The sequence below is a fragment of the Silene latifolia genome, chromosome 4 (genome assembly GCF_048544455.1).
Source record: "Silene latifolia isolate original U9 population chromosome 4, ASM4854445v1, whole genome shotgun sequence".
Taxonomy (NCBI): Eukaryota; Viridiplantae; Streptophyta; class Magnoliopsida; order Caryophyllales; family Caryophyllaceae; genus Silene; species Silene latifolia.
Window position 1 is genome coordinate 42595193 of NC_133529.1, and position 144179 is coordinate 42739371.

The 144179-nt window shown below is 39.0% G+C and overlaps 2 protein-coding genes and 1 pseudogene across 2 annotated transcripts; 1 reads left to right on the forward strand and 2 right to left on the reverse strand.

The window, feature by feature from the left end:
* Positions 1–75818: 75818 nt before the first annotated feature.
* On the reverse strand, positions 75819–78938 carry LOC141652220 (beta-fructofuranosidase, insoluble isoenzyme CWINV1-like; annotated as a pseudogene).
* Positions 78939–91757: 12819 nt separating this feature from the next.
* Positions 91758–98550, forward strand: LOC141653467 (putative ADP,ATP carrier protein At5g56450). Its single transcript, XM_074461236.1, has 2 exons — positions 91758–92467; positions 97206–98550. The coding sequence occupies exons 1-2, from the start codon at positions 92108–92110 to the stop codon at positions 97845–97847; spliced, it is 1002 nt and encodes a 333-aa protein (XP_074317337.1). The 5' UTR covers positions 91758–92107; the 3' UTR covers positions 97848–98550.
* A 33855-nt stretch (positions 98551–132405) lies between these two features.
* On the reverse strand, positions 132406–132984 carry LOC141651439 (uncharacterized). Its single transcript, XM_074459153.1, has one exon. It carries the CDS (start codon positions 132982–132984, stop codon positions 132406–132408), a length of 579 nt encoding a protein of 192 aa, XP_074315254.1.
* Between the last annotated feature and the right edge of the window lie 11195 nt (positions 132985–144179).

The window sequence follows — 144179 nt, forward strand, 5'->3', positions numbered from 1 at the left end:
TCAATCACAACAATAATTGCTTGCTTATAATTTTAGAATATGTTTGTATGATCAATTCCCATGAATCCCCTATGACCCCATGACACCCTAGTGCCTTTTATCAATTGTTTACATCCCTTTTTATTCATCTTGCTTGTTTACTTTCATTGCTATTTAGTTTAGTGATCTTCTCCTCCAAACCCCAAATTGTGACACCCTTAGACACCACTAGTTGCAATAGAAAATCTCATCTCAATTCCCATCCCTTGGGATCCGGCCTTTACTTGCCTCTTTACTAATTGTAGAGTTGTTTGTGAAGTTATAAATTGTGTTTTGGTCTAGGTGCTCCTAACGACAAGTACTGAAAACTAAACCCTCCAAAGGGAACACGACCAAACATCCAGGAGGGCGACTTGGTCCTCAAGTCAGTTCGGGCACCGTTACCCGTCGATCCGAGGGAAAAATTCAAACTCAATTGGGTCGGGCCATACCTGGTCAAGAAAATACTTTCGGGGGCGCAGTGAGACTGAGTAACCTAGATGAGGAGGACTTTACAAACCCGACCAACCTGGACCAACTCAAGAAATACTACCCTTGAACCGTAGCAACCAACAACCTAGCCTAGCTTTACAACTAGCAACCACATCAACCCCTTTTCAAGTCAAGTTCCTCAACATGTTCTGATTTGAAATTGCATGTTTTATCAATTCTAAGCTGAGGCACCTTGCCCGTTTTAAAGGTCCTTTGATCTGTCAAAGGCAATATCTATTTGCACTAAAACAAAAAAAAATGTCATGAACTACGAGCATGGTTTGATTTCACCTCTTCAGGTGGATACGTAGGCAGTCCCTCTTATACCTGAGGGATACAACCACAAAACCCAATCAAATTTACAAAACATTTCGAACTACGATCATGGTTTGATTTCACCTCTTCAGGTGAATACGTAGGCAGTCCTTTCTTACACAAGAAGGATACAACCATTCCCTTAATAAAAAAACAACCATCCCCATAATCAAAAAAAATTTGCCCACATACAAAAAACATCCCCATCAAAAAAAGAAAGGGAAAACCGTTCCCTTTCCCACAAAAGTACGAAAATAAGCCTTTCTCCCTTCCCACAAAATCCCACTTTCCCAAGTGAAAATGTTTAGGACGATTCAAATCGAATTGCCTTCACCAAATGGATGGAAGAAACAAGCGTTCACAATTTTCGACACGAGCAATCCTCTTATTTAATTAATAATGGGAGGGGTTACAACAAATAAAGCTCGACGAATCTACAACTTGTCAAAGCTAAGGTGTCAACTAAAACACCTCACATAATAAAACTAGCACAAAACACACAATAACTAGCTAGTACAACATAATAAAAACTCACAACACTAATACAACATAATAATAAAACGGGTAATAGAGGTCTTCAATCTTCCATTTTACCCTTGCCTTTTCCTTCGGGGTACATCTTCCCTTTGTTTTTCTTGTTGGCCCGCCTAGCATGGATTTCCTCCTCGGAACGGATCCTCAACGGATCTAAGACGGCAACGGCCTCCGGTCTAGCACAAGACCCCATGTTCGACCTAAAAAGAGCCAATGCATGGCCCACCATGTTCTTGGGGCCGGAACTCCTCCTCTTCGGTGGTCTCATCACATTGGGGGTAGCTCCATCAACATACTCCTCAAAGAAGGCACGGTTGTCCTTGCCAACCTCTCGGTACTTCAAGTCGACAACCTCGTCCTTACGGAATTTGGATCTCTCTTCCAAGGACGGAGCTCATGACCATTTGATATAAGCGGGAGTCACCCATGTCGTAGCAACGGGGTTTGGTACCTCCCAAAGCGGCCGAGTGGCCCACCATCTTTCAAAGATCTCCACAAGCTCGGAGTTCCGGAAAACATTCTCTTGGACAAGAGTATCTTGAGCGGGCACTTTTTGTTGACGCCCCATTTGCCTCATGAGCCTTTCGGGATATATGAAGGAAACAACCTTCAAACCCACCACCATCAATAAACGAGGACTAGCACCTGAAGCGGGCAACCCCGTGAAGGACCTCAAGTGCCACCATGGCACAACCCAACGGATATGGGAACCACCCTCCTCGGCCAATCTCGCGGCTCAATAAGCCTCGGTAGAAGCAAAACTATCCGGGTACAACTTCTTCCTCATGGTAAGATGACGGAAGAAGTAAGAAGAAGAATCAACCGGAGGCTCTAGATACCTTAGCCTCTCCAATAGCCACACTTTAAGGATCCTTGGGGACCCAAAAGAGGGAGCTTCTCCACAAGAGCCTTCCTTGTCCAAAGCTTGGATGATCTCGCCAAGCACCAACCATGATGGATCTCTACCATGCTCCATTTGCTCAATCACATGTATAAGGGTCATGCTACCATAACATTTTGGCCCCTCCTTCTTCAAAACATCAACAAAGAGGTACACATGGACAAGAAAAAAGGCAAGAGCCCTTCTCCTAGCCACCTCCGAGACATTGGCATCTAATCGGTTTGAAAAGATGTTGATAAGAGCCAACATATCCACACCATGAGGAGCAAGGAGGAAGTTGACTTGACTTGTCGACAAACCCAACATGGAACGGAATTTCTCCTTGTAGCACAATCGAGTCGGAGGAAGCACCGGAACACAACCCGGCCACCCACCAATGGCTCCAACTTCTTCGGAAAGAGGGCAAATTTCGCCTTTCGGGAAAAAGAAAACATGGTGTTTCGAATCCCAAAACCGAGAACATGCTTCAAGAAATGAAGGTTGCACCTTGACTTGACGAAGCACCTGTTGGAATATGTGTCCTCCGACAATAATGCGATCACAACTGTCGATCATGATGATCACATGTTTAAATCTCATTTTAAGAATACATGTGGGATGTAATATTTTACAGTCAACTGGTCCACACATATCGGTAATGATTGGCTGACTAGAGTTTGACATTACTGTCGTGCGACGGTGGTGATCAGTTGATCCCCTTAGGTCATACCTAAAGGGTAACACTCTTAATTGATTATTTAATTGATCGTATGACGATACGGGTTAATTAAATTGCTTAAAATTGACGGACGATTTTGTGAGTATTATTGACGTATCTTATTGTAATTCGATTAAATAAGATACGGTCTAAGTAATCAAATTGTTCTATTACTTAGATAAAATTATTGTTTACTAAACAATTGAAACTGAATGAATAATTTATTATAAATACAAGATGTGACACCCTCAATTATTGCGGAAAAATAAACACGTAATTCTAGAATAAAACTGCATGGATATGTTTGTAATAGGTTCATTTGGGTAAAAACCTGTAATTTTTAAAACCTGAACCTGTTATAAAGATATCCAAATTGGAAGGTGTCAAACATACAAGGTCTAACTAGAAGTTTCACAACATAACCATCACTAAAGTCGCGAATAGCAAATTATACAACCAAATGTAAAGAGGGAGACATATGTCCCTAAAATGTATGTGACATAAAAAGTGTTTAAGGGTCACAATAAAATAAAGCCAGTCTAGGTTCCAGGGTTACTTTGCTCGCTAGCTCGTCCATGTACCCCATATATGCATCACCTACCTGTCATTCGCATTTTATACAAATACGAAAGCCACAGTCAGTGGGGAGTAACTCCGAGTTCTCCAAACCCACGAAATGTCATAATTAATATAACATGTAAACATAAGAATATGAATACGAATCACACATAGCCTTAGCATATAGATGCTAGACAATCGTGCTTATCATGTGAACAACAATATAACAACACATAGTCCTAGCATGCGAATACTAGACCGACTCATACTACACTATCATGTGAATCACATAACATCCAGGAATCCAAACTCTATCAACCATAGCCGGCTTGCATCTCACCTTCTATGATTCATAGAATCACCATACAAGAAAGGGCAATATATCAAAGACAGGCATAAGTTCTTAGTCCCGTCAATAGTCACTCTGTAACTCGAGTCTATACCACGAGGTAGGGAAGGTAATCGAACCGGTATCTTGGCTCAGAGGTTCTATCAAAACATGGCCAAGACACAACACAACCCTAGCCTAAAATCTGCGCAGACCTAGACATGCGGATACACACCACCGCACCCAAGACCCACAATTTTTCTAAAACAAAGTGAGTACCCTAAGGAGTCCACCAAAGGGTTGGCTAGTACTTAAGCTGACCACTTACTCTCAAAATAAGTAACGAGGTCATGCCCCAACTTGGATATAAACCCACCAAGTCAGGAACACAGAGGCTATTAAGCAGTGAACATATACTCGTCAAAGACTATAAAGACCTATCTATGATGAAGGCCGAAATACTCACCTAGGACCTAAATAAAACCAATCTAGGTCCCAGCTTGAATATTTTAGCCCACACCACACAAGACAAATAGGACACCCACTTAACCATAAGAGGGCAAAGAGTCCAACTTACCAACATAAATGCTAACATTCTATCATGTGAAAGGCTATATAAATGTCTATTCAGCAGACAATCCAACAATATCCTCAATATCAATAATAATCCAAACTCCAGCTAACCGTTAATCTCATAATTCATGAGAACAAGCTAAAATGGCAACAAGACAAGAAGACTCAAGTATAAGGCAACCAATTCATCCAACAACCAACATGTGAAATGATAATTACAAATATCAAGGCATAACATAAAACATCCAATCTCACCTCAAAGACAAACCCTCGACCCGAGTCCCGCGACGGGTCATCGGTCAAATCGAGGCTGACCGGTTTAAACCTAGCTTGACCAAACTCGTTCGGTCAATCAGGCCCAGCTCAGAGTCTTGGCCTACTTTGGCCCAAATTACAAATTTATCACAATATAATTCTCATGCTATTTCTAATTTCTATCATGTGAAAAACGAAAGTAACACATTATCAATCACCTAAACACTTAACAAACAACAGGCACAACATTAACTACTAATGTGACATTAATTCGTCGAGTAACTCGGAATAGTTACCTTACGCTAGCAAAGAGACAAGTAAGAACTTGAGAAAGCTTCTAAAACCCAAAATTACTCTTCTTCTTCAACCACATATGAGCCACCTAAAATAATTATGTGAAAGGACGATATTAACGAATTATCTTTATATAAAATATGAGACGGAAATTAATTTAATTATATTTTAAATAAACCAAACTAGCGTCAAAACAATTTATAGACACGGCTCAAAAGTTATTATGACAACCTCAAACTCGGCCTAACCACCAACTACACATGGCCTCAAACTCGTGACTTAGCTAGGCCACGGCCAGGCCACGCCTAGGCCACCGGGAGTCCGACACGACCACCACCCGACTACCCATAGCCACCCTTCACCCTACTTCATAACCTCGACCCAAAAATCGGTCCAAAACAGAACCCAAAAGATGCCTAAGTTCGACCCCAACTCCAGTCCTCAAATGCAAAGTGAAAACCCACGATGACAGCTCGGCTCTCGTCCTCGCCCAAAAAGCAGTACCAATCGTCCCCTTTAAGACTCCATTCTCGCGCCTAAAAACAGTCCTAGCTGAGCCAACTAAGTCGGCATTTAAAACGGTTTTAGAGCGGAAATCCACAAGTATAAAGCAACTCAAAAAAAAGACCCTAAAGACTACAAAAATCGCCCAACACGTAGTCCAAATTAGTCCAAAAAAACGGTCCCTACATGTCAAGTATACACCGTCTCAACTATAAAACACACCAATTATCACCCAAAACAATCCATACATGTCAGCATACACCGTCTTAAATATACCACTTACTAGCTAGCATCCCAAATGATCCCTAGAGGTCAGTATACACCGTCTCAACTATCTCCACATATCAAGATACACCGTCTCAACTATACAACTGACTAATTAACATCCATAAGGATCCCTATATATAATTATACACCGTCTTAATTATAAAACAGACTAACCAGCATTCAAAATAAACATATCTTACAAGTATTATCGAGTAATCCATAATTGTTACCTTTTTCCGATTGAACTAATCATTTATGACTAACAAATCTTCTACAAGACCGTCTATTTTAGTACATACAACCGTCTTATAATAAATAAAGCTGAAAATATAAATGGGTTTGTAAAAATACATGACGAAAATGAATTTTACTTACAACGGATTGACGAGAACGACGAAAGGAGCGCTATGGAACAAAAATCATTGATAACGGATGACAAACGGAGTGGCGGGGATCAATTTAAAATCGATAAAAATTAAAACAGAACGAAAAGAAGAAAAAGGAAGGGAGAAGAAGAATGATGCGAGAGAAATGAGGGAGCAGCTTGCCTGCCTGCTATTTATTATACGTACGTTTCTTCGTCGTTAAGAAACTTCGATAGTTATTAAAACCGTTTCGAGTTAAATTTAACCGATTTAAGTAAAAGTTTCAGTAATAACACGGAATCAATAATAAATAAATTTAATGAGTGAAAATAAAATAAACTCAAAGCTAGTTAACGTAAATAATAAGAAATCGGTTTGAAACGGAATTATTAGCGATTTTTACGAAACTAACGGATATTAATAAAAATTGCTAATTTAGTGAAATAAGCTCAAAATAGTTAATTGGACGGTTTTGTTCCCAAAATCCATCTCGGGTTTACTTAAAACAACTTTCATAAAGACTCGTAAAGAAACGGAAATTATTAAATAAATAAATTCGAACTAACTTCAATAAACTCGAACTAACTTTAAATAAACTTATTAATGATTATTAAAATTAACGTATCGAATTATGATGAAATTAATTAATTAGCTAAGCATATATATATAAATCGTTAAATGATGTAATTAAATTCAAAATAGCAATTAAAAGAATTTTATCCAACTTAATAAAATACGGGGTGTTACAATCACCCCATCTTTTAAAAAGTTTCGTCCTCGAAACTTGAAAGTATAAATGAAAGGTTATAAAAATAAAACTGAAATTGGAATCGGTAACCAAAACATTTAAAAGTTCACTTATCGTAAGAATCAAAATTCTTTCAAAAGTTTCAAATAAAATTTTAAAATGAACCAGATTCTCATCGAGGAACGGAAGTGTTCTCGTTGCGCATTCAAGAACATCACATTCCAAATCCAAGATAAGGTCAAAGGCAAATCATTTGTATAAATCAAAAATCAAAATACTTTCGAAAACATTAATGAAGAGTTTTCAAAAGTATAAGTCTCATTCATGGAACGAAATTGCCCTTGTCGTGCACACAAGAGCGCTAACTTTCCATGTCAAAGACAGATTTAAAATAAAAATCATTCGCCGATAAGCGCAGGGCAAGTTATTAGACGCCTTTAATAACGAGTCCTAACATCCCATCAACGTTAAAATCAAAATAAGAGAAAGGTAATCTACTCAAATTTTCTTTTGCAAAAAGCCAAAATAGAAATAAAGGTTTCACCTTTAAACTAAAAGGGGAGTTAAATTCTGGAAATATAATATTAAACTTTGACAAAGGCATCATGATTAGATCAAAGTGAATAGAAATTGGATAAAATTTACAAAAATCTCGGGTTTAGCAACTCAAAACCATGATAAAGAAGTCTATACTCAAAGAACAATTAGAGAATTAAATCAAATTTTCATTTTCAAATCTTTAAAATAGGTTAGGTTTGCAGAAGTGACATAAACTTTTAAAAATGAATCGAAACTGGTAGCTTGAAAGTTTAGAAGTTGTACAAAAAGGAAAGTAACTTAGATAGCATAAAAACAAAGTATGTTAAGAGAGCTCAAACTTAAGCCTCAAGAGAGCTATAATGAATTTCATAGGGTAGAAATTGAAGTCAAAATTACAAGGATGTCAAAGATAGAGTTTCACAAGATACGAGTGTCAAACTTAAAGGAGAAGCAAGATGAAGCGAGGAAAAGAGGTATGAACGGTAACGCTTATGATCAAGGAGAAAGGAAAATTAGACAACAAGGAAACGCCAGATACTCAAATCTCAAACAACAATGTCATCACTCCACTAAGGAAACAAAGGGTAATAACCAGGTCAGGAAATGATAGGAAATTTAAAAAAAGGATATATGAATATGTCAAGATGTGATACTAAAAGAGTCGAATCATAAAGATAACTAGTTAACAAACAAAGAAGAGATATTAGAATTAGGGAGGTATTCAAGACAAGGAAATAACGAGTAAACTTTTATACTTAAGAATCAAATCCAATCAAAGTATGAACGAAAGGGAGGAAAACGATTAAAGGTATGAAAGAGGATTTTAAGGCTTAAACCATACGCTTCCTAAAACTTAAGGTTCTCTCTAACAAGGTCACGCCTATTATGGTATTGTACCTTCATGACAAAACGACCAAATCCCAAACAAGGGTCAAGGTAAAATAAACGCTCGCTTAAGGGGTGATAAATCGGTTAGATACTTCTTCCACCTATCTTATCACATATTAGGATTTCCCTAAATCAAATCTACCACTCAAGTATAAAAGCATCTCTTTATCTCAAGCACTCGACACAACCTCAATGTTTTAAAAACCAAAGAATGAATTGACAAAGACTTCTCAACAAAGTTCTCAAAGAACAACTAACATCAAATCACATCACCAACCTATACGGGATTGTTAACATCTAAAAATGAGTTTTCTTCCAAATTCATATTCTCAACTTATCTTATGTTTACTCCTAAGGTAACAACGCTCAACCTACTAAGCTTTCAAATCCCAAACAAAAACAATAAAGCCAAGTTCTATAACTTTAGTAACATAGGCAACTCACTCTTAACACACATAATTCCACCTATCACTTATACTCACATTACCAAGGGGTTAGGTATAAGAATCCCCAAGTACGTCTCACCACACTACCTAAGTCCTTCCAATATCACAACTTCTCAAAACCGGGGTTATAGGTCAACCAGAAACAACTCCACAAGCCAAATTATCCAATCAAGGTTAACATCCCACAAAAGAAAGAGAACTATCTAAAAGGCGTTAAGGGAGGATTAGCAAGGGTGAAAGGACAAGTTGGGAGGATACAAATGTAACTTCCTAAGAAGAATAGAGAGTTTAGAAGTAGGATAGGCACCAAGAGATTAAGAATAAGGCGAGATACAAAAGAACGAGAAACATCTTCAAGGAAGTAGAAGCATTCTTCAAAGGTTGAACAAATCTTCAATCCTCAGCAATAGGCACTAAATCTTGATCTTCGTAAAATATAAGTGTCCTTTCAATGGAACGGAGATACTCTTGGCGATCACTCAAGAACATCAATATTCCAATTCAAAGACATAAAAATACATTTTTTACACCAACAAATGATAAAACTAATTATCAGACGTCTCCAATAACAAGCTTTAACACTAATTGACGTTAAAACCAGTGAAAAACATTAAAATATTTTCAAAACCTTTAGTTCAAAAAAATTTTTATAATAAGGGTAATACTTCATTAGCTATAGATAAGCTCACGGTCATAGATCCAAGAACGCAACAATTATTAAATGACAATCAACAAACAGGTTAGTACCTAACAAAGAGCAAACACAAAGAGACTACAACATAAGGTCCTAAGTCTACCCATCTTACCCATCTCTCAAGTTTATTATTTTAAGGTCAAGTTATTTATATTGGGGTGCACAAACGTGCGTCGGGAGCAAATATGCTCTGATACCAACTGTGACACCCTCAATTATCGGAAAAATAAACACGTAATTCTAGAATAAAACGCATGGATATGTTTGTAATAGGTTCATTTGGGTAAAAACCGTAATTTTTAAAACTGAACTCGTTATAAAGATATCCAAATTGGAAGGTGTCAAACATACAAGGTCTAACTAGAAGTTTCACAACATTACCATCGCTAAAGTCGCGAATAGCAAATTATACAACCAAATGTAAAGAGGGAGACATATGTCCCTAAAATGTATGTGACATAAAAAGTGTTTAAGGGTCACAATAAAATAAAGCCAGTCTAGGTTCCCGGGGTTACTTTGCTCGCTAGCTCGTCCATGTACCCCATATATGCATCACCTACTTGTCATTCGCATTTTATACAAATACGAAAGCCACGTCATCGGTGGGGAGTAACTCCGAGTTCTCCCACCCACGAAATGTCATAATTAATATAACATGTAAACATAAGAATATGAATACGAATCACACATAGCCTTAGCATATAGATGCTAGACAATCGTGCTTATCATGTGAACAACAATATAACAACACATAGTCCTAGCATGCGAATACTAGACCGACTCATACTACACTATCATGTGAATCACATAACATCCAGGAATCCAAACTCTATCAACCATAGCCGGCTTGCATCTCACCTTCTATGATTCATAGAATCATCATACAAGAAAGGGCAATATATCAAAGACAGGCATAAGTTCTTAGTCCCGTCAATAGTCACTCAGAATCCTCGAGTCTATACCACGAGGTAGGGAAGGTAATCGAACCGGTATCTTGGCTCAGAGGTTCTATCAAAACATGGCCAAGACACAACACAACCCTAGCCTAAAATCTGCGCAGACCTAGACATGCGGATACACACCACCGCACCCAAGACCCACAATTTTTCTAAAACAAAGTGAGTACCCTAAGGAGTCCACCAAAGGGTTGGCTAGTACTTAAGCTGACCACTTACTCTCAAAATAAGTAACGAGGTCATGCCCCAACTTGGATATAAACCCACCAAGTCAGGAACACAGAGGCTATTAAGCAGTGAACATATACTCGTCAAAGACTATAAAGACCTATCTATGATGAAGGCCGAAATACTCACCTAGGACCTAAATAAAACCAATCTAGGTCCCAGCTTGAATATTTTAGCCCACACCACACAAGACAAATAGGACACCCACTTAACCATAAGAGGGCAAAGAGTCCAACTTACCAACATAAATGCTAACATTCTATCATGTGAAAGGCTATATAAATGTCTATTCAGCAGACAATCCAACAATATCCTCAATATCAATAATAATCCAAACTCCGCCTAACCGTTAATCTCATAATTCATGAGAACAAGCTAAAATGGCAACAAGACAAGAAGACTCAAGTATAAGGCAACCAATTCATCCAACAACCAACATGTGAAATGATAATTACAAATATCAAGGCATAACATAAAACATCCAATCTCACCTCAAAGACAAACCCTCGACCCGAGTCCCGCGACGGGTCATCGGTCAAATCGAGGCTGACCGGTTTAAACCTAGCTTGACCAAACTCGTTCGGTCAATCGAGGCCCAAACTCAGAGTCTTGGCCTACTTTGGCCCAAATTACAAATTTATCACAATATAATTCTCATGCTATTTCTAATTTCTATCATGTGAAAAACGAAAGTAACACATTATCAATCACCTAAACACTTAACAAACAACAGGCACAACATTAACTACTAATGTGACATTAATTCGTCGAGTAACTCGGAATAGTTACCTTACGCTAGCAAAGAGACAAGTAAGAACTTGAGAAAGCTTCTAAAACCCAAAATTACTCTTCCTCTTCAACCACATATGAGTCACCTAAAATAATTATGTGAAAGGACGATATTAACGAATTATCTTTATATAAAATATGAGACGGAAATTAATTTAATTATATTTTAAATAAACCAAACTAGCGTCAAAACAATTTATAGACACGGCTCAAAAGTTATTATGACAACCTCAAACTCGGCCTAACCACCAACTACACATGGCCTCAAACTCGTGACTTAGCTAGGCCACGGCCGGAGCCACGGCTAGGCCCGGGAGTCCGACACGACCACCACCCGACTACCCATAGCCACCCTTCACCCTACTTCATAACCTGACCCAAAAATCGGTCAAAAAGAACCCAAAAGATGCCTAAGTTCGACCCCAACTCCAGTCCTCAAATGCAAAGTGAAAACCCACGATGACGGCTCTCGTCCCCGCCCAAAACAGTACCAATCGTCCCCTTTAAGACTCCATTCTCGCGCCTAAAAACAGTCCTAGCTGAGCCAACTAAGTCAACATTTAAAACGGTTTTAGAGCGGAAATCCACAAGTATAAAGCAACTCAAAAACAGACCTAGAGACTACAAAAATCGCCCCAACACGAGTCCAAATTAGTCCAAAACACGGTCCCTACATGTCAAGTATATACACCGTCTCAACTATAAAACACACCAATTATCACCCAAAACAATCCATACATGTCAACATACACCGTCTTAAATATACCACTTACTAGCTAGCATCCCAAATGATCCCTAGAGGTCAATATACACCGTCTCAACTATCTCCACATATCGTATACACCGTCTCAACTATACAATCGACTAATTAACATCCATAAGGATCCCTATATATAATTATACACCGTCTTAATTATAAAACAGACTAACCAGCATTCAAAATAAACATATCTTACAAGTATTATCGAGTAATCCATAATTGTTACCTTTTTCCGATTGAACTAATCATTTATGACTAACAAATCTTCTACAAGACCGTCTATTTTAGTACATACAACCGTCTTATAATAAATAAAGCTGAAAATATAAATGGGTTTGTAAAAATACATGACGAAAATGAATTTTACTTACAACGGATTGACGAGAACGACGAAAGGAGCGCTATGGAACAAAAATCATTGATAACGGATGACAAACGGAGTGGCAGGATCAATTTAAAATCTGATAAAAATTAAAACAGAACGAAAAGAAGAAAAAGGAAGGGAGAAGAAGAATGATGCGAGAGAAATGAGGGAGCAGCTTGCCTGCCTGCTATTTATTATACGTACGTTTCTTCGTCGTTAAGAAACTTCGATAGTTATTAAAACCGTTTCGAGTTAAATTTAACCGATTTAAGTAAAAGTTTCAGTAATAACACGGAATCAATAATAAATAAATTTAATGAGTGAAAATAAAATAAACTCAGCTAGTTAACGTAAATAATAAGAAATCGGCTTGAAACGGAATTATTAGCGATTTTTACGAAACTAACGGATATTAATAAAAATTGCTAATTTAGTGAAATAAGCTCAAAATAGTTAATTGGACGGTTTTGTTCCCAAAATCCATCTCGGGTTTACTTAAAACAACTTTCATAAAGACTCGTAAAGAAACGGAAATTATTAAATAAATAAATTCGAACTAACTTCAATAAACTCGAACTAACTTTAAATAAACTTATTAATGATTATTAAAATTAACGTATCGAATTATGATGAAATTAATTAATTAGCTAAGCATATATATATAAATCGTTAAATGATGTAATTAAATTCAAAATAGCAATTAAAAGAATTTTATCCAACTTAATAAAATACGGGGTGTTACACAAGACGTTGTGATTTATAATTGGTAAACCGTTTTGGTACAAGTAATTATGAATTACTAAGTCGATTTTGTACATGACGTATTTTTTATTAATACGTTGATTTTTAATATGTTAAAAATACATGACAATTTCACATGACTAGCAACATGTGACAATTGACAAATGACAAATATAAAATGGACCTCCCATTTTATGTAGGTGCCGAAATAAAGGAGGGATTATTAGGTTTAAATTATGTTCATTATGTTTAAGTGGATAGCATGATGATTGCAACCTAATATAGCCATGCATACCTATTCTTTATTGGGTAGAATAACAAGCTCATGCATTGGCTCTACTCTCCCTATGCCAACCGGTTTTTGGAGGTCTAAAATGCCAATTGTTTTTCCTCTAATTATTCACTTCTTCACAACATAATTTCTAGTGTAAGAAATTATAAAAACACTCTCTACATCTTATGAAAAATTAGAGAGATAAAATCTCCAAAAATCCTTCCTCTTGGCCGAAATTACAAGAGACAGAAACAAATATTTTGGGTCAATTTTAGTAAGATTAATATTATTCTAGTTCTAATAATATTAGTCTTTTAAGAGGTTATCTTGGGTATTCATCTTTGGGAGGGATTCTAAGCTTAAATCTTTGTTCATCCATATAAGGAAAGCTCAAGAACAAGTAAGAAGGAGATCTTACTTGTGCCCATTAATCCGAAATTCCATAGTAAGAAAGACGATTTCTTCTCTATTCTTATTTAAGTTTGTATGTATAAGATCTAGTTTTAATTTTATGACTAAATTAAAATGTCACATATATGAATATGTTATATAATGAGATTATTCATATTAACAGCACCAACAATTGACCAACTCCCATGCAAACGAGTTGATACTTTTCGGGAGGCGACAAATCCCGGCACCATTGTCTCAATGCGTTCTCAAAAGCATCCATGAAATATTTTTGTGGAAGAAGAAGAAGAAGCTTTGTCGAGATGTTTTTTGTGTTTCGGATGATGAAACAACGAAGCACAAACATCACTATTTATACAAGCCGATCGTAGCGTTTTTGGAAAAAGGGGAGAGCGGCTTCTATCGCAGCGCTCGCGCGCCTCTTTGAGGCTTCCCCAAGATTCCCGTGACTTGTCTCTTTCAACTTGTGTTTTCTCCTGACACCTCAAACCTCCCACCAGGACGCTCGCGCCTCTTCGGGATGACCCAGGACGTTTTTGTGTTTCCTCACACTCACTTATCCTTATTTTCGCGTTTTACGAAATCCGACACGGTTTCCATGACGCAGCTTTAAACATACGGATTTTTCTTTCTTTTTTTAAGGGGGGAAGGGCTAGTCGCCCCGATCAGCGACGGATCGTTTCCATGTCATTCGAAATTCCGAATTTTTTTTCGGAATTTTACAATTCTCCATCAAAATAAAATCGAAAATTGATAATACGACATCAGTTTTCCTCAAAAATTCAAGCGCTCACAAATTCGAGTCTTGATCTCTCAAAAATCAAATATACTCGTAAAAATCTTTTTCTAAAATTCATCCTGGCGGTTTGAGTTTGAATTTTTCGAGTCACAAATCAATTTCAATAATCCCGATGTAATTTAATTCAAGACACGAGTTAATTGCTCAAATTTTCAAACCAATTCCTTTCGAAATCCAAACGTGACGACTTGTCACGGAATTTTCAAATATCAATTTTAACTTCAAGTCATCTTGGTTAATTTTGTTTTCAATCAAATGCTTTTACGTGTTTACGTTTATGCATATGTGCTACCTGTTGCCTGTTTTTCTATATTAACGATGCAGGAACTGGCGCAAAGCAAAAAGGAGAATTGACAGCCGACAGCGCTCCTCCGAAACACAACACAAAAAGCCAAAAGTCACAAAATGAACCACAATCCAAAAACACATATATACAAACCAACTCACGCAAAATGTAAATATGTACAGACAAGAGTCCAAGACACGGACAAAGTACAACAACTACTCAACGTCTCCCGTCGGACCAGTCCTGGTCTCACTAGGAGTCGCCGCCAACGCAACACCACCACCTGCTCGACTCCCTCTCGGGAGAACTCTCCGGCGTCTCTGCTCCATCACGACGCGAAGCTCCTCCGCCGCAGCTAACTGAGCCCTGAGAGAGGCAATCTCCGCGTCTCGGCTCCGCAGCTCATCCTCACGACGCCTCAAATCCTGGTCTCGACGGATGATCCCCAACTCCTGGGCCTCTATCATCAACCTGGCTGCCTCCAACTCAGCACGGACCCGAGCAAGCTCTGCCGGATCCGCGGTACCCTGCAAAGCACAACACAGATCATCAATATCTAAAAACGTGAAATGCAACACAAAATACACAAAAAATAGCACAAAAAGTACCTGAGAAAGCCGAGCCTCCCTCGCAGCCAGGTCACCAGCAAGCGCCCTCCAGCGGTTAGCCATCCGCCACAAATCCTGATGACTAACAGTCGTCACCTGCAAATCAAAATGTCCTTCAATACAATGTAAGGCGGAGTATGACCGAGGAAAGTGTTCGAATCAAGAACTCACCTTCAGAACGATCAACCTCCACTCCATGTCAGCCTCGGTCACCTCGGCTACCGCAGGCTCCGGTAAGCGCAGCTGAAGCTCCTCGCCACCCGGCCCCCGAAAGGTGGTCTCCGTCGGGAAAGCTGGGGGCTGAATCCTCATCAGCAAGTCAACTCCCTATCATTTGGATCTGTATCAAGAATGATAAACCCTCTTATCAAAAGGGGGCAATGAAAACAAGAAAAACAGAGGAAAACATACCTCGATCGGGTACCAAGCAAGCCTCAACAACCGGAAGGTGTCGTAGTCGGCGTCCCATAACAGCAGCTTCTCACCTCCCTGGCCGTGAAGGTGCTCCGCAACCTCATCAGGGGTCGACTCCTGGAACAACACCCTAGGCAAGTCGACCGGCACGACGAAAGTCTCGGTGAAGCACTGGGGAGTCAAACGCTCGCCCAAGTACCAAACCGGCTCAATCGCCGTCTCCAAGTACAAACGCAGGGAGCTGCGAGGCTGCAAACGCTCCCTGATGGCAGCCGATACGCCCGTGTAGTGCTCCCAAGGCCGCCCGACAAACTGCATTCAAAACAAAGTTACTCAGCTAACTGGGGGCTTCATAAGCTACCTAGTTATCCTACCTCTATCTATTTCTATAAAAGAGAAGGGGAAGAGAACAAGAGCTTACGTCAGCAATCCGAAGCTTGTTCACGCGACACCTGCAGTCCTCGTAAGTCGACTTAATCGACTTCTTCCGAGCCACCGTCCAACCCTTCACAGCAGGGTAGGTCGAGGGAACATCGCTTGTGGTGCCCGGACGCAGAGGAGTGAAGTAAGCATACAACCAAGCCTGTAATCAAACACAGCAAACACAAATCAGCCAATTTTTCAAAAATTGCCAAAATCAAAATCAAAATCAAAATCAAAATCAAACTTAAAAAAAAAACCACAAAAATGCTCGTACCTCAAAGATGAGGTCGGGACCAACTAAAGCAGGGGCACTACCGTCCCTCATCGACTCGGACGCACCGCCGCAGCGTGCAAATACGGGGTGAAACTCGCCGCGAGCGGCGTAGACCGATCAAACCGACCCAAAGTGTCGAGGTCGATAAGGAGAGGAAGCACTTTGGTTGACAAGCGCTCACCCTTGTCACCAAAGTACGTGGCACCCAAGAAGTACCACAACCACAACCGCGCCTCCTTCGTGTCGGCCTCAACCTCCGCCTCCAGGACTCTCAGCGCGCCGGAGTAACACCGCCACCCTCCCGGTGAAGTGGTCCTTCACGTACAAACTCGCGATCAAGTACGGAGTGACGTCGGAAGGCTCGGCAAAGCGCACCGATCGGATCGGAACCGCAGAGAGGACACTCTCTCCGGCGTCTCGGTAAACTCAATAGGCAACTCGCCGCAGGGAAGGCCGGATACCATGGCGAAGTCCTCTAAAGTCACGCCGACCTCCCCAAACTCCATGTGGAACGACGACGTCGTGTCCCAATACCGATCCAACATGACGCTGATCAAACACAAGTTCGACCTAATCGAAGACCTATGAATATCCCGCCAAGCGGCCACCAACGGCCCAAAAGCCGACCTCTCTATAAACGCCCTCGTCCCGGCTCGGAGAACGTCGTAAAAACCCAGGCAGGTAGTGAAGCCTGAGAAAGTCTTCATGGTGCCGATCTCCTGAAATCAAAAACAAACAACGTCAGAATTCCTATTCAGGCCTGACATTTCAAAAGTGACAAAATTTCAATCGAGGGACACGACTCACCAAACTCTTGTGAGCACGGTAGGAGATGTGTCTGTCCAGTCGAAGCAACAACTGGCTGCCGTCGAAACCATCGGCCCAAGCAGGCGCCGCCCGCAAGTGCAACCCCCGCGGAGCCGTAGCCCGTCTGGTTCTCCAACTCGCGACGTCGGCATCGTCCTCGACTGTCTCCGCCCTCCGTCTCTTACGGCCACGAGACTCAACATGACGGATGGGACCCATCTCAACGACCCGGGTGACGTTCTGTAACGTCCGTCTGGTCGACCGGGGACGACGCTCCCTCGTAGAAACCCTCCTCCCGGAGGTACCAGCCTCGGACCCAGTCTGAGCTCTCCCAGTGACAGTAGCCCCAACAACGGACACCTCACGCTCCTCAACGGCCCCTGTGGCCCCAACAGTCTGCTTAGGAGGTCCCTCCTCCTCAGTAACGTCCTCCACTACCACGGCGGGCGCACTAATCGGAGTGCTAACCGGGCCCGTCCCGAACAACTCCTCAAAAGTCGCAGCCAGGGACCCAGCCTGTCCCGAACACTCTCCTGCAAACAAAAAAAGCGTCAGCCGAAATTTCGGCATTATGACGGCGCAAAACAACCTGCAAAGCAAAACAAGGGCAATTCCGCCCAAAATCCAACCAAACAAAACAAAAACAATTCACAAAAAAAACAAACGAACAAAAAACGACTCGCCCCTCTTTTTAAGCAAAAGACGAGTCAAAACCACCACAAAAAAAACCGGCATTTCAAGACCCATACAAGGTCCGCCAACAAACCAAAATACATTCCCAATGCAACGAAAATTTTTTCTACGGCTCAAAAAGGCAATTCATTTGCTAATTTGAGCGCAAATCGGTCAAAAATTCAAAAACGGCCGCAAAGAGGCAAACGTGATTTTATCACACCTCAAGGTGACCTAAACTACCAATAAGGTCCATTTCAAGGCAAACTGACTCAATTCAAGCCCAAACAGGCGCTTATTTTGTCAGACATAAGACCGTCACAAAAGGCAAAAAAATCCAATTTTGCCAACAATACCCAACAAAGGTCCATAATGGCGAATAGGGTCTTTCCCGACTACAATACAACCTAGCGAGACCCACTATCCAAGCAAATAAACTTGGCATTACGAGATGAGACGGTTTTTCACCTCACTCACGTTTTTCGAGCATAGGGAGCGGGAACGGGGACCAAAATGCAAACTAAAAGCACCCCTATACTCCTAAACAGGTTTCTAACCTAATGCAATCATCAATTTCACTCAAAATGGGCTCAATCAAAAATGCCCAATTCGATTTTCTAGGGTAAAATTTCGCCCTAATTCAATTAAGCTAAAAGGCCAACAAATTTAAATGGATTCAAGAGGAAATACATACCTTGAGATGACATTGTCGTTGATGGCACGAATGGAAGCAAGCTTAAGGACCAACAATGGCGTTCTTGGGTTTATTTTGTGTCGAAGGTTGAAGACGGATGACGAATGAAATGCAGCCTGAACTCGCGTCTTTTACAGAAAAAAGGGAAGCCCCTTTGGTTCGCAAGGTGGCTACCGCCTCAATCAGGCCTCCCCTTGCTTTTTCACCGAAATTTGGGCTTTGGCCCAATTTCACATATTAAACTTCGAATTTTCATTGACAATATTAAAGGTCGTCATTTTCTCAAAGATAAAAACAAATAGTGAAAATTTAAATTCGCTATTTTCGAAAATTTCAAACAAACGGCGATCAAAACCGCCAATTTCAAAAATAATGGTGAAATCAAAATTCACTATTTTCCTTCAAAAATTTCAAAAATAATAGCGAGAATCAAAATCCGCTATTTCTTCAAATTTCAAACGACGGCAATTAAAACCGTCATTTTCAAAAAAATAGCTGGAAATTAAATTCCACTACTTTCACCACACATGTCAACGGCGGCACATAAACCGTCACTTCAATTAATAGTGAAGATTCCAAATTCACTATTTCCATCAAATGCCAACGGCGGCACATAAACCGTCACTTCAATTAATAGTGAAGATTCCAAATTCACTCTTTCTTTCAAATGCCAACGGCGGCACATAAACCGTCACTTCAATTAAATAGTGAAGATTCCAAATTCACTATTTCTTTTAAATGTCAACGGCGGCACATAAACCGTCACTTCAATTAATAGTGAAGATTCCAAATTCACTATTTCTTTCAAATGTCAACGGCGGCACATAAACCGTCACTTCAAACGTAATAGCAAAATTTAAAATTTGCTATTTCCTTCAAAATTCAAATTCAACGGCGATCAAAACCGCCACTTCAAATTCAAAAAAGAATGACGAATGGTGAAGATTCCAAATTCACTATTCCTTCAAATACCAGCAGGGGGCTTCCTCGCGGAACCCGCTCATTTCAAAAACAGTGATAGTGAAAATTCGACTTCACTATTTCCACAGCGGCATCATGAGTTCGCTACTTTCAAAACAAGCTCATTCGACGCGGCTATGCTCACGGTCCATCAACCGACCGCCCCATGGCTGGCGAGCCTTACTACGCACCACAGCAGGCGAGCCTTTGTCCGCAAACACTCAAGGACACATCCCGAAGATGCCTCGGGTACATTTCCTTATCGCAGATGGCGAGCCTTTGTTCGCAAACCCTCAAGGACACATCCCGAAGATGCCTCGGGTACATTTCCTTATCATGGCTGGCGAGCCTTTGTCCTCAAACACTCAAGGACACATCCCGAAGATGCCTCGGGTACATTTCCTTATCATGGCTGGCGAGCCTTTGTCCGCAAACACTCAAGGACACATCCCGAAGATGCCTCGGGTATATTTTCTTATCACAGCTGGCAAGCCTTTGTCCGCAAACACTCAAGGACACATCCCGAAGATGCCTCGGGTACATTTCCTTATCATGGTTGGCGAGCCTTTGTCCGCAAACACTCAAGGACACATCCCGAAGATGCCTCGGGTACAACTCCTTACCAGAGCTGGCGAGTCTTTGTCCGCGAACGTGCAAGGACATATCCGAAGATGCCTCAGGTATGACTCCTTCTTGTGGCTGGCGAGCCTTTGTACGTAGTCTAATGGACTTTAAACGACCCGCACGGACAGTCGACATACTCTAAACTATTCCCGACGACAGGTCCTTGACTCGTACCCTCGAGTCGCCTTGGCGTCGCCCTTCCCGACGGCAGGTCCTTGGCCCGAATCCTTTCGAGCTGCCTCGACGCCGCTTGGGTCTCATGGTTGTAATCTTCGATAGACCTGGGGGCTCTACTTTGACTTTCGCCCTGTCCAAGCCTCAGTCAAAGTGGGGGCTCTGTAGATATCCAGTATCTGCTGAGATTCCAAAAAACACCCGATGATTATCGGACTACAACATGTTTTGGAATCGCGGTGTTTGATCGACTGTTTGTGTACAACTTTACGTCGAAAAACTTAAAACGATGACGAAAATAAAACATTTCAAAACATTTCAAAAATACCTGGAGTGTTTAATGCACGACGACGGGGTCGCAATGACACTAACTAGAGTCAAAACCGACACCGGACCAAAACCCGACTCAAAAATTCAAATCCCGACTCCAACAACGAGTCAAAACGAGTCAACCACAATAAACAAACATTTCAAACCTTCTACCTTAAGTTTTCCCGGATTCATGAATGGTCAAGTACCAAACATGTGACTACAAAACTTAGGATAGAACAAATCATGATTGCGTTTTTGTGAAAGCGACAACTCACCTCGAAGACCCGCGACGTGGCTCGCGCCTCTTTGAGCAGCCCAGGTGGCCACGTCGCTCAAAACTCACACAACCACTCATTTCCCTATAAATACCCCTCAAATGCCCCCCATTTGAGACTTACGCGAGTGTCTGCCCCCTCTTTTCTCCCTTAAAATTCTAAACTCGACTTTTTAAGTCACAATCCGACGCGTATTTACGACCTACCGATCGTAAATACAAGCCTTACACATTGTTTGGTACCGTCATCGTGCATTAAATCACTTGACCGACCACTTCGACCACTACATCGTCACTAATCTTAAAACACTCTTTTTACTTACCAAAACGGTTTTAAACCGAGTCTTTTCCGACTAAACGAGTTGTTACACTTACGTCGGTCACTCGCCATAACCAAACATGTAAGTATGAGGGTGTAAAAATCCTTCTTTTATCATGTTTTCATTTGTTTCATGACTATAACATGCTAAAACGTGCATAACATGAACCAAAACATGGGATAAACGAGCCAAACCTGATTTTTGGCCTGAGACAGAATCCTCTTGGTTCGCCGGCTTGCCCGCGCCTAAATGGGGTGTCCAGGTCAGAGATCAACCGTGTTTGTTCTCGTCATTTCCCTTTAATTCATTTTCATATTTGTAATCGGTTTTTACCATTTCAAATATTTTCAAACCCTTTTTTTTATTCTATTTAATTTGTTTTAACCATAAAACATTTTTCACCCTTGGTTCCATGTACCATGACGGTTAAATCCGTGTTTCGGTGATAATATTTGGTTAATGACAATTAAAAGGTATTTTAAAGCCTTTTATTTCATTTTTGGGAGGTATTTTAAAGCCTTTCATCATTTCTTTACATCTTTCAAAATAAACATATTAGTCACCAACACAAAGTCGTCCTTGGTTCTACATACCATGCCGGATTTTAACCCGGGTACGATGACGAGTACCGACTAATTACATTCAAATGAACTTAAAACAATTAGTTCATAATTATTTTCAAAATTATTCATGTCAAGTTTGTCAAATCGAACCCGACACCGAATATTATCAAAATAATAATGATTATTCGAGTCTAGTTCTTCAAATCAACAAATGTGGTCTAAACGACCCTTTCAAATCAAACCGGGTTCAAACACCCATTTTTCAACACGTTTTATAACGTTTTTCAAATGGTCAGAATACGGTATATAACCGTAGGCTAACCCGCGCCTCAAGCAGGCCTTTTCTTTCTCATTTTCAGAACCAGAGGAGGCCCCTTTACACCGCCGGCTGGCTCGCGCCTTATACAGCTGTCTGGTACAGGGCCTGTTCCCTTTCCAGCATTAGTCTAGGACGATCTCGGCTCCGATTAGCCCGGATATAGGACGGATCAGATGACTATTCAAAATCACATTTGCAAAATGCTTTACCTAGACAAATGGATCACGTTATGCACCGTAAACCTAATTTGGTAAATGGATGTTTAATTTCCGTCTTGCATGCAAATCAATCATTAATCCAACTCGACATCTTATACTTGATACTTGGATTAAATCAGCCAACTTAGAAAGCTCTTGCATGTTAGGTTTAAATTATTGGATGTGCATTCATGCATTTAAACCGTTTTATCAACTTTTGCATTCAACCAACCAAGATCGATCATTAGAGGCCGCTACCACGGGCGGGATTGGGTGTCTGACTAAAGGGCTTCCCAATACGTACCTTCTCCTCTTACTCAGAAACTTTGGATAGTGGACGACCTTATCCAGGGCGTACGAGAGTCATTCTAGAGATAGGATGCTAAAGAGGGACGATTCCTTATCTTTAGTACCTATGTCAAACCCTGCTTTGTGCTTCGTTTGACCGAGGTATAAAGTGGATTCAAACGGGTTCCAAGCATTCCACAAATGCTTGGTGGCGACTCCGAACATCTCTAATCGTTTCGAGACCCTTACCGAGACGAAACCGACCGATCTAAAACGATCCGGTCAAAAGCATTTTTACTCCGCCGAGCGTGGCTTTCAAAAGACCGCTGCCATTGTCCACAGATCGAGCTGGGCATACGCAGGTGGGCCCATGTCCACAGAAAATACCACATTTCTTCGAGTGTTTTTGTCCATGAATTCATCATCGATGGTGTCTTCGCTCCACGGTACCTTATTCTTCTTGCGATTGAGCCAAAGAACCAAAGTTTGTTGTTGTTGTTGTTGTTGTCGTCGTCGTTTCTAGGGTTTTCAGCTTCGTGATTGTCCGATTGATGGTGAAGCTGGCGTTATTGTCGTCATTGTTGGTCGAACTAGGTGGATAGTTTGGTTGGTGGTGGTGGACTAATGTTCTAACGAGGGTAGCCGGCTGGGAAGGTGGTGGTGGCCGATGGGTGGGGAAACAAGGTTGGGTAATTGGTTTTGAGTGAGGGAGATAGAAAAACAACAAAGGTGAAATCGTAAAAAACGGATGTGAAAAAATGAATTGTGTATGTGAAAAGCACAACCCTTCTAAATTAATAGAAGTTACTGAGCTTCTTCACAAAGTTAGAAATTGTAAAGGAGCTCACTTACTTCACAAAAAGCTCAACAAAAATAATTTGGTTGTTATTACAACCAGTCATAAGATCCATAAACTGACGTTAGAACTTAGAATATCACGAGTTGAAGCTTTCGGTAGAAGTTTTTTTTTTTTTTTTTTTTGGCAGCTGTAGAAAAAAAAAGGTAACCTACAAGCCCAATTCAGCCCTAGCTAGGTTATGGGCAACCTTATTAAGACGACGTGGTAAAAAAAACTAAAACAAAGACAATGAAATGAAGAAAACCAGCTTTCGATATCCTGCAGCAATCCCTTCGTCATATGATGGGGAATCTCTACCCCAGCTAGTTGAAGAAGAAGTTGTAAGCAATCAGAGGAGACATCCAAATGGAGAATGTTACAACTCACTGCCCACGAGATTAGGTCCCTCAAACCAGTTGCTTCAGCCTGGATGGCAGATTCTGCGACGAAACAACGAGAAAAAGTTTTGTAGCATTCCCCCTCAAGAGAGTACACAACCCATCCCAAGGAGGCTTGTAAAGACTTCCTCCTGCTAGCATCCACTTTAGCGCGGAAAGGTTTGCAGGAGCCTTTATCCCCCACCACGAAGAACGGGAAGTGATTACTAATAGCGGTTCTAAGAGTGTCAATAAGGTCATACAACTTCCACCTAGCATTGATGACTCTAGACAAAGAGGAATCCTGAGCCTCCATAGCCATTTTGGCAATGCTTGCGTGAAGATTGAAGAAGAAATCCACTGAAAAAGGTTTACCTGAAAAGACCATCTCATTCCGAAGACGCTAAATACACCATAGCAAGGAAAGAAAGAGGATTAAAGTGTAAGAAGAATCATCTCTTGAATCAAAGAACTTAATCCAATTAATAATTCACTCTTTGACGCCAACATACTCAACAAAATCCGTGGATAAGCCGATAGAGGAGGATGCTCATAACCGCTTTACCAACGTGCAGTCGCGAAAAAGGTGATCAAGGGACTCGATAGAGCCCGGGTCACGACACAACGGGCAGGAGGGGTCCAAGTTGATATTCCTACGACTAAATTCAGCACCCACCGAAAGAGAGTCCGTGATGATCCTCCAAACAAAGATTTTCCAAACATGTGGCCCAGGAAGGTGCCAAAGCCTTTGTTTACAAAATTTCTTAACGAAGAGATTAATACGATTACAATCCTTTATAGTGCAAACCTTACTAAGGTAAGATGAAAGGCATAGAGCGTACCCACTTTTAACTGAATAAACCCTAGAAGACGTGTGTTTCCAAAAGACATAGTCCTCTGGATTAGAAACGCAAATTGGCATGGCATTAATTTTCCTAGCCCAATCTTCAGTAAAAAGTTCATCAATTAAGTCCGTGTTCCACCGAAGAGATGGTAGCATAAGTTCCTTAACCGTCATACCCATCATGGAAGGAGGAGGAGGAAAGCCAAACCTAGTAATTCTTTAAGGAGTAGTCCCGTTAACCCAATTTGTAGTCCAAATATTAAGGCCCGAAGCAGTCCCACATTTCCATCCCAGGCCTGACAAAACCAATTCCATACCATAAACAATACTTTTGCAACCCCAGGACATAGATGAACTAGATTTCAAAGAATCCGGAACCGCGAGGTTGTCGTCACGAATAATCTTATTATAAAAGACCCGACTAAGGCCCTGTTCTTTTGTACTGAAATTGTCTAAACTAAACTGAACTGAACTTAATGGGAGTGAATCAATCGAATCGAACTTAATAGAGTGAATCGAATCGAATCGATCGAATCGAACAACCGAACCGAATCGAATCGAAATAATAATAAAAAGATAATAATAATAATAATAATAATAATAATAATAATAATAATAATAATAATAATAATAATAATAATAATAATAATAATAATAATAATAAATATTATAATGACAATAATACCAATAATAATAATAAATATTATAATAATATTATTCATTAAGAATAATAATATATTAATATAATCTAATAAGATATATAAAAAATAAAATAGTAATATAACAATAAATATAGTAATAATAATAATAATAATAGGTCTAATATAATAACTTATTAATATAATAATAATAATAAATATGTTATGAATAATATTAATAATAATGAACATATTAATAAAATAATAAATATAATATAATAATATTATTATTATTATTAAATATAAATATAATAATATAAACAATACGAATTAATTATTAATAAATATAATAGTAATATAATAAATATAAAAATAATAATAATAATAATAATAATAATAATAATAATAATAATAATGATAATAATAACATCAATAAGAATAATAATATTAATGTTGAAATAAATGAAATCAATCGAATCGAAATTTGAATCAACTTAATAAATTTGAATTAATGAATCAACTTATTAGGGCGAAATTAAGTCCAAAAGAAAAGCATAGGCTGCGAGAGAATCTTTAGTTTGGTCACTAATTAACAAAATTCATCTGTTAAATCCCAGTTGTCTTTCACTCATTTCCGCCTCATCGTCCATCTCTCAAGCCAGAAATAGGGGACGTTAACAATTAACACTTCCTAAATCCTCCATTTCATAACCACTAACCAGTAAGTCAAGATTTTAAATCACGATCAAGCTCTCTTCCTAGTCCCCTGACCTCCTATAAGGTAAGGTAAATTTGTTAAAAGAACAAGTCGAAGACGAGAAAATTTGACACTATGTACAGGCAGTACAACCCTTAAAATAGGCTAATTTCATTGAATGAAGGAATGCCTTGTTAACTCCAAACTTCAATTTTTTTTCTTCTTCTGCTCTCTGTCGGGATGAGATCCCTGTGGATGATATCTGGGGCATAAAATATCAAGGGACCGGGTAACGTCAAAGGTGATTGCAGGGTTAGTGATCTTTTGAACGGAGTTGTCTTTCCATCACAGATGTAGTACATTAACTAACAAATATTTATCACAATGTTATATACCATACAATTTGATTCTTGCACATATCCTAATGGCCTTCAATAACAAATTACTCCTCTATTAGAGAAGAGCAACAAGGATAAATATAAGGAGTGCCGCGACAAACGAGTACTTGAGTGCAGCAACCACAATGGCCAATGATACAGCCAAAAGCTGCCACACAACTTGAACACTAGCCCAAGTGAGCAGCCCTGTCAAACCCACTGCTAACACATTATCTGGATCCGGGTCAAGTAGTAATTCTGCCCATCTCAGATTGAAGAATGTGGGTCGCTGATTTTCTTCACCATTGCCACTGCTCAGATCTGGGTCCGTCTTTAGCGCATCTTTATCTCCATCATTTTCCTCTTTGGCATATACCACAAGTTTTCTAAGGTTTTGAGGTCTCTTTCGGAAAAGAACATGGTTCGGGTGACTTTGATGAGTAATGCATACTCTAGGAAGACCTATCACAAGTGGTGTGGGTTTTGACAAACCTCTGAATCCTAGCATAGTATAGATCAAACTGATGATTGAGAATTAGAAAAAAACACAGTATGAGCAACAGAAAATAGATTGATATGACCTGAAGAAGCAGTTCACCCTAGCTAACTCTACAACAACATTACCCCCAATACCCCATGTCCCGACCATGTTTTCATCCACAATGATAATTGTAGGCGAAAATTGCAACTATCTATTTCTGTGCAATACAAGAAACACAAAGCTGCGTGCGATTCTGTGGGTCATTTTGACTTTTTCCGTAACATTCAAGAAACACAATACAGGATGACACAAATGAGATACAAGTGACTGCTTTATTCACTACAACAAATACTAACACACTCAATGACTGAATATGATAAGATATCCCAAACAAAGGTATGAAAAGTGGATAACTAGTATACAAACTTACTGCTTATTAGCAGCAGCCTCTTCACTTAAAAACTCTAGATGGGATTATTGATGGGAATAACGCAAATGAATAAAAGTTGCGTCTTCGCTGAATACAGCCAAGTAAAAATGCAAAACATCTCAACAAAGGACAAACTTCAAATGACACGACGATAGCAAGTTAGCGACCAACTATTGAAGCACTCCCAAAGAAACTATACTTAATATAAGATCATACTACTACGATTATGGTGCATAATTGCAAATAACCCAATATTAGTTTCTGTTCTTCATGGCTGTCCATATCCTTCAAAGTATGTATAATGAAATTTTCATTGGTTTAGACAAATCCAACTCTTGACTGCCACGGTACCAATCTAGATTCATTAGCATTATCAGACTATTCCACCTCTCCGCCCCAAAAGTGCACTATCTAAAAATACTCAGGACATGTAAATAAGGAACCATGCAATTTCCAATTTTTTTTCTTCTTAGTTCTCTTCTTATGCCTCTTCCATATCCTTCAAAGTACGTATAATGAATTTTTTTTTTTTGACATATTTAGTTTTTTTTATTTAATTTAAAGAAATTAAATTATTTATTGTTCTCTCCTTTATTACACTTTTTTACCAACCACTTTCTTATAGATTTTACTTGGTTCATTCCGGATCCTTAATTCTATTTCGGTTTTTAAAAATCGTTTTAATCTTTTCTCTCGATTTAAATTTTAAGTTTTTATAAAAAAATTCCGGAATTCGATTTTAAAACCCCTAAGTTTACCTTGATTTTCCATTACATTTTCGTTCTTCCTTTTTGTTTTTCATTTTCCCTTTTTTTATTCGCATTTTGAGGTGTGCGTTCACCCATGGACGGTTCGAAAGGATGATTCATGTCAACCGCCCCCAAATCATTTTGGGATTAAGGCTCTGATGTTGTTGTTGTTGTTGTTGTTGTTGTTGTGTGTCAGCCCTTTACAAATATAGAAAAAAAGGTTTTGTTTACAAAATTAATTTCAGAAATACAAATTTGTTGCTGAATACAGTGTCACTCCTCTTGTGAAAGAGGTGAGCACCTTGCCTAGTCACCAGAGAATGCCTCACAGCTTTTGAAACTAAGCTCTTCTCATTCTCAGCTCTAGAGCTTTATCCCTGCACCCGTTAAGTCGTAAACTCCAAATATCAAGAATTTCATTCGTCTCCTCCTTGTACAACCAGACCACTAGTCACTAGATGCTTGCCATAGCTCATAACCTCATAGATGTGAATAAACTCATGACCATATTATCTTACAACAACAACAACAACAACATTACCCCAGTGCCTTAATGGCTCCCGCAAATTGCGGGGTAAGGGGGGTCGGATGTACGCAGCCTTACCCTTGTGTTAGCAACACAAAGAGGCTGTTTCCGAATGATCCAAGATGAAAATTGCGTCGAGAACTGCATCGAAGGACCGCTACTTCACAAAAGAAAGAAGAGCAGCCACTTTAGTGAGCCATTTTGATTTATTCCATTATATGCCAATTTCCATTACCAAAGAGTAATGAGTCTTCTCATCCTAAAATCCCCAAACCAAACTTTTTATGTTTCTTTTCTATAACAATTTTGCACTCCACCTGCTGATACATAATTCTCCCAGTATTTGTCCCCAAAATCGATCACAATTTCTTCAGTTGGCTACCAAAGCTCATACTTTGCATTTCACGTTCTAACCTTCTAATACATTTTACACCATACCCTTAATTTACTTGCTCAATTTCATAATCTCCTCAAACTCCGAGCAACAAGACCCATCAAACTCCCATCTTCAGCAATTCAATTGCTTCAAATCCTCAAAATAGAATAACTCTCAGTTTGATCCATTATACAATATACAGCAGACATTTCGGCCCGAAAAAAAAATATACGGATGTTTTTTAGGTGTCATTCACAGGTCTGTTTCTTCAACCCTCAAAATTTCAGAATTTGTAAAGCAAACAAGTAGACAAGTAAACAATTATAGACAACTACGTACCAATACAAATAAATTATAAAATCAAAAATAAAAATAGAAATAGAAATTGATATAAATTGATAAAGTAGGGTTTGAGTAATTGAGGATTTAATTAAAAGAAACAAAAAATGATTGGAATAACACTTATAATTAGGCACATTAGAGATTATATAGCTGACAAATAGGATTTATAAGGCTGATTAAAATACAATTACAACTACAAATTGCTTTTAATAAGAGACAGCACAATCTAGGGTTTGTAACAAATTGAAAATTAGAAAATGAGGACGAATAAATTAAAAATAACAAGGCATACAAGGAGAACATTAAATTGTATTACAAATGCATCAATCAATACAAATCATCATGAATTTAGGCAAATATACAAACCTCGTCAGTGCCAAATGGAAATCCGAACGTCCACAAAAGTCGGTTTTTGATGAATAATCCAAACAAAAGAACTCTCTTATGGAAACGATAATTTTTCTATCAGCAAGTCTCCCTCAGCGAAACTGACCCGACCGAATGACCGACCCAAATCCAAATCCGAATTGAGGATCCGAAATAATCCGATTCGAATGTTTATAATTGTAAAGTGACCGTTACCCTCAAATAACTTGTAAACAACCTATCCAAAAATGACTCGACCGGATTCTTGTAAACCCCAACAACCGACCCGAACTTAACCTGATTGACTTGTTTGTTCAATTTATTTAGGGATCCCATTTATTTAAGACGGGTTTTTTAATTTGAAATTAAGACCAAAAAAATGTGACCCATTTACAATAAAATGTGACCTTTTTTTTTATAAAAAGTTAATAGAACAATTTTATAATAAAATGTTAAAAACTTTTAGCTGTAACTTTTCTGCAACATTTTAGCACTCGATCACTTCTTATTACAACTTAATTTTAGACAAAATAGTCTGTTTGAAATGAGAATCTGCATTTTTCTATTTTTTTTAGTACGATTTTTTCAAATGTGTCTTGCTTACTAGTCAACAAATTTTAATTAGCTGAAACGGATTTTGTGTAACACCCCACTTATCAAAGAGCTTTAACAAGACCTTCCCTAATAAGTAGAGGCATTACCATCTCGGTTGTCCGAGTTAAGTATATCAAATAGATCATAAAAGAACATTTAACAACTGTATTCTTACTGTTTATACAAAACATAACAATAAAGGATTACAACTCCGAAACAACCGAAAGAACAACTAAAGTATAAATGACAACGACAGCTAGCTAAACAGCGTGATGACTCGGCCCCATCCATATCCCGTAAGCAACATCAACATCCAATACCTGCTAAACCAACTGCTCACCATCCCTGAATGGATCACCACAGTTTTGAAAACAATAAACGGGGTCAGTCAACTGTACAATCAAAATAAGAATTTACAGATACACAATCCAATACAACTGTGGTAACCATCCTCCAAACTCCAATAGTAACCAATAACCGACTACACACCGAAGTGTGTAGCCCTGCCAGGTTACCCATCGCAACAGGTAACCCACATCGCCGATGAAGGACCGCAGCCTTGCCCACCAAATCCCCGCTCATCGCAACGAGCGAACCCAGATCATTAATGTGCACATCTCCCTTGTGACGGGAGCCACAAAAGGCAAACATGGGATTGGAACGATCTCCCGAAAATGGTCCCACAACAATAACGAATCAGCATTACAATCTCAATCACAATGATACGTGTATACAATCACAATTCATCTCATATCAAATATACAATCAATTAAGTAGAAAAACCCTACATTTTCGCTATTCCATAGAACGCATCAATCACACCACGTCAGGCAAGACTCCATATCGTATCCTACAAAAAACAACTGTACCCCATCACTAAGCTATTCCAAATCTACTGCAAAATACACAATTATACACAAACTCACCTCGAAGGACAAAGCGATGCCGAAGGCGGCGACACCCGACTCGATAACCTCATGCATAGACTGTTTCCCTTCCCGGATTATTGTTTAAGGCTACTCAAGATGTGAAGAAAGGGATGAAAGAATGAGGGGGGGGGGGAGAGAGAGAGAGAGAGAGAGAGAGAGAGAGAGAGAGAGAGTTTAGGGTTTAGAAATGATAAAAGAAACGTCAAAATGAATTATGTTTTAGTCACCGCGTTTTATAATAACACGCCGTTAGACGAGGTACTCGGTCGAGTATGGACATACTCGGCCGAGTACCTCCAGATACGCGGAAGAGTAACTCCTACTAGGCCGAGTATCGAGTCACGATGACATCATAGTCTTCCTTACGATGTGCCTCTTATGGTCAACGGGCCAGTCAACGAATTCCTAAACAGTGCGGGTACTACATTTTGTAAGCAGATTATAAATAACATATTTTTTGACAAATTTGACTAACATATATCAATTCATAGATGTATTCAAAGTGTTTTTTGTATTCAACAGTTTTCAGTTAATAGATTGATGTATCTTTTTTGTCAAATAATTGATTATTTAATCTACTAAGTGAATTTCTTATGGGAGGAACATATTATAAAATAGCATATTGTACCCATTTATCAGACACTCATATTAGTAGATTGATTGGTCAAACATATTTTTTTTTTGTGCAAATGAGAGGCGAATCCCGAACACTCATATTATTCCACGGGGATTGTCCTCCCGAAGAATTGAACGGAGATCAACAGGATGATAGTCTAAAATCGTAGGACTAGTACTAGAAATAATTCCATGGTTTGCAAGCCAATCGCTAGTCCTTTTCGCCTCTCCATAGAATGTTCAAGCTTGATCGTCCAAGCTCCGTCTTTAATCAGGTCTTTGCATCTCTTTACTACGAACTTGAGGTTGTTGTTGACAAGTTGATTTTTTTAATATCTTGGATATGTTGTCAGAATCCCGATTCGATCCTATGATTCTACGATTTTACGATCCAAAAATGCTTGACCGATCCCGGATCCTACGATTCTATCATGTTTGTAGAATCTTACGATCCTATCTATTTGAAATTTTCTAGAGGTAGAATTATAATACGATTCTACGATCTTACGATCCTACGATTCGACTCCATAGTAAACATATTAAAATATATTTTTATATAATGACATCGTAAAATCTAAATTTCATGTAAGTTGTAGAAACATGTTCATGAAATGATACTAAACTCATTAACTATCGATATTTTGTGTATAAATAAGTGTTTTGATCTTCAATTATATATTTTTACCAAATAAAAAACTATATTTAGTGAATTTGTAGAATCTTACGATTCTACGATCCGATTCTACCGATTCGATCTTACCCTCTCCATCGATTCAAAGTAGAATCCCGATCCTAACAACATTGTGATAGGAGATTATCCATGTGGATAATGAGTTTGTTTAACCTTAATTGCTTTGCTCGTTCTAAACCCCCTAAAAGAGCAGAAAGTTCTACTTTAATTGAAGAGAAAATCCCACAAGAAAAATAGAAGGCAAATATGATATTATCCGTTTCATCTTGGAATATTCCGGCATTACCTGCAGGGCCTGGGTTACCTTTCGACACTCCATCTGTATATAGTTGAATCCATCCATGTGGAGGTGGAAGTCACCGTAAACACCTCTTTATTAACCAAAACGGATTGAGGAATAAAAACATCGAATTTGTCAAATACCTTTTCTAAGTTGTTGAATTGCGCGAAAAGAAAGGCCTTAGCATCAATCGGGTTTTCTTCATCGCGATTGGTCAAACATATTTAAAGCCTTAAATATGCCTAAAATACCTAAATATGTGATTTATCAAACGAGACCTAAGTTAAGTATGACACGTTCTTTATCGGAGAAAACTGACATGTTGTGTGATAACTTTATAATGTAGTCACTCTATGATATAGCGTGCCTTTTTCTCTAGACAAGTTTCATTTAATTCGATCATACGTTGATCCTATTTTGAGAGGATATGTTCAAAACAACCAAAACTTATAATTTATATTTTCTTATCTTTTTTTGGTTACGAAGTGGGAGAAACCCATAAAAGAAGTAAAACCAACAAAAAACACACTCCAAAAATTAATAAAAAAATACGTCAAGCAGAGATAAGTCGAGGCCACGAAACCCCGCCAATTTCCTGTTGCATCAAGCTAAAAAGATGACTCGGAACTGCTCCTTACTCAATGAGCGTCAACTGTCGTGAGTGGTTCACCCCTTGATTGGATAACCAACCCGCACACGCATTAGCTTCATGATAAGTATGGTGAACTTTGATATTCCATGGGTTATCCGTAAGGAAGCACTTACAAATTTGTACCAAATGGCTATGCGCGGTAGAAGTTGTACTATCCGATTCAAGCAGCTCCATGACAACTTTTGAGCCGGTCTGGACAATAATACGAGTAAAGGAGCGCTCCTTAGCAAATCATTAGGCCCCATTTTAGAGCCATTAATTCAGCCCTTGTCACCGTAGCTATGCCTATATTGTCCGAAAAAACCACGAGGATTCTGCCTGCGGTGTCGTAGAAAATCCCCCTGCCCCTGCTCCTGCCGGACCCAGGTTACCCTTAGATGCGCCATCAATGTTGAGCGCAATCCAACCATCGGGCGGTGCTAACCATCTCACAAAAATATCCTTTTTCTGACAGCCACCTTGGTTCACGAGGCCATCACTGACTTCTTTTACATTTCTCACCTCCCATAAGCGTTGCATAAGGAACGTAAATATATTAGTAGAAACGTCATCTGGTTTTCCAAAGATGCGACAATTCCTCCACCTCCAGAGTCACCAAACTACCATGGCATAACAGGTTGGCCACGAGTCAGCATTCCTCTCATTATTACGGTCAGGGTCAAGGTTCGAAACAATCCATTCCCGAACTAAATTGATTAAAAAGAAATCACGAGGAATGCTACTATTAAACAGATTTCATACCTTTCTAGCCTCTGGGCAATCTCTAAGTAAATGCAATGACGTTTCCTCGATAGTACTGCAGATGCACAACTTAGGTCATCAACAAAACCTCGTCTAGCACGGCTTGAGTTGGACATAATTTTGTCATGTAGTAACAACCTGTAACACCCCCACACACCAAGGTGCCTTACCAAGAGCACCCTAGCACATGGGGATGCTACCATCTTGGTTACCCGAGGTAAAGTATATCACAAGTGACCATATAAGAACATTATTTAAAGTCCAACTGTTTAAAATTATACAACTGTCAAACCAAAACATACACTAAAACAATTGTTCCAACGGAAGACTAAAGACTCCAAAACGAGCGATGACTCCATCCCAGTTAGATCCCGCGAGCTATCCAAATGCACACCTGCTAATCAACTGCTTGCCATCCCCCAAATGGATCACCACAGTTTTCAAAACATTTAAACGGGGTCAGTCAACTACATAAGCAAGATAAGAAATAAACAATACGCATCCAATCAATACAAACACATTCCACCAAACACCAATAAATCACCAACCACTGGCTACACACTAAATGTGTTGCCCTGCCAGATTACCCATCGCAATAGGTAATCCACTCCGCCAGTAGAGACCGCGGCCTTACCACCTAAGCCCCGCTCAACACCATAGAGCGAATAACCCATGTCCATTAATGTGCACATCCCCCTTGTGACGGGAACCACAAGGGGCGAATCAAGGGCGTGAAGCCATTCCCGCAAATGACTCCACTCAGCCGAGGGCGCACCTCGCGAACCACATACAATTACAACCAAAACACAATACCAATACAATATGCCAAATTCCATGATAAACAATTCCAACAATAACATTAATCATGCCAACAATGCAATTACAACATCTTAAATTAATTATATAATCAACTGAGTAGAGAAAACCCTACCTTTTCACAATCCGTTATATTGCAGCCAAACATATAATTGTACAAGAGTACCACATCGTCACGTACAACAATAATCAACAACTATACATCACAATCCGATTTCTACCCAAAACCCCCAAATCTCTCAAACTAGGGTTTAACCAATATTAACAAAATGACATAAAAACAACATAGAAATCTTACCCAATTGATGACGGACGCAACGGTATGGAAATCCCCAAAAGTTAAGAACTCTAGCCCTGGATTTGATATCAAAGAGAGGAGAGAATCGAACGTCATAAATGTTTTTCCTTGAGAAAGCTTTGGGAATGAAAAGTAAAATAAAAAGAACTGATGACTCAAGCTTATAAATACTTCTCCTTCCTTTATTATCTAACCAGCACGAAAACTTAGTAAAAACACGGACACTCGATCGAGTAACTAACGTACTCGATCGAGTACCGCTTACTCGATTGAGTTGCCACTACTCGCTCGAGTACACACCTGAGCGAAAGTACTCCAGAATCAGTAAACAACTTACTCTCGGAGTAAGTCCTACTCGATAGAGTACCCAACAACTCAAATTCCGAGGTATTACAGTCTACCCTTTTAAAATGAACTTCGTCCCAAAAGTTCAGCCTCAACCTGTAAAACATGTACACATACACTTAACTCTCTTCACCCGTTCTCGACACTAACTCCACCAACCATTCCTACTTCCACAATGCGGCTCACGATATCGTATAAATTATATTATAGCCTCTCGACACTAACACTATAACACTACCGAATACCAACCACAAATGTCGTTAACTCCGTCTCACTAATATATTACCCACTAGCAAACCCAATACTAAGACAATCCACCAAACAAGATCAACCACCAAAACGGAATGTTACATTCTACTACCCTTAAAATGAAATTTGTCCTCGAAGTTTACTCACACTCATAAACATCGTACTTCTGCCAGCACTGCCATAAAAGAATTTCGTCCTCGGAGTTTACTAGCACTCATAAGTCATAAACATCGTATACGCAAGCTTTGCCATGACCTTTAATAATATCAACCATAACACAAATCCATCCTTTATTCTACACCAAGACTCAAACTTCCAAATATATGCAACATGTACAACCATCAAACTCTCTTTGTCGCATCCTACTCCTCTTAAGATAAATGTTACGTCCTCGTACCCACTAATACTAGGTCCTTAGCCGTCACCTATCACCGACTATAACTTCAACTCCGACAACCATCCCATATCCAAGGCTATCTCTCCCTAACAGCTCTCATGCCTCCAATCTTTATGCACTCTATCTAACCTATACCATAAAATTCTCAGCATAACCACTACACCAACTCTTCAATATTACCGCAAAACGACATACTTCTTTATACATGCATTTATCTCCACAATCATAAATCACAATCCACAATTGTTATACACACTCACACTAGATCCTCAAGTTCTTTTCCCTTTTTTACCACAAAACTCACCTATAACTTAACATGATACTAAGTCCTAACACTACATACCTACTATCCCGATACAAGGTTATAAACCACCTGTAATTTCCAGTTCAGTACAACACATGTTCCACAAATCACTTGTCACTACTATGTCAACCAATGCCTCCTCTAAAACAAGAGCAAAAGTACTCCAACAACCTCTCACAACTGTGTCCCATTAACAGAATATCACTATGCCATGACAACAACGGAAACATACGCAACTCTGTTCCATATCATACTCTACCCTTACTCTCAAGCCGAAACTAGTAAGAAACATCAATAAACGAAACAACAGTCTATATGTCCAAACTGAAACTCACAGGAAACAGCAACAAACAAAACAACAATCTATATAATTGATATACACTTTCGAAAATTCGTCTCATAAGTATCCCACCTAATCCACCACAACCGATGATGGCATCGCAACACCGACACCAACACCAACAGCAACACCGCAGCGCGAAAGTACCCGCATCGCAACATGGGGTACCGTGCCTGGATCGCACTCGGAACACCATAACCACATTACCACAAAACCAGACTCTCGACACAACATTCATCAAATGACTCCTCCAACCACCATTACCTTTTCTGAATACCGTCATATTAGGTTACCATACACAACATATAACACGGACCACTCAGATAACATCTTTATGACTATCACACTATACCACTACTCGTGAGGTCAGAACCTCACACAAACACTTACACACATCATAGACCCAAAATCGAATCTAACTAGCCAATCACGATCACGTAAGTTACCACGATAAAGGTTACCATTCACCGAGCTTAACTCATATGCCCCTCATAACACATTCTCCCATTCGCGTAGCTATCACCTCCTGAAAAATGTAACCATACCATTAGTACTCAACTACTAGTGGACGTCTCCTATATCCACATCTTATACTCCCTCGCAACCATATATACCAATCCGGCCTCCACAAAATCAACCTCTCTTGGACGGCTATCTTCTCTATTTAACGTCATACTTAACTACTAGTGATAACATCACGACACCACCATCTTTCGTATAACAAATCTCCTACACTCACCTCTAAACATAACAGTTCATTTCTATTTAAGTTAACATCCCAATTAACAAACAACAAATCCGTCAACAAAATTTACCTCAGCATTCATTCCAATTATGTCCTTAATTGTATCGTCACCTAACTCACCACCAAAATCTCATATCGTGCAAATACTCTACTAACTTTTTACTCCCTCTTAATTCCTCAAAACTCATGACTAACATGTCGTCCTGAAATTCCTATATAACCATTAACTCACACCCTCATGATAATATCATACATCTCGACGATTCCTTACTTTGATATCGCATAACTTCGGTCAACATTCTCTTAGTTTACTCCCCTCATTCTTTTCCCATTACACAACAAAATCAATTAACAATTCAACTCCTTATTCCTACCACCTAACTCTTTCGTGCTCCAGTTACCTTCTCATTGTTCCAAAACTCAAATTCCATTAATTCATATCAGTACCTTCTCACTCTTTCTTACCCTGGATCCACTCTCATCATTATACTCACTCAAACTTGCCACCAATCAGTCCACACAATCAACGTTTACTCTTCAATTAATTACCCTTTTACATCTTTAGGAACCAAAATTCATTTCATACCGTTAATTGCCCAAGGAAATTACACACTAGGCTTACCTCTCGATAATCCAAATTCCCAAATTCTGCCACTATCTACACATCGCGGCATAACTCGATCTAAGCTCACTATACACCATTCGTTTACATAGCTCTATAATGACCTTCCATCACATATATCCTTAACCAACCCAATTATCACTATCTCCCTCCATAAATCCTTAAACATCCCAAGTTACCACCATTCACATCCTTCATTTCAATCTTTTCATTCTCACGTTCCTTAAACTTATAACACCCCTTGCCCATATTCACTTACTTTTATATTACTCAACACGCGACTATATCACTCACCATATCTCACAAAACATGCTCCCTGCCACGATAAGCTCAACAATCTTCCATCTCTTTTTTCCACGCACTATCCATCACAACCATATATAACCCATGTCCTCCCCACCAAACTCATACTCATCATAAGGTGCTACTCCTTACATGATAAGATCTGGTAACTTACGCATCAGAACCAACACATATGTAAAACAATGCATAAATAAGCAAAAGAACATCTTTGAAATAAATATGATATGCGACGAGGTCAAAAGATATGCATATGACCAAAACTGGAGTTACTAGATTGAGTCTGACCTACTCAATCGAGTAGGTAAAGATCAGAAGCACGCATAATAAATTACCAGGGCTACTCGATCGAGTATGGGGTACTCGGTCGAGTACAAAGAGGTGTACTCGATCGAGTAAAGGGTACTCGATCGAGTACCCTACGCAGTTTCGATCTTGTCAATTTTTCGTAAAGCAGTCGTATCTCAATCGTTTTGGGCGTGTGACCTATCGTTAGAATTGTAAGAGAACAAGCTATCACCTCCAAGTGGAATCACATCAATATCATATTTGCATCTCAAGTTATAAAAGTTTAAAGACAACTTCTCTATGATCGGACAACATAACTACTTGATTTTTCCTTTCAAACAACTTAAACAACAACAAAGCAAAGAAAAACGACTCGATACTCGTAAAACCAGTATCCCTAACCACATGTTACTATCTACAAAAGCCAAACAATAACATCCATCATGCTCACATAATATTCAACGTATCCATCATGTATCACCCGCATGCTTTAACTTATTATAGCATCAAGATATATACCAATACTCCTAGTCACATGTTACTACAAACAAACCAAACTTAACGTCATTTTGATCATATAGATATACTCCACATTACATAACAGATGCTCCAATCACTTCCATCCAATTCATCCAATCCAATCACATACTTCATCCAATTCATACACCACAAGACATCTATAAACTAGTAGCGATCCCATGACACCCCTTAGTGACCGGTTCAAAGTTGTAAGGGCAAGTTCGCGACTTTAAGACGTCTTCCAAGCCTTTGCATTAACTCCTAACAACTCCTACCCGGGTTTATTTTAATTAGACTCTTTAGGTTCATTAAGTTCATTGGTTACAGGTTCCAAAATCGTCACTCTGATACCACTTTGTAACACCCCCACACACCAAGGTGCCTTACCAAGACCACCCTAGCACATGAGGATGCTACCATCTCGGTTACCCGAGGTAAAGTATATCACAAGTGACCATATAAGAACATTATTTAAAGTTCAACTATTTAAAACTATACAACTATCAAACAAAAATCAAAACTAAAACAACTGTTCCAGCGGAAGACTAAAGACTCCAAAACGAGTGATGACTCCATCCCAGCTACATCCCGCGATCTATCAAATGCACACCTGCTAATCAACTGCTCACCATCCCCGAAATGGATCACCATAGTTTTCAAAACATTTAAACGGGGTCAGTCAACTGCATAATCAAGATAAGAAATAAATAATACGCATCCAATCAATCCAAACACATTCCTCCAAACACCAATAAGTCACCAACCACTGGCTACACACTAAATGTGTTGCCCTGCCAGATTACCCATCGCAACAGGTAATCCACTCCGCCAGTGGGGACCGCAGCCTTACCATCTAAGCCCCGTTGAATACCATAGAGCGAATAACCCATGTCCATTAATGTGCACATCCCCCTTGTGACGGGAACCACAAGGGGCGAATCAAGGGCGTGAAGCCATTCCCGCAAATGACTCTACTCAGCCGAGGGCACACATCGCGAACCACATACAATTACAACCAAAACACAATACCAATACAATATGCCGAATTCCAAGATAAACAATTCCAACAATAATATTAATCATGCCAACAATGTAATCACAACATCTTAAATTAATTATATAATCAACTGAGTAGAGAAAACCCTACCTTTTCACAATCCGCTATAACTGCAGCCAAACATACAATTATACAAGAGTACCACATCGTCACCTATAGCAATAATCAACAACTATACATCACAATCCGATTTCTACCCAAAACCTCCAAATCTCTCAAACTAGGGTTTAACCAATATTAACAAACTGACATAAAAACAACATAGAAATCTTACCCAAATGATGACGGACACAACGATATAGAAATCCCCAAAAGTTAAGAACGCTAGCCCTTGATTTGATATCAAAGAGAGGAGAGAATTGAACGTCATAAATGTTTTTCTTTGAGAAAGCTTTGGGAATGAAAAGTAAAATACAAAGAATTGACGACTCAAGCTTATAAATACTTCTCCTTCCTTTGTTATCTAACTAGACGAAAATCCGTAAAAACACAGACACTCGATCAAGTAACTAACGTACTCGATCGAGTACCGCCTACTCGATTGAGTTGCCACTAATCGATCGAGTACACCCTGAGCAGAAAGTACTCCAGAATCCGTAAACAACTTACTCGACAGAGTAAGTTCTACTCGATAGAGTACCCAACAGCTCAAATATAAGAGGTATTACAGTCTACCCTTTTAAAACGAACTTCGTCCCCAAAGTTCAGCCCCAACCTGTAAAACATGTACACATACACTCAACTCTCTTCCCCCATTCTCGACAATAACTCCACCAACCATGCCTACTTCCACAATGCGGCTCATGATATCGTATAAATTATATTATAGCCTCTCGGCACTAACACTATAACACTACCGAATACCAACCACAAATGTCGTTAACTCCATCTCACTAACATATTACCCACTAGCAAACCCAATACTAAGACAATCCACCAAACAAGATCAACCACCAAAACGGAATGTTACATTCTACTACCCTTAAAATGAACTTCGTCCTCAAAGTTTACTCACACTCATAAACATCGTACTTATGCCAGCACTGCCATAAATGAACTTCGTCCCCGAAGTATACTCACACTCATAAACAGGGGCGCACCCAGTAAGTAGCAAGGGGTAGCAACCGCTACCCCATTGAAAAAAAAATCAGTTTACGCGTTGGAAATTTGCTACCCCAAGTCTGATAGTAAAAGGATAAGTAAAATACAGTATAAGGCTTATATTGGCATTGAAACTGGTGTGGCCTAATGGTAGTGGTAAAAGCATATGGTACACTTATTAGTGGTTTAGTGATCTTGCTATTGTCATAGTGCCATTATTTTTTTTCCTTTTTCCTCTCATATAAATTCCGTTAAGCTTTCAAAGTTACAGACATTTTTTCTTAATTGTGTAGAAGGAAGATAAGTTATCGAATTGTAATGTACAAACTTTAGATATTACGGATGTATGATTACACTTCTTTTTATCAAAAAGCTATATAATTAAAAAAATATAAAAAAAAATTAGTCGAAAATAAAATAAAGGTAAAATTGTGATAAAATGAGAATTTTAAGTTGGTATCGACTGTTCATTTGATTGTTAATTATGCGTCTGTATTTGAATTTTTGCATTTTTTCGTGACTTCATTTTTACTGAAAATTATACACTTAATATTTCGCTACCCAAAACTTTTAATCCTAGGTTCGCTCCTGCTCATAAACATCGTACTTCTGCAAGCACCGCCATGACCTTTAATAATATCAACCATAACACAAATCCATCCTTTATTCTACACCAAGACTCAAACTTCCAAATATATGCAACATGTACAACCATCAAACTCTCTTTGTCGCATCCTACTCCTCTTAAGATAAATGTTACGTCCTTGTACCCACTAATACTAGGTCCTTAGCTGTCACCTATCACCGACTATAACTTCAACACCGACAACCATCCCATATCCAATGCTCTCTCTCCCTAACAGCTCTCCTGCCGCCAATTTTTCTGCACTCCATCTAACCTATACCATAAAATCCTCATCATAATCACTACTCCAACTCTTCAACATTACCGCAAAATGACATACTTCTTTATACATGCATTTATCTCCACAATCATAAATCACGATCCACAATTGTTATACACACTCACACTAGATCCTCAAGTTCTTTTCCTTTTTTACCGCAAAACGCATCTATAACTTAACATGATACTATGTCCTAACACTACATACCTACTGTCCCGATATAAGGTTATAAACCACTACTATGTCAACCTAAACTCACACTAGATCCTTAAGTTCAGTACAACACATGTTCCAGAAATCACTTGCCACTACTATGTCAACCAATGCCTCCTCTAAAACAAGAGCAAAAGTACTCCAACAACCTCTCACAACTGTGTCCCATTAACAGAATATCACTATGCCATGACAACAACGGAAACATACGCAACTCTATTCCATATCATACTCTACCCTCAATCTCAAGCCGAAACTAGTAAGAAACATCAATAAACGAAACAACAGTCTATATGTCTAAACCGAAACTCACAGGAAACAGCAAAAAACAAAACACAATCTATATAATTGATATACACTTTCGAAAATTCGTCTCATAAGTATCCCAGCTACTCCACCACAACCGATGATGGCATCACAACACCGCCACCAACAGCCGCACCGCAGCGCGAAAGTACCCGCATCGCAACAAGGAGTACCGTGCCTGGATCGCACCCGGAACACCACAACCACATTACCACAAAACCAGACTCTCGACACAACATTCATCAAATGACTCCTTCAGTCACCATTACCTTTTCTGAATACCGTCATATTAGGTTACCATACACAACATATAACACGGACCACTCAGATAACAACTTTATGACTATCACACTATACCACTAATCGTGAGGTCAGAACCTCACACAAACACTTATACACATCATAGACCCATAATCAAATCTAACTAGCCAATCCTGATCACGTAAGTTACCACCTGATAAAGGTTACCACTCGCCGAGCTTAACTCGTATGCCCCTCATAACACATTCCCCCATTCGCGTAGCTATCACCTCCTGACAAATATAACCTTACCATCACTACTCAACTACTAGCGGACATCTCCTATATCTACATCTTATACTCCATCGCAACCATATATACGAATCCGACCTCCACAAAATCAACCTCTGTAGGACGGCTATCTTCTCAATTTAACGTTAACCTTAACTACTAGTGATAACATCACGACACCACCATCTTTCGTATAACAAATCTCTTACACTCACCTCTAAACATAACAGTTCATTTCTATTTAAGTTAACATCCCAATTAACAAACAACAAATCCGTCAACAAAATTTACCTCAGCATTCATTCCAATTATGTCCTTAATTGTATCGTCACCTACCTCACCACCAAAATATCATATCGAGCAAATACTCTACCAACGTTTTACTCCCCCTTAATTCCTCGAAACTCATGACTAACATGTCGTCCTGAAATTCCTATATAACCATTAACTCACACCCTCATGATAATATCATACATCTCGACGATTCCTTACTTTCATATCGCATAACTCCGGTCAACATTCTCTTAGTTTACTCCCCTCATTCTTTTCCCTTTACACTCGACAAAATCAATTAACAATTTAACTACTTATTCCTACCACCTAACTCTTTCGTGCTCCGGTTACCTTCTCATTGTTCCAAAACTCAAATTCCATTAATTCATATCAGTACCTTCTCACTCTTTCTTACCCTGGATCCACTCTCATCATTATACTCACTCAAACTTGCCACCAATCAGTCCACACAATCAACGTTTACTCTTCAATTAATTGCCCTTTTACATCTTTAGGAACCAGAATTCATTTCATACCGTTAATTGCCCAAGGAAATTATACACTAGGCTTACCTCTTGATAATCCAAATCCCCAAACTCGGCCACTATCTACACATCGCGGCATAACTCGATCTAAGCTCACTATACACCATTCGTTTGCATACCTCTATAATGACCTTCCATCACATATATCTTTAACCAACCCAGTTATCACTATCTCCCTCTATAAATCCTTAAACATCCCAAGTTACCACCATTCGTATCCTTCATTTCAATCTTTTCATTCTTACGTTCCTTAAACTTATATCACCCCTTGCCCATATTCACTTACTTTTATATTACTCAACACGCGACTATATCACTCACCACATCTCACAAAATATGCTCCCTGCCTCGATAAGCTTATCAATCTTCCATCGCCTTTTTCCACGCACTATCCATCACAACCACATATAACCCATGTCCTCCCCACCAAACTCATACCCATCATAAGGTGCTACTCCTTACATCATAAGATCTGGTAACTTACGCATCAGAACAAACACATATGTAAAACAATGCATAAAGAAGTAAAAGAACATCTTTGAAATAAATATGATATGCGACGAGGTCAAAAGATATGCATATGACCAAAACTGGAGTTACTAGATTGAGTACAGCCTACTCGATCGAGTAGGTGAAGATCAGAAGCACACATAATAAATTACCAGGGCTACTCAATCGAGTATGGGGTACTCGGTCGAGTACAAAGAGGTGTACTCGATCGAGTAAAGGGTACTCGATCGAGTACCCTACGCAGTTCTCAGTACTATCCAATTTTCGTAAAACAGTCGTATCTCACTCGTTTTGGGCGTGTGACCTATCGTTAGAATTTTAAGAGAACAAACTATGACCTCCAAGTGGAATCACATCAATATCATATATGCAGCTCAAGTTATAAAAGTTGAAAGACAACTTCTCTATAATCGGAAAACATAACTACTTGATTTTTCCTTTCAAACAACTTAAACAACAACAATGCAAAGAAAAACAACTCGATACTTGTAAAACCAGTATCCCTAACCACATGTTACTATCTACAAAAGCCAAACAATAACATCCATCATGCTCATATAAAATTCAACTTATCCATCATGTACCACCCGCATGCTTTAACTTATTATAGCATCAACATATATACCAATACTCCTAGTCACATGTTACTACAAACAAACCAAACTTAACGTCATCTTGATCATATAGATATACTCCACATTACATAACATATACTCCAATCACTTCCATCCAATTCATCCAATCCAATCACATACTTCATGCAATTCATACAGCACAAGACATCTATTAACAAGTAGCGATCCCATGACACCCCCTAGTGACCGGTTCAAAGTTGTAAAGGCAAGTTCGCGACTTTAGGACGTCTCCCAAGCCTTTGAATTAGCTCCTAATAACTCCTACCCGGGTTTATTTTAATTATACTCTCTAGGTTCATTAAGTTCATTGGTTACAGGTTCCAAAATCGTCACTTTGATACCACTTTGTAACACCCCCACACACCAAGGTGCCTTACCAAGACCACCCTATAGATACCTCCTTTCTGCACCTCTCGCAAACCACCCGGTGATGATTGGGCCGCATGTTTGCTACGCGGAACGATTTGTGACAGTTTGTAAGTTTATCATCAAGTGATTGCTCAAATACTAATGTCTACCTCTTAGTTGTCATCTACGTGCCGATACGGTCGTTTGGAGTCCGGGCCTAAAACCGTCTTCATTTCCTGATAACCATTAAATCCCGAGTCAGAATATTCTGGAATGTTCCGGATATTTCTATTCCATATTTTATAAATATTTCACAATCTTTATCCTTTGGTAAACAAGTTCCCGTAATATTCACACAAGATATTAAGGAAAACCGAATTATTCCGTCCTTCTATAACTCAAACACGGAAATCTTTCTTCCGCAGGAGGGAACCGCTTGGGAACAGACGCAGCAGGTGCTGCGCCTCTTCCAAGAGACGCAGTGACTGCTGCGCCTCTTCCCAGGTCCTTTTCTGCGTGTTTTTCGAGATTCACTTCCAAAGACTCTCCGAAACCCTAATTCCTTCACGTGATTAGTATAAATAGGAGCCTTCGCTCCTCATATTTCTCACGCGAGTGTCCGCCCTTCTCTTCTCCTTTGCATTCTTGACCTTTGTTCTTACTTTTTGGCGTCTACGTGCTTGAACATTCGACCACGTAAGCTTGGATCCTTCTGAGTACCAGCCTCGTTTGCATGACCGACCAATTTGACCAACTCCACAATCAATCAACATAATTAATCTAATCGTTTTCCTCTTACGAGGGCACTTTCATATTTGCATTATAGTTCGAGTCGAGCATCGCTAATCGATAACTTAGTCCTTCTCGTTTCGTCAAACATGTAAGTCTGAGGGTGTAAATCTCTCTTTTATTATTGTTATTTACCTTTTGTATAATCATTAATGTAAGTTTTATGTCGAAAATACCTCCTTAAAACCGATTTCTAAAACCGTGCTTTAAAACCTCTTTTTACGGATTTCCAGAAGACAAACCGTCGAGAAAGGACGCAGCAACTGCTGCGCCTCTTCGAAGGAGCGCAGTTCCTGCTGCTACTCTTCGTGAGGCTGCCGCAGTTCCTGCTTCCTTTCTTCTTCCTTCGTCCTCTGTAATTCGTATGTTTTTTTATTTTTTTTATTTGTTTTCTTTAATTCTTTGTTATAATAGCATGATAATTTCACATGTATATTATTCGTCATCATTAACACATCGTTAATTCCGACTTAAATCCCTTATAATCTCATATTTGCGGGTTTTCGTCATTAAAATCAATCCGGGTTGTAGAAATTCAATTCGTTCATATTGAGTTTCTGGAATTCGATCTTTGATATATTCTCATCTGTCTTCATCCATATTCGTCATTAATTTGTCGTTAATTCGTCATGTTTAACCTATTTAGTTCACCCATGTCACTAATCAATCATTCGTTCATGTAAATAATTCGTTTGCATCCGTCTCATCCATGTTTTATTGCTTTTATGACCTTAAATCATATGTAAATAACCTGTTAATTACTTTCATCCGAGTTAGTTATCATAATTAATCATTTAAATTCACCAATTAATATTAAGGATTTGCAGTTTCGGCTTCACAGCCAGAACTTACCCTTGGAACAGACGCAGCAACTGCTGCGCCTCTTCCAAAGGGCGCAGTCCTGCTGCGCCTGTTCCAGATTGAGTTCTGTCTTTGAACTCCGTTGTTACTTGGCCTAGTTTAATTAGCTTACGTATAATTAATTATTACTCGTATTATCACCTTCTGACTTGTTCGTTAATTCATTCTTTTATTCTTTTTCTCAAATTATCCGTTTTAAAGGTATTTTCGACATAAATCGCCTAATCCGATGTAATTATTGTAATTTTTATCGTAATTTTCTTATTGCATTTATCATTGAATTTTATATCATTTGTATGTTCTCACATGTAATTGAACATTAAATCCTACTTCGACCAAATTGTTTGCTAATTACGTGTCAACCGACTTAGTTAAATTCACATGCTAGGATTAAAACTTGGATGTTGCATTGCATGCATATAATCGACGATATATCGAGTATAGACGATGTCCCTAATCATTAGTAGAGGCCGCTATCGAGGCGGCCGGGATTAGGTGTTCGATCAAAAGAGCTTCCTAATACGTACCCTCACCCCTCACCCCTTACTCCAGATCTCTGTGAACATCCGTGTTCATTGGAATCCACGAGAGTCATTCTAGACATATAATGCTAAGAGTAACGATTGCTTAGTGTTCATGTCTTTACTTTGTGTCTTGACATGACACGAGGTATTCGAACGGTTCCAATTTCCCATAAAAATTGGTGGCGACTCAACAAAAATGCAAACGCTTGTTCTCTTCCTCCCAAGCGCCCCCGTGGGCCCCCCGCTGTCCACAGTTTGGCGACTCTGCTGGGGAAGGATACACTTACGTGTAGCCAAGGGTGAAACTTGATCAAGGTTAGGGAATAGTTTATACAAGACAATTGTCGATTTTCATAACTCGGTCTTCCTAGACCGTTTCATTCGGCCTTCCTAGGCCCAACCCAACCTATTCGACCAATCGTCCCGTCTAAACGGTCCTAATTCTTATTTGGGCCTAAAGATGGATAGCGATTGACGTCATCTATACCATGATGCTTACTCTTGTTTGTATCAAGGGCCTTCACTACTTGAGGAAATGGACTAGGAATCGGCCTTACTCTTGTTTGGTACGAGCCTCTCCACAGACTTCGGGTTTGATGGTTCGGTATGACAACTCACCCTTTAAACCAAAACCCTTTTAAATGCACTCAGCATCCCGTTATAATGCTTGTATAAATGTTTGTACCTTACGTGATCACCATTTCTAAACGAAACCATGACGATTTTTGCAAAAATCAAAACCCTTTTTTTAATCAAAATTTCGAAAAGGCCATTGGATTAGTGCAAAACCCAGTCAAAACTCTGTCCGTTTGTCGAGTCAAAATTCGGGCCACAAGCCCATTTCAAAACCTCACTTCGAGTCCACTCCTACAACTACACTATAGTTGACTAGGATACACATTTTCAAAATTTTCGTCCTTTCTTCAAAGCTCACTCAACACAAGTGGCACACACCAAATTCACGAGTCAAAACATTTCTTCCTTTAGCAAGTGTGTTAGAATGGTCGATCGTGTTCTGATTCATCGGGCTCTTATCCAGTTTTCAAGATGCCTGGAACCAGCGAAACAAACCTCCACCAACTTCAAGATGGTAACGATCGAATCCTAGCCGCACTAGCTCAAATCCAAGTTACTCAAGACCAAGTGTATGATCGCCTTGACACCATCGAGGGCCGGATCTATGCCGTGGAGAGGAGATTGCCTCCTCATGAAAGTGAAGTAGTGGGCGACTACGCGGATGAGTCCAAGGACGAAAATCCTCCCATGGGGCTGATTGTAGCTGAGAAAAGACTCCAATACTTAGAGGAGCAATTAATGTACCTTAAAGGGTATGACATTTATAGAGAGAATAATCGCAAGTATGAGGCCGTCAACTCCAAATTGCCAACCAACTTCAATATGACGGATATCCCTAAATTCAAGGGGCACGACAACCCTTTGAACCACATCCGCGCCTTCAAGGATTACATGTCTATCAAAGGCATCAAACCTGAGATGTTCTTAAGGATCTTTCCTTCATCTCTTGACACCATACCGAAGCAATGGTTCTACTCTTTAGATCACAAGAAGATCGCTACTTGGGAAGATGCCGCGATCGAGTTTGCCAAGCAATATGCGGATAATGCCGAGATCCAAGTCAACATGCGCACTCTAGAGGTTCTTACCCAAAATGACAAAGAAGGATTCACCGACTTCCTAAGTAGGTGGAGGAAGACTAGTACCCAACTAGTTGAACGCCCGGATGAGGCTACCCTTGTGGAGAAGTTCGTGGACAATCTCAAACCCATTTATGCCAACCATTTGAGATACCAAAAACATCAAAACTTTCAAGGACTTAACCGTACTAGGGACAAGGATTGAAGATGACATCCTTAAAGGGCTCTTGTCCAAAACGGTAGGTCGAGGATATCAAGGCTCAACAAGTCGTTCTTACGGCTCCACTAGCAAAACTGATGAAGTTAACCTTCTCGAGCCATCCAAGAAAAGTACCCCACCAAGGAAATTCACAAATCTTGGGGATACTTACTCCAACGCTCTAAAAAGGTTAATGAAGCAAGGCAAACTTCAACCCATTGGACCTACTCCCGAACCTGAAAAGAAATCCAAATTCTGGGACGAGAACTCATACTGTGAATACCATAGGGGCAAAGGGCACGACACAGAAAAATGCTACAAGTTGAAAAATGTGCTTCAAGACATGATTGAAGATGGCCGACTACCAATAGTGTCGGGAGGTAAACCCAACAACACTCAGAATCTTCTTGGAGTTCTAGTGATTACAAGTGACGAATCTACCTTAGATTGTTCACACCTCATTTCTCCAATTGAAGACGAAATCCATGCAATAGAAAATGAAGGGTTCTACTCTGCTATCTCCCCTACCATTTCCGACTTCATCACATGGGCAAGGAGTGTGGATAGACAAGTTTGGGAATTAGGAAATGTGGTGACAACTTTACGTGATCCCAACGTAACACCCAAGGAGCATGTGTCACTAATCTTCTCTCAAAACGTTACTATGCAAGAAATAGTCGCTGTTGTTGATAGACTAGTCGACCAAATCATACGACTAGAAGATGAAATCATGAGAATGAGGGAACTAGCTGCAATCAATGGAGTTTGGGCCGACGATGATGAGGACGAGTACCTCATCGAAAACTCCCTAGTCAAAGAAATAGTCCAAAATGGTGAAGACCAAGATGTGGACCACCTAACTCGTTCGGGACGTCCATATCAAAGCACTACTCAAAATGGTCCAACCAACGTTATCACACCAAATGACAACGAAGATGACTCCACCGACCATTTGCTCAAGCAATTACAGAAGACAAAGGCTGATCTTTCAGTCTGGCAATTGGTAGCGAGCTTTACTGCAAGCTTTGGCCAAACTAAATGTAGCACATAACTCGACACCAGAAGATGTAGTCAACTTGGTCTTCCAAGAATCACCGAAGCTAAGTAATCTTATTACTTTCTCAGACGAAGATTTGCCACCTTTTGGCGCTAGTCTCAATTTATCTCTTTACATCACTGTCATTTGTCTAAAGAAGAACGTGCCAATGACCTTGGTAGATGATGGCTCCGCGGTCAACGTCATACCCCTCAAAACGGCATACAAATTAGGCATGAAAGAGTCAGATTGGACCCCTACCAATCAAGGTGTGCGTGCATATGATGGTACACGACGAAAGGTGGTAGGACTTGCTAACCTAACCATAGCCACAGGGCCAATTGAGAGGAAGGTTAACTTCCAAATAGTGGACATTGAAGCTTCCTTCAACATACTTCTAGGAAGACCTTGGATTCACGCTTCCAAAGCAGTGACATCCACCCTTCATCAAAAGATCAAGATCCCACTAAATGGCAAAGTGATGACGATCACTTCGTCACCCATCAAGACAATAATCGAAAAGAAGTCGAACAATCAAGTCCTTGCAGATCCAGTATATGAACTTGGGGGCTTCCAAAGCATAAGTGTCATAGAAAGGGAATTAGCACCCTTATACTATGATCCCTACTCCAACTTGGTGGTCAACCACATACTCAAATCTCAGGGATACTTCCCTGGAATGCCTTTGAACCCTACTCGAAGAAACACCTTCGCACCATACAAGGAAGGCAACTCAAAGAGAATACCACTTGGACTAGGGTACAAACCCACTAAAGAGGAGGTCCTCGAAATGCTCGCTCAAGTCCAAAACTGTAAGTACGTAGAAGTCCAAATGCGACCCTATCTCCCCACCCTAAATGGGTACTTTGTTAAAGAAGGAAGTCTAGAACTCTTTCACGGTTTTCCCGAGCCTTGGCATTATCTCGAGAGGAAGCTAGCTGGAATCGAGATCTTTCACGATTGCTACTTCATCCCTCCAGAAACGGTTCCTACCGTCAAAACTCGTCAAGCACCTTGCTTAGACGAACAAGCTGTTAGTCTATTGTTCGGAGAAGATCGATTTGTTAGAGCCGCGCAGGATGAGATCATTACCATGATACTTCAAGACGATCGCTTTAACCCCACCGCGTTAATCACAGAAACTAACGCGAGTTAGCAGAAAGGATGGAGAAAGTCAATCAAGTGGACCAACAATCAAGGAAGACTCTTCAAGCTCACCCTTTGGAGAAGGAGAGATGTTCAAAGGAGAACCGGAAGATGATGAATCGAGTCGAGTCGGAGTCGAGTCGGAGTCTAGAGAAGTCATTAGGGAGTCTCCTCCGTCGTCATCCCATTCCCTCTGTTTCTCCTAGCTTAGCCTCGAGTAGTCACGGTAGTTCGGGAAATGTCCCAACCATTGTCCCTTTGCCGCCATGTGACCATGGATCGATGGCTTCTTTGTTTCAATTTTACTCAAACCTTAATATGAATAAATCGGGTTCGCTTACTCTTTGTGTTATCTTGAGTGCAATTGTGCATTTACGATGATACCGAGGATGACCAAGACCCGGACTCAATCGAAATACCTCCCTACGTAGCCAAAGAAATACTACAGAAAGGGAAGGGTGACTAGTAATAGAGGACACCGAACCCATCAACGTAGGAACCGAACTAGAACCCCAAGAACTTAGGATAGGGACCACCTTGAGCTCTACCGAAAGGGCCGATTTAATAGACCTCCTAAACGAGTTCAAAGACGTTTTCGCTTGGTCCTACAAGGACATGCCAGGGATCGACAGGGATATCGCCGAACATAGAATCCCGATTAAGCCAGGTTTCAAGCCTGTAAAACAGAAGCTTCGACGAATGAGGACGGAATGGGCTCTCAAGATTAAGGAAGAAGTTGACAAGCAATTCAAAGCCGGGTTCATCAAAGTTTCCGAGTATTCTGACTGGGTAGCCAACATAGTACCTATACCCAAAAAGGATGAGAGAATCCGTGTTTGTGTTGATTTTAGGGACTTAAACAAAGCCGATCCTAAAGATGACTTCCTCTACCACACATCGACATATTGGTGGACACATCGTGGACCACGCATTACTATCCTTCATGGATGGATACGCGGGTTATAACCAAATCAAGATGGCCATAGAAGACATGCATAAGACCGCCTTTGTCACTCAATGGGGAACCTATTGCTATACGGTCATACCGTTTGGATTGATCAACGCCGGAGCTACATATCAACGCACCGCAACTACACTCCTACATGACATGATGCACAAAGAATTTGAGGTATACGTAGACGACATGATTGTAAAATCCAAGGATAGAGAGGGACATATTGCGAACCTTCGCAAATTTTTCGCAAGGCTACGAAAGTACAACATGAGGCTCAATCCTCAGAAATGCACATTCGGAGTAACGTCTGGCAAACTCCTGGGATACGTCGTTAGCCAACGAGGTATAGAAATAGACCCTTCCAAGATCAAGGCGCTGATCGAAATGCCACAACCTCAAACAGAAAAAGAAGTCAGAGGATTCCTGGGAAAAGTGCAATATATAAGTCGATTCATATCGAAACTCACCATGATTTGTGAGCCTATCTTCAAGAAGCTCAAGAAAACAGACCACACCATGTGGGATAATGATTGTCAAAAGGCATTTGACCGAATCAAAGAAATATTGGCCAAACCACCAGTGCTCATGCCACCTCAACGAGATCAACCTCTTGGTTTATATCTCACGGAATGGCAAAAACGACCATGGGTGCCATGCTAGCTCAAACTGTAGGAAGTGAAGAAAGGGCTATCTACTACCTTAGTAAGAAGTTCTTGGAGTACGAGTGCAAATACTCACAACTCGAAAAGACATGCCTCGCTCTTGTGTGGGCGACGAAGAAGCTACGCCATTACATGCTTAGCTACTTCGTCAAAATATACTCCAAAATGGATCCAGTCAAATACCTCTTCGAGAAACCCGTCCTCAATGGACGCCTAGCAAGATGGACCTTGATGCTCTCAGAATTCGATCTCAAATACGTGCCTCTGAAAGTAATAATAGGTCGTGCCGTTGCCGAATTCTTCGCAGAAAATTCCATTAATGATGCACAAATAATAAATACCTGGTCATTTCCAGACGAGGATATACTCCAAACTGATGTAGACTCCTGGGACCTTTACTTTGATGGAGCGTCAAACTTAAGAGGATTTGGAATAGGAGTGTTGCTCATTTATCCTGAAGGTGAGTATACACCAATCTCTGTCAAACTCGACTTCGAGGTGACAAATAACGCTGCAGAATACGAAGCTTATCTAATTGGACTACAAGCGGCAGTGAGCGTAGGCATTAAGAACCTCCGAGTACATGGGGATTCATCCCTGATCATCAATCAAGTTACGGGATCTTGGAAAATTCGACGCGAAAGCTTAGCACCATACCAAGCTAGAATAGACCAATTTGCCCAATTCTTTGATCACGTGACATATCTACACCTACCTCGGGAAGAAAATCAATTTGCAGATGCTCTTGCAAAACTTGCGTCTTTGATTAATATGCCAGATGACATGGTGGAAATGCCTTTGTGCATCGAACGATGGTCGGAGCCAACTTATGTACACCAAATCACCGATGAAGAGGAAATCGCGTAGGAACCCTGGTTCCAAGCAATTATAAATTTCAAGCTCAACGGTACCTATCCACCGGATTTGGACAAGAGGGGACAACGTGCTATACGCCTACTAGCTTCCCAATACGTTCTCATGCAAGGAGAGTTATACAAAAGAACACCTCTTGGTGTAATCCTACGTTGCCTTGATCATTCACAGGCACGAAAGGTGATGGAAGAAGTCCACGATGGAGAATGCGGTCCTCACATGAGTGGGCCCATGATGCCAAAGAAAATCACACGTCTGGGATATTATTGGACCACAATGGAATCCGATTGCATCAAATACGTAAGACATTGCCACAATTGCCAAATCTTCGGGAATGTACAACATATCCCTCCTTCATTGCTCTATACGATGACCTCTCCCTGGCCATTTTCTGCCTGGGGAATTGACATAATTGGGAAGATAACACCAGCCGGAACAGGAGGTCACTGTTTCATCCTAGTGGCGATCGACTATTTCACCAACTGGGTAGATGCGGCTTCCTACACTAGTCTCACGGCTAAAAATGTGGCAAAGTTCATACAAAACATCATTATCTGTCGATACGGTTGCCCACATGAGATCATTAGTGATAATGGATCACATTTCCAAGTGGAGACTGAGCAATTGCTAGCCAAGTACAAAATTAGGCATCACCACTCTTCGCCCTATAGACCACAGACTAACGGCGCGGTAGAAGCAGCAAACAAAAACGTTGTCACAATTCTCAAGAAACTGATTGACAACTATCGAGATTGGCCAAGCAAGATACCCTTTGCTTTGTGGGGATATCATACATCTGTTAGGACGCCCACTGGGGCTACCCCTTTCTATTTGACTTACGACATGGAAGCTGTACAACCAGTCGAGCTAGAGGTATCATCTTTGCGTATTCTACTCGAAAGTCAAATCCCAGAAGCCGATTGGAAGAGGGATAGATATGAAGAACTCATCCTCCTGGATGAACGTAGGCTACGCGCCTTGAATAATGTCCAAACATATCAAGCACGTATCAAACGAGGTTTCAACAAAAGGGTTAAGCCAAGGAACATCAAGGAAGGAGACTTAGTACTCAAATCGGTTAGAGCTCTTTTACCTGTTGAACCACGGGGAAAATTCAAACCTAATTGGGCCGGACCATTTCTAGTCAAGTCCATACTCCCAGGGGGTGCGGTTAGAATCACATACCTAGACGGGAATGAGTTTTCCAACCCAACAAACCTTGACCAACTAAAACGGTACTATGCCTAGAATAGGAACAAAAACTCGCCTCGCGTAACCTCACGTGTCGCTCTTGTGGCACTAAATAAACGGCCCCTGGCCAAGCTGAAATAAGCTAATGTCACTTTGCTCTTGCATTCCGACTATTTGTCATCCTCATATCATCAAATAAACTAAATCTACACCTTCAGAGTAAGCAAAAGCTCATGCTTATTTTCTAAGTTCATCACAAGCTCTTGCTTTGAACAATTATTCTTTTACATTTACTCGAACTACGCGCAAGGGTTTGATTTCATTTTTAATGAATACGTAGGCAATCCTTTATAGGATACAACCCATTATTTTTAAAATGTAAATAGAAGGACATTTGCATTGCATTTGGAATTCGACAAGAATAATAAATAGAAAATCACAACGGTTTCATAACCATTTAACCTTTTTTATTTCATTCGTTTTCTTATAATAGTACGCTACATAATAAAAATAGGCTAGGATTCTAAAATCCCCACCTTTTTATTACAACAATAATAATAATAATAATAAATAATAAATAAGGACTCAGGCTATTCCTCCATCTTCCCTTTGCCCTTGTCATTTTTGTCATATTTCTTGTCACGACCTCGAGCCGGACGCTCTTGCGCCACTTCGGACCTAATCACCAACGGTCTTTCTCGAGGCCTAGACTTCCCATTCTTGCCAGTCACCATCTCTACGACAGGAGAGGTCTTCGGTTTCTTCGAAGGATGAACGACTCGAAACCCGGCTTCTTCCTCTCCCTCAGTCAAATGCTTTTCTTTCTCTTTTTCCATCTCGTGCACCTTGTACTCAACGGGCTCGCGCTTCCTCAATCTCTCGCGCTCTTCCGGAGTAGTAGCTTTCCTCCATCACAGATAAGAATCCGACACCCATAAGGCATTAGCAGAAGAGTTCAAGAACCATACATTTCTTTGGGCCCATTTAATGGCCCACTCCTTCTTGACTCTCTGTAGTAAGCGCCACAGCAGTCTGCGGGACGATATCAAGCTTCGGGATTGTCTGTTTTAGTCCAACTTGTCTCATCAGCCTTTCCGGGAAAATGCACACCATAAATTCCAAGCCAGGAATGCGCACGGACCGAGTAGGATCCAAAGAAGACACTCCAGTGACAGATTTGAGATGCCACCATGGTACAATCCACCTAATCAACGGGCCATCGTCACTCTTCAGTTTGTTCTCCCAATAATTGCAGACTCGGGTGAAGTCCACCATGTAAAGCCTGGTCCTCATCGCAATTGAACGAGCATGATAAGAAGGAACATGAACTGGGGGCTCGATCAATCGAAGTCGTTCCATAAGCCAGAACTACCAAAAGCGGGTATTAGAAAAAAAAAACGAAGAAAAAAAAAAAAAAAAAAAACGAAGAAAAAAAAAGAAAAAAAAAATGAAAAGAGAAGAAAAGTTCTTTTACCTGCAGAATGACGGGACTTCACAAATACGGTAGGTCGCGATTGGCTTTCCTATTATCTAAGCCCAAAAGGATCTCACCTAGACATAAACAAGCTGGGCTCCTGCGCAGCTCCATTTGCTCAACAAGGCCCAGAAGACGGGGATCACCTCTCAAGTCTTCATCAACATGCCCTTGGAAGACATACACGTGCAACAAGCAAAACCCAAATGCCCTTCGCCTGGCAACATAAGAAACGGTGGGGTCAGCCCTGTTAATAAATCGGTCAATGAAGTCCAACATTCGCACTCCCTTCGAGGTCACTAAACGGTCCACCTCAAGTCTAGTCAACCCAAGCAAGTCTCTAAATTTGCTCTTGTACCCTTGCGAAGTAGAAGGAATGGCAGGCAAGTGTTCGGGGTCCCACCCACCAATCGCAGCAATTTCTTCAGGAAATGGGCAAATATCGCCTCCGGGGAACGCAAAAACATGGTAATTCGGGTCCCAATAATTAAGACAAGCATCCAAGAACGGTTTGACAACCTTGATAAGCTTCAAACTCAGCAATGATCCAAGATTATAGGCGCCCATATCATATTTCTCCATGTTGGAAAATTCGTTGGTCCATTCTTTTAAGCGAACCTCTAAAGTATTCATGATGAAGGATTATTTTGAGAGTTTTATGTAATAAGACGAAGAAGAGAAGGAAGGTTTGTGTGAAAAAAAGCTCCATCGACGTCTCTATTTATACAAATTTCTGTTTCAAAAATCCGCCAGAACGGAACCACCTGGGAACAGGCGCCACCTGCTGCGCCTCTTCAAAGGGACGCAGCTCATGCTGCGCCTCTTCTTCAGCTTAACTTCTGTGATTTTCCGCGTTGGATCTTTCCTAATTCCTCGACGAATAATTTCCTATTCCTACGGGTTATTATTTTGGTAAATACGTGGAAGTTACCATATTTCGGGTTTCCTAACTTCCGCGGGCACGCATTTCGAGACGACATCGTCATTTTCGTCATTTTACCACACTTGTACATAATCATTTTAGGAAATAATTCTCATTTCGATTTAAATTTATTTCATTTCTTTTTTTAATCATCTCATTTATAACTTATAGATTTCTATTTTTTCCTTTTTTTAGGGGGTAACCCTCCCTAACGTCCGGTCATTTCCGGCAAATTTTTTGCATTCTTTTGAGTCACTCGTTTTGCGCTAATTCAGGCCATGTATATATACAAATGTATGTTTTGCGTGATTTCTATGTAAATTTAGGCGGCATGACGGCGTAAACCGTCATCTACCAAACTTGTTCAAAGCTAACCTGCAGATACAAGCAACGCAACCAAACAGCAAAGGCACTCAAGCCATCTTATATACAACCAAAAAGGGAAATGTACAACAAACCGGGGGCTCGAGCCCCAAACAAAGTCCAGAATATTCAAAATGAAGGTCCAAAATGTACAAATGTGCAAAATACGGCCAACAAACAAACAAAAACTAAACAAAGCTACTGCTGGTCGCCCTCCAGCTCCGCAACTCTTGCCGCAAGAGCAGCAATCTCGGCGTCTCGAACCTCGAGCTCCCTCAACAAGCGAGCAGTCTCTTCCCGAGACTGAGCCAACTCTCGCTCCAGCTCGCGGTCCCCTTGTAAACAACAAAATTGGCTCATGTCAATCATTCCAAGAAATTACAAGAAAAGTTGGAAAATCAAAATTCAAAAATAAAACAGGCACAAGGTTCATACCTGACGGCCTCGACCACCGACAAGTGCCTCAACGGCAGTAGCTCGCAGCCGGTTGGCCACCCTCCATAACGCCACAAACCAAGATGGCGAAACCTGCATTTTCATAAAAAGAAGTTCTCAATAATTGGACAAACTCAATCAAATGTGTTCTTACACGAAAATTACACAAAATTATAGGCTCACCCTCCGAATCAGATGCTGCCATTCGTCCAGGCCAGCATCCGTCACCGCCACGTCAAAGTCACGCAACTCGGAGATCGTCGTCCTCCCGGTCGCGTCAGTATACTCGAGGGTCTCGGGGTACTCTGGGGGCTCGATGCCCGCCGCTCAACCTCCTGCAAAACCAAATATTTCTCATTAATCGGTGATCTTTCATCGTAGTTTCAAAACCAAGTAAAGAAGAAGAGTAGAGATACTCACCACTACCGGCCAGTATGCCAACCTCCCGTAGAGGAACGCCGAGTAGTCCTCGCCAAGAAAAAGGAGGGCGTCACCACCGACGCCAGCCAAGTCAGCCTCCCTCTCTACCTCAGAAGGCTCCTTGAACATCGTCCTAGGAGGATCGACGGGAACCGTCAACACGTCCTGACAGCACTGACGAGCCAAGCGCTCGCCCAAGTACCACACATGACCCATCGACGTCCTCAACAGCAGTCGGCTCGAGCTCCTAGGTCGAAGGACCTCAGCCACAAAAGGAGGCGCTCCAGCGTACTCCGCCCAAGGCCTGGGCACCCACTGGGACAAGATAAACAAAGGAATCATTCTTATAATCAAAAGAAATATAGAAGCAAATGAATATAAGTGAGATGCTTACGTTGTCTAGCTGAAGAGCGTTCACGTCCCGCCGGTAGACACCGTGAGAAGAATGCTTGCTCTTCGTCCTGCATATCACCCAATCCCTCACCACGGGATAGGCCTTCTCCAGCGGCTTCGTCCTCTTGGGCGCGAGGCCCGGGAAGTAGAAGTACACCCACGCCTGTAAAGCAATATAGTTAATAACGATCTTTCGTGATTTGACAAAGAAGAAAATTGATTTTAAGTCTCAATGAAGGTTCATACCTCCAACAGTAGTCCAGGTTCGACACCGCCAAAAGAAGTCCCCTTCTCCATCAACTCCGGACGAACCATGGCCCTCATGAAGCGGATGAGGACTGCAAAACCAGCAGTGACCCAGTCCCAACGCCCTAGGGAGCTCAGGTCAGAAAGGAAGGGAAGAAGCTTCGTCGATGACCTCTCGCCCTTGTCTCCGAGGTAAATCGAAGACATAAACCACGAGCCACGGACGAGCCCTCTCGCTTTCATTTTGTCACCAGACGGGGAGGAGGAGCCGTCTCCCTCCCGTCAATCGTCACCAGCGCCGGATCTTTCCCGCAAAGTAGTCTCGAACGTAGGTGTCTTTGGGCACCAAACCCGGCACTGTGACAGCCCTCGGCGATAAGTTCCAGCCGATCAACCTCCTAGCCCCGTCCGAGTCCACCCTCATGGCAGTCTCCGGCCACTCCACAGCCTCAGGCCCGCACGACAGACCATAAATCATACCGTAGTCCTCCAGAGTAACTCCCACCTCACCAAAAGGCATGTGAAACGTGGAAGTCGTATCCCAGAATCGGTCCAAGAAAGCGCGGACCAGGCTAAGGTTGGCCCGCAGCTTCCTCTTCGCGATATCCCTCAAGGCCTGCACCAAGGCACCGAACGCTCGATCATGGCGCGCTCCTCCGCCGACAGCCGCTCGTAGCACTCCATCGCTGTCGTGTAGCCCGAGAACGACCTGATGTTCCCGGCCTCCTATTGTGATTTGAAACAAAAGTTATCTTTAGTTTTTTCGAATAAAAATTGGAGGAGATATAAACAAATAAACGAAAGAAGGTGGGTGATGAGTAGTGAATTCCTATTTACCAAGCTCTTCACCTTCCTGTAGGACAGGTGACCCTCTGCGGCCCATAGCAAGTGCCTACTCTCCCAAGTCTCAGCCCACGCGGGAGCTCCTCTCAGCTGACGACCTCCTCATCCAACGTTGGCCCGTCTCGGGGCCTCCTCCTCCTCAACAGCCTCCTCCTCATGGATCTCGTCCCCAGCAGCCATCACCGTGACGGTGAAGGCCTGCTCCAAAGCCTCCTCGACAACAGCAGCGTCTATCTCCATGGGAGTCCTCCCAGAAGTAGAAGCCTCATCACCTGCAACATTAAAGCAAATTTAGGCCGCGTCACGTGATGACGAGCCTTGGTTAAGGGATTTTCGAGCCTTTTGGAAGCCCTGAAACCGCTCTTTTCTCGCCATCTTTTCACAAAACCAAACACTCATGTGTTAATTTGGGTCAAGTCAAGCCTAATTTGAAGCCTAGTCTTGGGTTCGAGTCGAAATTTCGGCAGCATTTCGTTATAACGGCGATTATGCCTTAGAAAAGTATCCTGAAAAAGCTGTCACAAACCAAAATTCCGAGATGGTAGGAAGTTTACCCATCATCCAAGGATCCCAAATATCAATTTTCATCACAAATGGACAATCCTAAGGCTATTTTCGAAGCAATTTACGGTTTAGCTGTGAAACCGTCTCAAATTCACTCAAGGGCTCAAAACTCAACGAAAATTCAAAACAAATGCATGGTTATGTTCCTTATATTACCAATTACCCGTTTCTAATGTCAATTTGACAAGGCAAATGCATTTGGGGGAAAGCCCCAAATTTTCGATTGATTGGGTCATAAACCCTAATTTTTTCGATCCAAAATTGAACAAGTACGGAAGATTAATGCAAGAATGAGACGCATACCTTGATTAGTCATGATTAATTCAAGCTTTTGGATCAAACCTTGGCGTAAATGGTTAAGATTTGAGAGAGAAAGAGAGGATTTATGTTTCGAATAAATGAACACAACCCCTCTGTTTATCGCGTTTTTACGCAGAAAAAACGCTTTGGGGAACAGACGCAGCAGGCGCTGCGCCTATTCCAAGAGACACAGCTCTTGCTGTTCCTCTTCCTGGTGTTCCCTCCATACGAGTTTTCAAAAATACGTTATGAGTTCGTTATTTGTGGGCCCATCTTTAGTGCGCCTCTTCCCCGATGCTATTTTATTCTTTTGGTCCGTGTGACGATTATCTTTCGTTCCGGCCCGCATTCCTAAGCCAACAGCAGACTATTACACATTATTTATTGCTTCCAAGACCCTTACTTGTCACAACGAGCATTTATTCCTTCACAGGTGTTTCGACACGCCTTCATTATTTTTTCCCCAACGAGAGTAAGCGGATAGACTTTCCCTCTCGAGACATGGAGATTAATTCCCGATTATGTTCCCAACGAGAGTAAGCGGATAGACTTTCCCTCTCGAGACATGGAGATCAACATCAAACCCTTTTTTTTTCTTCCGAAGTTTGTTTGAAGCTGAACATAAACAGATTTCACCCAGCAGTTCCCGCTTGTGTCCTGCTACTCACAACATTTCTTGCTTCCCCTCGGAGTGCGACGAAGGTGTCGTTCTCTGTAAGTTCCCAAACCAATAGAGTTCCTACACTCGCGCCTTGATTACCCCTTAAGTTGAACTTATATTTGACCTCCTTCCCGACGATGCTTTCCTTTAGGGTCCCACACCCTAGCACAATCCTTATATATCTTTTAGGTCTTACCCTTAGCTCCTACGCTTACCCTTACGCAACTCCGGAAACATCTCGAGAAGAAGTCTCAGGTATGGTCTCTTATTATGGCTGGCGAGCCTCCTTACGTAGTCTAATGGACTTTAAACGACCCTCCCCGATAGTCGACAGACTCTAAAATGTTCCCGACGACAGGTCCTTGGCTCAGACCCCTTGAGCCGCCTCGCGTCGCCATTGTCGTCAGGTTTTAATCTTCGATTGACCTGATGGCTATACTTTGACTTTCGCGTTGTCCAAACCTCAGTAAAAGTGGGGGCTCTGTAGATACCTCATTTTTGCACCTCTCGCAAACCACCCGGTGATGATTGGGCCGCATGTTTGCTACGCGGAACGATTTATGACAGTTCGTAAGTTTATCGTCAAGTGATTGCTCAAATACTAATGTCTACCTCTTAGTTGTCATCTACGTGCCGATACGGTCGTTTTGACAGTAATTAGAGTACATTTGGAGTCCGGGCCTAAAACCGTCTTCATTTTCTGATAACCATTAAATCCCGAGTCAGAATGTTCTGGAATGTTCCGGATATTTCTATTCCATATTTTATAAATATTTCACAATCTTTATCCTTTGGTAAACAATTTCCCGTAATATTCACACAAGATATTAAGGAAAAAAGAATTATTCCGTCCTTCTATAACTCAAACACGGAAATCTTTCTTCCGCAGGAGGAAACCGCTTGGGAACAGACGCAACAGGTGTTGCGCCTCTTCTAAGAGACGCAATGACTGCTGCGCCTCTTCCCAGATCCTTTTCTGCGTGTTTTTCGAGATTCACTTCCAAAGACTCTCCAAAACCCTAATTCCTTCACGTGATTAGTATAAATAGGAGCCTTCGCTCCTCATATTTCTCACGCGAGTGTCCGCCCTTCTCTTCTCCCTTTGCATTCTAGACCTTTGTTCTTACTTTTTGGCGTCTACGTGCTTGAACATTCGACCACGTAAGCTCGGATCCTTCTGAGTACCAGCCTCGTTTGCATGACCGACCAATTTGACCAACTCCACAATCAATCAACATAATTAATCTAATCGTTTTTCTCTTACGAGGGCACTTTCATATTTGCATTATAGTTCGAGTCGAGCATCGTTAATCGATAACTTAGTCCTTCTCGTTTCGTCAAACATGTAAGTTTGAGGGTGTAAATCTCTCTTTTATTATTGTTATTTACCTTTTGTATCATCATTAATGTAAGGTTTATGTCGAAAATACCTCCTTAAAACCGATTTCTAAAACTGTGCTTTAAAACCTCTTTTTACGGATTTCCAGAAGACAAACCGTCGAGAAAGGACGCAGCAACTGATGCGCCTCTTCGAAGGAGCGTTGTTCCTGCTGCGCCTCTTCGTGAGGCTGCCGCAGTTCCTGCTTCCTTTCTTCTTCCTTTGTCCTCTGTAATTCGTATGTTTTTTATTTGTTTTATTTGTTTTCTTTAATTAATTCTTTGTTATAATAGCATGATAATTTCACATGTATATTATTCGTCATCATTAACACATCGTTAATTCCGACTTAAATCCCTTATAATCTCATATTTGCGGGTTTTCGTCATTAAAATCAATCCGGGTTGTAGAAATTCAATTCGTTCATATTGAGTTTCTGGAATTCGATCTTTAATATATTCTCATCTGTCTTCATCCATATTCGTCATTAATTTGTCGTTAATTCGTCATGTTTAACCTATTTAGTTCACCCATGTCACTAATCAATCATTCGTTCATGTAAATAATTCGTTTGCATCCGTCTCATCCATGTTTTATTGCTTTTATGACAATCATATGTAAATAACCTGTTAATTACTTTCATTCGAGTTAGTTATCATAATTAATCATTTAAATTCACCAATTAATATTAACGATTTGCAGTTCCGGCTTCACAGCCAGAACTCACCCTTGGAACAGACGCAGCAACTGTTGCGCATCTTCCAAAGGGCGCAGTCCTGCTGCGCCTGTTCCACGTTGAGTTCTGTCTCTGAACTCCGTTGTTGCTTGGCCTAGTTTAATTAGCTTACGTATAATTAATTATTACTTGTATTATCACCTTCTGACTTGTTCGTTAATTCATTCTTTTATTCTTCTTCTCAAATTATCCGTTTTAAAGGTATTTTCGACATAAATCGCGTAATCCGATGTAATTATTGTAATTTTTATCGTAATTTTCTTATTGCATTTATCATTGAATTTTATATCATTTGTATGTTCTCACATGTAATTGAACATTAAATCCTACTTCGGCCCAATTGTTTGCTAATTACGTGTCAACCGACTTAGTTAAATTAACATGCTAGGATTAAAACTTGGATGTTGCATTGCATGCATATAATCGACGATATATCGAGTATAGAAGATGTCCCTAATCATTAGTAGAGGCCGATATCGAGGCGGGGGGATTAGGTGTTCGATCAAAAGAGCTTCCTAATACGTACCCTCACCCCTTACTCCAGATCTCTGTGAACATCCGTGTTCATTGGCATCCACGAGAGTCATTCTAGACATAGAATGCTAAGGGTAATGATTGCTTAGTGTTCATGTCTTTACTTTGTGTCTTGACATGACACGAGGTATTCGAAAGGTTCCAATTTTCCATAAAAATTGGTGGCGACTCCAACAAAAATGCAAACGCTTGTTCTCTTCCTCCCAAGCGCCCCCGTGGTCCCCCCCCTGTCCACACACCCTAGCACACGGGGATGCTACCATCTCGGTTACCCGAGGTAAAGTATATCACAAGTGACCATATAAGAACATTATTTAAAGTTCAACTATTTAAAATTATACAAATGTCAAACCAAAACCAAAACTAAAACAACTGTTCCAGCGGAAGACTAAAGACTCCAAAACGAGTGATGACTCCATCCTAGCTAGATTCCGCAAGCTATCCAAATGCACACCTACTAATCAACTGCTCACCATCCCCGAAATGGATCACCACAGTTTTCAAAACATTTAAACGGGGTCAGTCAACTGCATAAGCAAGATAAGAAATAAACAATACGCGTCCAATCAATCTAAACACATTCCTCCAAACACCAATAAATCACCAACCACTGGCTACACACTAAATGTATTGCCCTGCCAGATTACCCATCGCAACAGGTAATCCACTCCGCCAGTGGGGACCGCAGCCTTACCACCTAAGCCCCACTGAACACTATAGAGCGAATAACCCATGTCCATTAATGTGCACATCCCCCATGTGACGGGAACCACAAGGGGCGAATCAAGGGCGTGAAGCCATTCCCGCAAATTACTCCACTCAGCCGAGGGCGCACCTCACGAACCACATACAATTACAACCAAAACACAATACCAATACAATATGCCAAATTCCAAGATAAACAATTCCATTAATAATATTAATCATGCCAACAATGAAATCACAACATCTTAAATTAATTATATAATCAACTGAGTAGAGAAAACCCTACCTTTTCATAATCCGCTATAACTACAGTCAAACATACAATTGTACAAGAGTACCACATCGTCACCTACAACAATAATCAACAACCATACATCACAATATGATTTCTACCCAAAACCCCCAAATCTCTCAAACTAGGGTTTAACCAATATTAACAAACTGACATAAAAACAACATAGAAATCTTACCCAATTGATGACGCCCGCAATGGTATGGAAATCCCCAAAAGTTAAGAACTCTAGCCCTTGATTTGATATCAAAGAGAGGAGAGAATCGAACGTCATAAATGTTTTTCTTTGAGAAAGCTTTGAGAATGAAGAGTAAAATAAAAAGAACTGACGACTCAAGCTTATAAATACTTCTCCTTCCTTTATTTATTATCAAACCGAACGAAAACCCATAAAAACACAGGCACTCGATCGAGTAACTAACGTACTCGATCGAGTACCGCCTACTCGATCGAGTTGCTACTACTCGATCGAGTACACCCTGAGAAGAAAGTACTCCAGAATCCGTAAACAACTTACTCGACAAAGTAAGTTCTACTCGATAGAGTACCCAAAGCTCAAATATCTGAGGTATTACACAACCATAGGAACAAACGAATTCTTTGTGGTACCAAATGAATTCTTTGTGGTACCTGTTGGGGATAAAATTACTGTCTTTTATCCCAAGCCACGTGGCGGGCAGTGAATGGGGAAGATCAAATTAAAGGGATCGGTGATGTGGCAAAGCAGGGACCGCAGGATTAGCACGAAGAAACACACCTTGATATTTAGGAAATAACGATCAACAGGTTGAAAATCAGCACAATTAATTCCTGGAAAACAGATAACGACTCCTGAAAATAAGGAGGCAGATCTCAGAGGAGCCCGAGAAAATTAAACCTAGGAAGATCAACTATAAAAAGAAGGATAGACAAACCAAAAGGGTCATACCATCATCATCCAACTTACCCCAATTGCTCCCAAATCTCGCAGCCACACCTCGTCTTTATTAGTAAATTATATTGTATCTCTTTACTTGCTCGCCTTCATCGATTATAGTGAATATTTGGTGGAATTCCGACTCCCCTCGCGGTTGTTCCCACATCGGGTTTTCCGCATCACCAAAATTCCTTGTGTCAATCTTTCTTTTCGTTGCATCTCGAATTCCTTCGCATTATCATTCTTCGATTCATTCTTAGTTATAGACCGATCACTTTGGCTCACAAACTTAAAATTAATTATTCGGTAAATTTTTACCAAAACAGTACCTGTGTTTTCCAAGGAAGTTTCCAAAAGCTTGCAGCTTCAACAACCGACTCATTTCGAATCAATCTGATAGCGAATTTGATCGAGAACCGGCCTGATGACGTTTGTGACCCGTAAAAAAACATCGTCTTTGTCAGCCTTGCACACAACTTCATAAGATGCGATGGTTTGTAATATTTCACAAGGAAGATACTAAGCAAACAATTCTCATTTCCAACCCGTATTATCATCGCACCTTTCCTCAACCGTGGAGTCGCTGATATGCGCTGGCAAATCAATGGCGACAAATTCCTCTAAAGGGGTGCTCATTGCCCATCTATGTCGCCAAAATGATGTTGCGCTGTCATTTCCAATCGATGAGTTCAGCCCATGTTTCAGTATTTCAGCAGCTTCCACAATACCTCTCCTCACATTCGAACTTGAATGTTTAGTGGTAAACATTTCCATGTCGTTCCTCCTATGACAATACTTGTGATGGAGAACCCTTGCCCAGAGATCATTCGGCTCCGAAAACAACATCCACCCTAGCTTTGCCATGAAAGCTACATTGACTTGTTACATTGATCAAATACCAAGTCCTCCCTCATTCTTCTCCATCGTAACCATGTCCCATGAGACTAGGCTAAGTGCCCTTATATCCTTTTCCCATCCCCCCCCCCCCCAACCCAACAAGAATCTCCTTGCCCGTTTGTCAATGTCGTCGCATACCGAAAAGGGCAGTCTAGTAGATTTGCATAGCATAACCTAGGATCGTTGAAAGTGTAGACTGGATTAAAGTCGCCTGACCAGCCATCGAGATATATTTACTGTTGGGAAATTGAGATAAAAGAAGGCAAAACAAAATAAATATATTTAAAAATGAAAAGCTAAAGACTTTGATTTGCAAATGAAACGTACAAGTAGTTGCTAATATATATCCTAACTAATCCTAAACTTAAGGAACTAATTTAGGATTTCATGGATTCATGCTTTGACCACTACTAATTAGCTAACAATCTATAACAACATTAAGCAACATAAAAAACGTGGGATCATCAACAAACCCACTACTAATATGCATGCTAAATTATTAATTAATAAAACTAATTTTGAATCACTAATTCAACATTTATAAGGTTACCGGGTGAACATGGATAAATTGATAAAACTATCAAGAATGAGTTATTGTCACAATTTCACGAGAAAAATGATTGTAAATCAGATGTACTACCTCACACTTAATGAGTTTTTGTGTATTTTTTTTCCTTTTTCCTTTTATAGAGTTTATAAATTACATTTTAGTTTTATGACGTCAAAAATCAAATTTTTCTGAGCTTATATGTAATTTTTTCGAGTTATAATGTAATTTTTTAAGATTAATGTTTAAGTAGATGAACTCAAAAACTTTATAATAAAACTCAAAATTTTTAAATTAAAACTCAAAAATTTCATCTTAACGCTAAAAAACTATACTATCTGATATACTACATTAGATGTATTATCCACTTAGTGCAATCTCACAAACAAAAAAAAAGTTGGCACCTAGGTAGCACGGACACTTCTCTTAATCAGCCGTCCCGTGTCCGAAACCGACACTCCTCGGACACGCCGAAACGTGTCGGACGCCTATAAAGCCGTGTCTAACTTTCAACATTTATTTGGGCACGTGTCCGACGCGTGTCCATGGTATTTGGGCCGTGTCCGACGCGTGTCCATAACATTTGGACATCATTTGGGGTGAATGATATTCTTTAGACGAGAAATGAGCTGTTGAAATAGCTTGATTAGAAGATGAGTTTTGATGGGAAATGAAAATGAGTTAAAATCATGGACAAGTTTCACATTTACTTATTTAAATTTAATATCTAATACTTTTATAAAAATAAAATCGAATGTTTATAACTATAAAATATATATTTTATTAAATTTATATAACGTGTCCCGTGTCCTAAATTTCATGGAATGCCGTGTCCCGTGTCCGTGTCCGTTTTGGTGCTACCTAGGTTGGCACCCTAAAAAAACAAACAAAAAAAATGCGAGAGTGATTAGGAGGGTTACATGATTGTTATCCGAAGCCGAATATGCCAACCTATCGCTCATGGAGTCATGGTTGAGACTTGAGAGGCCGCTAACACAAGAGAGAAGATTATTACTAATTTATCAACAAAAGAAATGAAATGTTGTTCAAAGTACTCCAATATAGAGTTACTATCATCCATGAATAAATTGTGAAGATCACTCTCCCTCCATCATAGTCCAATAACATTCACATTTCATAGCCACTAGTAATAGCCGCCTTCGTATCAAATATAAGAGTATTATAAGAAGAATTTTAATTAATCAGTTATGAGGTTACAAGTATTTATAGATACAAGAGGTTAGATAGAGATGGTAACACAATAATACAGTTTCCTAAAACTAGAATATACACAATTAAATAAGCTAAATTGGTATGTACAGAATATTTCGTTATTCTGTTTTGATATGGCTAATACGCCCCCGCAAGATGGACTTTCGATGAGTAAGACCAATCTTGTTCCGTAGTTCAAGGTACTGCGACTTGTGAAGGGGTTTAGTAAGCACATCGGTCAGCTGATCCCGGCTCACAATATGTTGAAGACGAATCTGACCAAGGAGCAGCTGTTGCTTGACAAAATGAAATGAGAGAGCCGTGTGCTTCATGCGAGAATGAAAGACCGGATTTTTGGCATAAAGAGTCGCAGATAGATTGTCACAAAAAATGGCAGGAGGTTTGGTGACAGTAATATGTAGTTCAGTGAGGAGATTCCGAAGCCAAAGAGTTTCAGTAGTGATAGACGCGACAGCTCGGAACTCAGCTTCGGTGGTAGACAGTGCGAGGCCATGTTGCTTCTTGGATGACCACGAAATGGGATTCCGTCTTAAATAGATAATGTAACCAGTGGTCGATACATAGGAGTCCTTGTCACCAGCATGGTCGGCATCACAAAAGGCGTGGAGACACGGAGAAGAGTCTCGGTACAGCTGAAGACCGAGTGTCCGGGTACCTTGTAGATAGCGAAAAAGCCGCTTCAAGGCAGTCCAGTGCGTGGTGGTAGAGTGATGTAAGAACTAGGCAAGACGGTTTATCGCAAAGGCAATGTCAGGACGGGTTAAGGAGAGGTATTGAAGGCTACCAACAATGGCACGATAGGCATGGTGGTCGTGAATGGGTTGATGATCTTCACGAGCAAGAGGCGGTGAAGTGGCCATGGGAGTAGCATTTGGTTTAGCTTCAAGCATTTTGTACTTGGAGAGGAGGTCATGTATGTACTTTGATTGGTTTAAATGTAAGCCAAGGGTGTTTGGAGTAACTTCTATTCCGAGAAAATAAGATAATGGTCCAAGATCTTTTAAAGAAAAACGATTGGACAATTTTTCGATAAAAGATTGAAGATGAGAGGGGTGAGGTCCAGTGACGATAATGTCGTCAACATAGATAAGCATATAGATACATGTGGTGTTGGTATGGAATAAAAATAAGGAAGAGTCGGAAATTGATTGTTTAAAGCCATAGGTTAGAAGATAGGAGGTCAATTCTTTGTACCAAGCGAGAGGTGCTTGTTTTAAACCGTATATAGCTTTGTTTAATTTACAAACAAAACCAGGTGGTTGAATCATAAAAACATCACAGTCAGTGTGCCTTGAAGGAAGGCATTATTAATATCTAATTGTCTCAGGGACCAAGATTTGGTGACGGCCAAGGAAAGTATAAGTCGAACGGTTGTGGGTTTGACTACAGGACTAAACGTATCATTGTAGTCAATGCCGGGTCTTTGATGGAAGCCTTTAGCAACAAGGCGGGCCTTGTGTTGTTTAAGGGTGCCATCAGGATTGAATTTATTTCTAAAAACCCATTTGCATCCAATGATATTTTGAGAGGATGAGCGGGGTACAAGAGACCAAGTGTTGTTCCGTGCAAGAGCATCGTATTCTTCTTGCATTACATTTCGCCAATGCGGAAGGACAAGAGCTTGCTTGACGGTGTTGGGAAGGTTGTCGGGTGAAGGGGTTGCATGGGCCATATTGTTAGCATAGCGTGGGTTTGGCTTACGAATGTCATTGTCGAGTCTCGTAGTGACAGTCCGGACAGGAGGAGGGACTGACTTGGTGCGACGAGACTGTGGACTTGGGGCAGAGTCAGCAGCGGAAGAGGGAGGTGCGTCAAAGGAGGGAGTGGTAGCAGGTGTCGAGGAGGGTTGGCCGTGTAACACCCCCATATCCAGAGGAGCCTTAACTAGGCCTTCCTTAGCATATAAGGGCATTACCATCTCGGTTACCCGAGGACAGTAATAGTCAAACGTCGATAAAAGAACTATTATGTTATATTACAAGTGATTTAAAACCAACTGACGATATAAAAGATACAACTCAAAGGCTACTCACTATAACTATCAATTCTCGTGAAGACTCATCCCTGCCCGGACTCCAGCTATCCACGATATCAACACCTGCTAAGACAGACGGCTCACCATAAGGGATCACGGTAGACACATAAAACAACAAGACAACCACACAAGGTCAGTATTGAGATAAGATACAACAATGTCAACAACACCTAACAATACAATACAACACAATCAGCCACACACAAGCACACCCACACCGATCAATCTCCGTCATCGACTGTCCACTGGACCAGCCCTGCCAGTGGGGAACCGCAGCTGTACCCACCAAATCCCCGCTCATCATACCGAGCGATAACCCTGTCCCATTAATGTGCACATCCCCTCCCGTGGCGGGTTCCACGGAGGGCAAAACTAGGGCGTGAAGCCACTCCCGCAAGTGACTCCACTCAGCCGAGAACGCATCTCGAGAACCATAGACAAGCAATCACAACCATCAACAGCAATCAATCAACAACCGTCACAATACAATTACGATAATACACAACAACCACAACAACCGACGCACTAGGCCATCTACAGAAACTGAGTAGGCGAACCTACCTTTAAGCAACCGCAACCAATCCATGCCAACATATGACATATCCAGCAACCAAGCAAAGCCTATAACCACAACACAATCATCTATTACTACCAAGCAAACCCTAACTGCAGAGACAAGGATACGGATGATGATGACGACATACCTATGAGGAGAAACCCGGCAAAAGACCGCTACCCGACTTAAGCTATGCTCTCCTAAGGCACAAGGACCTTCAAAAGGCTTCCATGGAGGTTTTATGGTGAAAGGAAGGGAAATGGGCGACTAAAGGATAGAAGGAATGAGGCGGAAATGATTTGCGGATTTAACAAAACGCGATTAAAAACCCTCGCTGAAAACCCGATACTCGATCGAGTGTCACACATACTAGATAGAGTGACACCCTACTCGATCGAGTACCTAAGCTACTCGATCGAGTAGCCTCTACTCTATCGAGTACCTCCCATAACTCCCAACCCAAGGTGATCTGGCACGCACTTCTAAGGGCTATACCGCTCCCAAGGTCAGTCAACGCTGGTCAAAGGGCCTCTAAAAGGGCGGGTATTACAGGCCGTGGCCTGTGGGAGGTGGATCAGAGGGTGAAGAAACAGGGGTGGGGATTTCAGTGGCAGGGGTTGAGGTGGGGTTGCGACGGGTATAGACATGTGTGAGGGGGGGCTTTGGTTGCATGGGAGGAATGGAGGACGAGGGATTTGATTGAGCTGGTGGTGATGAGGGTGGCGAAGGGAGGAGAGGTATATTTAAGGTGCACCATTCGTCCAAATTCGGTGGAGGAGGAACGGAATTGGTATTTTTGAACGGGAAATCGTCTTCTAGGAATTTGACATGCCTAGAGGTGTAAATTTTATTGGTTTTAGGGTCTAAGCAATGAAATTCACTTTGAGTATTAGAGTAACCAACGAAAATACAAGCAATTGAACGATTCTCGAGTTTGTGCTTAGTATACGGTCTAAGCCAAGGGTAACATAAGCAACCAAAATTGTGTAATTTGGTGTAATCTGGTTGAGACTTATGTAAAGTAAAGTAGGGTGAATTGCCATTTAATGTTTTTGTAGGCAAACGATTTATAAGATAGGTAGCGGTACGGAAAGCAAAGGGTCAATAGGTAAGGGGGAGTCCAGCGTGGTTTAAGAGAGCTAGACCCGTCTCAACGATATGTCGATGGCGGCGTTCGGCATAACCGTTGTGTTCGGGAGTATGTGGTGGACTAGTGGAATGCGAAATTCCGTCATCTAGAAGGGTGGGATTAAGTTTTATGTACTCTCCACCATTATCGGAGAAGAAGTGACGTATTGTCGTATTGGTCTTTGAAAAAACTTTTCTACTAATGCTTTAAATCGGGAAAAAACTGATGTGGTTTCGGACTTACGTTTTAATGGATACAGCCATATATATTTACTGAAGTGGTCTACAAATATAACATAGTATTTGTAGTGGTCATTAGATAGGACAGGACTCGTCCATAGGTCAGAAAAGATAAGATCGAGTGGTGCATTCGATTCAAAGGATGAAATAGAAAACGGAAGTTTCTTACTCTTGGAAACACAACAAGCATGACAAGAGTCGAAATCAGGAACATAAATAGAAATACTTTTATTAATTATTTTTAGTACATCATACGTCGGATGTCCTAATTTATGGTGCCACGATATAGGCGTGGTTCCTCTTTTGATAGCGGTGTGCACGAGAGGCGGTGATGGTGTCCATTCATATATTCCCTTGGTTGCTCGGCCCTAGAGGAGCAGTCTCCCCGTTCGGTTTTCCTTAACAAAAAAGGAATCGTGTGAGAAAATTACAAAGCGTTATTATCACGACATAGTTGTGAAATTGACACAATATTTCTAGAGATTTTTGGTACATGAAGAACGTTAGTAAAAATGAGATTATCTTTAGAAAATGAACCTGTGTTAGCGATAACAAGAGCAGAGCCATCACCAATAATTAAATCATCAAAGCCGTCATAGGGAGAATGGAATGCAAGGGTGTTGAGGTCTTGGGTCAGATGGTGTGACGCGCCACTGTCAAAGAGAAAAGCTTGAGAAGGTGGCGGGTTGCCGTATTGGGCAGCGTGAGCTTGAGGCGGTCCCTGCTGGTTGCGAAAGGGCGGTGCAGGGAAGACAATTATCGGGAACAACTTGCGAAAGAGAGGGCAGTCGGAGATGACATGACCAGTCTCCCGACACCACTGACACCTGCCCTTGAAGGGACGCGGACCAGCAGCATTGGGAGGGGGATTTTGAGGCTGGTTTTGGGCGAAAACAGGTGGTGAATTGTTGTGGAATGAGTGGCCACGCTGGTGGTTTGGTTGTCGATAAGCTGGGTTGGCCGACGGTGCAAAAACAGTAGCGGTGGAATTGGTTTCGTGCTGGAGAAGCAACTCTTGTTGGAGGAGCTTCTCATGAAGCGCCTCAAAAGAGATGGGGTTATCTCGAGCCCGTACGGTGGTAATGACGGGTTTATGGGTTTCATAATCAAGGCCTCGAAGGACCTTGGCTATGACATCTTCCGGGTCGAGGGTTTTGCCCATGAGAGCAAGTTGATCAATATAAACCTTAAGAGAGTTCATATAGTCAGAAATAGATTGGTTTGCGGTTTTTGAGATTGACTCAAAGCGTTCTTTGAGTTGCATGATATGCGCCCGAGATGGGTTGGCGTAGGTGTTAGCGAGGATATCCCACACTTCTTTTGTGGTTTTAGCCCGTACGATAAGTGGTTGTAGGGCAGCGGTTAAGGTACCCATAAGGGCACCTAAGATTAGACCGTCTTGTTTGAGCCATGTCAAATAAGCCGGATTGGTTTGTTTGGTTTTAGTCTCGTTAGAGATTGTTTGCGGTGGGGTTTGGTTCGGTTCCATCAAGGAAACCGAGGAGGCTAAGGCCGAAAAAGATATTGGTAAGTTGGAAACGCCATGCCGTGTAGTTAAGCGCGTTTAACTTGACACAATGATTGAGATTCAAGGATGTTAGCGGTTTGGTGTTGTCATGTGGATTTGGAATGGTGGAGTCGGTGATGATGGCGTTAGTCATTGGCAGAAGGGTGGAGGCGGGGCGCTTGAAGATGGGTCGTTTAGGGTTTAGAGGGTTAGAACGATGACCTTTTGATACCATATAAGAGTATTATAAGAAGAATTGTAATTAATCAGTTATGAGGTTACAAGTATTTATAGATACAAGAGGTTAGCTAGAGATGGTAACACAATAATACAGTTTCCTAAAACTAGAATATACACAATTAAATAAGCTAAATTGGTATGTACAGAATATTTCGTTATTCTGTTTTGATATGGCTAATATCAACCACCACTATAAATCCTACTTCCTGTCGAAACTCCCATCTTTAATAGATCAACTGCTACATTAATTCCTTATCAGTTGTTCTGTTGGAAACTAAAGTGCGATCAACAACTTTTTTAGGACATTTATTTGAGCTTCAACGTTTTGAAGGAGGCTTTCTTCGTTTTGTAAAAGGGACGACTTTGGCCTCTTTCATACTCCATGCTTTTAGCTTTGACATCTTTATGCTACATTTTCCTTTGTTGAACACATTTAGTTCTGCATCCTTGCCTACTGACTAAAACGGGTAAACTCGTTAGTGATGCATGTCTTTCCTCCCCCACCAAAACTTTCAACAATTGAATGATCAATCTGCAAAACAAATCTTATTATGTTAAAACATACGGAGTACGCCATAATTGTCTGAAATAGTGCCGTAGCAAGAAACGACAACTTTTGGAGTACAACGGTGGGTAAAGGGAGGCATTTAAGTTATTGCATTCATCCTACGGTCACAATGTTTATTTCTGGTATTCCAAAATCGACCATACATAATAGAAGTTCAACAAGTATAGCTAGCTGCTTACCAAAATTCTAAGTCTAATATTCTCCTGAAGATGATTAATGTCTACAAAAGCTCCAAAACTCGTCTTGTCTACCTCTTTTCTTACGGAAGATCTGCCAATATTGAACTACTTAAACAATGGAAAAACAGAAATTAGTTCGAAACGATCAAGAAGGTGAAAACAAAAGGTGTTACCTGCTTAAATCCGTACACATCAAGACTTTATATCTACTACTGTCATTCTTGAACACCTTGAAGAAAATAGCAGTTTGTTCTGTCAAATTTTGAGACGCCAAAACCAGCAACCCGAATGGCCTCCTTTGCCTTCGACTACCTCACTTTTCTCGGCACAAAGGAGCTGCTGTGGGTCAACCCAACTAGGCTCCATGAGCTCAGCCTCTTCTAAGTCAGGCACTTCGAATGAGACCTCGACATCAGCCTATCAACAACAACATCATCATCATACTGTATTTCATTATCCCCACTCCCTCAAGGCAGTAGCTCTTCTATAAGACGTTTGTATTAATTACCACGAGACCATTTAACCAATTGAGTGAAAGTAAAAGGGTTTCTTTGATGGATTAACGGGGAAGATGTCCGCAACTTGACTGAACTGATTGTTACTGATGATCCAGGATAAAAATTAGTATAAAATTGGTAAAGTAATTAAATTTATGTAAGAACTTGTAATATATACATATCTTCAGTAGGTTAAAGTAGAACAGTGTGAAAATTCAAAGATTTTGTCATTTGGGGTGAGCTGGTTTTGGCGTATGACGTTCTTACACGATTTTCTCAATTTACCTGCGATGCTGTGATGCCCACAATGTTAACTAGTGATCCACTTTTTCGCTCCTTCTCTTGGATTTCTACTTTCTCCTTTCGAAGACTTTCAATCTCATGAATAGGCCACTGCATTAGTTGGTTTCCGCTTCTACTAAGCCATAATACTCGGGGAATAGACTGCAATCCAAGAAACAAATTGATCCTAGATGATCAAACCAGAAACGCGGGCATTGGAAGGAAAACAAAATAGACGACCTGGGCATACTCTATTGGAAATGGAAAATTAACTTCATCCTAATCCTAAGAACAAGTACATAAACAAGGAAGATAGCCAGAGAATAGTGTTAGCACCTGTAGACCAGACCATCCTTTTTTCACATCGTCTGCTCGATTAGTAGCCTCTTTCACACATCCACATAATATCCGCCTTTTCTTCCCACCATCGAAGAAGGACTTAGAAGCATAAAATTTGCCTCCATAGTCATACCTCAAATCCACAGTACCCTCCATGAAATCATATGTTTCTACCTCAAATCCATCTGCTTCATCCTTGTATAAACCTAATACATAGTGATCATCATCTAGAAAACTTGCCTTGAGAACAAATTTCGTGTCTTCTTTTGCAAGATAATTCTCCGCACCATTCTTACCCTTAACACATACAGGAAAGAAATCCGGACATTCCAACATTCCAATTCTACACGATGAATGAAAAGGCTTGTCACTTCTAGTCCAAGAAACAAAATCTTTACTTTGGTACAAAAACGCTAAGCCTCGACCAGCAATTTTTCCACCCACAATTACTTGCCAAGTACCATCTGTACTTTGTCACGCAGTTGTTGGGTCTCGGAAACTGCTAGGATCGATGTCACCATAATCATTTGCGGAGATTACTGGATTATGCGAAGACTTATACCATTCCCTTAGAAAAGGGTCAGAAGGGTCTTTTGGGAATGCTATGTTTTGTGATTGGAAATTATCAGTGTCAGTCAACTCCTGTGTATAGGATGGTCGGTTTACTGCCTTGAAGAAAGGTGACAGAACCGGAGAAACAACCACCTAAATCATACATCTCAGACGGAAGAAGAGCGAATTCGAGATTAATCCAATTAACTAGATCATATGATACTGAATGACCCCATGTCATGTTTCCCCATATTGCTGAATAAGGATTGTACTGATAGAACAGATGGTACACTCCCTTATAGTACATTGGCCCTGTCAATTCAAATTGTATGCACACTTACTTAATTACATGAGTACTTCTTCGGGCATTACAGGTATTACCATCCAAGAAGAAAGTTTGGGTTTGGTACGAGGCAAATTTCATGACTAGAAAGGGCAGAATCCAAAACCTTGGAGTGGTCATTTTCGGGTCTGCTCCATTTTTGATAGTTCATTGTGTTAACTACTTAACTCTGGTTGTTTGATTTTTGAAAAGTCTAGACACATCCGATTTTGATATGAGAGCGCTTAAAAAGGAGAACATACCATTAGGAACTGCAAGTCAAACATGACAACATCCCATCAAAGCAGAAATCATATACAAGATAGAAACAGGCAAAATTAATTAGTAACCAAGTCAACAAACAACATACATACATAACAAAGAATACAAAAATCTATAGAGTATTAAATCTGCAAGTTATATTTGGAGTTACCATTCATCCAATTTTTTGGAGATTGAAAGTGGAAGCCGGTTCGATAAGGCTGCGCGTTGCCATCAGCTGCACCAGCACCGCACTGATCACGGCTTGCACTGTGAACTCCATGATGAAGTACAATGAAACACAAAAGTGTAGCCCAAATAAGAGTATTTGTCATATTGTGCATATTCAAGTAACACAATCATATAGCTAGATCCACTAAACTTGGCTCTTCAAGTCTTATTTTATGTACATATAGACTCAGTTTTCTTTGTTACGATATCATAGATTTGTATTAGTCTTATGTGAATTGGTCTTTATATTAATACAACTTGAGACAACCCAATCTAACGGGAATAGAATATCCGTACAGAAACACGTTAACCTATAAAAAAATAAAACCAATATACCGCAAAATGGTTACACTCCCTAAATTCCTATTACTCCTCGACTATCTTACTGCAAAACGGTCTTATATTGATAAACATGTAAACGATTGATTTATTGAGAGGAAAACTGAATGTATTACAATTGTGTATTTACAAGGATATGTATTACCTATTTATACATCATAAGGAATAAGCTAAATATGGAATAAAATAAACATAACAGCTATAAATTACATATTGACGGAAAGAATAGAAGATTGCATATATTGTGTGATTTGAGTCTAACGGCTCTTTGATTTGATTCCTGCAATCTTGGCTAACACCCCCCCTCAAGTTGGAGCATGGAGTGACGAAATGCCCAACTTGGAAAGGAGTTCAGTGAATGTGGCACGGCCAAGAGCCTTTGTAAAGATATCTGCGAGTTGAGCGCTTGTGTGAACGTAGTTTGGTCGTATTGTACCACGTAGGATCTCATCACGAACGAAATGGCAATCAACTTCGATGTGTTTCGTGCGTTCGTGAAAGACCGGATTCTTTGCGATGTGTAGGGCGGATTGACTAACACACATTAATTGTATGGGTTGCGGGTGTGGTATCCCGATGAAGCTAAGCAACCCTTTAAGCCATTTAAGTTCACAAGTGGTGTGAGTCATAGCGCGGTATTCGGCTTCAGCGGAAGATAAGGCAACGGTCGGTTGTTTCTTGGTTTTCCATGAGATGGGAGAGGAGCCCAAGAAGACTAAGTATGCGCTGAGGGATCGGCGAGTGGTAGGACAAGCAGCGTAATTGGCATCGCAATAGGCGTGTAAGCATAGGTCGCTGTCGGACCGAAGGAAAATCCTTGGCCTGGTGCATTTTTAAGGTAACACACGACCGTAAGGGCAGCATCCCAATGTTCTGTTGTTGGGGCGTGCATAAATTGGGCTAGAATATGAACCGAGTAAAGTAATTCAGTAATTGTGAGATAAACTAAACGGCCCACAAGTCTTCGATACGGTTGTGGGTCGAGAATAGGGGCGGCTTTGGAGCGTCCGAGTTGGTGATTTGGTTCCATAGGTATCGAGGCGGGCTTGGACCCAAGTAACCCAGACTCGGAAAGAATGTCGAGGGCGTACTTGCGTTGGGATATAAAAATTCCAGATTCATTTCGGGCGATTTCAAGGCCGAGAAAATATTTTAGAGGTCCTAAGTCCTTCATGTGGAAACAATTGCTGAGATATTGTTTAAATTCCGTGATTTTAGCAGCATTGTTACCACAGATGACTAGATCGTCGACATAAATAAGAACGTGTACCTCCATGTCTTTTGTGGAAATTGAGAAGAGGGAGTGATCATACGGGCATTGGCGGAATCCATATTTTGTGAGGGCGGAAACGAGTTTGGCATACCAGCAACGTGGAGCTTGACGTAACCCATATAGAGACTTTTGTAATCGATAAACCCGTGTATCGTCGGATGGTAAAAACCCGGGAGGAGGTTTCATGTAGACTTCCTCAGTCATATCTCCATGGAGAAAGGCGTTATGAACGTCCATTTGGTTAATGACCCACTTCTTGGCTGCCGCGATTGCGAGTAAAGTGCGGATGGTTACAAGCTTGATAGTTGGGGCGAAGGTTTCATTGTAATTGACACCTTCGACTTGGCGATTGCCCATTACCACGAGGCGGGCTTTGTATCGTTCAATGGACCCATCCGCATTATACTTGATCTTGTAGACCCATTTGGAGGCAATGACCTTCTAATTTTGAGGTAGAGATGTGAGCGACCAAGTATTATTGCGTTCAAGAGCATTTAGTTCGAGTTGCATCGCATTTCGCCATTCGGGTACCTGTACTGCATCTTTATAAAAACTAGGCTCGTGATGTTTAGTCACGGCCGAAAGAAAAATACGGTGGTTAGGGGAAAACTTAGAATAGTCAATATAATGTGAGATAGGAAATCGAGTACCTGAGGATGGTGTAGATGCGGTGAGCGAGTGAGACGAGGGACGGACTGTTTGTAACACGTAATCTTGTAGATTGGAGTTGGAGATTTTGATACGGTGTCCACGTCCCATATTGGGAGGTTCGGGTGTGGGAATCGTGGTGGGTTGGGTGGGCGTAGGATCGTGTGAAGAATTGTTTGTGGTAGTAGGGTTTTGTGTGGTCGAGGTGGGTTGAGTGGTTTGAGTCGAGGGCGTAGGAGTCGGGTTTGAGGATGGTTGAACTGTGACTACTTGGTCAACGGGTGTCAAATGGTCACTATTGAAGGGGTATGAGTCTTGGTCAAGGTCGTCCAAATTTAACGAGTGGTATGGAAAATTGTTTTCAACAAAAATAACATCCCTTGATACGAAGTAGGAACCGGTGTCTAAATCGTAAAGTTTCCAACCCTTTTTTCCAAAAGGGTAGCCAATAAAAATGCATTTCCGGCTCCTTGAAGTAAATTTGTCTTTGGTACGATTTTTCGCATAAGCGAGACACCCAAAGACACGGATATTATCCATGGGTGCCGGTTTTGAAAAAAGTTTTTCGTACGGAGATTTTCCATTAAGAAGTTTGGAAGGAGTACGATTTAATAAATGAACTGCTCCCAACACACACTCGCCCCAAAAGAAAAGGGGTAATTTTGCTTGAAATAAAAGTGCGCGGGCAATGTTTAAAATATGACGGTGTTTTCGCTCCACCCGACCATTTTGTTGAGGCGTGTCTATATTTGAAGTTTGGAAAAGGATGCCGTTAGTTTGAAATAATGGAATAAGAGGTTCAAATTCAGTGCCGTTATCACTACGTAAAAGTTTGATATTTTTTTCAAATTGACGAGAAACCATGGCAAAAAAATTTAATAAAGTTTTTTTCGCGTCACTTTTGTGACGTAAAAGGTAAACCCACGTGGATCGTGAGTAGTCATCGACAATTGTTAAAAAATAACGAGACCCGCAAGATCCGTTTTCGGAATAAGGACCCCATAGGTCACAATGAATTAAATCAAAAATAGCAGTAGCATTGTTTGTACTTAAAGAAAAGCAAAGACGAGTTTGTTTCGCTCGTATGCAAATATCGCAATTATTAGAATGAAAATTACTAATGTTCTTGTGTGAAATAAAAGGTAAAAAACGCATAGCATGTGGAGAAGGGTGCCTCAACCTACGATGCCAAAGGTCGAATGTGGAAGCAGATTGCACCGTACAAATTGTTGCTTGCTTGTTATTAACTCCTTGAAGATAGTACGAGTCCTCGTCTTTGCTCACCCGCACCAATCACTATCCTCGAGGTACGGTCCTGTATGAGGCATAATTTATGAGAAAATTGTATAGTTAGAGACATGTCAAGAAGTAGACTTGAGACGGATATAAGATTACATTGTAAATTTTCAGCATATAAAACATTTCGTAAAATAAGACGGGAAGACAAACATATATCACCGGTTTTAGTAGCAATTGTAAGATCACCATTGGGCAATCCTACTGATAATGGGGAAATATCACGTATATTGGTGAATTGGTTTATAGAACCCGACATATGATGCGACGCCCCCGTATCAATAATCCACGAAAAATTAGAAAAAGAATAAACATTACCAGAAACTTATTCATTAGCAGGAGTCTGATGTCGAGCCCGCCACATATTAGTGATTTCCTCAAGTTGTTGAGGAGTCATTGAATTGAAATCCAACTTGTCAAAATTGGACAGAGGAGCATTCGTGGACAGAGGAGCATTTGAAACAGCCATACCTCCGTTGCTACTCGGACTCGAACCAGCCGCCATATTCACGTGAGGAGTGCTACCTGCAGATTTATGTTTTCTACGTTCCCATATTTCTCTGCCCTTAACATCAGGGACAAAGCGAGCATTGCTTAAATCCGTATCAGACGGATTAATGTAAACACGATCGCGGGGACGATTTCCCCACCAATAAGGAAACTCACTAGTGACCTGATAGCATTTCTTAAAATAATGACCAGGACGATTGCAAGATATACAAAAAGGGCGATTGGAATTGTTCGACGAATAAGCAGTATTCGTATTCGAAAAAACAGGGGTCCCAAAAACAGAGTGTGTTTCTCGTCTTCCTCCCCCCGATGCCTTAGACCCATGGTGAACCCGGGCTGCAAACGCAACTGTGTCAGGGGCAGACTCGTGTTTTGGATAAGACAAATTACGGACACCTTCATCTTGCAATAAACGGTTATATACAAGATCAAAATTGGGAAGAGGATTAAGAGAAATAATTTAAGAACGGGAGTTAGAGAAACGGTCATCAAGACACATCAAAAAATCGCGTACCCGTTTCTTTTCTCATCGAGAATTGATAATATTCATCCAATCGTAGGCGCATGGATTGCAAGAGCATGAAGGGATTGTGTCGTGCTCAATTATTGCATCCCAAATCGCCGTCATTCGACCATAGTAATCCATAATGCTTTCGGTAGGTCCCTGTCGACACCCCATCAACTCCGCTTGCAACTGATATATGCGTGCTTCATTGCTCTGAGAAAAGCGATTCTTGAGATCCACCCAAACCTGTTTAGCCTCAGGTCGGAGTGAAATTTGCGGCCTGAGACCGGGTGCTATGGTGTTGAAAATCCACATCGTCACCAACGCGTTGGCTATTGTCCAGGATTCGAATTTGTCGGAATTAGATGCCGGCTTGGTAATAGAACCATTAATATAGCCAATCTTGCCTTTGGCAATTAACGCTAGATTGAAGGAACGAGACCATTCGGCGTAATTTTTACCGTTGAAAACGATCGGAGTAATACTATGTCCGGTATGTTCCACATGAACAACTGAATAATTGGGTTGTGTTTGTGGAGTTTCGATGAGAGATTGATCGGGGTTTGTCATATTTGTGATTGAGGATCGAAAGAAAAGAGATCGAAAGACGGAATTGGATCGAAAACTAGGCTTTTAAAACTGATACCATGATAAACATGTAAACGATTGATTTATTGAGAGGAAAACTGAATGTATTACAATTGTGTATTTACAAGGATATGTATTACCTATTTATACATTATAAGGAATAAGCTAAATATGGAACAAAATAAACATAACAACTACAAATTACATATTGACGGAAAGAATAGAAGATTGCATATATTGTGTGATTTGAGTCTAACGGCTCTTTGATTTGATTCCTGCAATCTTGGCTAACATATATGAAAATTGTCCACACATAACCACTTATATTTTATATAGTTGAACACTCTACCATGTTCATCTATTGAATTTGAGAGGGAAAATATTTGTTATTAGCAATTTGTTGCTATAAAACTTGAAACTGCTAGCAGGTGGGATAAGTATGTACACTTTTATTATTTTATATTTTTCATCCAAAATTAAGTAATTTTGTAAAGCAACTCATAATGACAAGATGATAACTGATGCACGAATAACGTGGGTATATATCCAATAAACAAATATGTTCAAGTCATTCCTAATGTTATAGATTCATTCAGCTGCTTTTAAAGTCTAATATCTCAAAAAATATTGCTCATCTTGCTCTGGATTCAGTTGGAGATGAAATTACATGATGTTAGCTTTCCAATGAGTGGTCTTATGCTTGATTCGGTTGAGTAACGAATGAGATGTGGCTGTTTTAAGTTAAGCTGTTCACGATAGACGCGAATTATACAAAGGCTCTCGATTACGACTTTCAAGGGATGCAAGGCTTGTGTTGGAGTCCAGTTTTGGAGTTGATATTCATTCTTCTTGTGCAAGCGAAGAAAACACCAAGTGAAGAGCAAGAATTAAGAATGAACAATATTTTGGGGGAAGCTTTTCTTTCTTATTCACTCACACCATGAAATTGAGGTACGACCATGAGATTTATAGGACAAGAAAAAAAACTATAAATAACTCACTAGGAATTTGGAATGTCACCCAATAATGACTCCATAAACTTTATAATAAAGCAACCATAATAAACACCTTATTGTAACCATTAATCATAGTTAATACCCAACAATTTGAATCAATTTTCAACACTCCCCCTTGATTCAAACCCACACACTCCCAGTAGACCTGGCAAAACGGGTCAACGGGTTGGGTCGAGTTTGGGTTTTTCATTGATTTCGGGTTAATTCGGTCATTTCGGGTTTCGGGTATGTTTCGGGTTTGTTGGTCGGGTCAAGCGGGTCGGGTCATTTTTGGGTCAATGAATAATAGAGAAATAGCCATTTCAAGTCTTCTCGGTTCACTTAGAGTTATATTTTGTTAAACCATTTTCGGGTTTGGTGGTTTCAGATCGGGCAATTTCGAGTCGGGTCAAGAAAGCTCAGGTCGGCTGGGGTAATTTCGGGTTTTCGGGTGACTCCCAACTGAGTTGTAAGAAACTGATGTTTAGCTTGCGGAAAGCGACTTTGTGAAGATATCAGCTACTTGCTCATTTGTACCGCAAAACCTTAAAGCAACTTTTTCATTAGCTACAAGTTTCCGGATGAAATGGTATTGCACATCAATATGCTTAGTTAGACTATGGAATGGCGGGTTTGTTGCCATTGCTATCGTTGATCTATTGTCACAATATAGGAGCGTAGCATCAGTTTGCTCAATGTCAAAATCAGCTAGCAATTTCTGGAACCACAATACTTGTCGTGCTGCTGCACTAACTGCTACATACTCAGCTTCAGAAGACGACAACACCACTGTTTCTTGTTTCTTAGAACTCTAGGTGATTGCTCCAAAACCCAAACTAAAAACACTACCTGAAGTGCTCTTTCTACCATCCAAGCATCCTACCCAGTCACTTTCAGTGAAGCCAAACAGCCGAAAGTCTGAAACTTTAGCATACCATATAACATACTTTAGCATTCCACCACCATAACGGAGAATTCGCTTTGCTGCATCAAGATGTTGCTTGGTTGGATTATGCATATACCTTGACACAACACTAACAGTATAAGCAATATCAGGTCTAGTGTGCGTCAAATAGTTCACACAACCTACAAGACTTCGGTATAATCTCCCATCAGCATGATCGATTCCATCATGTCGCTGCAACTTCTCATTCACATTCATGGGTGTGGACGCAACTTCACAATAGGTCATGTGGAACCTCTTTAACAAATCATGTGCATACTTCTCTTGACACGCAAAAATACCATCATCACTCTGTTTTACCTCAAGTCCTAAAAAATATTTCAACAAACCCAAATCTGTCAACTCATACCGACTAATCATAATATACTTGAACTCGTCAACAATAGGTTGAAATGAACCCATATATATCATATCATCCACATAAAGACACACAACCAAAAAATCTCCATTGCCTTGCTTCTTCAAACAAAGAGTAGGTTCATTTTCACTTCTTGTGAATCCACTTGAGTGGAAGAAAGTGTCAATTTTGCTATACCAAGCACGTGGTGCTTGCTTGAGCCCATAAAAAGCTTTACTCAGCCGGTAAACTTTGTCTTCTTGGCCGCCAGAAATAAACCCCTCTGGTTGAGAAACATAAACCTCCTCCTGCAACTCTCCATTTAAAAAAGGCAAACTTCACATCAAATTGGTAGACAGGTAACTTGAACTATGCAGCCACCGCAAGAAATGCTCTCACAATTTCAAAACGAGCAACGGGTAAGAATGTTTCCTCATAATCCACGCCTTTCTGTTGGGAGTATCCTTTATCACCTTATCTAACCGTTGTTTTGTATTTCAAATGTATATCACCTTATCTAACCGTTGTTGCACCTATTATTTGGCGTAGTGTGGGGGTTGTGAGGAGAGCATGGTGGTGGTCATGGGTGGTGGATTGGGTGGTGTTAGGTGGTCGGAAATGGGCTGTAAAAGAAGGTACACGGGTTATGTTTAGCCGAGTGTTTGTGGTGTTGTTGGCTGTTTGTTTTGTGTTATGTAATAGGTGTTTAGGCTAGAGTTTGGCGGTGGCTTGTGGTGCTGGAAGTGGCCGTGACCACCGTGTCTAGGAGGGGGTGGTGGTGATTAAGATGGTGTTTGGTGTGTGTATGTCGAGTGTGTATGTGGGTGTATAGGGCTGCTAGTGTGCGTTTTGTTGCTGTTGTTTGGAATGGTTGTAGGGGCCGGGTGAGGTGGCTGACCAGAGTAGGGGTTGGCCGTGGTGAAGGTGGTGAAAGGTGGTGGTGTTGGCTGTGTGTATGGTGGTTGTCGGGGCTGTTTTATGGGCTGTCCAAACATGGTTTAACCCGTGTTTGTGGGTGTGTCATGAGTGTTTTAGTCGAGTTATAAGACGAGTTTTACTTAGTGTATTATGGGCTATGAGTCGGGATTGGAGCCATGTTTAGCGGGGGATGTGAGTCGGGATTTAAATTTAATTATATTAAATTATATAATTAGATTAGTTAGTAATTAAATTTATTTAATTGTATTTATTTAGGTGACGGTTTTGTGAGACGGTTTTATAAGACGGATCTTGCTTGTGTCGAGTAGCTTATGGAGATTTGCTAAAAGGAAGGTTTATCCTACTCCGTTTCAATAATGTGTATGTTTGTTAGTGGGTCATTCGTCATTTCTTGCATTATATGAGTCGTTTGCATATTGTATTTGGGAATGTGTATCATGATGAGTTGGTAATTGGCATATCGTATGGTATCTTACATTTATTGTGTTTGTCATGTATATTGGAGGGCATGACAGTTTATCTTGGTTACTTGTTATTGAGGAGACGTGAGGCGGTTGGGAGACCGTCTCATGCTCGGGTCGCCTTGGAGCTTCCCACTCCAAGAGGGATGTGCACATTAATGACTTGAGTTTAGAGGGACTCGTGTAGTTGAGACACGATGTCTGGCAGAAGACCCGGTTGGCTTCTGTGACTGGTACGTCTGGGCGTGTCCCGGTACCTGTTTGTGTGGAGTGGTGTCGTGGGCGTGTCCCTGGCACCGGTGGTTGTGGGTACGTCTGGGCGTGGTTCGGTACCGGCATGGTGGTTATTTGATAGCGTCTCATTCATATCATAGTCATGTTGCATACTCACACATTTTGTGTCGTGTCTTACTTTATTTATTGAAACTGACGTGTTGTGTGTCTGTGTAATTGTCACCTATTTCCAGGGTGGCTTGTGTCGATCCATATGATATTTTCGATCATATGGAGAGCAGATTAAGTACATGTTATCTTTGATAGCACGTGGGAGACGGGACGAGTCTTGATGATATCCGAGTCGAGTATAGTTGGCTAGAAGAGTATAGTTCACATGAGTTGTACTTTCCTTCGTCTATTAGTTTATGGTTTGTAATCACTAAACTTCTTTATTTATATAAAGAGTTTCTTAATTTTAATTCTGATTTCACTGCCTCGGGAAACCGAGACGGTAACATCTCCCAATTACCGTGGCCGGGTAAGAAGGGGGTGTTACAAAGAATTTGTTACTCGGTAGAAATCTCCATTTTTTCCATACAATATCTTTGTCATATTGAGGGTTCCTCCCCTCATCTCTACAAATTCTATCTCTCGACGAAAACTCCCCATGAAGAAATTTCAAGTGAAGCAGCATTTCTGATGTAAAACTAGATCAAGTTTTAACGTGTTTGAGTAAAATTGCAGCGCGATAAATTTTTAGGTGTTTTGTGTTTAAATTGGAATGAAAATAAAGATGGATATGTGTATAACTCTTACCCTCACAAGGACTAAGCTAAACACTCGGGATTCAACCTCGCAAGGAAGAACCAATAACTAAACTCACAAGTTTAGAAGGGATGCTTACAAGCAATTAAGTATAAACTTAACTTTTATTTCAAACTCAAGATATCATAACAAGGACGGCATAACTACCTATTTATAATCTATATGGACCGACCTAACACGCCTATATCGGTTTCCATCTTCTACCATAAAACAATTAACTTGATAACTAAGATAGCTAGAATTAGGAAACTTATGCTTAGGAAAGTATTACATCAACTCTTAATAAAATAAATTAACTCGAATAAAATAACTATTGTACTCTTGGTATTTATTCATAAATTTTGAACATACTAGGATATGACTCCTTATGGTAAGAAGCCTCGACATCACTGCCTGAGACGCCAAGTAAAACCTTAACACGCCTGAACAATACTGAAGTAATTTGAACAATCCTGGAAGGTGTTCACTTTCTCTCGTTATGACTAATTCCTTTTCAAGTTATCATATTCACTTGACTTGGGTCATTCTAAAATCTTTCGACTAACTTGAAAATGTCTTGACTTATCAATACTTTGTTATCACTCATTGTTCCTGCATCAAGTTCACACTCCTTATCCTTTACATGAGAAGCACTATCAGCATACAGATTTTGGCATTTTGGGTCTGAGAGTGATGATTTGGTTCATGAGGAGGTTGTTTTGCAAATTGCCAAGAAGAAATGGCTATCGTCGGATTCCTCTCTTGTTAGCAAGGTCTCCATGGTTCAGTTTCAATTTGTTGTGGTCAAAGAAAACTCGAGCATGAATTATAGTCACAAGGTGGATCATTCTAATCGTTGGGATCAATGGTTAGGTCTGGTGCTAATTCGAGGAAGAGATCTTCTGTTTCTGTCCACAAATTAACTTTTCTTTCGAGGTACTTAGAGACGGTTGTTGCAGTTGAAAGGCCTAAAAGAAAGGAGGCTCACTTATCTAGTTCGATGATTATTACCGTCCACCCTTCAAGAAATGTCATTTTTCTGTTTCAATTAATTCAGCTTGTAATTTTAGTTCGATTAGTTGGATATCTAGTAGTTTAGGGGTATCTAATCCTCCCATGTTTGTGTTGTAAGTTGTTTTGTTTTAATATAATTCATTGTTGTAAAAAAAAATGTTAATTTGACCCTAACCCAACGAGACTCGTATAAACACACTCCGTACAATCCTGTATTTTACAATCTGAAATAGCCTTGACCCGTATGTTACTCGTACTCAAAATAATCGAAGACAAAATCCGATTGCTTGACCCGTTTAACAGGTCTAATCACATCCAATCGATTGCTTGACCCGTTTAAGAGGTCTAGGCCCTGTTTGGTACTCAGCAGATTATAATTAGCAGAAGCAGATTGGTCAAGCAGATTACAAATGACAGATTTGATTGGCATGTTTGATTAGTACTCCCTCCGTACCAGACCAAAGGTAACACTTACTATAAACGGACGTACCACACCAAAGGTAACATTCCTTATTTGGCCCACAACATTACCAAGTTATCCTTATATCCATTTGATATTTACACAAAATGCCATTACATACCCCACCTATTTTTTCCCTCTTTACCCTTACTTTTTCCACCTTTTCTTAAATATTCCATTTTTCCCTACGTTACCTTTGGTGTGGTACGGAGGGAGTATATTACAATTAGCAGACTTAGTGGAAGTGTTTGACAATTAGCAGATTTAGGTTAATAGATTGTTGGATACATGTTTAAATTATAAACAGATTCATTTTCTACAATATACTAAAGTGAATATGCTGAGGGGAGCAGCATATTAGAAAACAGTAGATTGGAGATTGGAGTTCAATCTACTGTTTCAATATGTCATTTACCAAACACGTAATTTAGTAGATTATTGAGTCAAGCATGCTAAAAGTGTTGAATATGCTGAAATTTTATCAATCTACTATTTACCAACGTAGTTGCTCATTCATGTACGAGTTTTACTCATTCATGAACTTTTTTTCATTATATTTCCATTATATACCCCTTGCCTAGAAAGGGACAAAAAAAAAACTCTCTCTAATTCTTTCCCTCACAAAATTAATCAAATCCACAAAATTATTCGAAAATCCGTCAAACTACACAATTATGGATGCCAATTCTCATATTGATCAAGTAATAATTCTAATTTTTAATTTTATTAATTATATTATACAAAATTAAGGAACTAATTTACACTAATTAAATTAGGGTTTGTTTAAACACAAATGATAAACAAATACAATTGTGACTAGACAAAAGACAACGTCCAGTTCATGAATACTTGCAATTACAATTTCGATTACATTGCATAACTTATATTCTAATGTTCTATACAATAATCACAAGAAACTCAATTGAAGATTCGACGGAGCAAGAAACAATGGAATGAATGAATTCCAACGAAAGATGCATTAAATGTTGAAAAAATTGATGTGAATTAGTTCACCGGCCTTTCCACTACCAATTGTACTTACAATTCATATGATTCTTAGTTTGGATGAGGGTTGTTAGAGAGAGAATATTGGGAGAAAATAATTGAATTGGAAAAAAAAAGAGTAATGAAAAAATGAAATGAAAGGGTATAATGGTCATTCCCGTCCATGAAAAATAAAATTCGTCCATAAATGAGCACCACCCTTTAGCAAACAAACACCCCTCTAATCACATCCAATGGAATGAAACCCAGTAAGTGGATTATATATCTGATGTAGTACATCAGATGGTATAAGTTTTTGAGCATTAACATAAAGTTTTTGAGTTTTAATTTTAAGATTTTGAGTTTTATCATAAAATTTTTGAGTTCATTTACTTAAATATTAATCTCAAAAAGTTATATTATAACTCAAAAGAATTATATATGCTCAGAAAATTTTAATTTTAGAAGTCATAAAACTAAAATGTACGGAGTAATTTATAAAGTCTATAAAACTCAAAAAAAAAAAATACACAAAAACTCAAAAATTCGTTAAATGTGATGTAGAATCCTTTTTCTCTATGAAACCAAGAACAAAGTCAGCCTTTCGACTTAAGAAAAACAATTCGTTTGTTCCTATCCTTTTCCTTTTCTTTCCTTGATTCGACTCTTTCATCATTCCCTCCATCAGAAGTTATCCCCCCATTTTATCCATTTTCATCATCAAACCTTCAAACCTTCTTCATAACCCAGCTACCACCTTTTAATTCATCAATCATCATCATCTAACAAAACAAACAAACAAACAACATTCATCCTTGATAAACACCAACAATGTCTCATATTCACCATTAAACTTTAGCCAAGAACAATAAAGTTTGCATCTTTCATAATGATCACAACCCAATAAAAAAAGGGTTGAAACAATTTCAATAAATATTATAATAAAATAATGGTGGAGGAAGATGAAGGTGAAGAAAGTTATAGTAATATGTCAACAAATCCAGCAGCTAGAATAGCAAGTGGTTCATCATGGAAATATGCAACAAACTTCAAAAGAGATTTAATGGCAGGTGCAATTATGGGAGGTGTAGTTCACACCATTGTTGCACCTATTGAAAGAGCTAAGCTTTTGCTTCAAACACAGCATAGTAACTTTGCTATACTTGATGGTAAACACCCTCAGTTTAAGGGTATGGTTGATTGTATTCTTAGAACTGTCAAAGACGAAGGTTTTCTTTCTCTTTGGAGAGGTAATGGTAGCAGTGTTCTTCGCTATTACCCTTCTGTTGCTCTCAATTTCTCTCTTAAGGTATCTTTTATCTTCTTTTTTCATTTTCTATTATTATTTGATGCAATCTTGATTTTAGAATGCTTTTTTTTTCGATGTCAAATGAGCGACAAGGGCATTACAATGTAAGGGGCGGACGGGCAGGGGTTTCGGACCTGTTCTGTACTTCTTGCTGAATGTTAAAGGTAGTGTGAGATATGGGTTTTGATGGTTTGTTAGGAAGTAAGGTAAAGATGCTACAAGTTTGGAAATTTGGTGTTTGTTTTAGTTGAATTGCTATTTTATGGTCTTAAGTGTGATGTATATATGACTTAGATGATTGGAAATTGATGTTTAGATGACTAATCTTGGAAAGTTTAGTTTAATGGAACTAGTGTTTACTAAGGAAAATTTGGTACTCCCTCCGTCCTGGAAATTGTTTACTTTGGTTTTGGTACAAAGACCAAATAAAGAGGACGAATTATTGGATGGCAAGTGGATCACATTGAGTGTGGAGGATCAAATTTCCCATCAAAGGCATTCTCGAAATAGAAAGGTAAACATTTGACTCAACACCCTAAAATGGAATAGGTAAACAAATGACCGGGACAGAGTGACTATTTTATAGACTCAAATGTGATGTGTATAGCATTTAGTGATTGGAGATTGATGTTTGAAAGACAAATATTGGAAGGTTTTAGTTTAGTGGAACTAGGGTTTACTATGGACTTGATTATGAGCATAAAAGAATGAAGGGACTCATGAGATGGGAAAGTGTTTTGAATCATGGGAGGTGCTCGATTGTTGAATTTATATTGTTATTAGAGTTGTATTACTTGTAATTTGATGGGGGTTTGATTTAGATAGCCTACCGGCGTATTCTTTCTTATTTGGGAGTGCTTAGTAGAGCGGTAGTCAATGTTGAGATGACATTCATTCTGATTACGGTGGAGCAAAAAACGATAGTTTCAATGCACTGAGTGTGCAATGCTATCGTTGCCAACATTTGTGGTCCTTCGGTCATTGTTAAGTACGGAGACAGCTTGTTTATTTTAATGTTTCTCTGTTTCTAGCATTTCATTGGGTGGAAGAATGCTCAAGTGTTCTTCTATTACTTACTCTTCAATAGTTTGACTGGTCCGGTAACTAGTGGTACTCATTTTTTTTTTTTCTATTCCTCTGACTTCTACAACAAAAGCATCTTTTTGGTGCATAGGGAGCCACAAGGGAAGTGTGTTGCTTCAGGTTTACGCGAGGTCATGAGGGGGCATCACCTAAATGTAAGTTGACCAATTAGGCTAGTTAACATTTGCGCTGCAGCATATTGGTAGAACTAGAGTTACATTTTTTATCGTCTATGCCACAAGATTCTTTTAAAATACATTTCTGTTACCTAAACTTTTTTATGAATGACAGACAGGCTAGTAGTTTGATTTAGTCAGGGAATTACTGGTACTCATTTTGGTTTTTCATGAGATAATAAAAGGATTTTGTCTGCTTAAGCAATGATAGTTCGCTTCTGTTGATGTTTGCTCTTTTAATTGTTGGCTGAAGATGGGATGTCAAAAAAGGTTGTATCACGGGCAAGGATTGAAGAGTATTCACTCTAGCTCGTCTGATACTCAGCTTTATTCTTTTCCCTTGCTGCTTAAGTGAGATGGGGTTATTACTTATTAGACATGGCTATATTGAAGCAGTCATTTGTTTGTCAAAGCTATAGTACAAATTTTCTTTTTGAACGCAAGCTATGATACAATTTTAATAAAAGAGCACAAGTTTTTTTGGTTAGTATCAGTTACATAGTTGTATAATGGATGACATGATTGTGTATAGAGACGACATGTTGGCTATAATTGGTAATTTAAAGAGGAAGCTGCCGGAAACGGCAATTGTGTTTCTGCTCCGAAAAAGATGATGTCCCATCGGGTGACTGAAAAGTAATAACACAGAAAATTAGAAGAAAACATGGGATTTGGTTTTGGGGATTTGCTTCGATACCGATGCCCGAGTGCTTTTGTAAAATTAAATTAACAAGCTTTTCTAAGTCCTCACCCCACTCATACTCAAAAGAAAACATCTCTTACTGGATTTGCTTTTAGAGGGGAATCAGTGGTATGACAGTGCTACTGACAATCAGTCGCCAATCGCCAATTTGTCACTAGAACTCCATTTACTGATTGCTTCTGTCAATCTTATCCCAGTGCAGCAATGCCTCAAGGACTCTCGCAATCAGTGATGTAAGGGGGAGTCTGATGTACAAAGCCTTGCCCTTGTACAAGCAGGCTGTATCCGGATTATTATAAGATATACCATTAAAGTTGGGTCGCGTGGTGTTATCTTGACTCATCACCATATTGTTCTTTCCCATGGAGAGGAATATCTGAAATCTGAGAAATACAAATTGCATACTGAGGATGCTATGGGGACTTAGGTTGATGATTAACTGGTAAAAGTTCTCTCGCGCTCTTCTAATGAGATAAGAGGAGATGCTCATAGTGAGGTCTAGTCTATATAGATAGATATTTCAAATGACCGTTTTGGCTATTCCTACCTTTTTAGACTCCTATAAGCTCCCCACACTCTACAATCTAAATATATACATGGTAGTAAGGAAATAAGTCTCAGTTCAGATTTTTGTTTGATTATGGATCTTTGTAATTGATATTCTTGAATTTCAAAAATAGATATTATGTAACCTACCCCGTAAGTTTCCTTATATATCTAGATGAAAGTGCGCATGTGCTGCACCTGCTGATTGTTGCAGGAGCCATATGCTTCTCTAGATTGGGGATGTGGGGTAGAAACTTAAATGTGGAGTGACAACTATTTGTTGAAGGTTAGCAAAATCTGAATTTTTAAGCTAGTGCTATGAAGAGAGTAGCAATTTGTTTTACCTGATTGTAAGACACCCAAATCTTTATGTTTTCTTCATTCTTAAATGATTAGCTTCAAAAACTGTTAAGACATTTCCATTAATTACATTGATAGAACCTCATCATTGAGTTATTCCTATTCTGACATCGGGAGGAGCATAACATTCTTTATCTGGACTTCTTCACCGAAAGAGAAAATTAACAAAAACAAACTCATCTAATTGAATGAAATTATCATGTGAGAAGTAGAATATCACGTTAGTGCCAAAGGGATGTAAACCTTTATTGCTGTTAAAGTAATTGGTTTTAACATGAGCCGAATCTTTTGAGAAGGCCATATTTCTTTTCTTTTGCGTCTCTCCCCTTAATTTAGTTTAGCATTCTTAATCATAGTTTATAAAGGTAGAAACTTCAAGCTGATAGTATGAGGATTTACAACCGAAGATGTCTTAGTCTAGTGGTTAAGAGTTAAGACGGAGGTATTGTGGACAATAGGTCCTAGGTTCGAATCCCCCTCCCCTTTATTGTAATGCGACTAAGTGCGCGCTTCGTTAGACTCAAAAAAAAAAATAGTATGAGGATTTACATGTAATTGATAATCCGTCCAGGTGATAAGTTTCCCATGTGCATAAGCTCAAGTTTCTAATAACGTTAATAACATATTTTTTGGCTGTAGAAAGAACTGCCATCACATTGATGCTTATGGGTTCAAAAGCCAAGTCATGAGTACCACCCTCAATGATTTACCGACGAAGCTATTTGACATCTGTAAATAATGGCAACATTGATTAGACATGTCTTTATGTTTTCGTGCTCTTACGTTATGTTTCACTACACAAAAATGGCAACAATGTGGGTTTAGCACGACTATTGTTTTCATATTGTTATTGTGTGTGTGTGTGTGTGTGTGTGTGTGTGTGTGTGTGTGTGTGTGTGTGTGTGTGTGTGTGTGTGTGTGTGTGTGTGTGTGTGGTGTCAATGCGAGCCAATCACCAATGATGAGGGCCATTCATGTAGTTACAATACTTGGTATTTCAATATAAGCTGCAAGGGACCTGATATTATAAGAAAGCTTTATGCTTATTAATTAATTTTATCTTTAGTTTCCAGGTTTTCTGCGTCGTGTTTTGAGGGTGTCTTGACTTCTTGTTGTAGTCGTCTCCTTTCTCTAAAAAGTTTCTTTTTCGTTTAAGGTTTTGAAGATATAAAGGGTTTTTGTACTTGAGAAATGATTTTTTTGGTCTTCAATGGATTGTATAGTCAATAGTGATAGTTTATGTTATTTCAACTCTTCACTTAAGGATCGCACCAGCATCCCACATGACATTGACGATTATATTTGTTGTTCTCCTTAAATCATGGGTCTGCCATAGGTAGAAGTGAGAAGACAAATGAAATGGAAAACTCAAATCTTTGGACTTCGTAGATATATTTTTGTTTTAGACATGTGCTTGTCTGCATTTGTGTATGAAAAACTCCACACACTTGGGTATCTTACTACCCCTGTTCATATGGCAGGTCTTTACCGATACTCCCTCTGTCCCAGTCATTTGTTGTCCTTTTCCATTTTGGGGTCTCGGTCAATTGTTGTCCTTTCTATTTTAAGAATGAACTTGATTAGCAATTTGAGCATTCACACTCAATTTGGTCCACTTGTCATTTTATAATTGGGCCTCCTCCTCTTTCCTTGGTCTTTGTGCCAAAACCAAAGGACAACAATTGACCGGGACAGAGGGAGTACATTTTATTGGACCGGAATTTAGTCCTCTGACATTTGCTGTAGTTATCAACTTCATGGCGATTTATGATCTACTTGATTGTGGCATGACTTTTTTTTTTTTAATCATACAAGAATTTCTCATTCAACATGTATTTGAAATAACCATCTTATATGCTTCTCATTCCAGGATCTTTACCGAGATGTTCTAAAAAATGATGATGATGGCCCACCTATCATGTCCGGCACCGCTGCCAACTTCTTTGCTGGGGCAGCAGCCGGTTGTTCAACATTGGTCCTCGTTTACCCTCTCGATATTGCTCACACCCGTCTAGCTGCCGACATCGGCAAGGCTGATGCACGTCAATTCCGGGGCATATACCACTTCATGAGTTCCGTCTATCGGGTCGAAGGAGTCCATGGACTTTACCGTGGACTCCCGGCTTCTTTCCATGGAATGGTTGTCCACCGTGGCATTTATTTTGGTGGGTTTGATACAATCAAAGAAATTCTCACCAAGGAATCTAATCTAGAATTAGCATTATGGAAGCGTTGGTTAGCAGCACAGGTGGTGACCACCACGGCTGGTCTATTGTCTTACCCGTTTGACACAGTCCGGAGGCGGATGATGATGCAATCGGGACTGGAGAAGCCAATGTACAATGATACCCTTGAATGTTGGAAGACTATATATAGGACAGAAGGGTTTCCTTCTTTTTATCGAGGTGCTGTCTCTAACATGTTTCGAAGTACTGGCGCTGCCGCTATTCTTGTGCTCTATGATGAGGTAAGGAAGTTCATGCATTGGAGTCGTGATTCTAGCAAGACTTGAATTTTTTTGGGTTTTTTTTTTTTTGGTAATTGGTCTTCATATAGTTTACAACAGACTGTTACCAGCGATAACATTCTGATAGATTAGAGATTTAAACATTCATCTGCCATTGTTGCCTTCTTGGCGTTGGATATCTTACACAGTTACACTCACTCTCAGTTCACCAATAAATAGAAACAGTCTCTTTTCAGGCTGTTGTACACTAGAACTGCATGTTAATAACTTACTCATTTGTACAGAGTATCTTTTAATGGGGTATTTGGGTAAATAACATGCGATTTTACGCTAATGCTTATGTAAAACCTTTTTACACTTGTATTCGTGGAGAACATCTTTGTCCTAACTGCTAACCTATGCGAATAAAGGAGAGAAAATATTTGTACCAGAAGAGAAGCGCAATGATGGTCTTTGATTTGGGTTGCAACTGAGTGAATTCAAAGGTTGTGACTTGTGAGTCTATTGCAATGGCATTTTGAGGCAGCATTGGTCGTGTTAATGATACAATGGGTATGATCGGGTCAGTATAATAACAGTCTCAAACCGAGATCTAATATCATGGCAAGTTGGCAACTATTGTTGGCTTGTATATTCCTTGTTTCCTCCAACTGTTGAGCTATGGATCTGCTGTTTGTAAAGAGCTCCTTTATTTCGTGAATTTTATTATACAGAATAATTTAGTTTAATAAATGCATGGTAACCAGAAGTTTATCGACTTGTATATGCAATAGTTTTAATAGCAATTAGTCTTGCTTCTGACGGGTGGTATCCGTCACAAGCTTGCGACGGGTCGGATAATGCCATATTATATGCAAATGGTATAAAAAGTGACCCATGTGTAGTGTGTAGGTGCGAGGCGGTAGTAAGGAGTGTAAGACTATGTACATCAATAACATTGGTAAATTGGGTTTTATGAATATAAGTAAAATTCTCACCTTTTTGCTACTATTCCACCTCAATAAAATTCACTTTTAATTTTTCCACTCTAGTAACAATTTTCTCGTGACACTCAATTTTTATTAATATTGATTCTTTAATACATTACCCTATAAATAAGTGACATGTGGTGAGGAGAGAGGCAACATAATGTTGCAACACCATGTTGCAGAATAACACAATGTTGTGATTTTTTTTCATCCAGCATTATTTTATTATTACTTTTTAATGATTTTTTGTTGTTTTCTTATGATAAATGTTATTGATGAACATAGTCTAAGAAAAGAGTGAGCTGACAAGTCTTGAAACTGAATTGACAATTTGAATTAAAAAATGTGGTTCTATTACTTTCCCAAGGCACATTTGTTACCACACAATAGAATATGAGGTTAAAAATGCACAATTAACCTAATCAAATCTCATTTTCTCATTTGTCATTTTCATCTCCCACTCTCATTTTCATTTTCATCTTTTTTTTTTCTCTCTCTCTCTCTTCAAATTTCAAAATAAAAAACTTACTACAAAAATTCAAAAACTTGGTACAAATCAACAATAAACTCAAACATTAACACAATAATTGCAAACATGTCAAAGAAAGCAACAAGAAAAACGGCACCACTTAAGAAGAATACTAGAGAGGCACATGCAAATGTTGATGTAGGAGAAGGTATTCTCATTTCTCTATATTTTTTTTTACAGTTTATATGTTTGTTTTACCGTCATTTTAGGGTTTGGTGTTTGTTGTTTGTTTTAAATTGGTTTATTCATTTTTTTTCTTGTTAGGTGCTCACAAAATGGTGACCCTAAAAAAATTGGTTGATGATTAGTAATTGAAAAATGGAAATATATCTTTTTTTTTAATGATGGTTAAATTTTAGGTTTGTGATTTAGGGTCTGTTTTAGGGGTTTTGATATCTTTTTGATGGTCATGGTTTAAGTTTTTGGTTACACAAAGATTTATTCCGTTAAATGGTGACTTAAACCGTGTTAATGGTTTGTTCATCCATTATTGGTGACTGGTTTTTGCTGTTCTCTGTTGTTAGATTATTGTCACTATTTTTTTTATTATATGTTTGCACAGCAAGTGAGTTTTGGGGAGTGGTTTAAATGATCTTGAAAGGGAAACGAACTATTAATCTTTTGGTAACAAAAAAATGATTTTGACATGGGAAAATATAATATGTGATCATTTTGGTGTAACTTTGTTTTCATGTTCATATTGTTTGGCTTGGTTCCTTTTGGTTGCGGTGGTTTCATTATTAAATTCTTTTGTAAATTCTTCTGAATGTGCTACTTTGACATATTGTACTGCAGATGGTGACATATTTTACTGAAGATAACGTGCTATACTCAAATGGTAACATAGTGATCTATATTGGTACCATTTTTTTTTCTATGTTTGGTTTTTTAAAATTTAAAATTCGAGTTTGTCCTATATGTTATTTTTTTTTATTTTATTGTTTCTATATTTATCTTCATCTTCATCTTCATCTTCCCACATCGTCTTGTTTAATGTTTACGAAGCACTTATATTGTTTAGGTCTAATTTAGGTTTCATGTTTACAAAGCATTTTAGAGTTCTATGGTTATTTTTGGGTTGTTCATGGTTTCAAATTTTGGTTCATCCTTTTTGAATTTGGTGTTTTATTGCCATGAATGTTGAAATGTGAGTTTGTGTATATAATATTACCATCTTAGTTAGAATTTGTTACTGTTTTACAATATGAATTACAATATGTAACCATATTAGTCAGAATGTAACCATATTTAGGTTAATGTAATCATTTTACGATATGTTTTGATTAGATTTGTTTAAAATAGTAACATTGTAAGTATACAAAAGGTAACATGGGTACAAAATGTTACCAACTCAGTCAGGATATATAGTTATTTTACAATATGAGTGTATGTGTAAAATATATAGTTCCAGTGGTACCATATTATTTTGAAATGGCTACATATTAAGCAGAAGATGGGTGTTGAAGAAAAGACAGCACCTTTAAATGGCAAGTTCACCCAGCGTTACACTTAAACTAGAGTTGCGATGAAAAAGGGTGTCGCGGGCGATGGTGGTGTTGGAGCCGCAAAAGGGAGATAGTGAAGCCAAGTAGCGCTGATGAAGAAGTGTGGGCGGAGAAATGAGATGGTAGTTTGTATTAAACAATGTAGAATCTTATGATCATGCCATATATGAATCAAAATGGTCACATGTGGCTATGTGTATAAAATATTACTATCGTAGTAAGTATATCTAATCATTTTAGACAGGATATGAATAGAAAGAGTTTAGAGTTATGTAGAACATTTTGAAAATGTGACCTTTTTACATTACATTTGATTTTTTTAAAAAGAATCTTAGAATGATAACATATCTGAATCAAATTGGTGACATAAGATATTTGAATGAAATGTTATCATCTTTGTAATACCCGCCCTGTTAGGAACCCGTTGACCGCCGTTGACTGACCTTAGACACATGTCTAGACCTCTGGAAACCTTATTAGTTCGATCTTACGTTATGCTAAACTTTGGGATTAGGAATCTCGATCTAGCGCAGGCTACTCGATCGAATAGAGGCCACTCGATCGAGCAAGTCCCATACTCGATCGAGTAAGTCGAGTTCAGCGGTAAAATATAAATCGTGAAGTCGGGAACCCAAAATCAGTTTTCATTTCATTTCTTCCTAAACCTAATCGTCGATACCTTTCTCTCCTTCTCCAACCTTCACCTCTTGAGATCCTTTATGCTTGGGAACACGATGGGGGCGAGAGCTTGAGTCGGGTAGCGGTCTTGTCGCCGGAATGCCGAGTATAGGTGAGTTATCATCATCATACCTAGATATGTTTATGGTTAGGGTTGTTAGTAATAGGGTTTTTGCCATACTGTTTGTAATAGGTGGTAATGGTGGTTTCTTGTCGTCATATGGTCGTATGCGGTGTTGCTGCTAATTGCTAAAGGTAGGTTTTCCTACTCAGTACTGTTGATTGTTTGGTATGTTGGTTGTGTTTATTATTTGGTATTGGTTTTGTTTACATTGGTATTGTAGTTGGCTGTTGTTGATTGCCTGTGGTTTGCGAGGTGCGTCCTCGGCTGAGTGGAGTCATCTCGGGAATGGCTTCACGCCCTTGATTCGCCCCTTGTGGTTCCCGCCATACGGGGGATGTGCACATTTATGGACATGGGTTATGCGCTCGATGGAGATGAGCGGGGCTTAGGTGGGAATGGCTGCGGTGCCCCACTAGCTGTGTGGAATATCTGTTGCGACGGATATTCTGGCAGGACTTTACCTTCGGGTAGTCAAATTATTAATGGGTGATTGGAAGTGGAGTTGGGTTTGTGTATGTTGTACCTTGTGTTTTGTGTTTTTTCTTTAGTTACTGACCTTGTGTGGTGGTGTCTGTGTTTCTTCTTGTGTTGTGTCTGCCGTGATCCATTATGGTGAGCAGTCAGTCTTAGTAGGTGTTGATGTGTGGAGCTTAGCTGGGTGCTTTGGAGGGACATGTCTATCACTGAGTCATGGCATGGATAGTATCACCGTAGTTGATAGTGGTTGTTAGCAGTTGTACCTTTTCTTTTATTGAGTTAAACTTGTAATAAACTTAATTGTTCTTTTATTGACGTTATGAAATTTACTATTTCTCGGGCAACCGAGATGATAACGCTCTTATCTGCTGGGGAAGGTCTTGTTAAGGCTCCTTGGTAGATGGGGGTGTTACAAAGTGGTATTAGAGAGACCATTTTGAAACCTGTAACCAATGAGCCTAATGAACGTAGTGAGTCTAATAAAATGAACCTGTTGTATTGGGAGCCCCTTAAAATTTCTTGATTTTGGGTGAGAATGCGCCCTCATTCCAAAATCCTGGCCCCAATATGCTTAAGCCAGCAACTCCGAATGGGAATATCGAGTTGGGAATGGTGTGTGTGTATGTGTGTGTAGTGTTTGAGATAGATATATGTATATAGATGAGTAGGAGATACTGTCTTGTGTGTGCAAGTGATAGAATAGGAATGTGCAATTTGCTTATATAGTTGTGTATGCGTAAGTGTATGTTGATGAATGGTGAGGTGTGCAGGAAGTATACATGAGGATATGTGGTGACGTGGAAGTTGGTAATGGTTTGCAAATTTGCCTTATTGATAGAATATATGAACATGCTATGTAGTGTTGTAGAATTTGATATATGGACAGGTGGAATGCCGTATTTGATATGAACGCATATGTGAATTTAAGAGCTTGTTGTGTGTAGAATTTATATGCATAAGTGTGAGTAAGATATCATTATTGTTATAAGTAGTTATGTGAATTAAGGTAAGTAATGGCAGAATCAAATCGTATGTCGTTTGGAATGTAGTAGAACGAGAGTAGTAATGTTGATTGCGGTAACCGTGTTATATGCAATGTTAATCGATCGTAATCGTGTAGAAATAATTAGTGACGAGTTCTAAGTATACCTTAGACTCCGAACGATTTGTTGTTTTGCAGGAACGATTAACCGAATCTGCAATCTTTTGTTGCTTATTTTAATCTTACTCAACCGAGTACAAGTGGGTCACTTGATCGAATTCGCTGAGAAACAGAATCGTTGTCTATTTTGCCCAGCGGAAACTCGATCGAGGAGAGGCTACTCGATCGAGTACCGTAGTTACTCGATCGAGTAAGTACGCTACAGTACACAAGATTTTTTCGGGACTTATACCCTATTTCTCTTCATTCCTTTCTTTACTTACTATCTTTCTAAAATCTCAAACCCTATTACAATTTCTTCCTTTACAGTTTTTGGGGCAATTAGTGCTTGATTCTTTTCCAAAATCCTTCTAGTTCTTCCTTCAATCCATTTGTTATTTATTCAAGATAAACATCTAACCTCTTCTTTGATTTTAATCAATTTGTAGTATGTAATAGTGTTGGATTTTCTGAAATTTTGATTTATACCCAAAGTTTTTGCATTATAATTGTTGGATTTTGATAAAAATCACCTTAAATCATTGTTGTTGATGTTAGAAAGTGCGAAATTGAACCGATTTATGACTATATATGAACCAAATTTTCTCGGGTTTGCTCTTGAAATTTGATTTTTGTTCATCTTTTGCATTTTTTTAGGTTGAAATAGAGTAGAGAATGCTACTAATATCATGTTTAGTGCTTGATTTTGGTTAATTTCCTCCAAAATTTCCTCTTAAAACTTCATCTTAAAAGTGCCCAAAACTGAAATTTTGCCCCAATTTTTGTGATAATAATCTATTTGTGAAGTTTATTTTGAGAGATTAGTATCCAATTACTTCTACCATTTGTGAGAAATTGATGTTTTGGATATTTGAAACCATCCTTTTATAGAATTACAAGAGTAAAGAGAAGGGAAAATTCTTGTTTTGTCTCAAAATCTTACTTATTTCGGCAAATAAATTCCCTTTAATTGTTGCTTTTCTCTACATGAATCCTTTAGAAAGTTTACTTTGATATTGTAAAACCCGATGTGTGGCTAAAATCATGTTGAAACAGATGCTGAGAGCTGCATCTGCAACCCGCCAACGCAAGAGGTCACGAGCCGCTGAGCCGGAGGTAGGGGAAGGAAGTCAGGGGCCAACTGTTCCACCAGTTCCTGACTACCCTACGGTAATCTTTGCTGATTTTAAACAAATAGATGCTTTTGTGGAGTTGATGAGTCGCCGCATAAGACCCACTAGGTGCATCGACACGGGTATTTTGGAGGACCTGAAAATAGAAATAGATGTCAGACACATCTTTGAGATACTTGTTTTGGAGGGGTTGTATCACCTAAGGAAACACTCTTATCCTTTTCTGACCTTAGAATTCATGAGTGCCTTCACTTATGATGTGGTGGAGAAGACAGTAGCCTTCCGGTTGATGAACACTAGTTTTTACCTTACCCTAGACTAGTTCACCGATCACTTGAGGCTTTCACGAGCTAAGAAGGGATATCTTAGAGATGTCCCGACTGACTGTGGTGTTAATGGTTGCATGTCTTGTTTCACCGGTAGACCTGCCCCTACTTCAAGTAACATGTTGATTAACGACATTCAACATGTTATATTGAAGATCTTTCTCCGAGCCCTAACCTGTTTGCTCTATGATAGAAAAGATGTGAGTAAGCTTAACTCACAAGAGGTCATATTGTTGGTTGCTTACCTGAACCCCACCCGAGTAGAGCGCGTTGCTTACAGTGCCCCGGCCATCGTGTGTGCCAGTTTGGCCTTGATGGCCAAGTCTCCGACCCGTTATCTCAGTTGTGGTGCTATTGCCACCCGTCTAGCAGAGAGGTTGACTAGTTTTGAGGCCTCTTTGGCTCTCAAACCTTTGGTTCCGGTTGTTCCCACTATGAGCAGGGCTTACTTCATCGCTCAGAAGTGGCTGAGGGTGTTCAATGATGGTGGGTTAGCTTGGAGGGTAGGAGTTAGGAGTTGGATGAGAGTACCCAACCCAGACCATCTTCCATTGACTGAGCCGTTGACTGCGACGGCGGTTGTATCGGACTCGGATGATAATGAGCCCGCCTGTACCCGTCAGACATACCTGATCATGGATGACCTTTTGGAGGAGATGCCTGAGCCGGTCGGGGGAGACCACGCTAAACCAGAGGATCAGGTACCTAGAGTGGGGAGAGGCCCTAGGAGAGTGAGAGAGGTGGTCAGAGAGACCCAGCCAGTGCAGCCCGGTCCACCCCGAGTACCAGTATCCCAGCTACCCTTCCTCTTTTAGCCCCCAGATGCAGGTGAGTGAGCTCACGGAGAGGGTGTCCAACGCCTTGGTGCTTCGGAACCTCCATGAGATGGCCTATGTGCAGGGTATTGGAACCAACTTGGCCCACGTGGGGAATGATATCGACATCTTTCATTCCTACGGAGTTGACCCGGCTACATGGGGAGAGCCCACAAGCTACCCCTATGGGTGCCTTGCACCATGGAGATCAGGAGGAGGCCCCGGCATAGGAGCGACCACCGGAGGAGGCACGTCAGGAGCCGGCACATCGAGGAGGAGGAGGAGGAGATGGAGGAGAACCGAGGTGGCGACCTCGAGTGATTCTCTTTTTGATGTTGTTTTAGAGGACTTATGTTACTTGTTACATTTGTTTGATCGTACTTGGATTTATTTTGGTTTTTATTTGGCCATAAGGCCGTATTTGGTTAGATTTTATGGATTTCTTATGCAGGTATGTGATGTCGGGGATGAAACCCTGGAGATTGCTATATTTTCTTTGCTTAATGTTGCATGTGGAGGGCATTCTGACCTGCAGTTACTGGATCGAGTGCCCTCAACTCGATCGAGTATCTGCTTATGACCAGTTAGAGAGCATTCTGATCTCTAGGTACTCGATCGAGTACGCTTAACTCCATCGAGTAGCCTAACCTGGACTCGATCGAGTAACCCCAACTCGATTGAGTGCTCCCTGTTTGTGCTTTTGATCCGTTTCCTTGTATTAGTTGACATCATGAGAGTACTTTGTTGATAATATATTTCGTTCTCATGGCTAGTATATTGCGTCCTTATGCTTTATATTACAATACATGTGATATCAAGGCGGTTTACACTAGTCCTAATCCTATGTGCTTAACTAAATTCCTTGACTATCATTCTAAATGGTGGTTAAGTTTATATCGTTGTTGGTAATAATTTCAAAGATAGTTATGTTGAGTAATCATGTTTTTGTAATGTCACATAAACAGTTCAGTTAATTTCCGCATATATTGGTTTGGTATTGCTGCGCATCATTTAATCATTTTGTGTGTGTTATTTTCATTAGATGTATTCAGATGAACACATGTTCTACGAGTAATGTCAAAGAGAGTTATATTGTAACTATTGGTTTTCATGTTTTTGTAATGTTATAATTCGTCTTGAAGGTGAACTTCAGGGACAAAGTTCCTTTTAAGAGGGGAAGAGTCATGTCGCATGGGAAAAATGTCAAAAATATTGTGTTTTGAGTAATTTATTGGTAAAAGTGCACTATGTTGTTACTCTATTTTGCTAAATAAATTTAAACTTTGGTTGCGAGAAAGTAATGTAAGTAATTGTTAAGTAAATTTATTAAGTAGTTTAATTTGTTGTGCAATATAAGTTATTGTGTAAATAATTTAAACGGGTGTTGAATCATTTATTGAATTATTGGCTGGTAATTTACTGTACATTGGATGTTTAATGATTAATTGTTGGATGAGTAAGTAGAGTGTTCGTGCCAAATGTGTATGATATGTATGGTGTATGGAGTTAGGCGGTGTTAAATTCGGTTGGTAAAATAGAAGTAACAGTCCGTGGTAGTGTGGCTTTTCGTGTGTAATACGTGGTTGATGACTCGGAAGGAAGTTGTGTTTGATGGTCAGATTCGTGGAAGTAGATGATGAGGATGAGTAGTCGGCATTGGCAGTTGGGTGGTATGATGGGAACGGCTAAAACTATTCTTGTCGGGATGAGTTGTCGTCGGTTACCTTAAGTTACGTTGCACCTTGGGTTGTGAGAGACGATGAGTTGAACTTCGGGGACGAAGTTCTTTTAAGGGGGGAAGACGGTAATACCCGCCCTGTTAGGGACCCGTTGACCGCCGTTGACTGACCTTAGACACATGTCTAGACCTCTGGAAACCTTATTAGTTCGATCTTACGTTTTGATAACCTTTGGGATTAGGAAGCTCGATCTAGCGTAGGCTACTTGATCGAGTAGCCCAGTGACTCGATCGACTAGAGGCCACTCGATCGAGTAAGTCCCATACTCGATCGAGTAAATCGAGTTCAACGGTAACATATAAATCGTGAAGTCGGGAACCCAAAACCAGTTTTCATTTCATTTCTTCCTAAACCTAATCGTCGATACCTTTCTCTCCTTCACCAAACTTCACCTCTTGAGATCCTTTATGCTTGGGGACACCATGGGAGCGGAAGCTTGAGTCGGGTAGCGATCTTGTCGCCGGAATGCCGAGTATAGGTGAGTCATCATCATCATACCTAGATATGTTTATGGTTAGGGTTGTTAGTAATAGGGTTTTTGCCATACTAATTGTAATAGGTGTTAATGGTGATTTCTTGTCGTCATATGGTCGTATACGGTGTTGCTGCTGATTGCTAAAGGTAGGTTTTCCTACTAAATTACTGTTGATTGTTTGGTATGTTGGTTGTGTTGATTAGTTGGTATTGATTTTGTTTACATTGGTATTATAGTTGGTTGTTGTTGATTGCCTGTGGTTTGTGAGGTGCGTCTTTGGCTGAGTGGAGTCATCTCGGGAATTGCTTCATGCCCTTGATTCGCCCCTTGTGGTTCCCGCCACAAGGGGGATGGGCACATTTATGGACATGGGTTATGCTGTAATACTACGGTTTTATGAGTCTCTGGGTACTCTATCGAGTAGGCCTTACTCTGTCGAGTAAGGGTGTGTTGCATTTTAAAATAGTTTCTGACCTGTTGGGTACTCGATCGAGTAACTAGGATACTCGATCGAGTAAGGGGGCACTCGATCGAGTACCTTAGCTACTCGATCGAGTAGCCGGTTTACGGGGAATGTTTTGACGGGTTTTGCTAATAACGCGAGTTTGATATAAAAGGTTTTCGTCAGTTTATTTAATCACTTTTAACCTTTCTAAACCCTTCAAAAGAAAAAGGAGTTACGTAGTTCTCTCTCGTCGCGTTGTTGGCAAATCCCCAAGGCTAGGAGTGTCGGATCATCTTGTTCTTTGCATCATAGTGTTCCTTGCGTCAAGGGTAAGATCTACATACCAATTTTATCTTTGTTTCTTTGAGTTTGTTTAAACCCTAATATGGGGAATTGGGGGTTTTGTTGTAGATAATGATTGGTAGTGGTTATGTGTATGTATGATAGGAGGAGGATTTGTAGAAGAGGCTTTTGATACGATTGTTGAGACCGTCGATTGTTGTGCTTTCGGTAGGATTTCCTACTCGGTATTAGTCCCATAATGGGATGATTGTTGATGTGTTGAGATTGATTGTTTGATATAGTAATCGTATTGTGACGGTTGTGATTGTGATTGTGATCGTTGTCTATGGTTCTCCGGGCGTGTCCTCCGAGTGAGGTCACTTGCGGGAGTGGCTTCACGCCCTAGTTTCGCCTTCTGTGGAACCCGCCACAGAAGGATGTGCACATTAATGGACGGGGTTATCGCTCATTATGAGGAGCGGGGATTTGGTGGGTACAGTGCGGTCCCCCCCAGCGTGGTGGTCCGGTGGACGATCGGTGATTGAGATTGTTGGAATTGGTGTGGTTGTGTGTGTGACGGTTAAGTCATCATTTATCTTATTGTTGATATATATTGAATTGTGAGATTAGTCCGACCCCGTTTAAATGTTTTAAAAAGCGTGGTGATCCATTCGGGGGTGGTGAGCGAGTTATTGAGCGGTATGATATGACGCGTATGGGATAGGTTGGGATGAGTCATCACGTGGCGGTTAGAAGTCTTCCGATGTGTCGACGATGTTTTATAGCTTTGATAGTTTTAGCAGTAGAGACCGCGAGAATCTTGTGTTTCTTTTTATCAGTTTGGATTTGCTATGTAATCACTTTAAACTTTATTTACTTTTAAAGTTGTTTCGTTATTGTCTTATGAATATCATGCCTCGGGTAACAGAGATGGTGGCATCCTTATACCTGAGTGGTCCTGTAAGGCACTTGGAGTGTGGGGGTGTTACAAATGGTATCGAGCGACGATCCGAAACTGTAACCAATGAACCCAATGAATATAGGGAGTCAATTAAAATGAACCAGGGGTAAAGGTTGTAGGAGCTAATGCAAAGACTTGGGAGACGTCCTAAAGTCGCGAACTCGCCCTACAATTTTGAACCGGTCACCATGGGATATGAGTCGGGATCACTATGTGTTTATCCTGTGAATTGTGTACCTATATGGTGATGTGTGGCATGAATCAGTGGATGTATGTATGTGGAGAATGGGGAATGTGTAGAAAAGATGGTGATAATGTGATTTCGTATGTTGTTGATTGAAAGCATGTTGCATGATAGTTGGCTTACAATGTTGGTTGGAATTGTTAGAAAAGTGTATGAGAATGACGAGTAATATGTTGGAAATGGATGAATTGATTGGAAAAGATGGAGTAGCAATTGCATGAGAATATGAATTTTGTGATTATGAATATGTTTAGGTGACGAAGTGTATTTGTAATGTTGTTGTATTAGTAACATGGAAATAGGATTTGTAATGTATGAGAATGTTGTGTTACGAAAAGTTATAAAATTTAAAGTATGCGGTTAGTACATGACTAATGAGTTAAATAATATATGTGCATGATGGATGTTGTTGCTTGATTTTTGAAGATGGTAACATGAGATTAGCAATACTGGTTTTATGTGTACTGAGTCGTTTTGTCTATCTTGTTGTTGTTTAAGTCGTTTGGGAAGTAAAAATCAATAGTTGTGTTTTTCGTTTATAAAGAGGTTGTCTTTAAACTGTTATAACTTGAGATGCATAAATGATTTTGATGTGATTCCAATTTGAGCTGATAGCTTGTCCTTTTACGATTCTAACGATAGGTCACACGCCCAAAACGACCAAGAAATGAGTGAGTTATGACATTTCAAAAAAACGACAAAGTCTTGAGAATTGGGGTACTCGATCGAGTAAGGGGGCACTCGATCGAGTACGTTAGTTACTCGATCGAGTAGCCCTGGTGATTTGTTTTACGTGCTTCTGATCTTCACCTACTCGATCGAGTAAGTCACTTACTCGATCGAGTGGCCTGTACTCGATCTAGTGATCCCTGTTTTGGGTCATATGCTTATCTTTTAACATTCGTTGCATATTATGTTTAATTTAAAGGTATTAATTTGCTTCTTTATGCACCGTTTTATATGTATGTTGATCATGATGTGTAAGTTACCCAATCTTATGATGTAAAGAGTGGCACCTATGATGAGTATGAGTTCGGTGGGGAGGACATTATTTATATGTGTTGTGATCGGTAGAGGAAAAAGAAAAGGAAGATTGGTAAGGCTTAATTGAGGCATAGGGCATGTTGTGTGAGACGAGATGAGTGACGTGATTGTATGTTGAGTAATGAAAATGTAAGTGAATGTGGGCAAGGGATGACGTGAGTTTATGGAACGTGAGAATGAAAAGATTGAAATGAGGGACGCAAATGGCGGCAGCTTGAGACGTGTAAAGAATCATGGAGGGGGATGGTTAGGAGTCGTGTGGGTTAAGAATATACACAGTGAAAGTTCGTTTTAAAGGGGTTGAGAAGAGTAGTATATAGTGAACTTTGTGGAGACATGTCACGAGGTGGATTTGTAGACAGTGAGTGAGTTTGGGAGTTTTGGTTTATTAAGAGATGAAACTACTGTGTGATTTCCTTGGGCAATTAACGGTACAAAAGGTCGATTGCTAGAGAGGTACAAAGGAGATGCAATTGTTTGGACAGTGAACGTTGATTTTATGGATAGATTAGTGGCAAGTGTGAGTGATAGCATAGCAAGAGAAGATCCATGGTAAGAAAGAGCGAGGTGATATCGATATAAATAATGGGATTTGGGTTTTAGAGCGATGAGAAGGTAATTGGAGCACTAAAGAGTTAGGTAGAAGTAATAAGGAGTTGAACTATTAAATGGTATTGTTGAGTATAAAGAGAAAAGAAGGATAAAAGTAAGTTGAGAAAAATGTTCACCGGAGTTATGTGACATAAAAGTAAGGAATCGTCGAGATGTATGAATCTTGTCAAGAGTAAGTAAGTTAATGGTTATCTGAAATGTCGGGACAACATGATTAATCATGAGTTTAGAGGAATTAAGGGAGTATGAAGTTGGTGGAGTATTTGCACGATACGAGATTTTTGGTGGAGAGTTAGATGATGATACAATTAAGGATAGTATTGGAAAGAATGTTGAGGTAATTTTGTTGATGGATTTGATGTTCGTTGTTTGGGATGTTAACCAAAGATAGGAAAGAAATCGTGATGTTTAGAGATGGGTGTAAGAGGTTTGATGTCGGACGGTGGTAGTGTTATGATTTGTGACTAGTGGTTAAGGGTGATGGTATATTAGAAAGGTAGCAATCCTAAAGAGGTTGATTTTGTAGAGACAGATTGATATGTATGGTTGTGAGAGAGAGCATAAGATGTGGTTATATGAGGCGGTTGTTAGTAGTTGAGTATTAATGGTATGGTTATATTTGGCATGAGGTGATGGTTATGCGAATGAGAGAATGTGTTATGAGGGGCATACGAATTAAGCTCGGGTGAGAGGTAACTTTTATCCGGTGGTAACTTACGTGATCGGGATTATTTGGTTGGATGTGATTTGGTCCGTGATATATAAATGTTTGTGTGAGGTTTTGACCTCACAAGACGTGGTATGTTGTGATTATCATAATGTTGTTATTTGAATGTTCTGTAATGCATGTTGGGTACGCTAATCTAATTGAATGATATTCAAAAAGGTAATAATTTGAGTGATCTGGCATGACTGGTTATACTTGTATGTATTCATGATACATGTCAATCTGTGATATGGTAAGGGGATGATATTCACGAGGTTATTATCTGTTTAATTCATAAAATATGTTGTGTTATGATTTAGTAAAGTGGATTTGAGTAAGTTTTCTTGTCGGAGAAGTTATTCGAGTCAGTATTTATGGGAGTTGTATGCAGTTGTGATGACTATCGATATGGTTGTGGTGCCTCGGGTGGTGATCCGGGCACGATATTTAGTGTTGAGATGCGGGTATTTTTTTTCGCACTGCGGTGTGGCTGTTGGTGGCGGTGTTGTGATGCCGTCACCGGTTGTGGTGGAGTAGGCGGGATGATTATGATTCGAGTTTGAAAGTACATACGATCATACATAGATTGTTGTTTTGTTTGATGTTGCTTCTGTGAGTTTCGGTTTGTACGAGATAGACAGTTGTTTTGTTATCGATGTTTCTTACCAGTTAAGTTTTGGAATGAGGGTAGAGTATGATATGAAAGAGAGTTGTACATGTTTTCGTTGTTGTCATGGTATAGTGACATTCTGTTGATGGGACACAATTGTGAGAAGTTGTTACAGTAATTTTGATCTTGTTTTAAGATGAGGCATCGGTAGTCATAGTCATGGCAAGAAATTCGTAGAACATGTGTGGTAATGATCTGATATATGCAGGTGGTTCATAATCCTTTGTTGAGACAGTGAGTGTAGGGTGTTGAATAATAAGTGTCGTGTTAAGTTATGTATAAGTCTTGCAGTAATGAAAGAAAGGAACTTGAGGATCTAGTGTGAGTGTACGTAACAAGTGTGGATCGTGAATTATGCTTTTGCCGATAAGCGTTTTAGATAGTTTATATAGAGAGGTGTGTCATGTTGCGGTAATAGGGAACAAGTGAAGTTTTGGGTTAAGCTAAGGATTTTGTGGTATAGGTTAGGTGGTGTGACGAGTGAAGTGAAGTATGAGAGTTGTTTAAGTAAGAGAGCCTTGAATGTGTCCATGGCGAGTGTTTAAATTATAGGTGGTTATCTTTGACATGCGGTGGTGATGAGGATAATGAAAAGATATATCTAGGATTTAGTATTAGCGAGTTACGCGGACGTAACATTTATCTTAAGAGGAGTAGAATGCGATAAAAGAGATTTTGATGGGTGTGCATATGATAATATATTTGGAAGTTTGAGTCTTGATGTCGAATAAAAGGTTGATTCGTGTTGTGGTTAATTTTGTTAAAGGTCATGACCGTGCTTGTAGTAGTTCGATGTTTAGGAGTGTGAGAATATTTCACCGGTGTTGTGAGTTGGATGATGATGTTTATGAGTGTTAGTAAACTTCGAGGACGAAGTTCCTTTTAAGGGTGGTAGAATGTAACATTCCGTTTGATGTCTATGAGTGTCTTGATTTTGGATTTGATAGTGGATGATACTATGGAGCTAGCAGCGTTAGAGGATGGTAGTTGGTTATGTATGGAGTTGGTGTTGTGAGAGATATATATGTGGTGGATACGATATCGTGAGTCATGTTAAGGAAGTAAACATAGTTGGTGGAGTGGGTGTTAAAAGTTCATGTTTTATGTTTGGTCGATTTCTTGAGTTCTTAGTTATGTTGTGGTGTCTTGGTCGAGTTAGCATGGTTGTTTCATGTATGGGTTGAACTTCGGGGATGAAGTTCTTTTTAAGGAGGGAAGACTGTAATACTACGGTTTTATGAGTCTCTGGGTACTCTATCGAGTAGGCCTTACTCTGTCGAGTAAGGGTGTGTTGCGTTTAAAATAGTTTCGACTGTTGGGTACTCGATCGAGTAACTAGGATACTCGATCGAGTAAGGGGGCACTCGATCGAGTACCTTAGCTACTCGATCGAGTAAGCGGTTTTCTGGGGAATGTTTTGACGGGTTTTGCTAATAACGCGAGTTTGATATAAAAGGTTTTCGTCAGTTTATTTAATCACTTTTAACCTTTCTAAACCCTTCAAACGAAAAAGGAGTTACGTAGTTCTCTCTCGTCGCGTTGTTGGCAAATCCCCAAGGCTAGGAGTGTCGGATCATCTTGTTCTTTGCATCATAGTGTTCCTTGCGTCAAGGGTAAGATCTACATACCAATTTTATCTTTGTTTCTTTGAGTTTGTTTAAACCCTAATATGGGGAATTGGGGGTTTTGTTGTAGATAATGATTGGTAGTGGTTATGTGTATGTATGATAGGAGGAGGATTTGTAGAAGAGGCTTTTGATACAATTTTGTTGAGACCGTCGATTGTTGTGCTTTCGGGTAGGATTTCTACTCGTATTAGTCCCATAATGGGATGATTGTTGATGTGTTGAGATTGATTGTTTGATATAGTAATCGTATTGTGACGGTTGTGATTGTGATTGTGATCGTTGTCTATGGTTCTCGAGGCGTGTCCTCGGCTGAGTGAGGTCACTTGCGGGAGTGGCTTCACGCCCTAGTTTCTCCTTCTGTGGAACCCGCCACAGAAGGGATGTGCACATTAATGGACAGGGTTATCGCTCATTATGAGGAGCGGGGATTTGGTGGGTACGTGCAGCTGCGGTCCCCCCAGCGGGGTGGTCCGGTGGACGTCGGTGATTGAGATTGTTGGAATTGGTGTGGTTGTGTGTGTGACGGTTAAGCTGTCTGTTTATCTTATTGTTGATATATATTGAATTGTGAGATTAGTACTGACCCCGTTTAAATGTTTTAAAAACTGTGGTGATCCATTCGGGGGTGGTGAGCAATTATTGAGCAGGTATGATATGACGCGTATGGGATAGCTGGGATGAGTCATCACGTGGCAGTTAGAAGTCTTCCGCTGTGTCAGACGATGTTTTATAGCTTTGATAGTTTTAGCGATGAGAAATCGAGAATCTTGTGTTTCTTTTTATCAGTTTGGATTTGCTATGTAATCACTTTAAACTTTATTTACTTTTAAAGTTGTTTCGTTATTGTCTTATGAATATCATGCTTCGGGTAACGGAGATGGTGGCATCCTTATACCTGAGTGGTCCTGGTAAGGCACTTGGAGTATGGGGGTGTTACATATGCGCTCGATGGAGATGAGCGGGGCTTAGGTGGGAATGGCTGCGGTCCCGCACTGGCGGTGTGGAATATCTATTGCGACGGATATTCTGGCAAGACTTTACCTTCGGGTAGTCATATTATTAATGGGTGATTGGAAGTGGAGTTGGGTTTGTGTATGCCGTACCTTGTGTTTTATGTTTGTTCTTTAGTTACCGACCTTGTGTGGTGTTGTCTGTGTTTCTTCTTGTGTTATGTCTGCCGTGATCCATTATGGTAAGCAGTCAGTCTTAGCAGGTGTTGATGTGTGGAGCTTAGGTGGGTGCTTTGGAGGGACGTGTCTATCACTGAGTCATGGCATGTATAGTATCATCGTAGTTGATAATGGTTTTTATCAGTTGTACCTTTTCTTTTATTGAGTTAAACTTGTAATAAACTTAATTATTCTTTTATTGACGTTATGATATTTACTAGTCCTCGAGCAACCGAGATGGTAACGCCCATATCTGCTGGGGAAGGTCTTGTTAAGGCTCCTTGGTAGATGGAATTGTTACAATCTTAGTTAGAAAATATAACCATTTTACGTTATATTTTATTTGATTTGGATGAATCTTATTATCGTAACATGTATGAATAAAAATGGTGACATATTAAACAAAAATAATTTGTCTAATATGTGACCACTTTAATTCTAAAACACTACAAAAGTTGTTCGTTAATTTCAAGTAGTGTTGAAGTTATAGATGATATTATTCCAAATGACCATCAAGATTTGATAGTCTGTATTAGAAGATAAAACTAAATACACGTTACAAGGATATAAACATACAGCTCCATTAGCGAAACTAATGCACATCTCAACATGTTCACAAAATTATTCAATATGTCACCATATGTTACTATTTTAGATAACCACATTAGAATATACAAATGAAAACATTTGTCCTTATAATGGTCATATATTATATTTTAGAACATGTTTACCTAAATTTTATTATGTGATAATTTGGAAAGTATGTCATCATTTACAGTCAACTATTATGTGATGGGGTTCAATATGGTCACAAACATTTAGGAAATTGAAACATATTTTAGTCTGTTACACGTTTACTTAATCAGTTACTCATGTGTAGAGATATGTTACGGTGTAATCAATCCTTCCGTAACAGCATCCCGAACAAAATGACAGTCAATCTCAATGTGTTTTGTTCGTTCATGAAATACTGGGTTCTGAGCGAGATGAATAGCTGACTTAGTATCACAGAACAAGCGCATAGGAGGAGAAAATCAACACCCAAACATTCAAGAAGACCTTTGAGCCATTTGAGCTCACAGACAACAGAGGCGATGAATCGATATTCTGCCTCAGCTGAAGAAAGTGAGACGGTATGTTGTTTCTTGGTTTTCCATGAAACAGGGGACGACCCGAGAAAAAAAAACCATCCCATGACTGACCGGCGCGTTAGAGGGCACCGACCCTATTAGAATCACACCAGCCAGATATAGTAAGGTCACTATCGGAACGTAATAAAATACCCTGACCAGGGCTTCCTTTAAGGTAGCGTACCACACGTAAAGCGATTCCATATGTACTCTACGAGGTTGCTGCAAAAACTGAGAGAGAATATGGACAGCAAAAGCGAGGTCAGGACGTGTCACAACTAGATAAACCAATCGCCCAACTAATCTACGATAATGCTCGACCTCATCGAGAAGTGGGCTATAATCAGAACCGAGCTTGTGATGTTGTTCAAGCGGTGTACTAACCGGCCTGGCCCCCAACAGAGTGGTTTCAGACACGATATCAAGGGCGTACTTACGTTGATTAATAAAAATACCTTCGGTGCTCCGTGCTACCTCCAGACCGAGAAAATATTTCAAAGGACCTAAGTCCTTCTTATGGAAACAATTACTCAAATAGGACTTAAATGTAGCAACTGCATTTGACTCATTTCCTGCTATAACAAGATCGTCTACATATAAGAGAACATGTAAACGTACCTCAGCGCGACAGTAAGAAAAGAGTGAGTAATGCGAGTAAGATTGCTGAAACCCATAGTCACATAGAGCACGAGCAAGTTTTGCAAACCAACAACAAGGAGCCTATCAAAGACCGTATAAGGACTTTTTTAGATGTCACACCTTCCCTTATTTAAAATGAATGAATCCGGGAAGAAGTTTCATATACACTTCTTCAGCTAAATCACCATGTAAGAATGCGTTGTGTACATCCGTTTGGTGAAGCTCCCATTTTTTCACCACGGCAACAGCAAGAAAAGTTCGGATAGTGACCATTTTGACAACAGGTGTAAATGTTTCTCCATAATCTAGTTCTTCCACTTGGTGATTACCAAGAACAACAAGGCGGGTTTTGTATCGTTCAAGAGAACCATCGGACTTGTATTTGATTTTGTAAACCTAGCGACACCCAAGAGCCTTTTTATCAGAAGGAAGATCAGTCAATTCCCAAGTGCCATTATTTTCGAGGGCACTAATTTTGTCTTGCATAGCGCGACACAATTTTTCATCACGTATAGCAATGTTAAAAGAACGAGGTTCAACGCCGGTAGTTATAGCTGCAAGAAAATTTCTGTGTCGAATAGAAAAATGATCACAATTAACATAGTTTGCTAAAGCGTAAGGAGTAACTGAGGGTGATGAAGGCGGCATTGGTGAGCTAGATGGAGATGGACTTTTAGTAGTGTCAATAACATAACCACGGAGGCGAGAATTAGGGAACTTAACCCGCTATCCATGGCCATGTTCTGGGGCAGCACGGTCTTGATCTTGGGCCGTACAGTCTTGACTCGAGGGACCAGTGTACGAGGTTTCCTAGACTACCTAGTCTGCACCCGAGAGGTCAGTAGACTAGGTTTTAGTGGTGGCCTGGACACAATTTCAGCGGCAATGGACGGTTTTGGTGAAGGCTCAAGCGAAAGAAGCTCTTCCTCATGAATAGAAAGAAGACCAGTATCGTCAAAGTCAATGTCATTGGGAATAGATGAGGCAATTGAACACTCCAAATCAGCAAAAGGGAATGAATCTTCGTAAAAAAATGACGTCACGAGAAACAAATATTTTTTCTGTCTCAAGATCATAAACCCTCCACCCTTTTTATTGTGAGGGTAACCAAGAAATATGCATTTACGACTCTGTTGCTCAAACTTGTCACCTCGAGTCTTTTGATTGTAAACAAAACAGAGACAACCAAACACTCGTAAATTTGTATAAGAGGGAGAAACACCCAACAATACCTCATAAGGAGTCTTATTAGCAAGTAAGGCAGACGGTGTTCGATTAATTAAATAAGCAGCAGTGAGGATACACTCACCCCAAAATTTCTTGGGAAGATGCCCTTGAAAGAGAAGAGCCCAAGCAACATTTAGTATGTGATGAAGCTTATGTTCGACACGCCCATTTTTTTGTGGTGTACCGACACAAGACGTCTGAAACTTAATCCCTTGCCGAAAGAAATAACCCGCCATACAATTAAATTCATTTCCATTATCACTCCGCATTGTCTTAACCTGTTTTGAAAATTGTGTGTCTACCATAGACAAAAAATTCATAAACATGTCGGTAACTTCATTTTTATCCATCAACAAATAAACCCATACGGACCAAGAGCGGTCGTAAACAATAGTTAAAAAACACATAGCACCGCAGGATGAAGAAATACGATATGGACCCCATAAATCGCAATGAATTTATTCAAAAATATCTGTAGTAATATTGTAACTCAAATCAAAACTATGACGATGCTGTTTAGCTAGATGGCACACATCGCACACCAGACTTTTATTCAAACTAATATTACGAGCTAAAGGTATGAATTTAACCACTTTATCAGCGGGATGACCAAGTCTACGATGCCATAAGTCGAACATTCCTACCGTGTCCACCTTGTGAACCGTCGAAGGCTTGTCGTCCATGCGAAGATAATAAAGTCCATCTCATAGCTTACCTACTCCAATCATCGTCCTCGAGGAACGTTCATGTATTAAACACGAATCTGTAACAAACTGAAATACGTAATCATTATCACAAGTTAGTTGCGACATAGAAATTAAACTACATGTCAAGGTAGGTACAAACAAAAACCCGACGAAACGCAATATTATTATCAATATGCACTGTTCCCATGATAGATGTCATAACCCGTTGATCATTAGGAAGACCAACAGGTTGTGATGGAATCGTAATTTATTCCGAAAAAAAAATTAAGTTTTCAGCGACATGATTAGAAGCACCCGTATCGATAATCCAATTATGAGACATACCAGATAACCGATCGAAAGACAAAACGGAATAATTAGAGGGTGACAGATCAACACCAGTTATCTCCATATGAGCACGGGCAGGGGATGTGAATCCCGAGACAGACGCAGAGCTGTCATCCCATGTTCCCACCCCTTTTCCACGATGGAGTTCAGCAAGAGTGCGGGGCCGCGAGCCCACCACTCTGGAAATTTATTTTGTTTAATAAAACATGAATTAATATAGTGTCCATTAACAGTACAATGAGAACAAAAGAGTTTGCGACGCTCTAGTTTTTCTTTTTCACGAATGACTTTCCAGTCAGTAGGAGTGCGGGACGCACCCGGGACAGCAAAAGCTACAACATCAGGAGAATCAGACGGCACAGAGGCAGCCCCTAAGAGGCATTCAGCCTAAAGCGTAGCATGATAACCACGGTTAAGAGTGGGCAGTGGATCCAATTGAAATTGTTGATTGCTAAGATTACCATATAAAGGGTTTTCAAGACCCATGAAAAATTGATGAAGCGACTCATTGTCAAGTTGTTTAATGGCTTACGGGGCAATCTCACAAATACATCTTCTGCATTTTCACGCAAAAGGCGGTTCGTGAACAACAAGAGCATCTCACAAGGACTTCACTTTGCCATAATAGGTAGTAACGGACATACCTTTAGTCTGTTTGCAATTTCCGAGTTCAGTTTTGAGGGAATGAATCGAAGTACCATGAACAACGACAAATCGTTGCTCTAGATCTTTTCACAAGATGGCGGTATCTTCAACATATGGGACACTTTCAAGAAGGCTAGTGTCAATTGTATTCCGTAGCCATTGAACAATGGTGAAATTGACAACCTCCCATTGCTCAAGCATTAATTGATCAGTTGGTTATGCAATAGTGCCATTGCAAAATCCGAATTTGCGACGAGATTTCAGCGACATACGCATAGAACGACTCCAATCTTTGTAGTTGTCACTTGTTAATTTGACTTGTGAAATTTTTATACTGGGTATATTCTGAGACCCGAGAAAAAAAAGGAGAAAGAGGATCAATTTTGTCGATTTTTGCAGAAGTAACGATTGTGTTAGGATTGACCTGTGTTGAATCACCGGTCTCCTCTGTCATGGCGAGAAGAAAGAGGCGGTGGAAAGTTTTTTTTTTTTTTTTTTTTAATTTACCGGAACTAAAAATGGTAATATCAAACTAAAAATGTAAAAAAAAAAAAAAAAACAGTAACAATCACCAACAAAAATTCAACCGCAGCAATGAAAAGTGAATTTACCGAAATTAAAGATGATTTATAGTAGATTAAAAAATGAAAAATAAATCATTTAACAAAAAAAAAAACGAACAATAAGAACTTCTTCAAGGATAAATTACAGTATAAATTTAACATAATCACCATCGTTGTGGCACATCGTCATGCTTGCAATCCCTTTTGCCGCCATCATCATCATCCTCTACTAAATCAACAAAGTTCTCTACTTTAGCAACCATTGTTATTAGGTGGTTTTTTTATGGTTATTTTTTTTTCTTTTAAAAATTTATGAAGGTTGATGGATTTGATGAGTTCAAAAAAGAAAAAAATGATGGTTTAAGAAAGAAATCTGGAAAAGGAAAAAGAGAGTATAACCGATAAGATAATGTATGGAGGAGAGAGGGGTGTTTCAACCATTAAATGGCTCTGCAAAAGTAAATGATGAAAACTTAAAATATAATAAAATTGTACATGAGGAGCCGCCTACTCAATTCTTTAATCAGCCACTTGCTTCTATTACCCGGTTCATTTCCTTCTAATATGATATGTATCCGAGCCGTCATAAGTTTGCGACGGATAGTTCCGTCACAAATGAGAATTTGTGTTTTAATAGCCTCTCTGTGTTTGTGTTAGGACAAGACCTGGCAAAATCAACCCGACCCGATTGACCCGACCCGAAAAAAGTGACCCGAGACCCGAAATTGACCTGAAATGCCTCACCCATATGACACCCGAAACCTGAATTGACCCGACCTGGCCCGAAAATGACCCGAGCTTTCATAGACCTGTAACAGACCCAACCCGAAATGAACTGACCCGAAATCACCCAACCCGAAAATGACCCTATAAAACATAACTTTAATTGTTCACAAAAGACTTGAAATGCCTTTTTCTCTCTTAATCATTGACCTGAAAATGACCCGACCCAAAACAATCCAACCCGCTTGACCCCAAAAATGATCCAACAAACATACACGAAACGACTCGGAAGCCATAAAAGACCCGACCCGACCCGAACTAACCCGGTAATGTGACAAACCCAAACTGACCCGACCCGAATTGGCCTGACCCAAACCGGACCCGTTAATCCGCTTTACCAGGTCTAGACTTAGGACTAGACTAAAATTGCAATACGTCTATCTCCCCTTATCCCGTAATTTATAAAAGTCCATGTACCTTGGGTTTTATTGGAGTTGAATGTTCCTCAAAATCTGTCGAATCAAGATATGGAAATTTTGGGTATCACTTTTTGGATCGTGTAAGTACGATTATTATTCTTAAACAAATTCTCTTTTAAGAGGATCATTTTCATATTAAGTTTAGATTAAGATTATTGGTAGTATTGAGATAAGACTTTGATAAGTCTTAAGATAAGACTCAATTTAAACTTTCGGTGAGTCTTAACCCCATTTTTAAAAGAAATTATCCAATGAGCGGATCCCATTTGTCATTTCTTTTTTCTTTTTCTTTTTTTTTTTTTTTTTTTTTTTTTTTTTTTTTAAGTTTGTAAAAAGAAGTAGTGAAATGAAAAAGTGAGTCTGATGTTAGTGGAAAGCTGATGTGACAGAGTCTTAAAACTTTGATGAGTCTTATCAATAATCATACCCTCAAGTCCGGGAAAATATTGTCATCGTAATAAAAAGTTACTCGTGTCATTTAGCGACAAAATGTTATAGCTAGTGTTTTAGCTAAAATTGTTGTTCACTTCTTATAAAAAAAGTAGTCACATTTTATTGTAAATGGGTTACATTTTCTCCGTCTTAAACTTAAGACGAAAAAGGGCAGTCTTAAAGGAGACTTATTAATTTATGTTATGTTATTTTAAAATTTGTTAAAAACCTCGAACATGTTTTAAAATTACACACTCCCTCCATTTCACTTTTTTTTTCTTTACTAAAAAAATTATTTGAAATTAATCGTCCCTTTCCAAATTTAGTATGGTAACTAGGTTGAAAGTCCATAGGTTGCAATGAGGGTAATTAACTTAGTTATAATGAAAAAATGTTAGAGGTCTTTAATGTTTACATTTAATCATTTGTTTAAATATGATTAAAATATCTCTTTTAAAGAAAATAAAAGATAAATACATACACACCTACCGTTTATTAAATATGCAAGAAGAATGATTAATAAAAAAATTTCGCTATTGTAGAGATAATAGTAGAAACTCTTATATGAGATCTCTAAGACAATACTTAAGAAACTGAAAAAAATTGGGTTGATACCTAGGTTCCAAAAATGACTCCTATTTACAATCATAGGATCACCTCACCTTATGTTAATCTTTCGATGTGAGACAATTTTATTATTTATACGTTCAATGTGAGATATATAACATACTAAGAAGTATATCATCTTTAATTTGTGCAAATAATATGAAATATATACTCTAGTGATAACATTTTTCACCACGAATCTAATTATATTGTTTTCATAATTTTTTTTGACGATATTTTTTTGTCAAATGAAATGTAAAAGGTTTTATACAAAAATTAGAAATATCACTTGGATATAATATAAAAAATATATATTATTATAATTAAAAGATTTTGCACTTTATTTTTATATCAAAAATATTATTTATGATACTTTCCTAAATTAATTTTTGATGATATGGACGCTCTTATATCGCTCGAAAAAAGCCTCTTATATATATATAAAAAGCCTATATATATATATATATATATATATATATATATATATATATATATATATATATATATATATATATATATATATATATATATAGTCGGGATCCGGTGAGAATTCCTAAATAATTGAGGATTGAGTAACGAATGAAATATCACTTGTTATTCTTAACAGTATCACTCGCACATAAAGTGAAAAAAAAACACTCAACCTTGATAAAAAAACATAATGCGTAACATTTATTTTTACTCTACACTTTATCTCTCTAAAACTGAATAAAAAACGAAGGAAACAAGAGATTAGATTCGCGAATCACTCAAAATTACGAAGCAATACCGATCATTCTTCAATATAATTGTGTTTTCATCAGAATTCAGGTACAATTTTTACCTTAATGCTTTCGAATTTTTGAATTTAGGTATGTTAAATTGTTAAAATCGAGTAAATATGAAACAAATGTTGTATTATTGTTTTGAATCTACGATATAATCAGAAACTAGGTATAATTATGTGAAACTGTGTAATTATTTTCAGATTTTGATTCGTTTTTGCTCACTATGCATCATAATTAGAAATTAGGTATAAAAATTATTGCTAAAATTCATTAATTTTCATTTTTTTTCATATAATTGAACCAATTATTATCATCAATTGCAGTTGTAGGTGTTAATTAGATGTTTTTTTTTTCAGTCTTGAAAATTAGTGTTTATAATTGTTCGATTGTGAAATTTAGGGAGGTTGTTGCCGTCTTCGGTGATCATCGATACCTTGTCAGAGTATTTTAGTGTCATTGTTTTAGTTAACTTGAATGTCATATTGTAATTAATGAAACTAACATATTATGGTTAGTGTAGAATCATGATTATTGAAACATTTGTGATGATTTAATATGGTTCTCTAAATGCTGTGTACTCATTTCAGTGGAACCGATTCGATTTTCGGGTATGGTTTGCCAAGAAAACTAAAGATTATCTACCATCAAGTACCACTCCTACGTTCTTTAGCTATGTTCCACTCATAACTGTATCTAGAGTAAAATGCAAGTATAGGTTCTCCTGCACTTATCTCGACTTACCTGGAGCTGATGCTATGCAATAACTATGCAACTCATCCTTGGCTTGCGCTACTTTTGTAGTTTCTTTTGCTACATCAACTTCCTTTTCAAACGCATTATTTAATGAAAAATGAAACTAGCATTTCTTTGATGCTCAGTGATAGATTAGAATTAGGATTAGAATTAGAATTCCATCTAATAATAGTTCAGTATACTAGTAAAAGCACAATCTTAAAAAAAAAAAAAAAAAAAATTACTGTAAAACTTCAAATGCTAAACACAAGTTAGATTTAATAATCTTTTGTTAATAATCCCCAAACTGTGGAATTAAATGTTGGATAACTTTGATTATGTGTTATTATTCCTCACATTTAGAGTTAAATTGAAAGAATTTTTAGTATTTAGGCTTGGATTGAAAGAATTTCTATGTTTTGATATTTTTTGTGGTGTTCGTTCTATTTAGGTTTAGATTGGATGAATTTCTTTTTTTGCTATATTTCGTCTTCTTCATTGTATTTAAGCTTAGATTTAACTAATTCCTTAATTTCGATCTACAGAGTGTTATATACTGAGTGTTGATTCTTTATGAGATATGTGTTACTTTAAACGATTTAGACTAGCATATTCTGGTGATTGATTACCGAGTAGCTCAGTTTCTTTATCTTAATTAACTTGAGTGTCATATTATGGCTAGTGAAATAGACTATCATAATATTGTTAATGCAAATTCTCATGACTATGGAAATATTTATGAGGATTTAATCTGATTCTCTCACTACTGTGTACATATTTCAGTGGAACCGATTCGAGTTTGGCATATGGTTCCTTTTATCAAAGTTGAGCATGATCTCTTAACATTTTTAGCATGATTATTTTTAGGTGTGTATCATCAATACTCTACCGAATTTAGTTGGATGATGAGTAGTAAGTCAAATACAAGTATTTCTTTTACTTGAAGCCAATGTCCTGTGTGAATTAATTATCTTTGTGAGAACCTTTTACATGAAAGAAAGACTACTAGATCAATGTTCAAGTGATGTGTAATAAGCCAATAATAAGCGTAGAGGTATGGGTTCGAGTCGTTTGTAAGCGCACATAGTGTAACAAAGTGATTGTTTTAGCCTTATCTCTATTTTTTTTCTCTAGATGAACTTGTTTTTGGAGTAATTTGCAATCTTTGCTAAAACGGTTCTTTAAAGGCTATTAGCACTACGGTAGAGCAATGTGCAATATTGTATATAGATGTAGGTTCAAATCCTACATAGCCTATAACAACCCGACCCACCACGGTCGTAACACAACCCAATAAGATGGGATACGTACCTTTGGGCCCATTACTTGTCCTCACTTAAGCCCAAAAGCACAAGGCCTTGTTACTAAGTGGTGGGTGGAATCCCTTATAAACATATCACACCCTCCTCAATTCCCCGATGTGGGACAACCTTACTCTCAATAACTGGGGTGTTACAATGATGAATACCTCAACTTCGGTTGGGATGGTGAATACTTCAACTTCGGTTGGAATGATGAATGGCCCGAGCCAGGGATTGGCGGGATGAACGGGTGTTTCGGATGATGAGCACAATTATGTTTGCATTATATATCATATCATTTCATTTTGACTTGTTGTTGGTTATTCCTACTCAACCTCGTGGTTGACTGTGTATTCGTGAACACCTGCGGTGAACCATTTTATGGGGAGCAGATTTGACAGGTACCAAAGATTAGCTGACTTGGGAGCATTGGGATGAGAGCCAAACTTGGAACCTTAGATGAAGTCTAGATCACATATATAATTATATCACTTATTTATTTTCCGCTGCGAGTTATAAATATCTTATATTAAGTTTTAGTTGGTTAATTTGTAATAAACATGTAATCATTAAAGTTTTTAATTTAAAGTACTTTGGTGAGTTGGTCTTTGTTATTCACTACCTCGGGAAACCGAGATGGTAACGGTCCTATTTATTTGGGAATGTCTAGCTAAAGGCTCCTAAATAAATGGGGGTGTTACAAAGTGGTATCAGAGCAAAACGATCCTCAGGCCTAACCAATGAATAATAATGAACTTAGGATGTGTCTAAATAAAATGAACCTCGGGTAGAAACTGTTAGGTTCCCCTCTTAGTGCGGTTAAGAAGGATCCCTTATTTTTTACCATGGCCCTTCTAGTTTTGAACCGGGAACCTTGAGAGAATACTTGAGGGTGTGGGGTAATTTAAAATGAATATAGTATATTTCTCTTAGGAATTTTGTTTGTCTTGGTTGCGTATTATTGTCATTAATGGTTGCGGTTACGGGGGCGTAACCTTATTTTACGGAGGATGGGTGTGACATGATTTCTTTTAAGCATTGTTATAAGCATGATGATATGGGGAAAATATGTTGGCATGTATGTGGAAGGGGTTAATATGATTAAACATGTGAAGTATTAATTGTTGTGATTTTGGTTGATTTCTCGAAATTTTATCGCTTGATTGTTTTGGCCGCCATTTACTGTTTGTTTAAAATTCTTGCTCGAGATTTTTATGTATAATACCTTTGTGAGTAGCTTTTATATGCCACTGGTATCATATTCAAATAATATACGGTTTAGGAGAAATAAATATTTTAATGGGAAGTGGTCGGAATATTCCTGTACAGTTATAATTTCGTCCCATGTTTTTGTAAAAATTGTCATTTAAAAAATACTTAATGATTTATTATAATTCCAACTCCACTGTTTAATAGACTTATGTAAGTTTTCAAATTGATAAGCCACGTCGCAATTTAAATTTTTGACAATTAATAGTGATTTTTACAACTTGACCTAAGTTTCTGACGAGTTGCTGTAAATTTCTGTTTCGACCAAGTAGTTTGTAAAATGCATTATAAACTGATCTTATGAGCTTTGGCCTTCATTCTTTTTCTCATGGTTTATTAACTTTCTGTATTTTTCTAAAAAGTATATGTTCTCAATAAGTAGTTATGTTATTATGTATTAATGTTTGTTAGGAGTTATGACGTGTTTTCCTAGCCTTGAAGATTGTTAGAAGTTATAACATGTAAAATGTATAACAAGTTTTGTTTTTGATCTCTTGAACATTATATTTGATTTTGTCAATTATGTGAAGTAGAATAACATGTCTAGTGATATGCGGAATGTGTTGCCCTAAGCCATATATATGTTCACGATAATTGCATCCATGCTTAAGTTAGATGATGTTAGGTAAGGATTAAAATGAACGAAAAATAAATTTAAATCAATTATGAAGGAAGGGTGGATAGTACCTCATTGGCTTAAGTGATCATTATACTAAACAATTAGGCATATTTTTTTATAGATTATTATTTAGTCTGGCAATGTATTCGTCGGTAGTTAAGTAAAGTAGTTGAGTTTAAATAAAGATTGGTTCGAATATACTATACAATGTGGTTTTGCTGTTTAAAATTAATTATGCCATCAATCGATGTTCTGTTGAAAATAATAGTCGTCTTATGTTACAATGTGTATTATATGTTCTGGTCATAAATGGTCTAATTTTTTCCGTTGGTTGTTATCTCGAACTTCGAGGACGAAGTTTATTTTTAGGAGGAAGGAATGTAATACTACGAATATTTTGAGTTATTGTTGTGATAACTTGTGATAAGATTGGTGTGGTTGATAATCGTAAATGGATAATTGTGTTATCATCAGTTAGATAGTGCTCAGTTGTGTGGATGTTTATAGGTGTTGTTGTAGTAGTTATAGGCAAACTTGGGGACGAAGTTCATTTTAAGGGGGAAATTTGTAATACCCGTATTTTGATAATAATTTTCGAGAATAATTTATGTACATTAATAATTGATTAAAGACATTTCTAATAATAAGTATAGGTAAGACGTTAATTAAATAATAAATTAAGCATCCAAGTCGGGAATTGGGCTTAGCTTATATTTTTGCTTTGGGCCGTGTGCCATTATTATATGGACCGAAATTTATTAGTATAGTATGGGTGTGATTAGGTTTTTATATCGGGAATTAATAATAAATAATATGGAAATAATAATAATAATAATATGGGAAAGTAATAATAATTATATTAATATCTTAATAATTAAATTAGTAAAAGAGATGTATGGTAATCATACTTATGGTAAGACTAGTACAATGATAATAAAGAGAGAAACTTTCCTAAAATAATACTACCTTACTAGTATATAAGCAAGGCTAACCTAGCCATAAATCCTTATTCCACATAAAAACTCATAATATCACATAAAAGAGAGAGAGAGAATTAAAAGGGAAAAAAAGAAGAGAAGTTCATCACCTTTTATTTTGTAAGTTCATCTTTAATCTTTCAATGTTTAGAATAAAGTTACAACAATTCAATAAATCTGTAAGTTGTCTTAAACGAACTACCAGACTATCTTAAAGTCATTGTCTTAAAAAACGTAAAGAATAGGCTTAGGTTATTTTCAAGTCTTGTTGATGCCTATAAAATTTCGTAGCAATTGAACGTGTAGATTTTCCAGAATAAATTCGTTATGAACATGTCGACTGAGAATCCGCGAATGCACTAGTGGTCTAAAGTTTATTTTGCAAACCTAATTTATAAATTGAAATTGAGTTGAGTCTTTTTCAAACATTAAAATTGGAGAGTCTAGATGATGTTAGGCTTTTGTTTCACTTGAAAAGGATTTGCTAAACTTATTTTAGAGGTCAATACTTTTTATGCGATGGAATTCGTCAGTATTTATGATTTCTTCAAGAAAACCCTGATAAGCCTGGAATTTGAAGAAAATCTATTTCACAAGAATTGTAGATATGTGTCTTAGGGTTCCAACCTCACTGGTCTTGCATCGTTTTGATTTTTGATGAATTAATTATGAATTTTATAGCGAGACTGAACAGTGCTGTAAAACGGTAGAATTAGAGATTTAGCTTTGAAGTTGTCAAAAAGAATTAGGACGTGATGGGCATAGGATAAGTGCATGATTAGTTGGTTTATTATTGGTTATATAGTAATTGTACATAATTATGTTATGTAGGTTATTAATTGGTAAAGAATCAATTTTGATTGCTTGTGTGACTCGCGTGACTCGAAGATTTGCGAAAAAGTAGGATAACTACTCAACTCGTCTTGTCTTTGTTTTTTTTTTGGTGAAAGGTAAGTAATTCTCATTAAGCTCAAACCAAGTAAACAAGATACATCATAATTTAGCTTACAAGACTAGTAATCCAATCTCTATCCTTAGACACTTTGACCCTACTTAGCTGATTAAGTAGTCTGATTTTCATCAGATTTTTACATTGCACGAATAAAGCAGTAGGTCTCAAAAGAACTCCTTCAAAACGCGCTGAGTTACGCTATTGCCATACAGCATAAGTAACTGCCATGAACACGGATAAGCAAACATCCCGCTGAACCTGTGTCCATTTCCTTCTACCAGTCCAAATGATACAGTTCCCCTGCGGTTCAGTGATCTTCAGCCAGGAGCAAACCAGAAGTAATATCTCTCTGTAATATTGGCACTGTTGGAACAGATGTGTCACAGTCTCAGAACCAGCTTGGCATATGCAGCATAAATCATCAGAAATGATGCCTAACCTGTGCAGCTTCACTTTTGTATTCAGAGCATTCCTCATTATCAGCCAATTCACGAAGGAATGCTTAGGAAGAGCAACATGATTCCAGATTAGCTTAGCCCATCCCACTTTTGTTTCCTTAAGTATGATCCAATCATAACCAGACTTTACAGAATATCCCCTCATATCAGCAAGCCATACACCCTGTGAGTAACCATTCAGAAACGCATCCCTGGTCTTACATATAGACTTCCAGTTGCCACTCATATGGCTTTTAGGAATATGGTCAGACCAGAAAGAGCTTTTTATGTAAATTTGATGCACCCACTTCACCCATAAACTATCTGGCTTGCTATAAATACACCACACTAATTTCTCAATAGTGGCCATATTCCAGTGATAACTATTCCTGATGCCAAGACCACTTTCACTCTTAGGGGTACAAATGTGATCCCATCCAATAAGAGGCACCCTCATATAATTGCTAGTGCCATCCCACAAGTAGTTACGACAAATGTTATCAATTTGTTTCAACACACCCTTAGGAATAAGAAAAATATTTGCCCAATAAGAAAAAAGAGAAGTAAGAACAGACTTAACAAGGATGAGTCTACCAGCATAGGAGATCTTCCTTGCACCAAGCATTCTGATTCTGTCAACAATCTTCTCCACCAGGATCTTACACTCCTTTTTCCCCAATTTACCAGCAGCTATAGGGACTCCAAGATATCTGAAAGGAATCTGACCCTCAACACAACCTGAACTTTCTATGAGTTGCTGTTTGATAGAGTTATGCACCCCATTGAAATAAATGTTAGATTTTGCATTATTCATCTCCAAACCAGAAGCTCTAGAAAAAGTGGCAAAGGACCTTAACAGAAGCATAACAGAAGGATAGTCTCCTTTTGAGAACAATAAAAGGTCGTCAGCAAAATCAGATGTGACAACTTAAGCTTCCTACAGAGGGAGTGATGTTTGAAAGGCAAAACTTCAGTTGTAAAATTAAGAATCCTGGTGAGGTATTCCATAGCTATTGTGAACAATAAAGGGGAGAGGGGGTCTCCCTATCTAAGCCCCTTCTTCCCATGAAAAAAACCAAAGCTATTACCATTAAGGACAAGAGAATAGGTGGCACTAGACAGACATTCCATAATAAGCTTCTTGAAGTGAACTGGAAAGAGTAAAGCATCAAGCATTTGACTGAGGAATTGCCAGTTCACTGAGTCATAAGCTTTTTTCAAATCAACTTTGATGAGGCAACGAGGGGAAACAACAGTTCTCTTGTAAAGTCTAATGATGTCCTGACAAACAAGAATGTTCTCAATAATGTTCTCCCTTTAACAAAACCTCCTTGAGTAGGGCTAATAATGTGAGGCAGAACCCTAGCCAATCTGGTACATAAGAGTTTAGATATCACTTTATAAATGACATTGCAACATGAGATTGGCCTAAACTGTCCAACAGTTTGAGGCAAGTCCACTTTGGGAACAAGTGAGACTAAGGTATGATTCACTTGTTTTAAAAGCCTACCATTGAGAAAGAAATCCTTCACAACAGTGCACACCTCCTCTCCAATCACTTGCCAGGCATCCTTGTAGAAGGCACTAGTGAATCCATCAGGGCCAGGTGCTTTGTGGCCAGGGATATGGAAGAGAGCATCCCTGATTTCATCATTAGTAACAGGAGTACCTAGTTCAGCACATAGCTCCTCGCTGCAGCAGGGGCCCTTCTGAACAACCTGAACATTAACAGCCTGCACAGCTGCAGTCTTCCCCAACAGATCTTGGTAAAATGATAAAAAAGCTTTCTAAATACTATCAGGGTCATTTAGCCAAGTGCCCTGCTCATCTGCAATCCTGAAGACTTTGTTCTTAGCCTGCCTCTGTTTCATATAACTGTGAAACAGCTTTGAGTTGCTATCCCCACTACAGATCCAGGTGGCTTTGGACTTCTGCAGCAGAAAGCTATCACAGGCCTTCTGAAGCTCAGAATACTCTTTAGAAGCATTTATTTCCATTCCAAGCAGATCAACATTTGAAGGATCAGTTCTAATTTGCATCTGAATAAGCTCCAAATGCTTCCACGCCCTCATAGTATTATTCTCAATATCAGCATATAAATCCCTATTCAATAGCTTCAGGGGTTTTTTGAGTAACTTAAGCTTCTTTACAAACTGAAACATAGGAGTACCCTGAATGCAAGTCCCCCAAATCTGAGTGATACAAGGGATAAAAAGATCAGAATCACTCCACATGTTAAAATATTTTAAACTCCCCTTCCTTAGGCCAATATCAGAGGTCTTCTGTATAAAACAAGGTGTGTGATCAAAATATCCCTCATTATGAAAGTGAGCATAATAATCAGGTCTCTGCTCAGTCCAATCATGATTAACAAGGGCTCTATCAAGCCTACTAAACACTCTAGATAGTAGCTGCTTTTTGCTTGTTATTCCAGGTGTAGAAAGAACCAGTTGCAGGCATATCCACCATACAACACTGCTCTAGACAATGTTGAAAATCTTCCATTTCCTCCTCAGAGGTAACTCCTCCCAAACGTTCACTAGGTTTAAGGACAGCATTAAAATCTCCCCCTATGAACCAAGGACCCTGTATACTCAGGTTGAAGGCAATTAATCTACTCCATAAGGACTTTCTCTCTTGTATACCATTAAAGGCATAGACAATAGTAAAGTGAAACATTGACCCATTAGCAAGATCCTTAACAATAGTATGTATAAATTGAGCATTGTACTCAATAAATTGAATATTGAACAGATTAGGCTTCCATAAGATCCAAACTCTTCCACCTTTATGGTACTGAGTATTTGTAGAAACACACCAACCATTACAAATATTATCCCTAACTCCATTTAGAGATGAAGGCTTAACCTTCGTCTCAAGGAGACCAAATAATCCAACCTGATGATGGTGAAGAAACCATTTAATGAACTTCTGCTTAGCTGGACTATTCAGTCCCCTAACATTCCAAAAGCCTATCATTGTCTCCCCCCATTTTCAGGGGGTACTCTAATCGTCCCTATTCCCACCTTTGGAGTGGCATTGTTTAAGGCTTCCATGAAGGTGAATTGCCCAAATTTAGAAGTGGTACTGCCCTGATCAATCAACTCTTGTCTACTCAATCTTATCACAGCCCTCGCAGGGGTAACAACTTGACTTGTCCTAGTATGAGCACCCTGTTGAACAACAGGCACCACAGGGGTAAACATAGTCCTAGGACTAGGTTGGACCAGAGGAGTAGCTTTTGGAGAAACAGCTATCTTAGCAACTGGTACCCTAGTTCCAAGTGCTTTGTCACCTGTAGGTTTAGGGATCCACTGTTGAACAACCTTCTTCTTAGCAGGAGGTTTGGTTTTAACTTTCTTACAGGCATTGGTTATGTGACCAACTCCCCCACAAGTTTTACAAAGGATAGGGTTCCACTCAAACTCCACCTGAATCTTAACTATATTCCCTAATTCATCCAAGAATTTAACCTCTTTGGGAGCAAGCTTGTCAAAAGGAACATCAATTAAGACCCTGGCCATTCCTAGCCTTGTACGGTCCTCAGTAGGTCCATCACACCGCACAAAATCACCAATCAATCCTGCAATTTTAAAAATACACTGTCCCCAGAACTTAAGAGGTAACAAATGCAACTTAACCCATACAGGAACAACTTTAACATCCGTCTTTGTAAGCGGGTCCTGAGAATGCCAAGGACGTAAGATTACAGGTTTATTCTCGAACAGGAAATGTCTGTGCTTCAAAATAGCTTCCTGTGCTTTCTGATTCTTAAATTTAACCAGAAAAACACCAGAAGGTAAGAAGGAAATACGATCAATCCCATATTCACCCCATAACCCCTGAATAAACTCCTCAACTACTTCCCAGGAAGGATTGACACCCAATATGAAGCATATAACAGAGTTCTTCCAAAATTCAAGTTCCTTATTAACCTCAGACTCAGTAAATTGCAGCATACCTTCTGGCTCCTCAGGAATGGTAGCCAATTTCTTCCCTTTTCCACGCTGCTGAACAATCCATTCTTCCGTCTCGTCATCTGTGATGAGGTCATCAAGGTCCAAAGGTTCGATTTCCACCGGATTTGTTCTAAGCTTGACCACCGACGAAGACGAATTCCCTGCAACAGAAAAATCCAGAGAAGAGAAACGATTTTTATTACTATTTTTATGATTTTTTGTTGAAGAAGATGAAGAACTTTTATGCACCGTCATCCCGAAATTCTAGGTTACTGAAAACGATGATTCTATTTTTGAGAGCTTTTCAGGTGTTTCTCTTTCTATCTCTAGCATTTCCTTTTAATCCAAAGGTGTTGATTTACATTTTTCTTGTCTTTGTTGGTTTGTGGAATTTATAAAAGTATTGTGAAATTGGATGGATTAATAGATGTGGATTATATATCGTTGGATTGTTTATTATTGATTATTTATATTGGAATTTTGTTTGCATTGGATACCTCAGCTCGTGTCTGAGATGGTTTTTATAACTGGCATGGTCTATAATTGGATACCTCAACTTCGGTTGGGATGGTGAATACCTCAACTTCGGTTGGGATAATGAATACCTCAACTTCGGTTGGGATGGTGAATACTTCAACTTCGGTTGGAATGATGAATACCCCGGGCCAGGGATTGGCGGGATGAACGGGTGTTTCGGGTGATGAGCACAATTGTGTTTGCATTATATATCATATCATTTCACTTTGACTTGTTGTTGGTTATTCCTACTCAACTTCGTGGTGAACTGTGTATTCGTGAACACCTGCGGTGAACCGTTTTATGGGGAGCAGATTTGACAAGTACCAAAGATTAGCTGACTTGGGAGCATTGGGATGAGAGCCAAACTTGGAACCTTAGATGAAGTCTAGATCACATATATAGTTATATCACTTATTTATTTTCCGCTGCGAGTTGTAAATATCTTATATTAAGTTTCAGTTGGTTAATTTGTAATAAACATGTAATCAATAAAGTTTTTAATTTAAAGTATTTTGGTGAGTTGGTCTTTGTTATTCACTACCTCGGGAAACCGAGATGGTAACGGTCCTATTTATTTGGGAATGTCTAGCTAAAGGCTCCTAAATAAATGAGGGTTTTACATAACCTAAGTCATTCTTGATGATGATTTTGACTTTGTTTTTTCCTAATAATTTATTTAACCTATTTAGTCGGATTGAGGTGGGGCGACGAGCCATTGGTGTCTCGATTCAATTGCAAGTTGATTTTGTGTGCTTGGTTCAACTATGAATATTTTTTCGCCGAAGTTACTTTGGCATTTGGCCCGTTAGCTGGTTATGCGTTGTGAAGTGGTTGGGGACGTCAGAGTTGCGCCGGAATGCTTGCCGGCGGTGGGAGGTATTAGTTAGAGGTGTGTGGTGGTGGTGGTATTCTTTGTTAATGGTGGTGATATTGTTTCTTAATATCACAAAAAATGGAAGGATGTAAACATTTTTTTATCAGTGATATTGTTTTGGGTGAAGTGTGATATTGTTTGGTAATGGTTGTGATATTGTTTGTTAATATCACAAAAGTTGAGGGATGAAAACAATCTTTATAACTGTGATATTATTTTGGGTGAAGTGTGATATTCTTTGATAATAGTTGTGATACTTCACTATCAGAGGGTGATATTGTTAATCCTAACGTGTGATATTGTTAAGTAAATCATGTGATATTGTTTCTCATAACGTATGACATTGTTTCTAACAAATTGTGAAACTTATAAAGATATATTGTTTATTAAAAAGTGTGATATTGTTTCTCATAATGTCGAGCTTCAGTTGGAATGTTAAACTCAATCATTGCCTTTAATACATCGTATGCTACATCTACGTTGCCTGACTTGCACTGACAGGTTAACAGTTTGATAAAGATGGAATTGTCCTTCGAGAAAGGGCATCTACGTTGCCACAAGCTTGTGACGGGTTTTTCGTCACAAATAAGAATTTGTTGATAGAATCTAAACCCCACTAGAAAAGAATGAGCAGTACATAAATAAGTGAATAGGCGAACAAATTGCTAAATATGTTTGCCTTCCCATCAAAATTTTTTTGCTAGTCATAAACTCCAAGAAAAATGACCAAAATATAATAAAGAGGCAGCAACAAAGTCAAGTATTAGGCTATATGGGATTTGAACCCACATCTTCATGCAAGCTTGCAAGTCGCTCTACCATTGAGCTAATAGCCTTAAATTTTGTAATTAAACCCTAACTATGTAATTAGAGCATGAAACAAACTTATACCATTAGTATAATATTATGTACAACTAGAATAAAAAAGTTACAGTATTAAAATAACACATTCTCGTTTTCAAAATAGCATTACTATACCATCAACATAACACAGTTTACTTAAATAGCACAATTATGTGAGTCCACCCTATTGTTTTGAATCCGTGAGTTTGTGATACAATATCACAGGTTATACTAAACAATATCACGGGTTATACTGTACAATATCACACCACTGGACCATTTTCACCCGCTATTACTAATTTCTTTGTCTCATACTTATATTCACACAAATCGATTCTAGTACCAGATGAAGCTCCGGCAATCACCACAATCTAATTCCAGATTGAGTGCTCAGAAAAGCATTCAAAGACGGATTCAAAATGGGGATGGAGTGATGAACAATCCTTATCTTCATTTGTAGATGCTACACCTTTTTTACTTTGAATCATATGTTTCCTTTGTACATATAAAACTTAGTTAGGTAGTCAGAAGATTTTAGGTGTAATTATAATATTATTTGTATAATGCTACTACAATAATAATACTCGTGTACTCTATTTGTTTCGAACCTTTTTTCAGTTATTGACAACTTTTGGCCTCTAAGTAGTTATGTGCATTTTCTACCTTATTTAAATTATCTTAACAATGTTAATATACTAATACCAGGGTAGGTGGTCGGCGTGGACCGGCAAATGGGTCACATAAAACACTTTCAGCCATTTTTGTGCTTAATTTTCATGATATTATTTAGTATTCCTCGTGATACTGTTTTGTATAACTTGTGATATTTTTACTAGACTCACATACTCAAATCTATAGATAGACTCACCAGATCATGACTCTAAATTCACGAAATAACGATGATCAACTATAAAATTCATAAGCACTGATTGAAGATACACAATAATCAAGTAACACAGGTTCAATTGAAGATAAGAACTGATTGAAGATAAACAACAATCAAATAACAATAGGACAATATGAAACATTCTTTTTTTTTTTGAAATTGTCATCTCATTAATAATCAACTAGGCGTAGGTTACAATGAAGATAACAAATAGACAAAGGAAAATCAAGATTGCTAACGTAAAAAATACATTCAGAATAACTATCTAAATATCTGGTAATGGTTTGCCGCTCCAAAATCATAAATTTCTTGAATCTATGAATAATCGATGTCTTTGCATCCTTCTTGATGGAGGGAAAATAGCCGTCTTGATGTATTCATCCACGAAACAAATCTGATAATCTCCCCGTCGATTAAAACTTATTATATTGATAACAATCCCACGAAAAAATGGAAAAACCCCGAAAGAAGGGACGGAACAACAGATCTCACCAAAAGGGAGACTATTATTGAAAATAAGATAGATCTGCATAATATTAGTTGTTTAAGAAAGCTTTTGTGGGGCTTACCATCGATGGATGATCGATAGAAGCCCCCGAATAATAATGGAGGCTAGGTTTTTAGAGAGGAACAACCTTGTTTGTGACAATATGAAAAATTCTAATCGAAAACGAAAATTTCATAGAAACAGGTTTAATTGAACATAAATCAGGCAAAAAATAGTAAAGTTATAACAGATTCATAACATATTCGAATTAAACCTAGATTTATAAGCGAGGCGACCAATAAATCACATGAGAACCAAATTAAACATAGATATATAACAAATTCTTAGCAGATCCGAATTAAACCTAGATGTATGAGAAAAAAGAGAAATAAATCATATGAGATCCAAATTAAACCTAATATAGGGAGAATAATGACAAATAAAGCATGAAAATCAGGATGAGTAGCAACAAAATTCAGAATCCATCAAGAACAATTATGAAAAAAGAATTAAACAATGAGTTGAAAGAGGAAGTTAATTAAAAACAAACCCGACATTGTAATTGCAAACAAGGAAGAAAGTTTATTGTTGGAAAATGGAATGAGATGACGAAAACAACAACGAACCGAATGTCGATCATGTACATCGCTAGTGATTGAGGGATATATATACATATATATACATATATATATATATACATATATATATATATATATACATATATATATAGTCGGGATCCGGTGAGAACTCCTAAATATTTGAGGATTGAGGATTAGTGAATACAATATCACAGGTTCTTCAATACAATATCACGAAAAATCCGACCTTTGCCAAAAAATTTTTTTTTTTAAAAAATAAAATTATATTTTTTTTTTCTGTACAGGTGTTTTTTTTTTTTTGATATTTTATCGAATAACCATTGATATTGTATTGAACAACCTATGATATTGTAACGAAATCCTCAATCCTCAAAAAGATAGTGTATCCTCACATGATCCAATTCCTATATATATATATATATATATATATATATATATATATATATATATATATATATATATATATATATATATATATATATATATATATATATATATATATATATATATATATATACATATATATATATATACATATATATATATCCCTCAATCACTAGCGATGTACATGATCGACATTCGGTTCGTTGTTGTTTTAGAAGAAGGATCAAGTGAGTCCACCAAAAAGCATTGAGTCCCTAAGTCCTATTTGGAGCCATTAAAAAGATGGGATGAAGGGTTGAGATTGAAGAGGAAAAACAAGGGATTAGTGCAAAAAGTAGGGAATCATTACTAATTAAACACTTTCCCTCACTACCTTCACTAATCCACCACTAATTTTACTATCACTTCTCTCTCAACTCACACAATTACATTTCTCTTATCTCTCTAAAAACCCAAAAAATTCAAAAACATTCAAAAAAAAATTTTCCCCTTCATTCTCTCATCCTCATCCGTCATCCCCATACACCACCCACATACCACCCACCACTCACACACCCGCCGCCACCACGACGCACCACCCACCACTCACACACCCGCCACCATCACCACGACGCATGTCTCCTGCCGGCGACCACAACACCACCTGGCACCCTTCTCGTCTCCTCCAACAACCACCACCACCACCAACAACACACCTCCTTTACCGCCATTCTCACAACCCAAAACACCACCTCCATTACCGCCATTCTCACAACCCAAAACACAACCATCCCTACTTTTCCACCACCACAAACACCACGACGGTCGCCATCACCAACAACACCACCACCCACGAACCGCCGTCTCCTTTCTCTTTCTCCCTGTTTTTTCCAGATCCGAACCCCGACCTCCACTAGCCTCAACTACCCCGACCTCCACCGCCTCAACTACCCCGACCTCCACTAGCCCAACCACCTCCCTCCCTTTCTCCCTTTTTTTCCAGATCTAAGCCCCCACCACGCTCCAGAGTCCAGCCCTGCCGCACCCTCACCGACAACCAACCACCACGGGCCGCACCCGCACCCACGACCACGGGCTGTTCTCTCAGCCTTCACTTTTCATTTTTTTCTTGTTTTCGGTTGTTATTTAGTAATGAAGGAGTTTAGATGGAGTTTGTTTGTGCGGGAGTTTGTTTTTATTCGTTTTTGATGGAGTTTGTTTTTATTCACTTTTCATTTTGTTTTTATTCGTTTTTTAGATGGAGTTTGTTTGTGCGTGTTTTTGTTTGTGCGTGATTTTGTTTTTTTTTTTTTAATTGTTTGATTTTTGTTTTTAGCTTTTAAAATTTCCAGATCCGTTTTTTTTTTAAAATTGAAAGGTTGTGGTGGTCTTATTGTTGATGGGGAAATGGATTATTGTTATCACCCTTTCTAATTTCGTTTTCTAATCATTTTTCCATGGTTTGTTGGGTAGATCTAATAAATATATAGTAGATTTTTGAAAAAAAAATCGTATTATCATGATCTGGTTATATTTTTTTCAGATCGTATTATCGTCTTGTTATATATTTTTTTCAGATCTGGTTTTGTTGGGTTCCTTTTTCATTTTTCAGATCTGGTCTTTCTTTAAATTTACACTCATATTTATTAGATTTACACTCATATTTCTTTACATTTACACTCGTATTTCTTTACATTTACACTCGTATTTCTTTACATTTACACTTGTATTTGTTTACATTTACACTCACATTCTTTACATTTACACTTCTTTACATTTACACTTGTATTTGTTTACATTTACACTCACATTTCTTTACATTTACACTTGTATATCTGTACATTTACACTCGTTAAAATTATATAGATTTGCACTCATATTTTGTGTGGATATGAGTTGGTGGTGGAGGACGATGTGGTGGTGTTTTTTGGTAGTTGGACTAAAGTTTTATTCTTAAAGGACAAAAGTTACACTTATAAAGGACCAAAGGCACACTCAAAGGACTAAAGTTACACTCTAAAACCTTCAAATTTACACTTAAAATACTACATTTACACTCATAAAACACCACATTTACACTCGTAAAACATCAAATTTACACTTGTAAATTGTTAAAATTATATAAATTCAAAATTTCCGTCACAAAAAATCAAATTTACACTCTAAAAATGTTACATTTACACTCGTAAAACTTCACATTTACACTTGTAAAATGTTAAAATTATATAAATTCAAAATTTCCGTCACAAAAAAATCAAATTTACACTCTTAAAATGTTACATTTACACTCGTAAAACTTCACATTTACACTTGTAAAATGTTAAAATTTTATAAATTCAAACTTTCCGTCACAAAAAATTAAATTTACACTCTTAAAATGTTACATTTACACTCGTAAAACTTCACATTTACACTTGTAAAATGTTAAAATTATATAAATTCAAACTTTCCGTCACAAAAAAAAATTACACTCTTAAAATGTTACATTTAAAAATCAAATTTAAAAATATCTTAAAAAATTTCCGTCACAAAAAATCAAATTTACATTCTAAAAATGTTACATTTACACTCGTAAAACATCACATTTACACTTGTAAAATGTTAAAATTATATAAATTCAAAATTTCCGTCACAAAAAATTAAATTTACACTCTTAAAATGTTACATTTACACTCGTAAAACATCACATTTACACTTGTAAAATGTTAAAATTATATAAATTCAAAATTTATACAAAAAATCAAATTTTTACATTTACACTCGTAAAACATCACATTTACACTTGTAAAATGTTAAAATTATATAAATTCAAAATTTCCATCACAAAAATTAAATTTACACTTTAAAATGTTACATTTACACTCGTAAAACATCACATTTACACTTGTAAAATGTTAAAATTATATAAATTCAAAATTTCCGTCACATTTACACTTATAAAACTCATACAACATTACATTTACACTTCTGAAATCTAAAACTCAAAACTGATTAATTAGGGGCTAGAGAGAGAAAGAAAAATTAATTAGTATATAGAAATTTGATTAGTGGTAATTTTTTTTTGGTAATTTTCAATCTCAACAACCCATCTCAATCCAACCATCCACATTTTTTTCCTTTTTTTTAATAGCCCTTAATCAAATTCATTCATCATCAAGTCCATCCAATGGCCCTTAGAAGGACTTATGGACTCAATTGGGAAGGAGGACTCATTAGAACTCCCCTCTCTCTCTCTCTATATATATATATATGTAAAATACTTTTATAATAAAATATTATTTTATAAATAATATTTTATTATAAAAGTATTTTATTAAATTGATTATTTCGGAATTTAATAATGTATTTTATATATATATTTATTACGTCCATTCTCTATTTTATTATTTCTCGTTTTGGCCTACTTTTGATTGGGTTAAAATGTCTGTGCACAAATTGAATATTTTAATTTAATAATTTCTTTTCTATAATAAGCTCTCCTTGCATTTTAATATGGTCCAATTGAATTTATAATCAGATAATCCATTGTATGAGTTAATGGATCCAAATCCCACTTATAAACCCTCTCTTATAAATAAATCTAACATAGCTAGCAACTAGGTCATCTTCTTTTCTCACCCGTAAAAGTGCCGCGCCTCCTTCCTCGTCTTTCTCTCTTTTGTTCTCTTTTCTCCCTATGACTCCATTGTTGAATATCTTTTCTTCTTCCAAATTCATACACAAATTATATATTCACAATCCTTGCTCTTAACCTTACAACATATTTATCTCCAAATAATTTTATGGGGATTATTTGTATGGACCTTTAGACCTACGTTTTGGGTCTCTTATTTTAATGGGTAAAGAAGAAGAAGAATATTTTATGGTGCTTTCATGGATTTGGAACTGGGTATTATTTAAAGTCTATTTTTGGGGACGTTGACACGTGTTGGAGACAAGGCTTTGTTGGTCGTATTCTTTATGGAGGTTTTCATTAATTTCTAAAAAGGTAACTAGGTGTTTTCCTTTAATTATGTTTATGCCAATTGATGTAATTTACATGATTAAATGATTTACTTGTGTAACTAGAACGTGTTTGATTGTTTATTATCATGTTTAATTGTGTTTGTGTGTTTACGTATGCGTTTTATTGTTTAAACTGCATAACGTATCTTGTCTATGCTCCGTTTTGGTGTTTGGGCGTGCGGCTAGGGTTCCCAAAGGAAACCCTAGTGGCGGCTTGGTGGTGGTATGTGAGAAGACCTAAAGTTACGGCTGAACTGGTATAACCTTGAGATTATGGCTCAATGTTATAGCTGATTTGGTAAAACTCCGGGGTCATGATAAAGTTATAGATGGAGCTGTATAACTTTGAGGTTATGGCTCAATGTTATAGCCGAACTACTATAACTTAAGTCACATGTCAATGTTATAGCTAATGCTAATGTAACATTGGACTAATGAAGTCAATGTTATAGCTGAGCTAATATAACGTTGAGTTACGAGGTAGGGGTATTGTTAAAGTTATAGCTGGAGTACTATAACATTGAATGGTTGATACTTGTTTCACATGTTATGTGGTGTTCAGTTATATTGTATGACAATATGAGTGCATATGTTGTTGTTTACTCTTGTTCGTATGATAAGTAGGGCAGTCAGTTATACTGTTCTATGAGTTGTGTCATGATGTTGTTCATGCATTATTGGTACAGTTAGTTATACTATGCATTTGTTGGTTGGCTGGTGTATAGATGACGATAGTATCAGTTATATACTATCGGAATGAATTAAGGCTATCCTTCGGGGATTTGTTATGGTCTATGGTCGGGGGGGTAGCAGAGCCAGTTCGTTAATCGCTCTGTTCCCCGAGTGTCGTTCGGTGTACAGTTATTGCACCGAGAGCTCTGGCCAGGTCTTAGGCATATAGGCAATGGTTATACGCTAAACATAGTGTGGATGCAGTTCGTTAATCGGTCCACTATGGGCGAAGTTCGTTAATCGGCCCATACCATTGAATGGAGGCCGTTCGTTAATCGCTCCATTAGTTAGAGGCAGTTCATTAATCGCTCTAACGACGTTCATTCTATACATTGTGCTTGGTGGTCTGGATTGGTCACATGTATTGTGGTTATGTTATTCTATGGTTCACACGTGGTTATAATATGGTTTACGTTGTCACGTGTCGTCACATGTTTCATTTGGAGTTGTCATCATATCATAAGATTGTCTTAGTATGTTATCGTTTAATGACAAGCTATTATCGGGTTTTCATGAGTATAGATGGTCTCACATGTTTACTGGTTTTGCATTTCAATTGTTAATGATTGCTAGTTATATTCAATTGTTGTAAACATAACTGGGAGAGCATCTAGTTACTCCCGACTAATTGTCGACCCCCATTCTCAGGTTGTTCAGATGATTGTTGTTTTGGAGATATCTTTCTGGGGATGTACTGTGCGGCGAGATGAATAATAAAATAGGAGTTTGCAACCTTTGAATAATGTATTAGTTTGTTTTGGTTTTAGTAGCGAACCGGATTGGTCAGGTGTTTCCGCCACCTTGACCCTTTTATTAGTATTATACTCTGATATTTACTTTATAGTATGTTTTTCCCTTTGTTTTATAATCCGGGTTGTTACAGTTGGTATCAGAGCGAACACGCTTC

Coding starts and splice junctions, on each gene's coding strand:
- LOC141651439 (XM_074459153.1), bottom strand. CDS start 132,984: ATGATAGGCTTTTGGAATGTTAGGGGACTGAATAGTCCAGCTAAGCAG.
- LOC141653467 (XM_074461236.1), top strand. CDS start 92,108: ATGGTGGAGGAAGATGAAGGTGAAGAAAGTTATAGTAATATGTCAACA. Junction 92,468..97,205: donor CTCTCAATTTCTCTCTTAAG/GTATCTTTTATC, acceptor TTCTCATTCCAG/GATCTTTACCGAGATGTTCT.